This window comes from Marmota flaviventris, chromosome 7, assembly GCF_047511675.1.
Source record: "Marmota flaviventris isolate mMarFla1 chromosome 7, mMarFla1.hap1, whole genome shotgun sequence".
Classification (NCBI taxonomy): domain Eukaryota; kingdom Metazoa; phylum Chordata; class Mammalia; order Rodentia; family Sciuridae; genus Marmota; species Marmota flaviventris.
The window spans coordinates 87,371,116-87,515,294 of record NC_092504.1 but is presented as its reverse complement, the minus strand read 5'-3'; the positions used below and the strand labels follow the sequence as shown (position 1 = coordinate 87,515,294).

General features: G+C 38.4%; 3 pseudogenes; 2 read left to right on the top strand and 1 right to left on the bottom strand.

The window, feature by feature from the left end:
• Window positions 1-27,744: 27,744 nt before the first annotated feature.
• LOC114092822 (actin-related protein 2/3 complex subunit 2-like) lies at window positions 27,745-72,877 on the bottom strand (annotated as a pseudogene).
• LOC114092903 (large ribosomal subunit protein eL33-like) lies at window positions 66,474-134,094 on the top strand (annotated as a pseudogene).
• LOC139706375 (BRCA2 and CDKN1A-interacting protein pseudogene) lies at window positions 93,741-99,848 on the top strand (annotated as a pseudogene).
• Window positions 134,095-144,179: the final 10,085 nt, after the last annotated feature.

Below are 144,179 nucleotides of genomic sequence, written 5' to 3'. Positions count from 1 at the left end.
AAATGAAATAAGTCACATGCAGACAAATACTATATGACATCACTTATAGACGGAATCTATAAAAGTTGATCTCATGGAAACAGAGAGTAAGATTGCAATTGCCAGCAGTTAGGTAGAGGGATGGTAATGGGGAGAAGCTCATAAAAGGGCACAAACTTTCAGTTTATAATATTCATAAGTTCAGGAAATTAGATGTATATCATGGTGACTATAAGTAAAAATTTACTTGGCTCATAGTTCTGGTGGTTGTGAGGTCCAACAGCCTAGCACCAGTAATGGCACAGCATCTGGCGAGGGCCTGTCTTGATGCATTACAACATGGCAGATAGCGCCATGTAGTGGGAGAGAAAGCATGCCAGAGAAAACTCTCGCAATGACCAATAAATCCATTAATTAATGGATGGGTTAACCCATTCATGACTAGAGCTCATGACCCAGGTATGTCCCAGAGGTCCTACCTCCACATGCCATTAACATATGAATTTGAGGATTAAGTTTTCAATGCACGAAATTTGGAAGGTGCATTCAAAACCTAGTATTCATTTCTGTCCTCCTAAATTCTTGTCCTTTTCATACAGAAAATACATTCAATCCATCCCAATAGCACCAAAGTCTTAATTCCAGCACCAAATCAAAATTTCCAAGTCCAGAGTCACATCTGAATCAGATATGGATGAGACTGAAAGCACAGCTTTGAGCCTGTGGAATCAAACAAATGATCTATTTCCAAAATACTCGGAATAGACATTCCCATTCCAGAAGGGAGACCCAAGCAAAATGAAAGGAGTAACAGGCTCTAAGTAAATCTAAAACCCATCAAGAGAATGTTGAGGGCTGGGGATGTGGCTCAAGCGGTAGCGCGCTTGCCTGGCATGCGTGCGGCCCGGGTTCGATCCTCAGCACCACATACAAACAAAGATGTTGTGTCCACCGAAAACTAAAAAGTAAATATTAAAATTTCTCTCTCTCTCTCTCAAAAAAAAAAAAAAAAAAAAAAAAAGAGAATGTTGAATCTCAAAGCTTCAGCATGCCATTCCTTGACTACATGTCTTGCTGGAGTCACACTGGTTGAGCCCCCAGTCTCTGGGAGCCCTGTATTCACAGTTTTGCTGATTGCAGCCCATGTAGATGTTCTTATGGCATGGAATTGAGCACATGTGACTCTTGCAGTTGACAGGCCTATAGAATTACTACCCCAAGGACACCATGAAGGCTCCCTACAGCCTGTGTCATAGCCTATGTCCTCAGAAGCCACATCTCAATTGGGACAGGCCCCATTTAAGTATTTAGTGACCACAACCACTACTGGCTACTGTATAGGACAGCACATCTTTAGTTCATTGTGGGCAATAGAAAAATAAAATACATAAAAATTTTTATGAATGGAAGGAGATGAAACTTTATGAGCTAAGGATATATATATGAAATTTGGAAGATGCATTCAAAACACACACACACACACACACACACACACACACATATATATATATATATATATATATTTAAATAATTATATATATATCCTCATTTAATTATTTTTTTCCAAACATCAACAGAATACCCGGATATAGCCAACTATGAATATGTTGGTTATCCTAGATGTTTTTCAGGCATATACATACCAGAACTTTACACATTTTTAAACTTTGTCATTATGAAGTTATATTTATCAAGGTAGGAAACTAAAACCTTTTATTAACTTGATTTGTATTTCATAAATATTTAGACTATGGTATGCGGGCCTCCACTTACATTCATCCCTCAGGCCCTGAATATGTTGATCTTGAGCCTGGCTTTGAATTGTCTACTATCAAATGTTGACTTCACTCCTGTGGGTATGGGCTCAAATTTCCTTTCTCTGAAAACTGAAACTATATACATTCACATAGTAACTGAATATATTAACAGGTATTTATTATTTCTAGGTTTTATCAATATAGCTCCACTATTCTAGGAAAGTCTTACTGAGGAACATAAAAGTTGTAAATAATATTATTGTTCATTCCATGAATTTCTCAAAAAGCCATCAACTTTTTCTGGAAAACATGAAACTACAGTTGAAGTTCCAAGGCTCCTTGAACCCAAGTCACTTTGAAGACCTTGCATTTACACCTTCAATTCGCTGTGACCACAAAAGCAAAACTAAATCATGATTCTTACATAATCTTAACCAAGCACTAGCATTGGTGAAGTCCTGCCTAAAATAAACCCAGAGTCCAATAAATGTCCTGATTTTGCCTTCTTTTTCTTGAGGTGCAACTAGGGCTCTGTGTAGATGGAGTTGTCTTTCTCTCTCTTTTTAAAAAATTGGTTCTTTTTAGTTATTCATGACAGTAGAATCCATTTTGATAAAATTATACAAGCATGGAATATATCTTATCCTAATTAGGACCCCAGATTCACTATGGTGTGTTCACATATGTACACAGATCCATTTCACTGTCTTTCTTTTTCCTATCCCTCTCCCTTTCCTTCATTCCCCTTTGTCTAATCCACTGAACTTTTATCTCCCCACCCCTTATTGTGGATAAGCTTCCACATATCAGAGAAAAAAAAAAAGCCTTTGCTTTGGTTGAGATTGGTTTCTTTCACTTATCATGATAGTCTCCATTGGTTTACCGGCGAACGTCATAAAATCATTCTTCTGAGTAGTGTATGTATGCCACAATTTCTTTATTCATTTATCTGTTGAAGGGCACCTTGGTTGGCTTCATAGTTTAGCTCTTGTGAATTGTGCTGCTATAAACATTGATATGGCTGCATTACTGTAATATGCTGATTTTAGATCTTTTGTGTGTGTGTGTGTGTGTGTGTGTGTGTATATATATATATATATATATATATATATATATATATATATATATATGTAGGAGTGGGATAGCTGGGTCAAATGGTGGTTCCATTTCTAGGTTTTTGAGGAACCTCTACACTGCTTTTCAGAGTGGTTGCACTGATTTGCAGTCCTACCAACAATGTATGAGTGTACCCTTTCCTGATATCCTTACCAATATTTATTGTTACTTGTATTCTTGATAATTGCCATTCTGGCTGGAATGAGATGGAGCTCTCTTTTATCAAGGTCAGGATAAGCTCAGTTTTGACTTACCAATGGGTTTGCTTAGTAATATTTTAGGGAGCTAGTATTTAGCATAGGAATGTTCTTGGAACATTCTTTTTTAATACTGCAACTTCACCTTCAGTTCTGGTATTTCCTATCCTCCTTTGCTGCTTCAATATTTTAAAAATTTCTTTTAAATTTCTTTTTTTAAGGTCACAAGAAGAGAAAATTAATATAGTTTTAAGTAATTACATTCATAAAAATACTTTTTTTCCATTTTTAAATTCTAACTTGTTGTATATGACAGCAGAATGCATTACAATTCATATTATACATATACAGCACAATTTTTCATATCTCTGGTTGTACACAGAGTAGAGTCACACATTTGTGTCTTCATACATGTACTTAGGGTAATGATGTCCATCTCATTCCACCATCTTTCCTACCCCCGTGCCCCCTCCCTTCCCCCACTCCCCTTTGCTATTATGTTTCTCAGGCTGGCCTCAAACTTGTGATCCTCTTGCCTCAGACTCCTGAGTAACTGGGATTATAGGCACATGCTACTGTTCTGGGCTTTTAAATATTTTTATAGCACTTAACATTTCCTTTATTTATGTGCTTATTGTGGTATTCCATCGTAACAATTAAAGTCCCATAGAAGCAGGGACATTCTGTCTCAAAGCCTAGAACAGTTAATTGTTGGCATCTAGTAGATGAGTAACAATAATTGTTGAATAAACTGAATATTATCTAATTACTGTGAACATGACTACCTGAATTTAACAGATAGCATTTTGGGCAGATATCATCAAACACTTTTTTGACTTAAGTCCCATCAAACACTCCTCCCACTGACGAAGGTCAAGGAGTCTGTGTGGAAACCATTAAGTGGTTCTTTTATGGAGGATTTTGGTCTTATTTTTATAACTTTGTGGACTACTGAAAAATCATGCTATGGAAGTTTTCTAGGCTCACATAATCACAAAGAACTTGGATTCCTCATCAGTCCACCTGTTAACCAAGGGGTTGTAAAATCTTATAACCATTTTCTGCAATACATATGCAAATACTCCCTCAGTCCATCTCCACATCCTTCCAGGTTGGCCTTTTGTTAGTCTAATTGTTTTCAATTAGAGAATTATAATTAAACTCTCTGATCAGGTGATTGTTCACATGCCTGATGTTCTTTTGACTCTAAGAAGTTGCTGATTGCCAGCAAAATCTCTTATGAGAAGCAACATCCATGTCAAAAAGGTGTGCTATTTTGTCATCCTCTTATATATTCTTAATTTTACTTCTGGATAAAGTCAGATCATCAGAAAGTTTTATGCTTTGAATATCCTCTGTACCCCTGGCTTATTTTATTGAAAAGCATCTTTGATGGAAGTCTTGCAGTTTTATTCAGTAAGACCTGATAACAGACACGGAGAATTCTGTTATATTTATTGTAGGGATAACCTCTACCAAATATTCCAGTAGCAACTCTTCATAAGAAACTATGGGAGAAATTGCCAAAATACCAGGAAAAAATTCTCCTGTATATATTCTATTCATCAATTTTGTCAGCTCCCTTCTTTGCTGATTGTTAGGAAATTTGGAGCCCAATTTGCTGCTTCCCTTTGGCAAGCATAAAGGACCTTCTTGTAAACATTTCTGTGCACTAACTTAACCATGGCTTTATTTTTCTCTTCTCCCCAAATTTTTCTTCACATTGACCCTTTTGTTTACTTTATGCTACAGAGTTGCATGTACTCTTCTCAGTGGCCTCATATATATTTTTTTTTTGTGTGTAAGTGTAGGTATAACTTAATAAATACAGATTTAACATAAGAGCTGTTCAAGACCACATTTTGATTTTATCTTTTCTACTTGCTCTACCCCTTTCTTCTACAAACCAAAAGAATCACCTCAGATGCCAGTTATGAAATGTAAAAGTGCACAAGATGATTGGTGTCTTTTAAAAAACCATACAGAATACTTTACTTGATTTATATAAATGAAATGCATCCACTGCAGTTAACTAATTGATTCTTTTCTATTATTAATTTTACTAAATGAAGCTGGTGTTGATAAAATATTCAGGAGTTCAGGTTATCAAGAGTCACAAAGCATTGAGTTTCACCTGAGAGGCTGTGTTCATCAGCTTTCGGTCATTGTGACAAACCCCTAAGATAACTTAAAAGGAAAAAGAATTTATTTTGGCTCATGGTTTCATCAGTTTTAGTCCATGGTCACTTGATCCTGTTGCCTTTAAGCCTGTGGCAAGGCATTACATCATGGTGGGGAGTAAGTGGCAAAGAAGGTCTTTTCTCCTTATAGTGGCCAGGAAGCAAAGAGAGAGAGATAGGTCCAATATCCTATTTAAGGACATGCTCCCAATGACCTAACTTCCTCCCATTAGGCTCTCCACCTTCTACGATTCTGCCAACTCCCAGAATCATTTGGTTAGTGCCTCAGGTTACTAACCAAACCTTTTAGCACATGGTCTCTGGGGATATTCAAAATTCAAACCATGTAGAGGATTTGTTTTCAGTAATCAAATATAAAATAAGTAGAGTGAAAAAAATGAATCTTAGAAAAATAATTGAAAAACTGCTAACATAGTAAGTGATAAGTTAGACACTTAAACCAATCATAATTATTTTTTACATTGATAATAAATGACTTCTAATTATTTCAAAATTCTTTGTTTTATCTCTGCTCCAAACCTCTTTTTTTTGGGGGGGGGGAGCAGGAGGTGGGAGAGGAGAGTTTGAAATTGTTAGGTGATTTCCTAGACCTAAAGTGTGTGGGTCACCTGCTTCTTTTCCAAATCATTTCTCAGGCCACTCAGCACTAAGGATCTGGCCTATACAAGATGGTCATATAATTTTCAGGCCACAGCTTTTAAATCATACAGAATTGACCTCAAATTATGTCACATTCTGGGCTGCATTTGGGGCTTATATCTCATTCTTCCCTGTTGTGGAAGTTCAGTCTGTGATCCTCTGAGTTATCCAGATGAAAGACTTTCTTACAAGTCTGTCAGTCTTTTAAGGTCTTGCATTTAAGATGAAGACTCATTGAAAACGGTTCTAGGACATCTGCTTTGATGAAGAGTTTCTGATAGTCAGTCAAAAGATAGCAGGTTTTCGGCTTCTCCCATGGAATCAAGACCATCATGTACTCATTCTCTTTAAGCAAGATTTTTCTATTTCTCAGTGAATGTCGAAAGACAAAAGGGATGGTACACAGTGAACGACAGCTCACAGGGACAGGCTTGAAGAATTATGGGTGGGTGTGCTTCCTTTAACATCTTGTTAATTGGGATTTGGAAGCCACAAGAGGTTAAGGGAAGACCTGAATCAATAGAATGGATATGGAGCATGGGTAAGTCAGGTAAAGAAAACCAATTATTTTAACTAAGAAAATTTGATAAGGGGAATTGGTTAAATAGCACTAGAGGGAATTCAGGTAGCACTGAGATGGTAACTACAGGAAGTAGCTTCTGTTCCTCGTACTGTAGAACCAAGAGAAAAGACTACGGTTCTCAAAGCCTAACAGCTTTTGAGGGTCCCTGCTGGTGCCCGTGTCTCTCGGGGTGGGGAACATTATTATGAGGCTGTTGTACTACTGGGGTAAATATGTGTTACCAGAGTGACCCAGAAAATACTAAAAGGCAAACAGGAGATAGTGAATTCTGTCTCTTCCTATAATTCTAATTCTGCCCCTTTCCTTCTAGTTTCCCTCTAGTTCCTCCTACCAGCAGAATCTAACAGGAAACCAAATTCTGAGAAAAGCTCAGAATCCCCAGTTCCAGCATCACAGAAGTACAGAGCGAGGGTCGAAGCTGAGTTAATAGCTTGATTATTGACACAGAGATGCTATATAAGGATTAAGAAAGGAGAAAAAAAAGTTGTGGGGAACGCTGGAAGTCAGAGAGCAGACCAAATTAAAGAAATGTTTAGGAAAACTCTATTAATTGGCAATTTTTTTTGGAGGTTTGTGTTCTCTTGGTTGTGATAAAGTGCTCCGAGTTTATCTCAATGTGAAAGTGCACAGTCACAGTTGTAACAAGGCCAGTCACAGTTGGCCTTCTTCTGGATAAAACTAAGTAAGATAAGGCTTAGCTAAAAGGAAGCCATCAATGAAACACAGAGAAACTAAATTTAATAGATTCTCAAAGAATCAGGTGCTCGTCTCTCTTTTTTTCTAAATGAATGTCGCGACCCCTCGCCGGCAAGGGAAAAACACGACACAGGATTCTTCTTTCAGCAGTTTATTCAGGCCTTGATTCAAGTATCATCTTCTAGCGACCCCCCCGCTGAACGCCCAAGCACAGCCTAATAAAGCCTCCCACATACCAATCTTAAGCTGCCACGTGGATCTTTCTCATAGGGTGGTCAGGGATTGCGTGCCAACTCTCCATAAAAGGAGTTGTTTATCACAGGCCACAGTGGAAGCTGGCGCCATCTTCTAATGGCGGCCACGGTCTATAGGAACGGCTCACCACAAATGAAGAGTAACAAAAAAGAAGCAATAGCTGGTCATGGTGGTGCACGCCTATAATCCCAGTGGCTCCGGAGACTGAAGCAGGAGGATCACAAGTTCAAAGCCAGCCTCAGCAAAAGGGAGGTGCTAAGCAACTCAGTGAGACCCTGTCTCTAAATAAAATGCAAAGTAGGGCTGGGAATGTGGTTCGGGGGTCGAGTGCCCCTAGGTATCCCTCCCCACAGCAAAACAGAAGCAATAGCTGAAGGTGTAGCTCAGTGGTAGAGTGCTTGCTTAGAGTGTATGTAGCTCTAAGTCTAAGGTAAGATAAAAGTGAGCTAATCCACTCATGCTAGAAAATATTCATGAGAAACATTTTTTGTCTTGAACTAAATAATTTAATAATAACTATCATAATGTATGAGCCCAGACAAATAATCTCTTTGACTTTTTTCCTTTTGTAATATAAAGTTGAGCTAAATGAGTTATAGCCTCCCTTTTAGCTTTTAAATATTTATGTTTATTAAATTGCTACCTCCCCCCTCAAAGAGCTTTTAACTTAGGTATTTTTAATTCAAATGCATCGAAATGGAGATTCTTGTCTAGTTTTGATTTGATCATTTTTCAAGAGATCTTTATCAACACTCTGAGAAATATAGTAACAATATGTGGACCTAAGAAATACAAGAATTCCCTATCATTCCCAATCCTTGGATATTAAGATTCAATGAACTGACAAAGACAGCACATCAAGGAAAGAAAACTTCAGACCAATATCTCTAATGAACATAGATGCAAAAATTCTCAATAAAATTCTGGCAAATAAAAACATATCAAAAAGATAGTGCACCATCATCAAGTGGGGTTCATCTCAGGGATGCAAAGTTGGTTCAACATATGGAAATCAATAAACGTAGTTCATCACATCAATAGACTTAAAAGCAAGCATCACATGATCATCTCAATAGATGCAGAAAAAGCATTTGACAAAATATAGCATCCACTCATTTTCAAAACACTATAAAAACTAGGGATAGTAGGAACATACCTCAACATTGTAAAAACTATCTATGCTAAACCCAAGGCCACCATCATTCTCAATGGAGAAAAATTGAAAGCATTCCCTCTAAAAACTGGAATAAGACAGGGATGCCCTCTTTTACCACTTCTATTCAATATAGTCCTTGAAACTCTAGCCATAGCAATTAGACAGATGAAAGAAATTAAAGGAATACAAATAGAAAAAGCAGAACTCAAACTATTGCTATTTGCCATTGACATGATTCTATATTTAGAGGATCTAAAAAATCCACCATAAAACTTCTAGAACTAATAAATGAATTCAGCAAAGTAACAGGATATAAAATCCATACCCATAAATCAAAGGCATTCCTAGACATCAGTGATGAATTCACTGAAAAAGAAATTAGGAAAACTACTCTGTTCAAAATAGCCTCAAACAAACAAACAAACAAAATAAAAAACAAAACAAAAAACCCCCCCAAAAACCCCTACCCTTGGGAATTAATCTGACAAAAGAGGTGAAAGACCTCTACAATGAAAACTAGAGAACACTAAAAAAAAGAAATTGAAGAAGACCTTAGAAGATGGAAAGACCTCCCATGTTTTTGGATAGGCAGAATTAATATTGTCAAAATGGCCATACAACTACAAATACTATACAGATTCAGTGTAATTCCTATTACAATTCCAATAAAATTCTTCATAGAAATAGAAAATGCAGTCATGAAATTCATTTGGAAAAATAAGAGGCCTAGAATGATGCAAGCAATCTTTAGTGAGAAAAGTGAAGTGGGAGGCATCACAATACTAGACCTTAAATTATACTACAGAACTACAGTAACAAAAACAGCATGATACTGGCACCAAAACAGACATGAAGACCAGTGGTACAGAATAAAAGACACAGACAAACCCACATAAATACAGTTATATCATACTAACAAAGAAACCATAAACATGCATTGGAGAAAAGACAGCCTCTTCAACAAATGGTGCTGGGAGAACTGGAAATTCATATGTAGCAAAATGAAATCACACCCCTTTCTCTCATTCTGTTGCACAAAACCGAAAGTGAATCAAAGGCCTAGGTATTAGGCTAGAGACCCTGCACTTAATACAAGAAAAAGTAGGCCCAAATCTCCATCATGTCAGCTTAGGAACCAAATTCCTTCACAAGATTCCTAAAGCACCAGAAGTAAAATCAAGAACCAACAAATGGGTTGATACCAAACTAAAAACTTCTTCACAGCAAAGGAAATAATTAAGAATGTGAAGACAGAGCCTACAGAATGGTAGAAATCTTTGTCACCTGCACCTCAGATAGGGCTTTAATCTTCAGGATATAGAAAGAACTTAAAAAAAAAAAAAAAAAAAAAACAACTTAACACCATAAAAACAAATAACCCAATCAATCAATGGGCAAAGAAACGGAACAGACACTTCACAGAAGAGGAACTATGAATAGTCAACAAATATATGAATTGCTAATGTTCAACATCATTAGAAATTAGAGAAATGCAAATTAAAACTATACTGAGATTTCATTTCACTCTAGTCAGAATGGTAATTATCAAGAATACAAGGAACAATAAATGTTGGTGAGGATGTAGGGAAAAAGGTACACTCATACATTGTTGGTGGGACTACAAATTGGTACAGCCACACTGGAAAGCAGTATGGAGATGCCTCAGAAAACATGGAACCATTTGACCCAGCTATCCCACGCTTAGGCATATATCCAGAGGACTTAAAATCAGCATACTATAATGCTGTGGCTACATCAGTGTTCATAGCAGCTCAATTCACAATAGCTAAGCTATGGAACCAACCTAGGTGCCCTTCAATAGATGAATGGATAAAGAAAATGTGGTACACATACATAATGGAATATTACTCAGCCATAAAGAAGAATGAAATGATGGCATTTGTTGGTAAATGGATGGAACTGGAGGCTATCACACTAAATGAAATAAGCCAATCCCCAAAAAACTAAAGTGTTGTGAGCCATCCATGGGCTGTGTGTGTGAGCTATGCGCATTTGAGCATATGAGGGGACTGGTCTGGCGTTGTGCTGTGCCCTGATTGGGCTGTTCCACGCAAAAGTGCCTTTCCTCTCGCTCTGCCTGTGATCCCACACAGCACCTGAGATGGGTGTGACTTGCCAAGATGTCAATCAATCTGCTGACCACAAGACATCACCAAGCAAGACTCCACCCTTCAAAACCCTACCTCTTGCCTCCCTTGCTCTTCTAGCCCTCCAACACTGGAGCTGACCCCTGAGGTTGCAGAGCTGTCCCTGACTCCCAAAAAAGGTATCTTGTGTTTGTGTGGTCTTTTTGTTGACAGCCCAATTCACGCAGAGCGACCCTGATTCCATCGCCCATGTGGGACTTGGGTGACACTAAAGGCCAAATGTTCTCTCTGATATGGGAATGCTGACTCACATTAGGTAAGGGGGAGAGAGGAGGGGCGGTTCAGCAGATTGGACAGGAGGGAATGGGGGGAAGGGAGGGGTAATAGGTATGGGAAAGGTAATAGAATGAACTGTACGCAACATTGTTAAGTTCATATATGAATAGGCAACCAGTGTAACTCCATATCTTGTACAACCAGAAGAATGGGAAGTTATGGATATGTCAAAGTACTGTCATGTATAACTAAAAAGAACAAATAAAAAAAGAAAATATACTGTGATATGAAAAAAAGATATGTATGCAAATATATCTATTAAAATAGCGAGAAATTAACAAAGAAAGGACTATATGCTATGGGGGTTCAAAGAAAGGAGGAGGACTTTTTCTGGTGGGGGTGGGATGGAGCGTGTGATGTGGCAGTGTTTAGCAAAGCTGGCTTTAGAATGGGTGTCTGGCTCAAATCCTAATGTTAGAGTCTGTAAACAAGTCAAAATAACACCTGGCATTTAGCCAGGGGAATGTTAGAGTTCGTAAACAAGTCTGGATGGTGCCTGGCAAAATGCCAGAGGGAGTGGTTTGAGAAGTAACAAAAGTGAGCCATTAAGTGTGGAGATTCCTGATTGGTTGACTGATGTATCTAGTTTTTGCTAATTAGATAAGCTGTGTGGAATGTATAAATACTGCTCCTGTCCTGCAATAAACGGCTTCCACTCCTGCTGTATCAACGTACACAAGTTATTCGTCACCCCCCCGGTTATTTGCTGCAGCCGTACTCCGGCATCCTGGCTCCAACATTTATTTACTAGTTAGTCACTTACCTGGCTAAGCCTCAGCTATTGCATTTTAAAATAGGGTACATGCTCATGTACAGTCACAATAGTGTCTGTCTCTGAAGAATGACAGATTAGTGGATAAGGAAAAGGTGGTCTATACACACAATGGAAGAGTATCGAACCATCTAAAAGAATGAAATCCTGTCATTTACAACAATGGGGAGGAACCTTGAGAACAGTATGTTAAATGAATTAAGCCAGCCACAGAAAAACAAATACTACTTGACCTCACTCGTATGTACAATGTAAAGAAGCTGATCTTACAGAAGTAGAGAATACAGGAATGGTTACCAGAGGCTGGAATGGATGGGGAAGGGGAGGGGGAGGTGTTATTCCGTGAATATAAAGTTATAGTTAAGAAAAATAATTCTGGTGTTCTATTGCACATTAGGGTGGCTAGAGTTTATAATAAAGAATTGAATATTTCAAAATAGAAGAGAGGATTTTGAATATTCTCACCACAAAGCAATGGTAAATACAAGAAGTGATCTATACCCTAAACACCTTGATTTTATTATTACATAATGTATCAAAATATCACATTGTGCCCCATAAATATGTACAGTTATTGTGTCAATTAAAAACAAAATAAATTTTAAAAAAGAAAAATATTTTTATAATTAAACAAAATATTAGGATAATCTAAGCAATAACTTTGTTAGCTATTATAGGAGAGAGGATAGCATTTGAACTTGAATGTAAAATGATAGAAAACTCCTAGCTATGCAAAATGCAAGTTTCATGAAGTTAAGGTTTTATCTTCACAATCCCTCATCCTTCTTCTTATCCCTTCCTCCCTCATGCTCCCTAAACACACATTGTCTGAGACCTGCCCTACCATTCTACCCCATGTGCTCATTCTCCCTCCCTGTAGGCTCCTCTGTGATGTTCTAAACTTCATTCTCTGAACTTCTTTAAACTTCTTTCCATCTATAATGGGTTGAGTAGTGTACCCCCAGGTTTATATCCACCTTAGAATATAATCTTATTTGGAAACAGGGCCTTTGTAAATGCTGATGAAAACTACTCCTCCTTTCTTTGAACCCCCATGACATGTCGTCTTCTCTTTGTCAATTTCTAACTACTTTCTACATAGCTTTGCAGACATGTTTGATATGATTTCATCTCAACATGAAATCACCTTAGATTTTGGGCAGGCTGTATGTCCAGCAGCTGGTATTCCTAATAAAGACACAGAGACCAGTGGAAAGAAGGCTGTGTAAAGATAGAGGCAGAAGGTGCAGTTGTGCTGCCACAAACCAAGAAGTGTCAGTCAAGAGCCACCAGGACCTGGAGGAAGATCAGGAAGGATTCTCCCCTTAGAGCCTGTGTGGGGAGCATGCCCCTGTCCACCCCTTCACCTGAGATTCCTGTCCTTCAGATCTTTGTGAGAATAAATTCCTGTTGTTTTAGGCCACCAAATGGATAACAGAGTAGACATTATGGAGCCACCAGTCTCCTCTGTGGAATTATTTGTGGGTGAAGAATATGATTTAAACTCAAGGTTATGAATAAAGAATAAGTTGTTCCTAATGGATTTTTACCATTTCTCTCTTTCAAAATATTCTGATGTAATAGATGTATTCTCACAATATAACACAGAACGAATGGGGGTGGGGTGGGGATTAACTTCCTCTGGTGGGTTTGGTGGGTAGTCCAGATGAGAAACACCCCTGAGGTGAGATACAGTAGTAGGTCTACAAAAGGAGAGAACAGTAGAAAAAATCAGGATGTAAATGAAGAGACTGTTACACTCTGCTTATTTTTTTCCATAGGGAATTGATCATAGGATAGTTATGATACCAATTAATAAAGAATGGAGACTTGTTTAAAATGATCCCATCTTTGGGGGCAGAAGGAGTTGCCATTTACCCAGATAAGACAAGAATAAGAGCTTATTGTCACCAGGATGAAGAGGCGGGACGGCAGTGACAGGAATGGGTAGAGATGATAAATTCAGTTTGGGGTTTGTTAACTTTTACATATTCCATAGTTCAGTAGGACAAAGTACCAGGCATTAGTCTAATAATATAAAAAGTTGCACTGAAGAAGACAGGAAGGAAAGAGCTGCCTATGTCACTATGTCATCTTCTCCTTAACTCCAAGCAGCACAGTGTAGATCTTGCTGGGAGGGAAGGAGGAGTTAAGTGCAAGTCCTAGGCTTGGAACTTGGTTGCTGGTCTTCAATGGTAAAACCTGGTACAAGGAAGAGTCCAGTGTTCCCTTCCCCCAGGCCAGTATCCAAGGACTGAGATACTGGAACTGCTTCTATGACTGCATCTCCAACCTCATCCCAGTGTGGAGACAGACTCCATCTGCTAAGAAATAGGATAGAGAAGCAAACACAGAACTTTACCTTGGAACTTGGTGCAAAACCAGTAAAACACAACCCCAGCAAATCCCAGTGATCCCTGCCCCCAGGCCTGTGCCAGTGGATGGAGCCTTTGGGCCTCTTCTGATGCTAGGTGGAAACCCATGGCCTCAGGTGGGATGAACTTGTGCTCTGGCCAATATTACCTCTGACTGGTTGCAGCAGTCTCAGGCCATGAATACATCATAGCAGCAGGGAGGCCACAATCAGTTTGGACCATGGTCTTGCCCTTGTATTGTTCTGGTCTCAGAGCACTTTGGGCTCCAGGTGCAACCCAGAATTAAGATATGGGTCACATCCCTCCTCCAAGCTCTAACAGCATAACATGGAGTCACTGTCTTCTTCAGAAAGAAGGAGATAAGCACAAGTCATTGGTTAGCACACTGGGGCAGGACCCTCCATGGTTAGGTCCAGTGTTGGGCAGAATCTCCAGGCACTTGACTGCGGTTCCACAACAGAACATGAGGCGTCTGGGTTCACTCCAACCCCAAATGGAGGCTGGTAGAAGTGGACTATCCTATTTAGGTACTCCTCCGGTCCATCCTGAACAAATCACCAGGTATGAATTTGTGACAAACTTTACTTGGGGTGTCTCTTGGTGCTGAGACAGTGACAACACACCAACTGTGGACTTGCAGCAAATGTGAATTTAGTGCTCCATCTAGTGTTGAAATAGTGACAGTGACCCTAGACTGAGAAAATAATCAGCCTCAGAATTTCTGGAGTCACAAAGGCAGATTATGAAGACTAAAATAAATACATAATCTTTCATCACAGATATATCACTCATTGTAAGCCTAGGGGCCAAGAATTTTAGGGAACTGTGATCTTACCTAACAGACAAAAATCACAACATGACCAAAAAGCAATCAATAAGTATATGTTCTTCAACAGGTAATTTTAAATAGCTGTTTTAAGAAAACACAGAGAAACAATTGAATACTTTACAGAGAAATGTAATAGATTGAAAAAAAACAACAAAACCAAACCAAATATTGAGGTTGAAAGTTACATTAAACAGAATTAAAAATGTAAAAAAAGATAATATGTAATAAGCCCACAACTAATATCATAGTAAATTTGGAAAAGCTAGCTCTGTCTAGAATCTGGACAAGATAAAGATGCTCATTTCTACTACTTTCAATCAACATAGTATTGGAAGTTTGAGCTAGAACCATCAGATAAGAGACAGAACTAAAGGGCTTCTGGATTGACAAGGAGTGTGTCAAACTGTCACTTTTTGCAGAAGATATGATCTTATATGTAGAAAACCCTAAAAACTCCATCAACCCTCCCCAACTATTAGAACTACTAAATCAATTCATCAAATTTGCAAAATACAAAATTAACCTGTACAAATCAATAACATTTTTATATGCCAAGAGCCAGTTGTCTGAAAAAGAAATCAAGAAAGCAATCTCATTTAGTGGCTACAAAAATATAAATCTAACCAAAAAAAATCAAATCTCTACAATGCAAAATGTAAGACACTGGTCAAATAAATTAAAGAGTTCACAAAAAATGTAAAGACATCTGGTGTTCATGGATTGGAAGAATCAGTACTGGTAAAATGTCCATACTACTCCAAATCATCTATAGATTCAGTGCAATCTTTATCAAAATACCATTGACATTCTTCATAAAAATAAAAAAAAATCCTGAAATTTTTATGAAACCTCAAGAAGCCCCCAATAGCCTAAATATTCTTGAGCAAAAAGAATAGAGGCAGTATAATGCCTGACTTCAAAATGTACACCAAGGCTGTAGTAATCAAAACAGTATGGTGTTGGCACAAAAATAGGCATAAAGATGAATGGAACATAATAGAAAGTCCAGAAATAAATCCATGCACCTAGAGCTAATGGCTCTTCAATAAAGTTAGTTGCTAAGAACACACATTGGTGAAAGGACAGTCTCTTCAACAAACAGTACTGGGAAAAAATTGGATATCCACTTGCAAAAGACTGCAGCTAGACTTCTGTCTCTAGTTACAAAAACTAAATCAAAGTAGATTAAAGACATATTTATGAAACTACTAGGGTAATATATATGGGAAACACTTCAGGATATTGGAATAGACAAGTATTTTTAATAAGACCCCCAATTCATAGGAAGCAAAAGCAAAAGTAGCCAAATGGGATTACATCAAACTCATAAGCTTTGAAATAGCAAAGGAAACAATCAACAGAGTGAGGAGGTAAGTTACATCAAGGGAGAAAATATTTGCAAATCATACATGTGACAAGGGGTTGATATCCGGAGTACAAAGGAACTCAAACAACTCCATAGCAAAGAAACAAGTAATCCAATTTAAAAAAACATGCAAAAGACCTGAATAGACATTTTCAAAAGAAGATATATAAATGGCAAATGGGTATGTGAAAAAAAAATGCTTGACATCACTACTCATCAGGGAAATGAAAATCAAAATCACAATGAGATATCACCTCATTCCTCCTGGAATAGGTATTTCCAAGAAGACTAAAATTACTAGCACTGGCGAGGATGTGGAGGAAAGGGAACACTTGTACACTGTTAGTGGAAATGTAAATGAGTAGACTTTATGGAAAATAGTTTGGAAGTGCTTAAAAAAATAGAAAACAGAGCTATGATCCGGCAGTCCCACTGCTGAATGTGGTATATATTCAAAGAAAATGAAACCAGTATGTTGAAGAGACATGTGCACTCCTGTGGTTATTGCAGCACTACTTACAGGAACCAAGAAAGAGAAACAATCTATGTGGCCATCTACTGATAAATGGATAAAGTGAGGTCTCTATACACCATGGAATCCACCATAAAAAGGATGCAATCCTGTTCAACATGCAGGGAGCTGGAAGACATTAAGTGAAGTTGAAATAATCCAGGCCTAGAAAGGCAAATCCTGCATGATGCCACTCACAGGTGAGCATCTAGAAAGAATTATTGCCGCAGTCTGGCTGGGCACAAATCACGAGCCACTGAAGCAGGAACAAACTTTATTTTTAAACTGCAGGAAAACACTTCACACAGCTCCCGGGGAATCCTCCCAAACGCGCCACGAGGCTTGTCCAGGAACCCCCAGCCGGAAATATCTCTCCCGGAAATCCCTCCTCCTGCACTTCCCCAACCAATGGGAACTCTCGGGGAATCCCCGGAAATCCCCACGAGAACTCCAAAATAGTGCGAGAACTCAAAAGTTGCGGCAGAGGCGGACAGGCAGAGGCGCCTGTCAATCAATACTGTTGGCAAAATGCCAGGGGCCATACAGACTCAGCCGTGGCTCTCAGCATCTCCCCCTTTTTGTTTAATTAAACAACAAGCAATGTGGCTTAGGGACCGTGCCTGTTAGGCAGTCCAATTCAACATATGGTCCTTACCCGTCATCGGATGAACTGACCTCTAGGCGTCAGCCTCCTGTCTTAGGTTGGTACCACTGCAATTGGATCATACCCGTCACTGACTACCGGTCCAGCATACAGCCATACTTGTGGATAGGTCTATGCACCAGTGGGGGGGTGAGGTTCTTTGCCTCACCTCTGTTGGCCCCCAAATTTGGCCTTGGTGCCAGTGGGGGAGTGAGGTTAATGTGGCTTAAGGACCGTGCCTGGTAGGTTGTCCAATTCAACATATGGTTCTTACCCGTCATCGGAAAACTGACCTTTAGGCGTCAGCCTCCTGTCTTAGGTTGATACCACTGCAATTGGATCATACCCGTCACTGACTACCGGTCCAGTATAAGCCATTGGCCCCCAAATTTTAGACCATCACTAGCAGAAGGGAGGAGGATGCAAAATGCCATGACACTAAGCCAATTGAGGGCTCCTTTGAAAAATTGTACCACCGGTGACACCATCAACAAAAATACTCCAGCACTACCACAATTCGCTGTACCAACAGATAGTTCACAATGCATACAAGTGATACATAGTCCAGGCAAGGTCTGCAAGCAATTCAAAGCAGAGCAATCTGTCAATATGTCCATTTCCTCCCAAAGTAAATCGACTCCTTAATTGAGCATTACTTGTGGAGTTATTATTCATTGATGCATCAGTTTTTACAGTTTGTTGTGATAACTATCGAAGAAGCTGTAGTTTGGTTTTATCTTTGTCTTCACCGGCACTGGGATGAAGATAGGAGTTCTGGCAATGATGCTAAGAAAAAAATTATGTAACATTCCAACAGGCACTAAGAAAACAATTTTTTGAACAATTTACATTATCCTGAACAGAATTATTAAATATAATGAGAAGGAAAGGTGAAAGTAAACAAACAGATCTGTTAACCTCCTATTTGTTCACATATTAAAACAATTTTCAACAGCTGTTTACCCAATCTAAATTAAACCATTAAAATCACGTGAATAAAAAAATTCGGATCCATTTATTCATGAGCGCTCCTCATATATGATATATGGACATACGCACATACAGACATACAACACAAAACAGAAGTGTGCACACATAACATACAACACTTAAGACAATAGTAAAGGCCTTGAAGCTTTACCTAGGTGAAATCTCCATTGCAATGCTTAAAAACTCCACAGTCAAAAAATAAAACTGATCAGAAAAACATTAACCTAGGTCTGTATGAGCTCAAAATTAAAATAGAACTTTATGATGTGGGAAAACGCAAATAATAAAATAAATATTGAAAAAAGCATCCTGGTTAATCACTGTCGCAGATGTAAGAATAGCCAAACTGGAGTTCTGGATATCAGCTGTTATGGATTTGAGTCAAATCATCTTCCTTTTGGCCTGTAGAAATTGTTTTAGTTAATCTCTCTGGAATCCAAATCGGCTGCTGTTCTCCCTGTGGAAAAACACAAACAGAACCCCGACTCCAGACAATCACTGGGTCAGGACCTTTCCATTGTCCTGTTAGAATATCCTTCCAAAGTACCTTAGGCTTATGTACATTTTTTGGACACATATGCCTTTCCGCAGCACTAAGCCCTGAGGAATCCAAATTTAAAAAGTTTAGAGTAAAAAGGGTTATTTTAAGTTTATCTTTGGGTGACATATACCCCTTTCCAATTCCCTCCTTTTGCTTTAGTAAGTACATTTTAATAGTTTGATGAGCTCTTTCAACTATGCCTTGTCCTTGTGGATTGTATGGAATTCCTGTTATATGAGTAATGCCAAATGATGAGCAAAATTGTTTAAAAGAGGTAGAAGTATAACCAGGACCATTATCTGTTTTTAACTGTTTTGGAATGCCCACAGTGGCAAAATTTTGTAAGCAATGAGCTATAACATCTTTAGTTTTTTCTCCGGAATGAAGGGAGCCCATCAAAAATCTGGAAGAAGTATCAACTGTAACATGTAAATATTTTAATTTTCCAAATTGTGGCAAGTGTGTGATGTCCATCTGCCAAATATGGTTAGGTATCAGTCCTCTAGGATTGACTCCAAGATTAACTTGTGGTAAAAAGGTCACACAATTTTGACATTGTTTTATTATTTGTCTAGCTTGTTCCTTAGTTATTTTAAAACGCTTTTGTAAAGTATTAGCATTGACATGGAACCTTTTATGAAAATGTGTAGCTTCTTCTAGTGTAGAGAAAATATGTATGTCATGTGTAGTTTTATCTGCTAAATCGTTGCCCAAACTAAGGGCTCCAGGCAATCCTGTATGTGCTCTGATATGTCCTATAAAGAATGGATCTTTTCTGTCCCAGATTAGACTTTGTATAGCAGAAAACAAAGAGAAAACAGTAGAGGAAGGGGAAATCCTGCCAGCATCTTCAAGGGATACTATAGCATTAACTACATACTGACTATCAGAGAATAAATTAAATACAGAATCTTTAAACATCACAAAAGCTTGTAAAACTGCATTAAGCTCTACCTTTTGAGCTGATTGTTTGGGTACTAAAAATGTAAAAGTTTGATCAGGGGTAACTACTGCTGCTGTACCATTATTTGACCCATCAGTGAATACATTTGGAGCATTCATGATAGGGGTTTTTCTTGTCATTTTTGGAAAAACTACAGGATGCGAAGACCAAAAAGACAACAAAGGATTAGATGGTAAGTGATTATCAAATGAAACATTAGATTTACACATGATTATTGCCCAAGTATTTAACTCATTAGCTAACTCATCAATTTGATCCATAGTATATGGAGTAATAATTTTATTGGGAGAAATTCCAAACACTCCCTTTGCTGCTTTTATTCCTTTGAGTATTAATTGTCCTACAGCCTCAGGATACCTAGTAAGAATAGTGTTAGGAGAATAAGATAAATGTATCCACAATAATGGACCTTCTTGCCAAAATACTCCTGTAGGAATATTTTTTGTTGGTATTACAATAAATAATAAAGGCAAAGTTATATCAATTCTATCCAAATGCATATTTTCCATATATGTTTCAATAATTTTTAATGCCTTTCTTGCTTCAGGCGTTAACATGCGGGGTGAATTTGGATCTGATGGACCTTTTAGGATATCAAATAAAGGTCCCAACTCTCCTGTTGGTATGCCTAGATAAGACCTTATCCAATTTATGTTTCCCAATAACTTTTGAAAGTCGTTAAGTGATTTGAGTTGATCTACTCGTATTTGAATTTTTGGTGGACGGACCATGGTTGAGGATAATAGAACTCCTAAATAATTAATTGGAAAATTTAATTGTACTTTATCTATTGCTATCTCTAGATTATAATTTTTTAATAAATTTGTAAGTGTGGCATAACATTCTAGCAATGTGTTTTTATCTTTGTGTGCTAACAATACATCATCCATATAGTGAAATATTTGTAGTTTAGGATTTTGATTTCTAAGTGGCTGGATTGCTTTGTTAACGTAAATTTGACACATAGTTGGGCTGTTAGCCATCCCTTGAGGGAGTACTTTCCATTCATATCTCTGATCAGGACCTTCATGATTCAGTGCAGGGATAGTAAATGCAAAATGTGGACTATCCTCAGGATGAATTGGAATTGAAAAAAAACAATCTTTAATATCTATAGCTAAAACGTACCAGGTTTTTGGCAAAGCAGACAATTGAGGAATCCCCGATTGAGCAGGTCCCATAATAACCATCTCATTATTAATGGCTCTTAAATCTTGCAATAATCTCCATTTACCAGATTTCTTTTTAATGACAAAAATGGGAGTATTGTAAGGAGATACGGAAGGTTGTATATGTCCCTCCGCTAATTGTTGTTTGACCAGGTCATGGGCTGCTTGTATCTTTTCTTTAGTCAGGGGCCACTGAGGAACCCATACTGGTCTATCTGATTTCCAAGTAATTTTTATTGCCTCAGTGACCCCTTCTGAAAACCCAGTCCATGTCTATTTATTCCCTGATCTATTTGAATGGGTGCTGCTATGCCTTGTTCTCCTAATCTTTTTTCTTTCCTGAAACCTTGTCTAGCCCTAATAGTGGGCGCATTTGGATTGATGTTATTTGTTAATGTCAAACCTAATTGATCTAGGACATCTCGTCCCCATAAATTTATAGGAAGATGATCCAATACATATGGCTGTATAGTTCCTTCGCATCCTTCAGGATCCTTCCAATCTAATACCATTGCACTTCTATGGGGATTAGTTGCCACTCCTAGGCCTCGAAGCGTTTGAGTGGCTTGTTGTAGTGGCCAATGTTGTGGCCATTCTTGACAAGATACGATGCTAAGGTCTGCACCTGTATCCAGTAGCCCATTAAATACATGTCCTTGAATATTTAGTTTTAGCATGGGGCGAGAATCTAAATTTAAAGACAGCATAGCCCAATCTACACCTGTGGAGCCTAATCCCCTGGAACCTCTTTCTATAGTACTACTGGAAAATTTATCATGTAGGCTGGGTATTATTAATAACTGTGCTATTCTATCTCCTGGTGAAATTACTGATATACCCTTTGGAGAACTAGCTATAATTTTTATTTCACCTTCATAATCAGGATCAATTACCCCGGGACTTATCATAAGTCCTTTTAGCGTAGAAGAACTGCGTCCTAACAATAAGCCTACTGTTCCTTGGGGAAGAGGTCCTTTTACTCCTGTGGGAATGATTTGAACTCCCATCTCTGGAGTTAGTACTGCTCTGGTGGAGGCGCAGATGTCCAACCCTGCGCTCCCTCTGGTTCGTCTGATGAGAGATCTGATGGATAATGTGTCCTGGGCACTACCCTGATGGTATTGCTGGGTTCCTCCATGGTGTTTCTGGGTTCCTCCAGTGCCCCGTACATTTGTGGTCGTGGGCCCCGGAGCATTGGGCCCCCCTGTCCGTTTTTTGGCAATGGAGCTCGATGCCTTTCTCCACGATATCTTGGGTAAACACTTGGTCCTTGTCTGTTTTTTGATAACGGAATACCCTCTATGGTGGTTTGAGAACGGCATTCATTAGCCCAATGTTTCCCTCTACGGCATCGTGGGCAAATACCCGGTATTCTATTCGTTTGATATCTAGCTTTGTTAAACCCTCCTCCTATGGGGCAACTCCTTTTAAAATGTCCTGTTTGATCACAATTATAGCATGTTTTTGGCCTGGCATCTAAAGCCTGTTGTACTGCTGCTAAGACTTGCCCTTGTTCATTAATGTCTCTACATAATTTAATATATGTGTTTAAATCTTCATGTCTCCATGGTCTAATGACCTCTCTGCAACAACGATTTGCTTGGTCATAAGCCAGTTGTTTTATAAATGGCATTGCCTGTTCTGTATCCCCAAAAATTCTAGAAGCTGCTTGAATAAGCCTATCTACAAATTCAGCGTAAGGTTCATTAGTTCCTTGTATTACCTTAGATAATTGACCTTGTAAACCTCCATGCCCCTGTAAAGTTTTCCATGCCCTAACCGCATCTACAGCAATTTGTGCGTATACACCAGGATCATATTCAATTTGTTGCCGTTGACCCTCATAAGGTCCTTTTCCTAACAACATATCTAGATTTCTTTGAGGGTAACCGGCTGCTGCATTTCGCCTAGCTGTCTCCCTGCAAAATTCTTCATTGGCAACCTTCCATAACAAATATTGTCCTCCATTTAGCACAGATTTACACATACTAGCCCAATCTGCTGGCGTCATGTCCAAGTTGGTAATGGATTCGACCATGCTTACAGTGAACGGTGCTTGAGGACCATAGGTTGTTACAGCCTCCTTTAACTGCTTCACTGTTTTGAAATCTAAAGCATGGTGAATTCGCTGCCCTCCTGCCTGCTCAAGTACAGGGCATGCTAATCTTTGAGGTCCTGTCTCAGGATCCCATCCATCAACTACGGGGTTTGAGGGCCACTCAGCTATCTCCATAGGGGGAGCTGTTGGTTGAATTACGCCCTCTGATGATAGAACGGTGTTAGTAGCAGCCTCCTGTTGTAGCTTTTTCCCTAATAGCTGTTTCTCCTCTAAGCTTTCTTCCTTTAAATTTTCTTCCTCTGTCTGACTAGCTTGAGAGACCTTCTCTTTTGCTTGATCTAAAATGTCTTTCTCCATGGTCTGAACCTCTAACAATTTACTTAACACTCTTTCAGTTTGTTTTTTACTAATTTCTAATCTGTTATAAAGATAACGCAACCCAATAAGATAACACAAAACAAAACCGAAACAGAATGAAACAAAAACGGAACAAAAAATTGTTGTATCAATTTTCCTATTTTCTTGATATGTGCATTTGTGGTCTATTTCTATCTCTTCCTCAGGGGTGAACAACTTCAAACCTTGAGCCAACCATTTTTCCCAATCTGCCTGAGAAAATTCTAGGGATAGGCAGCTTGAAACAAACACAAAACAAATCAAAACAAGAACACATTGTTTTTTAAAATGGTCACCCATTCTCTCGCCTTCCCTTAGGGGCAAGTAATTTCACTTACCCTGAAGCTTCAGACGTTCCCCGCACGGGCCACCAAATGCCGCAGTCTGGCTGGGCACAAATCACGAGCCACTGAAGCAGGAACAAACTTTATTTTTAAACTGCAGGAAAACACTTCACACAGCTCCCGGGGAATCCTCCCAAACGCGCCACGAGGCTTGTCCAGGAACCCCCAGCCGGAAATATCTCTCCCGGAAATCCCTCCTCCTGCACTTCCCCAACCAATGGGAACTCTCGGGGAATCCCCGGAAATCCCCACGAGAACTCCAAAATAGTGCGAAAACTCAAAAGTTGCGGCAGAGGCGGACAGGCAGAGGCGCCTGTCAATCAATACTGTTGGCAAAATGCCAGGGGCCATACAGACTCAGCCGTGGCTCTCAGCAAATTATTCTTTTCTGGAGTCATCCATCTGTTAGCTCTCTGGAGTCAGGGTACCAACAGGCACATTTGCATGTCCTCTACAGATGAGATGGAGCTGTTGGCCGAGGGTTTGAAGTGGGGAACGAGAGCTTGAGGTGGTCCACACCTTAATTTTCTCATTTATGAAATGGGACCCCTGGAAAAACAATCTGAATAGTTTCATAAACTTCTAAGTCCTACTATCCCTCAGTAAGTCACCATCTTTGTTTCTGTGTCATTTCATTTAAAATAAAGGAAATTAAGCCAAATTAACTCTATAGGAAGTAAAATATCAAATAATACAGACAAGCCTATAACGATAGTAATACTAACAGTAGTGACTGTAACAGTGTCTGACTTTTTACTGAGTGCTTTCTGAGCAGTTTTTATGAAATCACTCAATCCGGGCTCCATTCTTCACACCCGATTCTGCTCCCTGGAGGCAATGTCTTTTAGCTCTAGCGGGGTCCTAGAGAGTCAATTCCATGTTCTTAAGTATGCTTATACTGCTATTTCTTCATTTGTCAATAATTTTTATATTATTTTGAGATAGATGATGATGTTTGAAAGGCTGCTTTGATGGATCCAAACACTGGGTGTTATGAAAGGACAGTTCACATGGAAAGACTATGATTCAAGTGATTTGGTATTTGTAAATAAGGGATATGTATAGACTCTTATGACTATTGATGAGTACATCTAAAGCAACCAACCATAGAAATAGCCAAATACAATTCATTGGTCCAATCAGACAATCCTCTTCCTTACTGTCTTGAGGAATTAAAAGATTGGTTGGAGCTGCATTCCAAACATTTATCTGTAATATGCTATAAAGGGTCTGAGATTAATTAACTAGAGGCTTAATGTGTGCCATAATGAGGGGCACATGTTGAGCATTTGTAAAATAATGGGTATTTCCTTTGTCAATTAGTTTTAACTATATTTTCATGTTTAACCTAATTACTGGATAATAAATTTACATTCTTCTCTTTTTTTGAATCATTTTCTAAATTAAGTATGTGAAGGTTTACTTGTGATGAAATCTGTGTAATTATTTATCTCTTCTTTCTAATAAAGAGCTTGTTTTAAAACAAAACAAAATTAAAACAACAACAAAAAAACCACAAGGAAAACAGAAAAAAGAAAAGAAAAACATGCAGTGAAATGAAAATTACTTAAAATTTAAAACTATATTTAATGCGAGTCTATCTTACACAGTAGGGAGTGGTATTATTTTCTTCCACTGAAGGTATAGCTTTTAAAAGAGAAAGGGGGGGGGAAGCCCTCTTCTATGTATTTCTATTCAAATTTCTGGCAGTGGAGGCACGATTTTGGTCAGTATTAACAGGCTTTATGTGGGTGAACATTATTAAACTGGTTTATGTGGTGAACATTTGAACAATTAACAGTTTGAAATAGGCTGTCAACACTGAACTGAATTATTTCAATAGTTTCTTTTCCCTCTTTGTAACTTTTCTTTGTGCAGTTAGCCAAAATGAAGGGATAAGATGGGCCCAACATTTACACTGAAATTAGTCTAATTAGAACTTTGGCAGGAGAACGGTAATGTGTGCTGTCTTGGGTTGAGTGTTTGTGAGATGCTTGCACATGGTCAAGGCTTGCACATGGAATGCCTTTGGCAATGGGTAGAGGGCATCCAGAGCATGGTAAGTTAGCTTATGTCCTCGCTGTGTGTTATGGTTTAGAGGTGGTGTCCCCCCAAAACTCACCTGTGAGACAATGCAAGAAGGTTCAGAGGAGAAATGATTGGATTGTGAGAGTGCCGCAGTCCGGCTGCAGCAAAATAACCGAGGGGTGACGAACAACTTGTGTAGATTGATACAGCAGGAGTGGGAGCCGTTTATTGCAGGACAGGAGCAGTATTTATACATTCCACACAGCTTATCTAATTAGCATAAACTAGATACATCAGTCAACCAATAAGAAATCTCCACACTTAATGGCTCGCTGGTGTTACTTCACAAACCACTCCCTCTGGCATTTTGCCAGGCGCCATCCAGACTTGTTTACAGACTCTAACATTTCTCTGGCAAAATGCCAGGCGCCATCCTGACTTGTTTACAGACTCTAACATGAAAGTTCTAACCCAATCAGTTAATTATTCCCTGATGGGATTAACTGAGTGGTAGCTAGAGGCAGGTGAGGTGTGGCTGGAGGAGGTGACTAATTAGAGGCGTGGCTATGGGAATATATTTGTATCTGGCCAGTGCAGTCTCTCTCTCTGCTTCCTGATGTGAGCTGCTTTCCTTTGCCACACTCTCCTGCCATGATGTTCAGCCTTACCTTGATCTTTGATCCCCAAGGAATGGAACTGGCCTTCTATGGATTAAGATCTCTGAAACCGTGAGCCCCCAAATAAACTTTTACTCCTTACAGTTGTTCTGGTCACAGCAGCAAAAAAGCTGACTAAAACACTGTGGGTCCATGGAGTGGAAATACTTTTGTCGATCAGCAATTCACCAATTGTGCACATTTGGGAAAGTCAACCAATTGCTTGAAACTCGAGTTTCCTCATATGAAAAATGAAGGTGTTAATAATGCTTTATACAATTGTCGTAAGGATTAAATGAGATTATCCTAGTAAAACTCTTAGAATTTGGGACCAAGACATGTTTAGTAAATGGTAGCTATTATTATTAATTTGCTCTGTCAAATTATTATTAGTCTTCACCCTAGTTGTTATTAGTCTTTACATTGGTTATTGATCTTCTGGCACTATATATGTGGGATCTTCTTCCTTCCTAGGCTAGAAGGTGGTAAACAAAGGGGAGGATTTGGGAAGAGCTGATTTCTGACCTATTAGAAGCAACCATATGTTACTAATGCTTTTTTCCTGTAAAATATATATTGAGAAGAAATTTTATGTGTAGGCTAGCATAGAAAGCTAAAACTTAGGAGAACAACAAATATGTATAGAGTTACAGCTATGCACACTAGATATTTCATATAATTGGCTATCTTGGATTCTCAGTTTCCTTATCTATAAAGAATTGGAATACATAATTTCCAGGTATAATTCCCAGTTGTATTAGTTAGAATCAGTTGTGGCTATAACTGAAATAGAAAAACTGTAAATGAGACAAAAATTTATTACTGTCTCACAAAAAATGTCCAGGGCATTGACATTGAGGATGGTATGGTGAATCTCTTCTACCGATGCCTCAAATGTCTAAACACTTTTTGGGGAATTCCTGAGGAAATAGTCCCCATCCTCTTCATTCAAGATGGCAGCTAGAACACCATAGCTACAGTCAGATGTGATATCTACACACTGAGTATTAGAGACAAAGTGGCAAAGAGTAATGGGCACAGGGCACATCAGTTATTTCATGAAAAGGGTCCCTCATCTTCATTTCCCACTGGCCAGAGTTATTCGAATAGCCACGCTTGGCTGTGTGGGCAGCCGGAGAATGTAACCCTTATACTGGGGAGTCATGTAGCAGCAAAAAATAACATAACCATGGCAGAAGTGGAGAAGAGTTATTGGGGGCAATACTCTCTGTCACATAAGATATAGGACCAGTTTTTGCTTCTACTCTCAAGACACCATCGTGTACTTACTAAAAGTTGTATTGGTTTGGTGCTTCAGGGTTAAACCACTCAGTTCCTTCCATGTAGTGTTTTTTTCAACATTAACTTGCTCCAAATTGACTCCTGTCCACACCTTCTCACCACCTCAACCTGTTGGTCTCATTTCACTTAAGGGCAATTCGGTTCTTCCAGTTGCTCAGCCCCTAAACCTTGGCATCATCTTTGTGACCATCTTTCTTTTTCATGTCACATCCAAGCCATTGGCAAATTACTCATTCTCTTCTCTCATCTACTCTAACCTGGATAATTGCAAAATTTATCTAAGTCCTGTCTTTAACTTTTCCTCTCCTCTGTCAATTCCCAGCACATTGCTAGAGTGATGCTACAAATATGTGAATCCAAGGGCTTACTTTTAAGAAGCATAATGAAGTATTTACAAGTAAAATGATATGATATTTGAAATCTATACACTTGAGTCAATAATGGGGTAAAGGGAGATGAAATAAGATGGGCAAAATTTTGATAATTATTGAAGCCAGGTGATATATGGATAGAGACTTATTGGTTCATTTTTCTTTATTTGGCACAAAACATGTACACAATGAAAAGTTTTTTTTTTTTCAAATGTAAGTCACTCTCCAGCTCTTACTCTTCAGACTAAAAGGTGTAGTCCCTTCTCATCTTTGCTGATTTAACAGTATGATACATATATACTGAATACCTACTATAGGGAGAAAATGAAACAATCCTTATTCCTTGTCTTTGTGGAGTTTATGTCTTCAAGTCTTCACTAAAATTTCACCTTGCCAGAGAGGACTTCGTTGGCCACTCTGTTTTCTAAAATTGAAATGAAATTCACGTAACATACATTATCTCTCTTTTAGTGTTCATGTAGGGTACTCGCAGCATTATGCAACTATGACCTTTAGCTGATTCTAAAACATGTTTTATCACCCCAAAAGGAAACTCACCATCCCCATTAGGCAGTCACTCGGATAGTAACTCTGACTTTATTTTATTTTATTTTTTATTTTTTTAATTTATTTTTATTTTTTTTAAATTTTTTATTGTTGGTTGTTCAAAACATTACAAATTTCTTGACATATCATATTCCACACTTTGATTCAAGTGGGTTATGAACTCCCACCTTCACCCCATACACAGATTGCAGAATCACATCAGTTACACATCCATTGATTTACATATTGCCATACTAGTGTCTGTTGTGCTCCACTGCCTTTCCCATCCTCCACCATCCCCCCTCCCCACCTCTCCCCTCCCCTCCCCTCCTCTCTCTCTACCCCCTCCACTGTATAACCCTGAGGGTCTCCTTCCATTTCCATGCAATTTCCCTTCTCTCTCCCTTTCCCTCCCACCTCTCATCCCTGTTAAATGTTAATCTTCTTCTCCTGCTCTTTGTCCCTACTCTGATCTTAGTTACTCTCCTTATATCAAAGAAGATATTTGGCATTTGTTTTTTAGGGATTGGCTAGCTTCACTTAGCATAATCTGCTCTAATGCCATCCATTTCCCTGCAAATTCTATGATTTTGTCATTTTTTAATGCAGGTAACTCTGACTTTAAATGGCAGCATCCATGTATCTTCTCCTCTTTCCCTGCTTTAATTTATTTTTCTGTAGAATTTGCCACCATTTTATTAGTTTCCTACATGTGCCACATCTAAGTACCTCAAAGTAGGTGAATTAGAACAACAGAAATGTATTATCTCCGTTGCAGATGCTGGAAGTCTGACATCAAGGTGGCAGCGGGTTGGTCTGAGGTTTATTAAGAGATGATCTCTTCCATACCTCTCCCCCAGTTCTGGCAGTTGGTTGGTAATCTTTGGAATCCCTTGGCTTGTATGTCTAACACACAGAACTCTGTCTTCATGTTTAGATGATGTGCGTGTATGCGTGTGTCTCCTTTTCAATAAGGACACCAAACATATTGGATTAGAAGCCTACTGTACTCCACTATGACCTTGCTTTGCCCTAATTAATTGTATATATAATGACCCTAATTGGTCACTTTCTTAGGTACTGGGGGCTAGGACTTCAACAAAGAATTGGGGTGGGTGAACAATCCAATCTGACACCATTCAATACATTACATATTGTATTCATATTGCTTATTGATTGTTTCTCCCTATACCAGTTGCCAGGAGGACAGAGACTGTCTATCTTCTAACACTACATAAACAATATCCAACAACTGGAATAAAACCTTGAAGACAGGGAAGCTGTCAGTTTGGGATTCTATTGAATCACTATCACCTATAATAGTGCACACAGTAGGCATTCAATAAATATTTGTAGGATGAACCAATGTAGTGGCACCCCCTTTCTCCACAGAAAAGTCTTAGCTGGGCTTCTCCAGAAATCTTCATCATGGCTGATTTTAGGACAGTCAGCAAAAGAGTCTCTGCAAAAGAGTTCAACGTAAAGAAACTTCCTGCTTCTGTGTTGCCCTGTTTTATGTGGCCACTGTCCAGGAAGTTACCAGCACTCTAGGTGCTGGACACCCCCTTACTGGTTTTTCACAAACGTATCCAGTATAGTAGTTTGTAGAAATGTGTAAACAAGTCCTCTGGCCTTGAGCTGGGGCTTCACAGAGATGTCTACATTTCTAAAATAAGAGAAGTTACCATTTGGGCTCCATGGTAACAACTGGCAGGGGGAGGAAAGAAAGGGGAGAATAAGCTCCTCAGGTGTTGTCCTTGAAGAGTTAACTTGCCCAAAACAGTGAAAGAAAAATCTGCTTTTATGTGAACTTCTGCAGACTGTGAACTTCTGAGCCCCTCCCCTTACATGCTGGGTATAAAGTTCTGAAACTCCCTGAATTCGGGTGGGATTCAGGAGATTGATTGATTACAGCAAAAGCTGTGTCCTCTAAAACTGGCTACAGCCAAATAAAACTGTTTCCTGCTATCTTTGGTGCTTTGTCTCATCTGTCCCTACAACACCAGTGGCTCTAAGATGGAACAAACTTGGTTCTGTTTAATAGACCCTATGATAAACAATGAATGCAGTAATCCTTTATGGAGAAAAAGAGGAACATTAGCATTTCTGAAAATCAGGTCCTAAGAAGTGTATTTTTATTGGAAGGAAATATCTTACTGTCTTTATTTATGACTGTTAATTATAATTTTCAATGGCTAATATGCCAGAAAACTAGAAATGGTACATTCCTGTTGAAAGGACTCTTTTTGAAAGGAAAGTGAGAAAGCAAGAGACAGGCAAGCGAGAAATGAAAGACAGAGACCGGGCAGAGATTCACACGAAAATCTATTTTTCTAAGCTGACAAATAAAGCCCACCTCTCTATAGAGAGGAGAGAGGCCCCGAGATGTTCAGGTGTTGAGCTTTTGTGGGGTAGAGGTTTGGAGTTGTAGCTGTGGTGCTGTGGGATAGGCTTGGGTGCTGTGTCAGAGCTAGGTGGGTGGGAATAGCATGGGATTGGCTTAGGTTAATGGTACCATGGGGCTTTCCAGAGCAAAGGGGTGGTGTCCTTCTGGGATTAGCTTAGGGTTATGGTACCATGGGGTAGGTCACTAATGAGGGTGGGGAGAGTTCCAGTAAGTGGAAGTGTTGGAAAGCAAAACTTATGAGATGGCTGTTAACATTTAAGATGACTGCTCAAATGTTAAATCAAGACCCTATACCTTTAATCCCATCAGCTTCAGAGGCTGAGACAGGAGGATCATGAGTTCAGAGCCAGCCTCAATAAAAAGCAAGGTGCTAAACAACTCAGTGAGACTCTGTCTCTAAATAAAATACAAAAAATAGGGCTGGGGATGTGCCTTGGTTGTCGAGAGCCCCTGAGTTCAATCCCCAGTACCTGCCTGCCCCCAAAAAAATTAAATAAAATTTTCTACATTTCCATGGGTGAATCATTTCCATGCTTATACTATATTTATGTAAGTTATATAATAACAGGTAAACAGACTCTTTTTGATGCTAATTGCAAAATAAACTTTAAAAAACTAGAATAAATGCAGGTAAAGTATCTTAGTTCATTTGAAGGATAATATACTCTACAGACAAGGTCTTTTCTGTATTCAAAAGGACATTTCCAGAAAAAAAAAAAAGAAGCTATTTGTGCTTGGCCTCTTTGAGGAGAAGGGGAGGAGAAAATTCATACTGTCAGATGAAGGTTTTGTATGATAACATGAGAGACATAGCAAAGTTCAAAAAGCTAGCTATTAAAATGCATTAGAGAACCAACTGCTTACAGAAGTCCCATGTAAGGCCTTTCACGGACATCAGCAGGCAGCAGATGGTGCTATTCCATCTTGACTTAGAAACTGTGAAGCAGGCACCTTGGAAAGGACAGCAAATGACAGTCTCCTTTTTAGCACCATAATTTGGAAAAGTGAACTAGAGTTAAAGATTCTTTTTATGGAAGCATTCCTTTTTCCTAGTACTTTATTTGCACAAAAACTAAACACGAGCATTCTACTCATAACTGAAGTCAGTGATGAGGATGGGAAAGGAAGTTAGAGCTTGTTAGGGTGTTTTCTCCCACGCCTAAAAAAGTCCATGTCAAATTGGTTGGCATTTAATTAATTCAGGTCACTAAAAAATATTTAGTGTTTATAAGTGTGCCCAGCACATTTATAGGTATTATTGGATATCTATGAATAAAATAGACAAAGACTTCTGTACTTGTGAAGCTTCTATTGTAGGAGGGGGAGAGAGAAAATAAAACTAATAAATTAGAAAATCGTTCAGTGTATAAGGAGATGATAAGAAATATTATGAAAAATTAAGATAGAACATGGTAAGGGGGCTCAGGAATGCTGGGTGGTGGAGCAGGTTTGATTTTATTAAGCCATTTTATTAATTGTGAAGTTGACATTTCAACAAAAATGTAAAGGATGGAAGGGAATCAGCATTATAGGAAATTGAATGCCTTGTCATGTTTCAAACAGTGGTGTAAATCTTATTTATGTTTTTAAAAGGTCATATAGATACATAATGAGAATGGTAAATTTTATAGTGCCAAAGATATAATGTGGGAGACCCATGAGGGGGCTGACAGCAACCCAGACAAAAGGTGACCATGGCTTAGTCCAGCTTGCAATGGAAGTCACAAAGGAGGTGTTGAGAAGTAGCTGGGTTGGGAATGTTTATCTTGATATTAGAGCCAGTAGATTTTTTTTTCCTGATGCAATTAATGTTAGATGTGGGGATAAGAGAGGCATCAAAAAAGACTTAGGCTTTTTGTCCTAGTTAACTGGAATGATGGGAAAAGATTACCAGAAGAGTGAGTTTTAAAGCATAAATTGGGAGTTGTAAATTGAACATGTTCATTTTGAGATGTCCAACATTTATTGAGATGAAAAGGTTTTGAGAAATGAGGGCTTGAAAGGAAGACCAGGGTCACAGTTTTGGACCTACTGGATGTGCAGGTAAATGGATGGTGTTGGAGAAGATAATGCTAAGTGAAGTGTCTTTTAGCCACTAAGGTGGCAAGAAGGAGCCAAGAAGGTGACAGTTGAATATGAAATTGATAATCCGTTTGCACCAGTATGAAATATTCTCAGAACAGGAAAGACTGGGATTAAGGAAGTGATCTAGAAGATTAGCATAGCCTGGGCCATATAAAAAGAGCCTGAACTTGACTTGACAGTCGATATGGAAATGGGGATAGGACAGTGCTATCATAGAGGCAGATTGTCTAGGGCTTAGTGACAGGTTAGATTTGTAGGATGAGAAAGAGATAAAAATGTCTGAGTCATGGGAGGGTGATTAGGGACAGTGGTAGAAGAGAAGAGATGAATTGCAGAGGGAGAGTTTTTTTTCCCTATCTTTGTATACATTGGTATATTTGTTCCTCAACTCTTTCATTCTGGAAAATGAAACAATTCTCTTTATAGTATTTCTATAAAGTTTCAAGATCAAGGGAGAAAACTGGAAAATACAACTTATCAGGTTTAATAGAAGACCTGTGATACTCTCTTTCTCCATTCTATGGTGATTCTTTAAAAAAAATAATTAATTTTTGATTGACAAATAAAAATTATGTAGACATAACATTTTGAAATATGTGTACATTGTGGTATGGCTAAATTGAGCATATGCATTCTCACCTACTTAATCAAATATATTCAGCCATTTTCAGGAACACAATACATTCTCATTTTTAGTATAGTCATCATGCTATACAACAGATCTCTTGAACTTACTTGCTCTTATCCAATTGAAATTTTGCATCCTTTAATCAACAGCTCCCCAACCGCTGTCCCATCCCCTGGTGACCATTTTCCATGATCTTCTTCTATGAGTTTGACATTTTTAGTTTTTGCATGTAAGTGATACCATGTGGTACTTACCTTTCTGAGCCTGGCTCATTTCACTTAATATAATGTCCTCCAGATTCATCAATGTTTTTGCAAATGACAGCATTTCTTTCCTTTTAAAGGCTGAATTATGTCCTCTTGTGTGTGTGTGTGTGTGTGTGTGTTCCACTTTCTTTATCTACTTTTCCTCTAATGGACACAAGGGTTATCATATCTTGTTCATTGTGAAGAATGCTGCAATAAACTTGAGACTGTAGATATGTCTTTGGCATATTGATTTCATTCCCTTTGGATATAAACCCAGTAGTGGGATTGCTGGGTCATATGATACTTCCATTTAATTTTCTGATCATTCTCCATAATGTTTTCCATAATGGCTGTACAACATTGTGAATTTTTGAAAAATCACTTGAATCATGTTTACTTTATAATTGTAACCAAGAAATTTATATTACTTTAAAAAATGAAGTTAGCATGTGGTTTCTGGAAGTGAATAACACAGGGAAGGCATTTTCAATTAAAACAAAACAGGAAGCAGTTCCAGATCAATTGTGTAGAAAAGGGATGGTGACAGGCCCCAGGCCCCATTGGCACTTACGCTTTTGTCCCTTCAATGCATATATTTGCAAAATACCATCTGCCTTTCTAATGTGCAACTTTCCTGCAGTAATTGGTGATGCCAATGTCTGAATAGGAGATAGAATGAGGGTGACATTCTACTGACATTTATAGGCATTACCAATGGAAAGGAGCTCTTGTTTTTTAGACACATTTCCAATTTATGAGGTATTTTAAAATTTAAATTATAACCGAAGGTTATCATATTAGTTATTATTCAGCACATATTTGCACCAATTCTGTGACAGGCACTAGATCAGGATGTAACCAGGCACAATTATAATTTGCATATTTTTGCTGAACCTCAAATACTTAATTGTTGGTACTTACTTTATCTTCTAAATGGTGTCATGGGAAGGTTTTAAAACAACCCCATCAAGATTACATCTGGATGACAGAGATTGTAAGATGCCATGGCTTGCAGAGTGCATACTAAATCTTCAGGATAAAAGGTGCAAAATGGTACATCTTAACAATTGATGAAAGGTTTTTATTTCATCTTCAAATCTGAAGTTTAATTTTGCTGGATACAAGATTCTTGATTGGCACCCATTATCTTTCAGAGTTTGAAATATGTTATTCCAGGATCTTCTAGCTTTCAGGGTCTGTGTTGAAAAATCTGCCATTATCCTAATTGGTTTACCCCTTTATATAATCTGATTCCTTTCTCTTGTGGCTTTTAAAATTCTCTCCTTATTCTGTATGTTGGGCATTTTCATTATAATGTTCTTGGTGTGGATCTGTTGTGATTTTCCACGTTCTGCATCCTGTTGGCTTCTTGGATTTGGATTTCCATTTCATTCTTCATGTCTGGAAAGTTTTCTGATATTATTTCATTGAACATATTGCTAATTCCTTTGGTTTGGGCCTCTATGCCTTCCTCTCTCCCAATAACTCTTAAATTTCGTCTTTTTATGCTATCCCATATGACCTGAACAGACACTTCTTAGGATATACAATCAATAAATATATGAAAAAATGCTCATCATCTCTAGCAATCAGAGAAATGCAAATCAAAACTACTCTAAGATATCATCTCACTCCACTCAGAATGGCAGCTATTATGAAGACAGACAACAACAAGTGTTGGCAAGGATGTGGGGAAAAAGGTACACTCATACATTGCTGGTGGGACTGCAAATTGGTACGGCCAATTTGGAAAGCAGTATGGAGATTTCTTGGAAATCTGGGAATGGAACCAACATTTGACCCAGCTATTCCTCTCTTCAGACTATACCCAAAGGACTTAAAAACAGCATACTACAGGGACATAGCCACATCAATGTTTATAGCAGCACAATTTGCAATAGCTAAACTGTGGAGACAACTTAGATGTCCTTCAGTGGATGAATGGATTAAAAAAATGTGGCATATATACACAACAGAATTTTACACAGCATTAAAAAAGAACAAAATCATGGCATTTGCAGGTAAATGGATGGTGTTGGAGAAGATAATGCTAAGTGAAGTTAGCCAATCCCAAAAAAACAAGTGCCAAATGTTTTCTCTGATATAAGATGACTGACTCCTAGTGGGGTTGAGGGGAGAGATAGCATGGGAGGATTAAATTAATTCTAGATAGGGAAGAGGGGTGGGAGGGAAAGGGAGGGGGCAGGGGATTAGCAAGGATGGTGGAACGTGATGGACATCATTATACAAAGTACATGTATGAAGACTTGAATTGGGTGTCAACATACTATATGTACAGAGATAAAAAATTGTGGTATATATGTGTATTAAGAATTATAATGCAAAAAAAACCCCAAAATACATGTATAAAAGCATAAATTGGTGTGAACATACTTTATATACAGAGATATGAAAAATTGTGCTCCATATGTGTAATAAGAATTGTACTGCATTCTACTGTTGTTGTGTATTTTAAAAAAATAATAAAATCAATTAAAAAATAAAAAAAAAACCCAATTAATGAAATGTGTAGTAGGTAGCATTTACTGAGTCCTAGCTTTTTGCCAGGCACTATGCTAAATGCTCACCATGCACTAATCTTAGTCCAGAACATCTGCATTCAAATTAGGTTTTGTCCAAATCACACTTTTCCCTAAGGAGATGCTTGCTTTACAGTTTGCAACTAAATTTCCTACGTAAGTTCAGTTTGCCTGCTTGTAGTTTAGAAATCCAAGGATTATTTTCTTCCTAGCTTTAATATTCAGAACCCTTTAAATCCTGGGGACTGAATTTTCATATGGGGAAGAGTTTATTATATGATTGTATAAATTCAATTCAACCAACATTTCTTTCCTGCTTATTTTAGAAGAACTATTGTAAATATTTTAAGATTGAGCTTTTGCCAGCAAAAACTTAAAATTCAGTGGAATCACAGGTATGTTATTAGAATATGTAAAAGATGGCCGAATGACTTACGCGCTGAAGGTAAGTCTCATATTGTGGGCATGTAGAAGAAAAGCAATTAACATACAGCTCCCAAAATGACAGTTCAAAGTACAAATTTTTGACAAAAAATTGTACAAAAAGCAATATTAATCCAGTAGTAATAATACTTAGAAACTTGAAGTTTGATCTTTTCCCTAGCTAGCTAGCAACATGCAGTAGATAACTCTGGATACTGGGCAGCAGCAGCCAGCCATAGCTCCCAGTCAATCACTTGATCATGAGGATAAAAAATTGATGTAAGTATTGTGCATGGTGAGAGATAGGGGTTTAATTTCATTTTGTTGCATATGGATTTCCAGTTTTCCCAGCACCATTTTTTGAAGAGGCCATCTTTTCTCCAATGCATGTTCTTGGCACCTTTGTCTAATATAAGATAGTTGTAGTTTTGTGGGTTAGTCTCTGTGTCCTCTATTCTGTACCATTGATCTACCAGTCTGTTTTGGTGCCAATACCATGCTATTTTTGTTACTATAGCTCTGTAGTATAGTTTAAGTTCTGGTATAGTGGTGCCACATGCCTCACTCTTCCTGCTAAGGATTACTTTAGCTATTCTGGGTCTCTTATTTTTCCAGATGAATTTCATGACTGCTTTTTCTAATTCTATGAGGAATGTCATTGGAATTTTGATTTAAATTATATTAAATCTGTATAAAGCTTCGATCATTTTGACAATATTAATTCTGCCTATCCAAGAACAACGGAGATCTTTCCATCTTCTAAGATCTTCTTTAATTTCTTTCTTTAGAGTTTCTGTAGTTTTTCACTGTACAGTACTTTCACTTCTTTTGTTAAGTTGATTCCCAAGTATTTTATGTTTTTTGAGGCTATTATAAATGGGGTTGTTTTCCTCATTTCTTCTTTAGAGGATTTGTTACTGACATAAAAAAAAACTCAAATCAAAGTGGATCAAGAACTTAGGAATTCAACCAGAGACCCTGCACCTAATAGAAGAAAAAAAATAGGCACAAGTCTCCATGATGTTGGATAAGCTCCAACTTCCTTAATAAGATTCCTGTAGGGCAAGAATTAAAATAAAGAATCAAGAATTGGGATGGATTCAAACTAAAACATTTCTTCTCAGCAAAAGAAACAATCAGCAAAGTGAATAGAGAGCCTTCAGAATGGAAGCAAATTTTTACCACACACACATCAAATAGAGCACTAATCTCTAGGATATATAAAGAACTCAAAACTCTTCATACACACACACACACACACACACACACACACCACCACCACCACCACCACCACCAACAACAACAAAAATAACCCAATCAATGAATGGGCCAAGGAACTGAACAGACACTTCCCAGAAGATGATCTACAATCATCTTCTTTTGTTAAGTTGATATGAAAAAATGTTCAACATCTCTAGCAATTAGCAGCTATTAAAAATAATAATTACAGATAGCAGCTGTTAAGAATACAAACAACAATAAGTGTTGGCAGGGATGTGGGGGAAAACACACATTCATACATTGCTGGTGGGACTGCAAATTGGTGCAACCAATCTGGAAAGCAGTATGAAGATTTCTTGGAAAACTGGGAATGGAGCCACCATTTGACCCAGCTATCCCACTCCTCAGTTTATACCCAAAAGACTTAAAGACAGCATACTACAGGGACACAGCCACATTAATGTTTATAGCAGCACAATTCACAATAGCTAAACTGTGGAACCAACCTAGATGTCCCTCAGTAGATGAATGGATAAAGAAAATGTGGTAATATTCCATACACAATGGAATATTACCTCGCATTAAAAGAGAATAAAATAATGGCATTTGCAGGTAAATGGATGGCATTGGAGAAGATAATGCTAAGTGAAGTTAGTCAATCCCCAAAAAACAAATGCCGAATGTTTTCTCTGACATAAGGAGGCTGATTCATAGTGGAGTAGGGAGGGGGAGCATGGGAGGTTTAGACAAACTCTAGATAGGGCAAAGGGGAGGGAAGGGAAAGGAGGGGGAATGGGAGTAAAAAAGATCGTGGAATTAGATGGACATCATTACCCTAAGTGCATGTATGAAGACAGGAATGGTGTGAATATACTTTATATACAACCAGAGATATGAAAAACTGTGATTTATATGTGTAATATGAATTGCAATGCATTCTGCTTCATATATAACAAATTAGAATAAAAATAAATAAATAATTTTAAAAGTACATTAAACAAAGAGAGAAGGGGAGGTGAGGTGGTGTGGGGTAGGGGGGTGGGGGCTATGTGACTGGCTCTGGGTCCTTCCTTGAATTCCTGCATGAACACCTTTCCAATGACCACATCGTCGTCATCCTTAAACGCTGTGTGGAAGACTACTGTGACTGTCCTTTTTAGATTGAATGTACAAGGTCACATCATCCCTATAATGGATAACTGCCCTATAACTTCCTTGCGCTCTTCTTGAGTTGGAAGTATTTCTCCAAGACAGAGGCAAAACACTTTTTTTCAACATGCCAGCCTGATGCACAATGAAATCCTTGGACGTAGGCAGATTTTCGAGGTCATGTAGTGTTATGGCATGACTGCTCAGAAAGAACACAAAGACTGGATTTGAAACAAATTAAAGAATCTTATTTTATCTATCCCTCCCGGCCAGGGATGCTTCTGCCAGAGCCCAAGTAGCCTAATATTTAAGGAAGAAAATATTAGGTTCTAATATTGGTTCTAATATTTAAGGAAGAAAACCTCATCTTATGGAATCTACAAATTGCAAACAAGCAGGATACAAGGGCTGAGAAAAGCAGTTAGCAGAGCAGAATTAGACAACCACATCGGTGGGTTCGAGCACAGTTGTGTTGTACATCCCGGGTTCAAGTACATTTGCAGGTTGTATGAAGCACAGAAAAACATTTTTTTTTTTTTTTAAAATGCTTCTTCAAAACAGCTTATATAACATTCTCACATGGGAACTATAAAGATGGAGTCACTATGGCTATACTTACTATTTTATTAATCTATATTTTCTAATCTATAAACTATAACTTGTATTGACGAACTCAGATCATAACAATAGCAAAGAGACATTGTATCCTGATTCTAGATTTACCAAGAAACTCCCATAAACCCTCTTTAATAACTCATCAGCACCATGTGCCTGAAGTTCCTTGTAGAATTCAAAGAAATACAGATCATCACTTTCATTTTGTCTCCATTAGGATTTGAAATACGATAGGAGTATCTGCAAATGTTACTTCTACTGCTTCTAGTTTGTTTCCGGAAGCTGCATTCGTGAACTTGAGCATGAGCATCTCCTTGATGAGGCAATTGTTCACTTCCAGCAGGATCACGGTGGTGGTTGGCCCCCGACCTCACCGACTGGTCTGCTCAACCCCCACACCCCCTCTGCCAGCATTTTTGAATATGGGTGTTCAATAAATTACATGAGATACTTAATACTCTTTTAAAATAGGTGTTATGCCATGTGATTTGGCCCAACTGCAGGCTAATGTAAGTATTCTAAGCACGTTAAAGGTAAGCTGTGATACTCATTGGTAGATTAGGTGTATTAAGTGAATTTTATGGTGATGATTTTTGCAACTTATGATGGATTTATTGGGAATAACTCTATTGTTGATCAAGGGGCTTCTGTATCCTAATGGGTGGAGGGAGGGAGATCAGGGAAAACTTAAGAGTTGATGGCACTTGAGCTTGGCATCCTGAATGACTAGGCCTCCACAAGGGGAGAACTAGTGCAATTAAATACCTCTTAAGCTTGGCACGTGGCACATGCCTCTCATCCCTCCTACTTAGGAGGGAGATTGATGTAGGAGGATCACCTGAGCTGAGGCATTCAAGGCTGGCCTGGGCAACATAGTGAGACCCCATCTTAAAACTACAACAAAACCTTTATAATTCACCCAAATATTGGATGGGTCAAAAAGCAAGGGTCATATATATGACAGAAGGTGGATTTTCTTAAATTGAGAAATTACCACCATGGAGCATTCTACAAATATAATAGTTCAGAAAAAGCAACTTGAAGCTACATTATAGACAGTTACATTGCTCTTGCCACCCTTCGTGGACTGGCCTGAACTTAAATTACGAGTGGATACCTCACTGATCTTTTTGACCTGGAAGAATGAAAAGAAGAGGTAATTTCTTAAACTACCACACAGCCTTAGTCAGCTTTTCATTGCATGACCAATCACCTGACAAGAGCGACTTAGAGGAGGAAAGGTTTACTTTGGCTTACAATTTCATGGTTGGCCAATTCCATTGCTTTGGCCTGAGATAAGGCAGAGCATCATGGCAGAAGTGTGGGGCAGAACAAAGCTGCTCAGGTCATGGAAACCAGTGAGAGAGAGGGAGAAAGAAAGGAGCCAGGGACAAATACAGTCCTGAAAGGCATGTCCCCATGACGTACAGCGTTTTACTAGGTCCCATCTCCCACACATTTCACCACCTCCCAAAAGTTAATTCAAACTGTGAATCCTTCAATGGATTGCTGCATTGGGACAAACCCATGAGACTTTGGGATGGGGGTGGGGACCCATGCCAGATCAAAATAATAACAAAAACAAAACTTCTGAATTATCCTGAATCTGTCTTTCATAAAGGTCAGACTCTAATTTTTTTCAGAAGCCATAAAGTGATATTTTAGAGATTATTTCTGATTAAAAAGTGTGCTATTCTAGATGACCCTGAAGAGTCCATAACATTCTGTGAAATACAAATATGCTTTATTAAAATTAACTCTAAATTTGTATAAGTTTCCTGAATCAGAAATAAGTGGTTGATAATTTTTCCTTTTTGGTCTAGAGATCCTGAGTAGGGTTTTAAAAATCTCAAAGCTTTTTTAATTAAAAATTTACAGATTCACAAAAATTATCAAAACAGTGTAAATGGGTCTAGTGTACTCCTCATTCAGTTTCCCCCATGGCTAGATCTTAGGCAATCAGTAAAATATCAAAGCCGTAGGTACTGTTCTGGTTTGGATATGAGGTATCTCCTAAGAGTCTCCTGAATTAATGCAGGAATAGTCAGAGGTGAAATGATTAGATTATGACAAAGATATCCTAATCAGTTCATCCTAGTTTGAATGGCCAAATGGAATAGTGGGGCATGGCAGGAGGCTGTGGGTCACCAGGGGCATGGCAGTGCAAGGGTTCATCTTCCTTGATGCCCCTTTCTCCTTCCCTCTCTCTGCTTCCTGGCTTCCATGAATGGAGCAGTGTTCCTTCACTATACCCTTCCACCATGATGTTTTGCCTTACTTTGGGCCCAGAGCAATGGCTCAGCCAACAATGGACTAAACCTCTGAAACCATGAACCAAAATAAACTCTTCCTCTACGTCGTTCTTGTTGAGAGTGTAGAAACAGTGTATGATCTTTCAAGCTTGGAGTTTTCAATTCAGCACAATGCCCTTGTGATCCATCCAAGTTGTTGCATGTATCAATCAATCACTTGTATCTTGGGCTGGGATTTTGGCTCAGTGGTGGAGCACTTGCCTTGCTGGGTGAGGCACTGGGTTCGATCTTCAGGACCACATAAAAACAAATAAAGGTTAAGTTCTTTTTTTTAAAAAAAGTAGCTTGTATATTTTTCTTGTTGAGTAGTAGTCCATGGTAGGAATGTTCCATAATTGTTCAACCATTCCTCTACATCTTGGTTGTGTTTAATTTTTAAGAGTTATAAATAAAGCTGCTGTGAATAATCACGCACAGGTTTTCATGTGGGCATGTTTTTTTTTTCCCCTCTGGAATAAATGCCCTAGAGTGCAATTGCCAGGTCATATGGGAAGTGCATGTTTAGTTTTTTAAAGAAACTACCAAATGATTTTTCAGAGTAGTTGTACCATTTTACAAGGAACAGTAATTTTTAAGAGGGTCAACTCAAGATTCCCTTTTAAGCTGGGAGGGGCTGAAACACTACATTCCTGGAACAACTTACTGGATCCTTTTTCTCTAAGGCATTTGGTGGCCAAATCATCCCCCTTCCTGTTTTTCTTTTTTTCCTCCTAGTGCAATAGGATTGTTCCTAATGAATGGTGGGAAAAAAGATTGACTAATTACTACCACGAGCAACATTCTTAACTTTGTGTTCATCAGAGAAAAGTGAATTTATCGTCTTAAGAAAACAGACATTTCCCTGGTAAGATCTGCCTGCAGATAACTGGAAGCCTCCAAATCTTTCAGTGTTCTAGTCTCTCTTTTCTCAGTTAGCCTATCCACACCCAGCATCTCTGTTTGTCATTTTGATTTTTCTATTTGCACCAGGATTTGTTTAAATACTATCTCAATGAATGGAGAGTCTCCAACTACTTTGGTTTAACACTTACCCCTAGCTCCTGACTTCTGCCAAAATACTATCTTTTCACTGAGATCAAATCATGGCTTACATGTTCATTTTGTTCAAGTCTCAGCCCAAATGGCGGGAGTAGGGGGGGTTCCTCTTCTGTGGGGGGTCTTCTCTGACCTTTTCACCCCAGCATCATTCATTCTTTGTGCTATTACTTAGCTTTACTTGTCTTCATAGCACATACAGTCACCTGACACTGTATGTGTCTATTTGTTGTGATAGAGGTCTCACCTAGCTAGGATGTAAACTACCTTAGCCCAGGGACACTTTGTGGTTCAGTGCTATTTTCAGAGGCCCTAGATGGGGCCTGGCATATTGTAGATACTCAGTAAGTAGGTGATAGATGAAAAAGTCAACAGAAATTTCACAATAGTTTCTTAACTGACTTTGTTGTGTGTGAACACTTGCTTACCTGTACAGTTTATCTTTCACTCAAGAAACTAAGAAACTAAAGCTATCTTCAAAAAACATAGATTGAATTAGCTCACTCTCTTTCAAATCCTTAAATGGTCCTTCATTTTTTTTTTTTTTTTTTTGTGAAGCCCAGACTTATTTAGGATAGGAAATATAGCAAATAAACTCTTCAAAATTTATCTGTAAGAAGATTTTCTAGAATCATGCATGAGTTTTTTTTTCTCCCAACATATAGTTCAGCCTCACAAATTCTTTTACTTTTCCTGACCAGTCCACACAATATCATGTCAAGTATGTTAAACAGAAATTATGGGAGGCCATTGTTCTGGATGGAGCGCCTGCATTTGGTCCAAGCAACTAGATCAAACCCAAATGCTAAAAGCCACATAATCCAACCAAAATTCGAAAGGAGCAGATCTCGAAACAGACAAATTTTTTCCTGAAAATGGGAGGTTCCAGTCTACCTAAATCTGGTCTACATGGTAAGGAAGTCCCCTCTGCTTTAACCCTTATACTGAAGTAACCTGAGGTAACCTGATGTTAACCAATCTGTTGTTTCTTCTGTTGTCTTTCTGTTTCCTTGTTCCCTTACAAATCCCTTGCTCTACTATGGCCAGATGGGAGTATCATTCTACTTTATAGAAGGGAGGCTGCCCCCATTAATGAATCACAAATAAAGCATGACTGAATTACTTTCGACAAGTTATTTCAGTCTCTTCTCCTTGTTCTCCTTCTCATACACTTTCATCATAGAAGTCAAAAGAGTTGTGTTCATTTTCTTCCAATGTGTGTAGGAATTTCAAGTTATAATTTTCATTTGTTTTATGATAACCTTATTTTTTTCTGACAAGATGTCTCCTATTCTTTCTTAGGGTTTCTTGGTTCCAATGCTCTGTTTATACATATATGAACATATTGTTTTCTCCACACTACTCATTAGTTAAAGATTTCTGTGGTGTGAGGAAGGACATAGGATAGTTCTCCGGACACCTCTTCTGGTGATGAGAAATGAGCTATTTCTTTACAATAGGGCCTTGCTGGGCCTCTCACCTCCCCTGGCTCTCACAAGAGTGAGATTCCTGACAGCTTTAAGCTTCCCCAGCTATGACTAAGGAGGAGCCCAGGTGTGGCCTTCTTTCCTTTCCCTTTTCAGAAACGTTTTTAATCTAGTCACCTCAGATCCCCCCTGAGCCCTTCCTATGCTGCCCCCCGCCCCCCTCCACACCTGTCTTCTCCTGTTATTGCTTTCTCTTCCATTTCAGTATTGCTCATGGCCTTCCCCACGGAGGCCGGACCATACATTTTAGGAGTGAGTGTCAGCTGTCAGTCTGAGATTGGCACAACCAGCTCCCTCGGTTTCCCACTCCTCCCAAGACCATGACTGTACCAATGTGGCTTCTTAGGTCCACTTCTCAAATCTAGCCCTTTGATCACACCTAATGTAACGGGCATGTTTGCAGTGTCCTTTTGCTGAGGATGTACTTTCTGTTGTGGTTGGTATTGTTGTTATCCTGATTTCTCTGTAAAATTTTTAGAAAGAGGAATGAGAAGATCAAAACTAGGCTGTTGTCACATTCTTACCCAGTTTATCTAAATTAAAGTTCTATGATTTAGTCTAAGATTCATGTCTTTCCTTATTAATTTGGGATTAATACATTCTTTCTCATATAAGATGAAAGTAGTTAGGGAGACCAAAGTTTTATAATGTTTTTTAATGCTCTGAATTGGAAAAATTAAACCTAAGAATTTTGTGGTTATCCCTAAATTTTTTTGAAATGTTTCCAATGTCTAAAACATTAAAGTCCAGAAGCTACTATCTGTCTATCTAGTATTTAATTTTCTATCTCTATACCTACTGCTCTGGTTTGGATGTAAGGTGCTCCCCCAACGCCCCCCGCCAAAGCTCCTGTTTTAATGCAGAAATAATCAGAGGTGAAATTATTAGATTACGAGAACTATAACCTCTAGTTCAAATGAACTGACTGCGTGGTAACTGTAGGCAGGTGGGGTGTGGCCACGAGCTGACTATGATATGTTATCATTTGGGCCCTGAGCAATGCAGTCAGCCAACTGTGAGCCAAAATAAATTTTTTCCCTCTAAGTAAGGTATTTTGATTATGATGATACAAAAGCTGACTAAAACACCAATATGCCTGCCTACCTGTCTACCTACATCAATATGTGTACTTCAGTCAATATTTACCATGTTCTAGGCACTCATCCAACACACCAAAGGAATATAGGAATTACAAAATTCCATTTGGAGGCTTTAAGGAACTTAAAAGCCAGGAAGATCATAATCTATTATTAGCAGACTAGTCTATAAGGACCAGATCTATGTAACATGCTATAGCAAAGCAGAAAGAAAGTAGCTATTATCTCTAGATAAATGCAAAAGACTAAAACCACATTAACTTAAAAAGCATGTGGCATGGTCAGAAAAAGTAGGTGAACCAGAGAGGCTTGAAGGTGGAGGAGTCATCCATAGTGCCAAAAAGATAAATTGAGGGGAGTTTAATTACTACTCAAAACAAGTCTGAGCTTTAATAAAGCCCCCACCTAAATGGGGGCCAGGGGTAAAGAATTACTGCATGTAACAGCATAATTTGGTTATCAGTAATTTTCTTATATTCATCAGCAACATTAGACCATAAGAGATTGAAAAGCCTTCATTTATAGTAGCTACAAAAAAAAGAGAGATGAAATATATAGGAAAAAATTTAATTAGAAATGAGAAAAACATGAAAGGAAAACTTCCAAATATTCCTGAAGGAAATGAAAGATTTGAACCTTTGAGAAGTCAAACACTGTGTTTGGATAAAAGCCAAAAGTGCAATAGCTTTCAAAGTTATGCAAGTTCTCCTTGGGAAATTTGTTGTATAACTGTGATTTGTGCATCTGTGAAGTAATTCAAGTACATTTATTCATTGAGATATTTTAATAGCAAGAAATTAGAATCAATCTAAATAAAAGATGGAAGGATGTATTAAGAGCTGAGATGAGAGAATAGGAGTTTAAAATTAATTTAGGGAAAAAATTTCCAAGAGACACAATTGAAAAGGAAGGGCAATTATTTTAAAATATTTTCATAAAATATTAGATATTTTCATAAAACTAAATTTGTGGACTCTAATTTTATTTTATGTTTGGAATAAGCAAAGTATTGATTCACTCTCACTTGACTCTCATTTCCCTCTGGTCATTGTCTTTACCTTATTATTATTTTGTTACCAGGGATTGAGCCCAGAGGCACTTAACCACTGAACCACATCCCCAGTCCTTTAAAAATTTTTTAAAAATTTTGAAACATGGTCTCATTAAGTTGCTTCGGGCTTCCTTAAGTTGCTGAAGCTGGCTTTGAACTTGTGATCCTCCTGCTTCAGCCTCCTGAGTCGCTGGGATTACTGGCATGTGTTGCTGTGCTAGGCTACCTCTTTATTATTACCTATTCTTCATGTGCTACCCTGATTCTCCATCAAGAATATAAGCATATCCACACAGTATCTGGCTTATGGACATGTTTAAACCCAAATATTTCTTTAAATGAATGATTTTTAAAGACCAAATTTTTTTTTCTTTTTTTTTTACTCCCATTTTTACCCCATATACAGATTGCAGAATCACATCAGTTACACATCCATTGATTTACATATTGCCATACTAGTGTCTGTTGTATTCTGCTGGCTTTCCTATCCTCTACTATCCCCCCTCCCCTCCCCTCCCCTCCCCTCTTCTCTCTCTACCCCCTCTACTGTCATTCATTTCTCCCCCTTGTATTATTTTCCCCTTCCCCCTCACTTCCTCTTGTATGTAATTTTGTATAACCCTGAGGGTCTCCTTCCATTTCCATGCAATTTCCCTTCTCTCTCCCTTTCCCTCCCACCTCTCATCCCAGTTTAATGTTAATCTTCTTCTCATGCTCTTTGTCCCTACTCTGTTCTTAGTTACTCTCCTTATATCAAAGAAGACATTTGGCATTTGTTTTTTAGGGATTGGCTAGCTTCACTTAGCATAATCTGCTCTAATGCCATCCATTTCCCTGCAAATTCTATGATTTTGTCATTTTTTAAAGCAGAGTAATACTCCATTGTGTATAAATGCCACATTTTTTTTTTTTTTATCCATTCGTCTATTGAAGGGCATCTAGTTTGGTTCCACAGTCTTGCTATTGTGAATTGTGCTGCTATGAACATTGATGTAGCAGTGTCCCTGTAGCATGCTCTTTTTAGGTCTTTAGGGAATAGACCGAGAAGGGGAATAGCTGGGTCAAATGGTGGTTCCATTCCCAGCTTTCCAAGAAATCTCCATACTGCTTTCCAAATTGGCTGCACCAATTTGCAGTCCCACCAGCAATGTACAAGTGTACCCTTTTCCCCACATCCTCGCCAGCACTTGTTGTTGTTTGACTTCATAATGGCTGCCAATCTTACTGGAGTGAGATGGTATCTTAGGGTGGTTTTGATTTGCATTTCTCTGACTGGATATTAGACCCTTATCAGACATATGCTTGGGAAATTTTCCCTCTCATTTTAAGTGTTGTCTTTCTCAGTAATAGTGAATAAAAGTAGCAACAGTAGCATTGTTGTTTCATTCCTGATTTTAGGGAGAATATTTTCAGTCTTTAACTAATGTATATAATATTACATATGAATTTTTCACCAATGCCCTTTATAGTGTTAAGAAACTTTCCTATGATTCCTACTTCACTGAGTGTAGAGTCATGATATGGTATTGGATTGTATCAAATTCTTTTTCTGTTTGAACTGAAATGATACGTGTTATTTCTATCCATTTGAGTATTTGGGGCCATGATATTGCATTTCTGCGATAAACCCTATTGGGTCATGATGTATAATACTCATAACATGTTACTGGGTTAAATTGCTAGTATTTTTGTTGAGAATATATTCTTCTTTCTCCAGTAAAATAGAACAACATTATTTTTCATATCCTGTTTTTCCAAATTTACTTTCTTTATGGTTTTCATCTCAAGTTTTAAGACCTTATGAGATTAGTGAAAATACACTTGAAAGCTCCCATCCTGGCACACACGAGGCATTCCAAAAGCATTGCGTTCTTTTTCCCTTTTTCCTTCTCTCACCAAAATGCTATTGATAAGAAATCCACGTCAAGGTGAGCTTGGGCAACTCAGCAAGACCCTGTCTCAAAACAAAACAACAACAACAAAAAATAATAAGGGCTGGGGATATAGCTCAGTGGTAAAATACTCTTGGGTTCAGTCCCCATTACCACATAAATAAATAAATAAATAAATAAACAAACAAACAAACAAACAAATAATTTTATAGTGTTCATTTGTATTATGAGGTTACTTCTGCTTGTCTCTTAGACCCTCTCTTTGTCCCTCTTTCTTTGTCTCTGCCATTTCCTGGCTTAATTTTGAGAAGAAAGCAAATTTTCAGGTAAAGAACATATCTGCTGCTGGTGAGAATTGTAAATATGTACATTGCTCACTTTTGAAATTCTAACTGGCTCTTTAACACTAATCTCTCTAAGATGCTGTAAGACAAATTCCAAAAACCTACTTATTTTGAATAAAAAAACTTTCTCCAAAGCCTTAACTTTCCTGAATCGATTTTGTAAATGTTTTATTTCTACATTACCACTTATTTTAAAAGTCTCTGATACCCTGTGATTAAGAAAAATTCTTCACATAATTGCTTCTGATCCTTTATTTTACTGTACTCTGAATATCACATTAGATTTCATATACTATGGTGTGTAATATAAACTTATTTATAGATGAGTGGGTCCTATTGTCATGTTTTAGACAATAATTCAGTGTTATTATGATTTCCATAAGAAAAGGGCTTGACATCCAATGATCTTATAAGAAATTATAGACATGGTAATAAAAAAATTGCTTTCTTAGGTGGAAAAATATATACGTTGAAGAGTATGAGTATGACTTAAAATAGAAGAGGTAAAAAACTAAATTGATAGATGGATTTTGAATACTTATTTGAACAAATCAACTGTAAAATGTATTTGGGGGACATTAGATAACTTTATATATGGACTAGACACTAATTGATAATAATACATTTTTAACTTGATTAGGTACTGTAATAGTATTACTGCTATGATAGATTCTTGCTAAGTTTCTAAGGCTGATGTGGAACTCTCAATCCTCTTGCCTCAGACTCCAGAGTCACTGGGATTATAGGCATGTGCCACTACACCTGGCTAATTTTACATATTTTTAGAAGCGTTATTATGGTGGAGTGAAATTGGATAAGCATTTGGTTTATTTTGATATGTTAAATTTGTGTTGGAAGTTGAACATATAGATGAAGTTATACAGAAAAAAGTTAAAAAGATGGAATGAAAGGTGGAGTTAGGATTGAACAGCATACCACAGTGATGCAGCCACATCAATGGTTATAGCAGCTCAACTCACAATAGCTGAACTATGGAATAAACCTAGGTGTCCTTCAACAGATGAATGGATAAAGAAAATATATACACAATGGAATATTACTCAGCCTTAAAGAAGAATGAAATTATGACATTTGCCAGTAAATGGATGGAGCTAGAGAATATCATGCTGAGTGAAATAAGCCAATCCCCCAAACCTAAGACTGAATGTTTTCTCCAATATGTGGATGCTGATTCACGATAAGTGGGGTGGCTAGGGAAGAATAGAGGTACTTTGGATCAGGCAGAGTGGAGTGAAGGGAGGTGAGCGGGTATGGGGATAGGAAGGATAGTAGAATGAATCAGACATTATTACCCTATGTACATATATGACTACATGACCAGTGTGATTCTACATCATGTATAACCAGAAGAATGAGAAGTTATGCTCTATTTATGTCTGTTGTGTCAAAGTGCATTCTACTGTCATGTATAACTAATTAGAACAAATCAAAAAACTTGAAGAAGTTAGGATTGAAAATTTGAAAGGCAGAGATTGTGGTTGCAATAGGGTATAGAATATCCAAGAAGGACAGAAAATCCATGCAAGACACTAAATGAAAAGTTCCAAATCAGAATAGCTAGAGGATGGGAAGTGTGAAATCTAGCCCTTGAAGAGGTAGAAACAGAAGAAAAATTGCAATAATCAGCAGAAGTAGGGATTTCAGAAGGTATTGCATTAAAGAGATGTGAACAATAGCAGGGCTGATGAGAAGGTTTTAGAAACAACCATTGAATCTAGCATTTACAAGATTATTATTGATTCTTAAGGGAGAAAGATTTAAGATATGAGTTAGTGATTATAAGCTTGGTTTTCCCTAAGGAATTTTGCCAGTGGATTGTAAATAGAAGTGGGTTGCATGCTTAAGATATATTTTTTTAATTTGGACTTTTTTTTGGCAGTTCTAGGGATTGAACCAGGAATGTTCTACCACTGAGCTACATTCCCAACCCTTTTAAGACAGTGTCTTGCTAAGTTGCTAAGGCTGGCATCAAACTTGTGGTCCTCCTGCCTCATCCTCCTAAGTAGCTGAGATTACAGACTTTTTTTTTTTTTTAAGATGTCTGAGTAAAAAGAGAGAGGACCTTCAGAGAGGAGAATAATGATGATGCTAGAAAAGATTATAGAATCAAGAGTACAGAACAAGAAACTTTTTCAACAAGGAGAAGGAGAATATGCAAAGGTTGCTTTAGGTTGCAAGCTGAACTGTTTACTTTGGAATGATTTTTTTCTTCTGAGTAGAAATGATAAGAAGCTAAGAAGTTCTTTTTTTCTTTTTTTTAATTTTTATTTTTTATTAGTTTTTAGAGACAATACAATGATCTTGACATATCATACATTTGATTCAAATGGGGTATGAATTCTCATTTTTCCACGTGTACAGATTGCAGGATCACATTGGTTATACAGCCACGTATATTAGAAGTTCTTATGAAAAAGAGGGAAGGTCATCTCAACAGTTGTTAATGGTTTAAAATCTGCTTCACTTTCCTTGGAGATGGGTAGGAGGGATTCTGAGCTTTCATTTATTATGTGATTGGCATGGATTACAAAACTGCTACTTATTAGAGCTGGGGTTAAGTGTGAAGCTAAGGCTGGGTGTGAGAGTTACACACCAGTGAGGTTTTACTCTTGTTCTTTTTTTTTCTTTTCTTTCCTTTTTACTTTTCAGCTTTTTCACTGAGGTACAATTAACGCTCTTATAAAGTCACTCACTGTACAGTTAGATGATTCTTAGCCAACTCATATAGCTGTTCAACCATCATTGCAATCTGGTTCTAGGTCATTCTTGTCATTCTGCATTCACATGCAGACTGCCACAGAGCAGCTTTTTATCAGTATATATTTGCTTTTTAAAAATTTTTTAGTTGTAGATGGACACAATATCTTTATTTTACTCATTTATTTTTATGTGTTGCCGAGGATCAAAGCCAGCGCCTCATGCGTGCTAGGCAAGCACTCTACCACTGAGCCACAACTCCAGCACTGCCGCAGTCCGGCTGGCTGCAGCAAAATAACCGGGGGGTGACGAATAACTTGTGTACGTTGATACAGCAGGAGTAGGAGCCGTTTATTATTGGACAGGAGCAGTATTTATACATTCCACACAGCTTATCTAATTAGCATAAACTAGATACATCAGTCAACCAATAAGGAATCTCCACACTTAATGGCTCGCTTTTGTTACTTCTCAAACCACTCCCTCTGGCATTTTGCCAGGCACCATCCAGACTTGTTTACGAACTCTAACATTCCCCTGGCAAAATGCCAGGTGTTATTTTGACTTGTTTACAGACTCTAACACAGCACCATATATATTTGTTTTTAAAATATATTTCATACAACTGGTATCATAAAGCATGTCACCTTTCCTATCTAGCTTCTTTCCTTGCCCTGTGGTTCGTGTTCAGTGTGATAGCATGTGCCGGGAGTTGCATCCTATCTATGCTGAATAGTATTCTATCACAGGAACCAACATTTTGTTTATCCATTTATACCAGCAATATATGAGTGTGTTCATGTCATAGAAACTGGGACACTCTTCAGGATAAACTAATAGATGATTTAATTGTGAAATGCATTCATAATTTCTCTTTTAGATGACCTATGATTTTACTCTTATGCAATAGTCAAGATGTTCTCACCCACATATGGGAACTGTATCATAAACATTTTTTCTAAGTCCATGGAATTCTTGAATAAGAACCTTATTAGCCCATAATTGAAGTACTCCTAGAGTTTTTTTAGAGTATAAAAGATCCTGAATTATGAGGCTTTGACATGCCTAATACTTCCTCCTGGAAGTGAGGATTAGTTGTTATTAGCTAAAAGAAACCAATTAAAATGATGAAGATGTGATTAGAACTATTAACTGTATTTTACTGTTTACAAACTTTATTAATCAGTCAATTCTTTCAACAGTTGAGCTGCTGTAAGATGAAAAATGTTATAACATCCATTATAGGAAATGAAACAGATTAAGAGAGGTTAAGAGCTGAAATCTGACAGACCTGAAACTCAAGTTCAAGTGACCTGGTGCTGGCTCTTTATATTTCACCCAAACTCTACTGTCTTATTAATACCGTTATGTTAAGTCTTCCATAACATCCTCCCAATCCCCATGTGCTCTCCACTGTGTGAGGTAGTGTGTGAGTTTGTGTCTCTCTCTGTGTGTTAATGTCAATAAAAGAGAATAGTATATCCCAAACTAGAGGAGACCATCTATATCATTTGTGGGGTCCAGAGCCAAATGAAACTGTGGGGCATCTTGTTAAAAATTATTAAGAATTTCAGGCTGGGGATGTAGGTCAGTGAAAGAACTGTTTTCTACATTCATGAGGAAATCCTCAGAACTGCAGAAAAAATATTGTTAAGAATTTCAGCCTAAAAACAGCATATGACAGGGACACAGCCACATCAATGTTTATAGCAGCACAATTCACAATAGCTAAACTGTGGAGCCAACCTAGATGTCCTTTAGTGGATGAATGGATTAAAAAAAAATGTGGCATTTATACACAACATAATATTACTCAGCAATAAAAAAGAATAAGATCATAGCATTTTCAGGGAAATGGATGGCATTAGAGAAGATTATGCTAAGTGAAGTTAGCCAATCCCAAAAAAACAAATGCCGAATGTCTTCTCTGATATAAGGGGGTGACTCAAAATGGGGTTGGGAGGGAGAGCGAGGGAGGAAGATTATCTCTAGATAGGGAATAGGGGTGGGAGGGGAAGGAAGGGAGAAGGGGAATAGCAAGGATAGTGGAAGGAGACAATCATCATTATACAAAATATATGTATGAAGATGTGAATTTGATGTCAACATGCATTATATATAATCAGAGATATGATAAATCATGGTATAATGGTGTATTAAGAATTGTAATGCAAAATAAATAAATAAATAGAATTTCAAGATGGTGACAGCAGAACCTTGAACCAATACAGGACCTTGTAAGCTTAGTGTCCTCTTGGATGGCACAGGTTGGTCATGAAATGGACAGTGAACATGTGAAAGAATGTCCTGTTCATGCAACTACACGTAAGGCAGGAGTGTCAGATGTTGTGGAGGTAGAAAGAGAGACTGAGTGGAAGGGTGGGGGTAATAATGAATAGAAACCAGACTAGTAAGATTTTTATGTTCTGTGCTAATTTCTTTCAATTTATCCCAAAGGCAGAGAAAGCCACTGAATAATTGTAACTGAAAGAATTGCAACCAGATTTACATTTCGGAAAAATCAACCAGGCATAAATTTCAAGGATGGATTTTAAAAGTTAAACTAAAAGAAAGAAGACCAGCTGAGAGGAAAGAGCAACAACACAGGTTAGAAGAGGTGAGAGCCTTGGGTGGTAGGATTTGAAATGCAGTGGGGTGGTGGGAGAGGGAGCGACTCCTTGGATGCCCTGAACAACCACTCTGCTCGGGCATCTCCTTGTGCCTCAGTTTGGAAATTCCCTCCAGGAAGTTTACTGAGGATTTATTATTAAGCTCACATTCTACTAGGAAGCCTGGTTTTATGTTGCCGATGTCTAAAAACAGTCATTTTATATATTTTCCCCAAATTAATTTTTTTTCAATTAGAGAAGGTTAAATCCAATAACTGTTCATTATGGTTGAATGAAAAACTACTAGTGTATATTTTTAAGTTTCCTAATCCTGTAACTTCATGTAGGATAGTAGCTCTCCTGATGGGTTAGTTTTGTGACATTATGAGAGTCATTTTTGGAAAGGGGGATACTATGAAAACATTTTAAACATATTAAGGTTAGTTGTATCATGCATGGCTTCTAACTGGGAAACCATACAGCTTGGCAATGGCAGTAGAGTGTTTATTTGCCTTTGACTTAGAAGTAGGTATCAAGTGTCCTGTCACTAGTATTTTCTTTTTCTTTGAGAGGATTTTCTCTTCCTTTCTTTCATTTTTTTTTTAAATGTGAGACTTTGGTCTCTACAAAGGCATCAGTCTCTGCTTCAATAACTTCTATCCTATAATTTATATGGATTCTACAATTAATTCCTGCCCATTCATCTCTACCACTGCTAGAGATAATGACCTAGATGATTCTCATTAGAGAATGCTTAACCTTTAAATCAACCAGTCTGCATGGGTTCAACAGTTCTGTATCCTTGCACCAGTGTTTATTAGTTTATGGCAGCAAATATATCATGGCTACATATAAACTGTAATTAGATATGCCATAAAGATTAGTGTTGCTCTAAATAAATCTCTTTGCATTGCATTGCATTACATTTGGAAAACATTAATTTTCCAGATGAAAATTATTTTCCAGGAAGAAAAAAAACCTATGGCTATAATCTGGATCTCCAATTTCCATGATTCCACTACTTCTCTCTACCACACAGCATTTTGGTCTTGACTTTAACTTTAGATTTTTTTCAAGTTAAGCTTTTAGGGAGTCATTTTTTTTCTTTTTTTTTTTTAATTTTTTATTGTTGGCTGTTCAAAACATTACATAGTTCTTGATATATCATATTTCACACTTTGATTCAAGTGGGTTATGAGCTCCCATTTTTACCCCATATACAGATTGCAGAATTACATCAGTTACACATCCATTGATTTACATATTGCCATACTAGTGTCTGTTGTGTTCTGCTGCCTTTCCTATCCTCTACTATCCCCCCTCCCCTCCCCTCCCCTCCCCTCTTCTCTCTCTGCCCCCTCTACTGACATTCATTTGTCCCCCTTGTATTATTTTTCCCTTTCCCCTCACTTCCTCTTGTACGTACTTTTGTATAACTCTGAGGGACCTTCCATTTCCATGCAATTTCCCTTCTCTCTCCCTTTCCCTCCCACCTCTCATCCCTGTTTAATGTTAATCTTCTTCTCGTGCTCTTCGATCCTACTCTGTTTTTAGTTACTCTCCTTATATCAAAGAAGACATTTGGCATTTGTTTTTTAGGGATTGGCTAGCGTCACTTAGCATAATCTGCTCTAGTGCCATCGATTTCCCTGTAAATTCTATGATTTTGTCATTTTTTAATGCAGAGTAATACTCCATTGTGTATAAATGCCACATTTTTTTTATCCATTCATCTATTGAAGGACATCTAGGTTGGTTCCACAGTCTTGCTATTGTGAATTGTGCTGCTATGAACATCGATGTAGCAGTGTCCCTGTAGCATGCTCTTTTTAGGTCTTTAGGGAATAGACCGAGAAGGGGAATAGCTGGGTCAAATGGTGGCTCCATTCCCAGCTTTCCAAGAAATCTCCATACTGCTTTCCAAATTGGCTGCACCAATTTGCAGTCCCACCAGCAGTGTACAAGTGTACCCTTTTCCCCACATCCTCGCCAGCACTTGTTGTTGTTTGACTTCATAATGGCTGCCAATCTAACTGGAGTGAGATGGTATCTTAGGGTGGTTTTGATTTGCATTTCTCTGACTGCTAGAGATGGTGAGCATTTTTTCATGTACTTGTTGATTGATTGTATGTCCTCCTCTGAGAAGTGTCTGTTCAGGTCCTTGGCCCATTTGTTGATTGGGTTGTTTGTTCTCTTATTGTCTAATTTTTTGAGTTCTTTGTATACTCTGGATATTAGGGCTCTATCTGAAGTGTGAGGAGTAAAGATTTGTTCCCAGGATGTAGGCTCTCTATTTACCTCTCTTATTGTTTCTTTTGCTGAGAAAAAACTTTTTAGTTTGAGTAAGTCCCATTTGTTGATTCTAGTTATTAACTTTTGTGCTATGGGTGTCCTATTGAGGAATTTGGAGCCCGACCCCACAGTATGTAGATCATAGCCAACTTTTTCTTCTATCAGACGGCGTGTCTCTGATTTGATATCAAGCTCCTTGACCCATTTTGAATTAACTTTTGTGCATGGCGAGAGAAAGGGATTCAGTTTCATTTTGTTGCATATGGATTTCCAGTTTTCCCAGCACCATTTGTTGAAGATGCTATCCTTCCTCCATTGCATGCTTTTAGCCCCTTTATCAAATATAAGGTAGTTGTAGTTTTGTGGATTGGTTTCTGTGTCCTCTATTCTGTACCATTGGTCCACCTGCCTGTTTTGGTACCAGTACCATGCTGTTTTTGTTACTATTGCTCTGTAGTATAGTTTGAAGTCTGGTATTGCTATACCGCCTGATTCACACTTCCTGCTTAGAGTTGTTTTTGCTATTCTGGGTCGTTTATTTTTCCATATGAATTTCATGATTGCTTTCTCTATTTCTACAAGAAATGCCGTTGGGATTTTGATTGGCATTGCATTAAACCTATAGAGAACTTTTGGTAATATCGCCGTTTTGATGATGTTAGTTCTGCCTATCCATGAACAGGGTATATTTTTCCATCTTCTAAGATCTTCTTCTATTTCTCTCTTTAGGGTTCTGTAGTTTTCATTGTATAGGTCTTTCACCTCTTTTGTTAGGTTGATTCCCAAGTATTTTATTTTTTTTGAAGATATTGTGAATGGAGTGGTTGTCCTCATTTCCATTTCAGAGGATTTGTCGCTGATATACAGGAATGCCTTTGATTTATGCATGTTGATTTTATATCCTGCGACTTTGCTGAATTCATTTATTAGCTCTAATAGTTTCTTTGTAGACCCTTTTGGGTCTGCTAGGTATAGAATCATGTCATCTGCAAATAGTGATAATTTAAGTTCTTCTTTTCCTATTTTGATGCCTTTAATTTCTTTCGTCTGTCTAATTGCTCTGGCCAGTGTTTCGAGAACTATGTTGAACAGAAGTGGTGAGAGAGGGCATCCCTGTCTTGTTCCAGATTTTAGAGGGAATGCCTTCAGTTTTTCTCCATTCAGAATGATGCTAGCCTGAGGCTTAGCATAAATTGCTTTTACAATATTGAGGTATGTTCCTGTTATCCCTAGTTTTTCTAGAGTTTTGAACATAAAGGGATGCTGTACTTTGTCGAATGCTTTTTCCGCATCTATCGAGATGATCATATGGTTCTTATTTTTAAGTCTATTGATGTGGTGAATAACATTTATTGATTTCCATATATTGAACCAGCCTTGCATCCCAGGGATGAATCCTACTTGATCATGGTGCACAATTTTTTTGATATGTTTTTGTATCCGATTCGCCAGAATTTTATTGAGGATTTTTGCATCTAGGTTCATTGTCATTTTTTTTTTCTTAGCAGTTATGATGTGCTGCCAATAGATAACAATGGATGCATGAAATTATGTTGTCTAATAAATATTTAACAAATATTTGTTGCATGTCATACAGAGGTTGTCTGTGTGAATTTTTTTTTTTTATTAATTGAAAGCAAATCATTGCTTTTAGAAGCAAGTGCTTTTCTATACAATCCTAATGTGGAAAAATTTAAGTTTAAATGAAACTGATTTTGACTGGAGATGATCTAGAGCAACATGGACCTCTCCAATTAGATTGTGTCCAATGCTGGCTAAGGCACTGTATTAGTCAGGGTTCTCCTGAGAAATAGAACCAATAGAACCAATAGGATCTATCTGTCTACAAATTATATATATATACACATATATACATATGTATATATATATATATATATTTGTGTATATATAACATATATATATTTGTGTATATATAACATATATATATTTGTGTATATATAACATATATATATTTGTGTATATATAACATATATATGTATGATTCAATGTAGGGGATTAGCTAAGCAGACATTAAAGTTCTGAAAAGCATGTAAAAGAAAGTTAATACAAAATATTGCATGCATATATGAATAAGGAATTGGCTCACACAGTAATGAAGATGGCGAGTCCAAGTCTACAGAATGGTCTGGGGATACAGGGAAGACCTGATGCTGTAGTTCAAGTCCAGAGGTTGTCTGCTGGCAGAGTTCTCTCTGACCTGGGAACAATCACTATTCAGGCATTCTCCTGATTGGATAAGATTCATCCACATTATGGAGGACAAACTGCTTTTCTCAAAGTCTACCAATTTGAAAGTTAATTTCACCCCCCTCTCTCCCAAAAAAACACTCTCATAGAAGCATGCAGAATAATGTTTGACCAAGTATCTGGGCACTGTGTCTCAGCCAAATTGACAAAATTCACCTTCACAGGTATCATATTTTATATAAAATGTTGGCAAACACCATATAGCATTTATTAGCATGATAGTTGCTCACACAGAGAGAAGTACAGAGATGATTAATACACAGACGTACAGAAAGATTGATAACTTGCCCATGGTCACATAGTGAGGGGGTGACAGGATCAGTCAGTTGTGTTCATAATCATATTGCCTATATTGCCTGGTTAAGAAAAAATTGCATAGAATCTATCTTTAGTTTTTACTTCTAGGATTTCTCCATCCAAGCAAAGGGATTTCATGCCTACCACCCTTCTCTGCTCAGAGAACATGCTGGTAGGTCTACTTATTAAATATTTCTTGCCAGTGAACTTAACATATGAAAGAAACATCAATCTGGTCTCCTCTCACATATTCACCACAGTTCCCAAAACTACTTTCACAAAGGAAAATTACATTCTTTCTTTGAATTGTGTTGTGTGTGTTTTATTTTATTTTATTTTTTATTAGAGCTTTATGGTTATACATAGTAGTTAGGTTCATCCCAACAAATTCATACATGCATGAAAATTGATTTCAATTCATGATATCTACTTTTCCCTTCCCTCTTCCCTCCTGTCCTCTATACCCTCTCCCCTTCTCCTTCCTCTACACAACTTCTTTTTGCTCATTTATTAATTTGTATTTGATTGGTTCTTTTTTTAAAAAAATTTATTCTTAAGTTTTAGGTGGACACAATATCTTTATTTTACATTTATGTGGTGCTGAGGATCGAACCCAGTGTCTTGTGCATGATAGGCGAGCGCTCTACCACTGAGCCACATCCCAGCCCCTTGATTGATTCTTTATGTAATATTACCCTCCCCTCCTTCTTTCCTTTATTTTACTCTAGTTTCTGCATATGAGAGAAAACCTTCAACTTTGTGTTTCTGCATTTGGCTAATTTCATTTAGCATGATATTCTCCATTTACGGCATTTGCCAATAAATGGATGTATAGTCTCCATTTCCATCCATTTATTGGCAAATGCCATAATTTTATTCTTTTAAATTACTGAGTAGAATTCTATTGTGTGTGTGTGTATGTATATATATGTGTGTGTGTGTGTGTGTATATATATATATATATATATATATATACATATATATAGATCACAATTTATTTTAAAAAAATATTTGTTTAGTTATACATGGGCACAATATCTTTATTTTGTTTATTTATTTTTATGTGGTGCTGAGGATCAAACCCAGGGTCTCACACGTGTGAAGTGAGCGCTCTACTGCTGAGCCACAATCCCAGCCCCACACAATTTCTTAATCCATTCATCTATTAATGGGTATCTGGGTTGATTTCATAACTTAACTTTTGTGAATTGTTCTACGATAAATGGCTGTGTTACTGTAGGATGCTGATTTTAGATCATTTGGAAAAATACCCAGGAGTGGAATAGCTGGATCATATGGCAGTTCCGTTCTTAGTTTTTTGAGGAATATTCAAACTAGTTTCCAGAGTGGTTACTAGTCTGAAGTTCCACCAACACTGTACAAGTGTCTCTTTCTTCCCACAACCTTGCCAGCATTTGTATTCTTGATCACTTTCATTCTGACTGGAGTGAGATGAAATCTTAAGGTTTGATTTGCATTTCCCCATTGCTAGAAATGTTGAACATTTTTTCCATGTATTTATTGGCCTTTTGGGTTTCTTCTATTGAAAAGTTTTTGTATAGTTCTTTTGTCCATTTATTGATTGGGTTATTTGGCTTTTTGGTGTTAAGTTTCTTGAGTTCTTTGTATATTGTGGATATTAATCCCTTACTGGAGGAGTAGTGCTGGCCAAGACTATTTCCCATTCTATAGGCTCTCTAAAAGCATAAAGGCTTTTAATAATTTCTTTAGCTGTGCAGAAAATTTTTAGTTTAATAGCATCCCACTTATTGATTATTGGTTTTATCTCTTGTGCTTTGGGGATATTGTTAAAGAAGTCTGTGCCTGCATTTATATGATGGAGTGTTGACCCTGTATTCTAGCAGTTGTAAGTTTTCTCATCTAATTCCTAAGCTTTTGATCCATTTCAATTTGAGTTTTGTACAGGGTGAGAGATAGGGGTCTAATTTTATTTTTCTACACATAGCTATCCAGTTTTCCCAGCACCATTTGTTAAAAGGGCTGTTTTTTTTTTCTCCAAGATATATTTTTGACACCTTTGTCAAACATCAGACAGATATAGGTTTGTGGGTTTGTCTCTGTGTCTTCAATTCTGTTCAGTTGGTCTTCGTGTCTATTTTGGTGCCAATACCATGCTGTTACTGTTACCACAGCTCTGTAGTATAATTCCAGATCAGGTACTGTAATGCCTCTTGCTTCACTTTTCTTACTTAGTATTGCTTTGGCTATTCTGGGTCTCTTATTCTTCAAATGAATTTAAGAATTGTGTTTTTCTAATTCTTTGAAGAATGTCATTGGTATTTTGATGGGAATTACATTGAATCTGTATAGTGTTTTTGATAGTATGGTCATTTTAACCATATTAAGTATGTCTATCCAAGAACATGGGATGTCTTTCCATCTTCTCAGCTCTTTGATTTCTTTCTTCAGTGTTCTATAATTTTCATTGCAGGGCTCTTTTACCTCCTTGGTTAGGTTAATTTCCAACATTTTTTAAAGGTTATTGTGAATGGGATGGTTTTCCTGATTTCTTCCTTGACTGAATTACTGTATGAGTAAGGAAAGCTATTGATTTAAGTGTTGATCTTATATCCTACTGCTTTGCTAAATTTATTTATAAGCTCTAGAAGTCTTCTGGTGGTTTTTTTTTTTTTTTTGGATCTTCTAGCTATAGGATCATATCATTGGCAAACAGAAATAGTTTGACTTCTTTTCTTATTTGTTTGATTTCCTTTTCTTATCTGATTGCTCTGGCTAATGTTTCAAGCACTATATTGAATAGAGTGGTGAGAATGTCTTGTTCCTGAATTCAGTGTAAATGCTTTTAGTTTTTCTCCATTTAGTACGATGTTGGCTTTGGATTTATCATAAATGGCATTTATCATTTGAAGTAAGTTCCTTTAATCCCTAGCTTCTCCAGTGTTTTTGACATGAATGGGTGTTTGATTTTAGCAAAGGCCTTTTATGTATCTGTTGAGATGATCATTGTGATTTTTGTTTTCAATTCTGTTCAAGTGATGAATCACATTTCTTGATTTGAATATGTCGAACCAAACTTGCATCCCTGGAATGAAACCCATTTGTTCTTTGTGTATTATCTTCTTGAAGTGTTTTTGAATACAGTTTGATAATGGTAATGGAGGGAGACCCTCATTGTTATACAAAATTACATATAAGAGGTTGTGAGGGGAATGGGAAAATAAACAAGGAGAGAAATGAATTACAGTAGATGGGGTAGAGAGAGAAGATGGGAGGGAAGGGGAGGGGGGATAGTAGAGGATAGGAAAGGTAGCAGAATACAACAGTTACTAATAGGGCATTTTGTAAAAATGTGGATGTGTAACCCATGTGATTCTGCAATCTGTATTTGGGGTAAAATTGGGAGTTCATAACCAACTTGAATCTAATGTATGAAATATGATATGTCAAGAGCTTTGTAATGTTTTGAACAACCAATAAAAAATATTTTATTTAGGATTTTTGCATCTGTATTTATCAGGGATATTGATCTGTGGCTTTTGTTTCTTTGATGCATCTTTTTCTGGTTTTGGTGTCAGGGTTATACAAGCTTCATAAAATGTGTTCGGGTGTATTCCCTATCTTTCAATCTCATGAAACAATTTGAGAAAAACTGGCATTAGTTCTCCTGTAAAGAACTGGTAGAATTCAGCTGAGAATCCATCAGGTTCGGGGCTTGTCTTTTTTGAAAGGATTTTAATTGCCATTTTATTTTTTTACTTGATATTGGTCTGCTTAGTATTTTTATATCTTCCTGGTTCAATTTGGGCAGGTCATATATGTCTAGAAATTTGTCCATGTCTTCAAGGTTTTCCAGTTTATTATTGTATAAATTTTCAAAATAGGATCTGATAATCCTTTGGACTTCAGAGGGGCCGGTGGTGATATCTCCTTTTCACCTCTGATTTTATTGATTTGCTTCTTCTCACTTTCTTTTGATTATTTTGGCTAAGGGTTTGACAATTTTATTTATCTTTTCAAAGAATCAACTTTTTATTACATTGAAGGAATATTCCTGAACACTTTTTATGAAGCTAGTATAATCCTGACACCCAAACCAGAAAAAGTTGCATCAAAGAAAGAAAGCTACAGACCAACATACCTGTGTATTGTTTTCTTATTCTCAATTTCATTGATTTTTGGCTCTGATCTTAATTATTTTCTGCCTTCTACTGGTTTGGAGGCTAGTTTGCTAAATTTTTTTAAATATATTTTTTTAGTTATAGATAAATACAATATCTTTATTTTTATTTATTTATTTTTATGTGGTGCTGGGGATCAAACCCAGGGTCTCATGTGTGCGAGGCAAGTGCTCTACCACTGAGCTACAACCCCAGCCCTAGTTTGTTAATTTTTTAAGGCCTTGAGGTGGAACATAAATTCATTTGTTTGGAATTTTTCTTTTTTTTTATGTAGGCTCTCTGTGCTATAAATTTGCCTGTAGTATAATTTAAGATCTGATATAGTGATGCCACCTGCTTCACTCTTCTTGCTCAGGATTGCTTTAGCTATTCTGGGTCTCTTATTTTTCCAGATGAATTTCATGACTACTTTTTCTATTTCTATGAGGAATGTCATTGGGATTTTGATGGGAATTGCATTAAATCTGTATAGTGCTTTTGGTAGTATGGTTCTTTTGACAATATTAATTCTGCCTATCCAAGAACAAGGGAGATCTTTCCATCTCCTAAAGTCTTCTTTAATTTCCTTCTTTGGCATTCTGTAGTTTTTGTTGTAGACATCTTTTAACTCTTTCATTTGGTTGATTCCCAAGTATTTTATTTTTTTGAGACTATTATAAATGGGGTATTTTTCCTCATTTGCCTTTCAGAGGGTTTGACACTGATATACAGAAATGCCTTTGATTTATGGTTGTTGATTTTATTTATATCCTCCTCCTTTGCTGAATTCATTTATTAGTATTAGAAGTTTTCTAGTAGAATTTTTTGGGTATTCTATGTATATAGTCATATCATTGGCAAATAGTGCTAATTTGAGTTCTTTTCCTATTCGTATCCCTTTCTTTTGTATTATCTGTCTATTTAATCTGGCTAGTGTTTCAAGAACTATGTTAAATAGAAGTGGTGAAAGAGGGCATCCCTGTCTTGTTCCAGTTTTTAGAAATGCCTTCAATTTTCTCCATTTAAAATGATGTTGATATGGGGCTTAGCATAGACAGCTATTACGATATTGAGGTATGTTCCTGTTATCCTTAGTTTTTCTAGTGTTTTGAACATGAAGGGGTGCTGTAGTTTGTTGAATGCTTTTCTGTAACTATTGAGATGATCATATGGTTCTTATCTTTAAGTCTAATGGTGTGATGAATTACATTTATTGTTTCCTTATGTTGAAACAACCTTGTATCCCTGGGATGAACCCCATTTGATCGAGGTGCACTATCTTCTTGATAAGTTTTTGTATTCAAATTGTCAGAATTTTATTGAGAATTTTTGAATCTATGTTGATTAGAGATATTGGTCTGAAGTTTTTTTTTGCTTTGATGTGTCTTTGCCTGGTTTTGGAATCAGGGTGATATTGGCCTCACTGAATGAGTTTGGAAATGCTGCCTCTTTTTCTATTTCCTGAAATAATCTGAGTATTTGATTTACTTCTTCTTTAAAGGTCTTGTAGAACTCAGTTGTTTATCCATCTAGTCCTGGGCTTTTCTTAGATGGTAGGCTTCTGATGGCATCTTCTATATCATTGCTTGAACTTGTCTGTTTAAATTATATCATCCTGATTCAATTTGGGCAAATCATATGACTCTGAAAATTTGTCAATGCTTTGATATTCTCTATGTTATTGGAGTACAAATTTTCCAAATAATTTCTAATTATCTTCTATATTTATGCAGTGTCTGTTGTGATATTTTCTTTTTTATCATGTGTGTTAGTGATTTGAGTTTTCTCTCTCCTTCTCTTCGTTAGCATGGCTAAGGGTCTGTCAATTTTATTTATTTTTTCAAAGAACCAACTTTTTGTTCTGTCAATTTTTTCAGTTGTTTCTTTTGTTTGAATTTCATCTCTAATTTTAATTATTTCCTTTCTTCTACTGCTTTTGGTGTTGATTTTTTTTTTTTCTAGGGCTTCGATGTGTAATGTTAGGTCATTTACTTGTTGACTTTTTCTTATTTTAAGGAATGAACTTCATACAATGAACTTTCCTCTTAGTACTGCCTTCATACTATCTCAGAAATATTGATATGTTGTATAAGTGTTCTCATTTACCTCTAAGACTTTTTAAATCTCTTCTTGATGTCTTCTACAACTCATTGTTTATTCAGTAGCATATTGTTTAGTCTCCAGGTGTTGGAGTAGCTTTTATTTCTTATTTTATCATTGATTTCTAATTTTATTCCATTATGATCTGATAGATTGCAGGGTGGTATCTCTACTTTTTTGTATTTGCTAAAAGTTGCTTTGTGGTATAATATATGGTCTATTTTAGAAAAGGATTCATGTGCTGCTGAGAAGAAAGTGTATTCTCTCATTGGCGGATGAAACATTCTATATATGTCAGTTAAGTCAAAGCTATTGATTGCATTATTGAGTTCTATAGTTTCTTTGTTCAGCTTTCAAATGGCCTGCTCATGGTTTCTTACCATCTTCACTGTGTGGTCTACATTCTTTTCAAGATTATATATTTTGTCCTCATTGTCTGAGATCCTGTCTTCCAAGTGTTCTAATCTCTTGGTGATGCTTTTAATTGAACTTTTAATTTGGTTTATTGTTTCTTTGATTTCAAGGATTTCTGATTGTTTGTTTGTTTGTTTGTTTAGAACCTCTATCTCCCTATTGAAGTAATATTTTGCTTCCTGTATTTGCTTATGTAGCTCTTTTTAAAAATGATCTTTGGTGCCTGTATTTGCTCTCTTCTATCATCCTTTATTTTACATAACATTTTAATTATGTTTATCCTGAACTTCTTCTCTGTAATTTCTTCTGCTGTGGATGCCATGGATTCTAATAATGTGGTATCTTGATTTGTTTGGGGCCATTTTTTCCCTTGTCTTTTAATATTGCTCGTGTGTTTTCCCTTCTAGTACTGTAGATCTGAGGCATTATCATTTTTACCCTATAGGCTTATAGTGCCCCTGCAGGGTTATAATACCTTTCCTTTGAGGGGAAGAACAATGTTCACAGATCCCAATACATACAATAATCTTAAACCAAATAGTTGCTATTAAGATGTTTTACAGTATTAAGATGTTTTACAGTTTGGTCACAATACAGAAATAGTGAGTTCAATTATTAACTACAATATAAATAGTAGGTTTGTAAAAGGGTTTATTTTCTCTGATGGTGGACAAAGAACCAGGGGTGAGGTGTAGGATGAGATGTTGATGGGGTAGGAGGTGAATATATAGAGTTATTAGCCTTAGGAAGTGTGAAAGAGGAATCTAAAGAAGAAGGTTAATAGCAGGAGAAAAAAGAAGTGATTTTGGGGAGACAAGTAAGTGGGAAGACAGTAGAGTACATAAACAATAACACATAAATATTAAGAAAAATGCAAAAATGGGAGAAAAAAGAAGATACAACACAACAGTAATATACTATTCAGACATCTCAATCCTTGGTATCCTAATTCATGCAAAGTACACATATGTTGGGGATGTGAGGGCGGGAGAATAGAGTGGGACAAGAAAAAAAATCTCAAAGGAGGCAATAAGGATTATTTGGTTGGAGATCAGTATCTTTCCTGTTTCTATTCTCATCCAATAGGTGGGGTTGTCTGTTGTTAGCTGGTATCTCCACCCTCAGGATGGTGAAGTTTACCAGGATCAGAGGATTGGTCTTGTATTCAGGGCACCTTGAAGAGGGGTATGGCATCCCCCGGTCACTGATGGGAGATTGTACCACAGGGATCTCCTTTGAGGCCCACTTGTGTAATGTGGGCACCTATTGTTATCTCCTTATGTCACCTGTAGATCTCACAGTTCATGGTCTCTAAATTAGTCTCTAAACTGTATCTCACCCTCTGTCTATTTCCTAATTGGAGAACTTTCTCTCTGGATGGCTTGAGGGTTGTGCTTTGAGGATTGTGCACCTGTCTTAGAGAGCTGTTTTGTATTGGGCAGTCACTTTGCCGGCCCAGGGGAAAAGTTGGGAATTATGGTACCTGTCCAGCCGGTGGTGTTCCAAATTGGGACTTTCCTAACTAAAGATGGCAACAAAGGTGACCCAAGATGGAGGTGGCTGCTATCAGCGATGAGATGTCAGGCGGGGTGGGGGAGCCAGACAATGGCTTTAGGTGATGGGTTCAGAGATGAGTTCTGTGGCTTGCAGTCTTGTGGCTGTTGACTGTCTTCAGAGACTGTGTGATGCCACGAGGTGCAGGTAGGCTACTGCATGTAGGGGATTATTGTAATGGCTGTAGAATCCCAAGATGGAAGTAACTGGAGGAGCTCCACCTTGGTAGTTGGAGGTCCACATGGGAGTGGAGGTTGGTGTTCCTGCACATGGGTAGTGGCTGGGTATCTGCATGGGAGTGTTTTCTGGGATTTCTACATGGGTGGGTGGCCAGGAGCCCTGCCCAGGTGCTGATGCTTGTGGTCCCACTTGGGAAACCTGGTAGTTCTGCATGGGTGAGTAGTCAGGAGTCCTGTTCTGATGCTGAGGTCTCAGTCCCTGAGCTAGCACAGTGGCCATGATTCCTGCAGAGGAACAGCTGTGGTGAGAGACTCCTCTATCTCTCACAGAGAAGCAGTATTCCCACTACTTGAGTCCCACATCATGGAGTAACATATAGAATGCTGCCTCCCTCTGGCCTGTCATCTTGGATTGCCATTTGGGTTTTTTGCTATATTTTATCCTGTCTTGATTTTCATTTAGTGAATTATTCTCCTATTGAACTTCCTCTGTTTTGGGGCTTTGAGAATTGTTTTCATTCCTCTCTGTGAAGTTTATCTTTGAGTATTTGTAGTGCTCATGAATTATTTGTTTATTCTTGTCATGAATTGTTTTTATTTCCCCCTTGAATTTGAAACTGAGTTTTGCTGAATATAGTAACCTTGGACGACAGCTGTTTTATTTCAGGGCTTGGAATAGCTCAATCCAGCCCCCCTTGACTTTGGGGTCTGAGCAGAGGAATCTGAAATGAGCCTTATTGTTTTGCCTCTAAGTGTGACCTGATATTTCTCTCTTGTACCTTTTTTTCTTTCCTTTTTTTTCTATGTTAGGTATTTTGGTCATGAACTGTCTCAGTGGGCTTCTCATTTGGCTGGGTCTAGTTGGGGTCCTGTAAGCCTCATGTATTTGGATGTCTATCTCATTTCTGATATGAGAGATATTTTCTATAACTATTTCCTTTCGTTTGTATCTTCATGTTCTCTTCTATCTCAATGATTCTCAGACAACTTTGATTCTTTAAAGTTGTCTCGGAGTTCTTCTATATTCTAGTCATGTTCTATTATTTTTCCCCATTATTACCTTCTGTGTATTCAAGATCATCTAGCCTATATTTAATGCCTAAAGTTCTGTCTTCAAGGGCCGAGGTTTTATTTTCTATAACATGTAGTCTATTATTGATACCCTCAAATGAGTTTATAATTTGTTCATCTTGTTTTTCTAGGATATCTTCTTGGTTTCCCTTTATTATTTCTATTCCTTTATTAAAATGGACATTCATTTCCTGTAATTACTCTTTTAATTTCTTCCTTAGATCTTCTTTTAGTTGATTGAACATTTTGAAAACCAGACTTTCATTACCTCATTTTGGGCTTTTGTCTACCTCACTATTAGTGGGTTCCTGTGTTGGCAGATTGTGGATTTTAGGGAGGAATTTGTTTGCCTGTTTTCTCATGTTTTCAGAGGTCTTGGGCTTGTACATCAATTGAAGTGGATTCCTCTACCTCGTGTGTGTGTGTGTGTGTGTGTGTGTGTCCTTTTGTGTGTAGTTGTCTTATTCTGGGACTTCTGTCTGTTTTTGAGAGAAAGGTCCCTCCCAAAGGGATGGAACCTAAGTTGTTCCTCTCTAGTTATTCCTTCTTGGGCCCTTTTTGATGGTTTGGGGCCTTTGGTATTTTCTCTTATTTGATTTGGAGTCTCTGCAGGAATCATGGCCACTGTGCTAGCTCAGGGACCGAGACCTCCGCATCAGAGCAGAATGATCAGATGCTGCAGAATCTCTAACCTGTAAAATTTTAGTGTCCCTGAAGGTTACCCATACTCCACAGAATGGGAGCAAAATGAATAATAATAATTGATATTGCAACCAACAAACAATAAACAGTGTTAAAGTCAATACCCCAGATCCTACTATGACATTTTTTACATTAATTGCCACCAATAAACAGGAATGATGGGTTCAGCAATTGTCAGCAGTGAAAACAATAACCATGAACTAGCTCTGGCTTTAAAGCAAATAGCAGTTATCAACTTTATCACATACAATAGTAATGATTGTATTAGCATTAATGGTAGGGGCAAGATTTATATAACCATTTAGTTCTGATGATGGTAAAAATACACTTAATTGGGGGAAAAAGAAATGTGTTGTGACATTAGAATAAACTTTACAATTTCAGAAAGTGAACAGAGAGAATGCAGAAGAACAGTAGCACAGAGGGAAGGAGAAAATAGAAGAAGCACAGTATTGGGAGAGAGGGAGAAAAAAACCAAGAGAATTTGGCCAATAACAGGAAAAGATATGATTGAAAGAGAAATAAGAAATAAACACATGAAAATAATTAAAAATTCAACTAACATATACAATCCAATGAACCAGAACCTTCAGAAGACAAAGCTAGAAAAAGATTTCTAAAAAATTCTGAACATGAGAGTGAAGGGAAACCTAGGAACAAGAGACAGATAAGTGAGAAATGAAAGACACAGACCAGGCAGAGACACACATGAGAGTTTATTTGTCAGAGCTGACAAATAAAGGCCATCTCTCTATAGGAGAGAGAGGCAAATCAGGCTTGAGTTCTAGGACTTCTATGGGGGAGGCTCAGGAATCAGAGCTGGGCTGGTCCTAAAGCAGTGGTTAAGGTTTGGGTTGGTGTGAGGGAGTGGTGAGCCTTTCTTAGAAATGCCCTTGAGTGGGAAAGCAAAACTTTTTTCTTAAAATGGCAGCTGTCACTTAAGATGGCCGTCCAGATGTTAAACAAAGACCTTATAGAGAGAAAACAAGACAAATAAATATATGTATATATGTCCCTGAAACAATCAGGACAATAAGAATTCACATGCACTCCCCCCCAACACACACACAACACAGAAGAAATAAGAAAAAAATTTAAAAATATATGTATTTAAAAAAAGAGAAAAGAAAAAAAAAATCCAATACCTTGATGTAACTTGAAATGGTCAAAATATTTGGCAGGAATGGGTGTTCAATGTCTATGTTCAGTAGTCTTTCTTGTCAATTTTTCTTGTGTAAAGTACTAACAGAGAAAACAAGGGGTGGGTGATGTTAACCCCTTCCTATTATCATGCTCTTTGGTTAACCAATCAGAGTGGCCTAAGAGTAAAGCTGTTTGATATAAAACTCAGTTTCCCTTTCACCAGTATGAGGTGGAATGGATAAAAATGTATGATTAGTTTACGTTTTGACCATTTGTACCAGGTCCATGCACTTCCAGGGTACTTACTACCTCTGCAGCACGTTCTGTGAGGGATGATCTAGCAGGTAGTCCTAAGGTCTACTTGGGCCCCAGGTCTAATAAGGCTGGGTTGAAAAGTGTCTTCTTTGGGGAGACTAGGTTGACCTGCTTCGAGGGCTAGACTTTAGCCAATCACTTCCATGGGTTTGGTTCTAGGTGCCTCCCCCCAAATCCCATCCTAGGGCAGGGGTGTAATCCTGTACTCATATTTGCCCAGGAGGTCAGCCTTCCCAGGAAGTTTCCTGAGTGTATTCTCTCCTGCCCACCCTGATTCCCTGATTGCTTCAGCTGGTCATGTGAGCTTCCAGACACAAAGTCTCCCCTTTGCCCTCCCAACCAAGTCCTCCTAGGTACAGTCCACTCCATGCCCACTTCTCTGACCATAGGCCAAGCACTGTCTAGGTCCCTAAATAAGTGCCTGCCGGGATATTGTGGCATGTGTTTTTGTTAGTTGAGGGGTTCATGGCAAAATCTCATTCATAAAAAACAGATTGCAAAGTCATCTGAGAGGTGGGCACTTCTATGAGAGAAACAAAAAGACACGAACACTGGAATATGATTAATACAAAATAAATGTCATAGCATCTCGAACATGTCAATGAATATCATGGCGATGATAGAAACCAGTAATCTCTCACCAGGGGGTGCAAGAGCTCAGAAGTTTTTCCCATGACAAGGGCCGGTGAGGCCAGGGCCTTTATTTGGGAATGTACATCTTTAACATTGCCAGAGTTATCAGGAATGTAAGGGCAACACTGAGTTTTTATAATGTCACGATGCCCCCAAAAGATGTAGTTAAGCTATCTAATGTTATCTGATTTTAATATTAAAATACCTTTTTATTGGCATAACCACTGTGTTTATCAGAGATACTAGCAAACACAGATCAAACCTACAAATTTAGGAAGATTTGTAGGTCTTAAATTGCCTGTTGACTAAATAGACTTCTGACTCTGATAGTCTCTTTTGGTAGTTATTAGGCACTCCTATTTAAGAATCCTTCTTTTGTAGTGTCCAGTCTTATTTAGTCTTGGTGGGGCTAACACAAGTGCACAGCTTAAGTTACATTGAAAGAATTATTCTCCTTTTAAATGTCCAGGTATGACTATATAGTCATATACAGTTAAAACTTATTTTTGGTTAAAACTTGTTTTGCAGGGTGTTTAACATCAAGCTGCACAATTGACTTTGCTCTCATCATTAAGAATCGACTGAGTATTCTTGGGAGTCACACTTAGGGACTTGAGGCAGCCTCTTAGCTCCTTTACTGCCTCTGTCTAAACAACAACAACAAGTAACAATTGCCTTTCTTGTATCTTTGAGACATCAATTTTATTATACAGAACAAAACAAATTTCTCCCAAAGCATGGGAGAAAGGACAAAGAGCAGGGCAGAGGGCAGTGTCCCGGGAAAAGTCTCTATGATGTGACAGGGAAGAGATAGAGACAGGGAAGAGTCTCTATGATATGTCCTTGCAGGTGGGGGCAGATGAGACCCCCTGGTGGATGCAGATGTGCTCCTGCCTGGAATCTGCATGGAGAAGCTGGAGCCAGTCGGTACACTTCACTCCCACACCATAATGTCAGCATCTCCAGTGCTCAGGGTCTTTCCATTGCGGCCATTCTGTTTCTGGGGGCTGACTGACGGAAGCATGGTATGCAGCAGAGTTGCTGGATGCATTTGGTGATCCTTCTCCTCAGCCTCTTCCAACCCCAGCTGCTGACTCAGGGTTGCCCAGTGGAGGTACGTTGAGAAGGTGAGTGGCTGGGCACAGGGTCATTCTGGGAGGCTAAGCATGGAGGGGGTGTGTCCACCTGGAAGAAGTGGAGCTGGATAGCAGGCACACTGACACTTCTAGCACCCTTCTGCTGGCACTGCTTGGCTCCCTCAGGCTGCTGCTGCTCACAGGGCAAGGGAAGGGCAGGCTCACTCCAACACTTCCTCGGGCAATGCTCGGGCTTCACCTAAACCATGCAGCCCGCCCCTTGGTTTCTCTAGTGCTTGAGGATGAGATATGTGGCCATTGCATCATTGAACTTTCTACTTCCAACAGACACCGTGTATTATAGGGGTAGTAACCCATATTGGTCGTGGGGTTGGTAATTGTGGGATCCAGGAGTTTAGGGAGTGTCTCACTAGGAGGACTCAGTGAAGCTTCCTCACCCTGGCTCAGCCACCGTGCTCTATTGCTTGGTCTATGGTGGGCCTCTGTGAGGGGTCCACCGTGAGCATCTCATGGATGAGGCTCCAGGCTCCCTTGGAGACAACTAGGGATGTTGTACGTTCCCTGCTCAATCAGCTTCTTCAGAAGCCTACTGGTGCTTGCCACAAATGGGCCTCTCCCTGTGAGCACAGAATAGAGAACCATACCCAGGCTCCAGACGTCTGCCACGGGGCACTCGTATTCCTTCCCACGGATGATTTCAGGAGCACCGTAGAGGAGAGTGCCAAATCTGATGAGTTTCACGTTGCTGCTGACATCCACTACGACCTTCTCTGGCTTCAGGTCCAGGTGCACGATGTCCTTCTGGTGGCAGGACTGGACAGACCACATGATCTGCCTGAATAGTCTGTGGGTCTCCTCCTCCTGCATGCCATCAGTTTCTGGGATGAGGTCCCATTGCTGTCCCCCACCTGCATGCTCTATAATAACATAGATGTATTCGGTGGTCTCAATGACCTGGAAGAGCTGAATCACATTCTGTGGTCCAAGGCTGCCATCAGAGAGGAATGGGAAGTTTGAGGCTACTTTTGCCCAGACCTTCACCACAAACTCTGTCTTTGTGTGCAGATGGCGGGCGAATTTCACCTGGGTGAAACCCCCTTCCCCAATTTCCTGAAGGATCATATAATGGTCTATGACATGCTTGAGGTCCTAGGTTTGGTCCCCAGGAGTGGGGAAAAAAACAACAGTAAGAAACCAATGAGAAAGCAAGAATAGAAGGGTGGGTTTGGAGTTGACAGATACCTGAATAACTGGCATGTATATGTTTTGAAAGTGCTCCTAAGAATATGCAGAACTATAATAAATGTATTCAAAACAAGTCTTCAAAAATACTCTCTGATGAGAAGAATTACTTGAAACTAATTTCTTTAATAGATAAAATTCTTACCAATATTTTTTAACTTGGTTGTATAATGTTGAAACGGCTATTTACTTTTTCAGAACATAATTTTCCTATATCAATGTTTGGTTTGAATTTAAGTCTTAGTCAAATAGTTTAGTGCCCAGAGTGTTTTAATGCATTTAAAAGGCACTTTATCTGATCATGTTGCCAAATTGGAGTGGGTTAGTCCTCTTAGAGCTTAATAAATAACATAGATTAAACAAGCAGTTTGAGCTGGTAAAAACTCAGACTTGGAGAGAGATTAACTTTTCTTGGTTTTTGCCAAAGCCTTCTCTTCAGTCTTGCCACTTTCACTGTGCTCTCTAGGTAATAAAACATTAATTGCTCCAGAAAATAAGGCCTCTGTTTCCTCCTCTCTAAATTTGAACTCTTTTATTCTATTGTATGAAATAACATATTGCTGATTCTAGAACTGAACATAAAGTCAATTATGACCTTTAAATTGTTGTAATTTTTTCCTGTGATGATTGGAAATAATTTCATTCTCTACTTAACAAAGGAGATAACACATATAAAGACCTCTGACACAAAATAAGCAGCATGTAATAGCCCTTCAATTATGTCTTGCAATTATTATTCCACACTCAGTTCTAGGAGCTTGTTGGCAACATGAACAGAGACAGAAGCCCTAGGTGTGTGGGAGACTTCTGCTGACTGGTAAGGACACAAACAATGACATGACTGATGTATAGACAGCTCTTCAGACACCCAAACACCTGGCTTAGAAGTAAGTATGCATTGTTGGAGAGAGATTTTGTTTTTAATATTTATTTTTTAGTTATCGGCGGACACAACATCTTTGTATGCGGTGCTGAGGATTGAACCCGGGCTGCACGCACGCCAGGTGAGCGGGCTACTGCTTGAGCCACATCCCCAGCCCTGTAAGTATGCATTGTTATAAGATATTCAAGGGCCAGTGGGAATGGTATAAGCAAGGAGAAGAGGGGTAGATGAACTTGGAGAGGTAGCCAGGAGGCATGTTATATGGATCTATGGGGATCACGGCAAGGACTTTAATTTTTATTTGTAGTAGGAAAGAAAGCCATTGGAAGGCTTTGAATAGAATGCTTTTTATGACCTGATTTACATTATTAAAAAATAACATCAATACTTCTATGGAGAATGATTATAGAAGAAAGACAGAAGTCTAAAAACTGGAGAGGACGCTGTGGCAGCCATTCTATACAAGGGGAAGTCGGGAGGGAGAAGAAGCTGCATTTGGGATAGTCACTGAGGGTGGAGATTACAGAACTTCTTGATGGACTGAGAGGAAGTGGAAAATCCAAGGAGATGCTTTATTATTGGATGCCGCTGGATTTGCAGGAGATGAGAAGGGGTAAGTATGTGCCGCAGTCTGGCTGGGCACAAATCACGAGCCACTCAAGCAGGAACAAATTTTATTTCCGAACTCCCACAGCACTCCACGCACACTCCCCGGGAACTCTCCCTAATGCCACACACCAACCGGAACTCCCTCTCCTGGAACTTCCCCAACCAACACCAGGCAATCCTCGGAGAACTCCAAAGTAGGGCGCCCCGAGGCGGACAGTAAAGGTCTAATATACAATTGAATCAATCCAGCATCATCTTAATGGCTCGCCTCTCAACCATTACTCCTGGCAAAATGCCAGGGGCCATTCCGACTGGCTGTGGCTCTCAGCAAGTATGTAAGGAGTGAATTTTAGGGGAGGAAAGTCAGGAGTCATGCTTTGACCATGACATGTAGGAGACGCCTATTGAATATCGGCTTCAGCTCAGATTAGATGTGGCTAGTACAGAAGCTTAAATAAAATGGGATTTTATTTTTATTCATCACAAAAGTCAGAGGTTGACAATCCAAGGCTGGAGAAGAAGCTCTGCCCCACGAAGTCACTAGAGATTTAGGCTATTTCCAGTCTTCTGGTCTGCCATCTCTTGAGTATGGCCCTCATTAGCTAAGCATGAATTCCTATATTATGTCCATGTTTCAGGCAGCAGGATGTAGGAAGAGGGAAGAGGTGGCTCAAAATGTGTACTGGCTGCTCTTAAGGAATGTTCTTGGACGCTGGCACTGGACACTTGAGCTTTCATCTTAGTGACCTTAAATCAAAACAATGGTTACTCCCAGCTGCAAGGGAGGCTTGGAAAGGGAGTATTTATTCTGGGTGTCATTTGCCCAGCTAAAAATCATTTTACCAAAAAAAAAAAAAAAAAAAAAAAAAAAAAAGGGAATGGCTGGCTGTTGGAAGATAACAAACAAATTTTTGCTACATGTGTTTTCCTTCTTCCCATTTCTCTAATTCTACTGGACTATTTAGGTCTACTGAATTTGACTTCTTCGCACATTCTACACTGTTGATAGCTTCTTCCTCAAAATGCACACGTCCATTGGCTTCTGGGTCACAGCCCCGTTTCAGATTAGTTTTATCCTCCATTTTGCCCTCTTAACCTCCAAAGACTAGTTAAGATCTCGTGAAAGAAATACTACTCTAGGTGCCAGTATCCTTTGTGGCTACTTCCCCCAGGTCCACTGCCAGTTTCTCTTCTTCTGGACTTCTAGACCTGTCCATTTGGCGTCCATCCAAGAATAGTTCTTGAGGATAGAACAGACTCTCAATAAGAAGGCCATAGTGGTTCTCTCAGATCCTAGCTGGATTTATCCATGGTTAAATTTTGTTCCATCATAGAGCAGAAAGAAAACACAGTGGTGATTATAATTATTTATGTGACTAGGGACTGCCCCTGTATACAGGTCAAGCGCTGTGCTGTGAGGGTCACTGAAGTATGTCCCTGTTGGAGAGTCCCTCCCCAAACTGCATATTACTGAGCTGCTGTCCTTTCCTGATGGTCTCTAATTCCTTTCTCAAATTTGTCTTTAGTACCAAACAATAAAGAAAAAGTCATCCATATAATCCTTGTTGAAATGCATCTCAAGGGATGTGAGATTTCAAGGAGGCTTATGAGTCAATACCTTGTGGTTCAATGTTTCCTTTTGAGTCCCAGACACTATACAGAGAAGTAACAGGGAAGGTTGAGCCCAGGGTAATTTTGTTCTTATAAAGGACCGGCATTGGAACTTGCTTTTTCCCTTTTGATGTTAGTATTTCTCAATAGGAAACATCTTCTGGTGCCAAGATTAGAATCCTATTGAGGAAAGCCGAATGGCTGCAGGCAGGGTAAATCTATTTTGAACAACAATAGTCAATTCAACATAGGTCCTTGTGTCTAAAAATAACTACCCTGTAGCATAATGAAATTTGGTGCTTAGGGTTTAGGAGTCATGAATTATTTTCTGTGAGTGCCTTGTGAGTTCCATTTTTTTTTTTTCTTCTCCTCAGTTCTGCGTCTCAGGGGCTATTTCTCACCAATGAAAGCAGCAGGTCTCCTTCCAGAGGTCGCTGAGTGCATGACCTCTAATGCCAACCACTACTTTTGTTTATGTCTGTCATGCCTGAAGCCAAGTGCGCTGATGTTGGTGTAAGGGTGACTGTCTCCGGTCACTGTTCAAACTTCTGTTACCAGTGCACCAGCTGTGTTGTGCTTTCAGTTAGCTAAATAGAATTGTTTTGATTTTATTTTTTAGCCTCTCATGCTATACTTCAGACAAATCTATATAACATATTCAGTTATTCAACAAATATTTAGTGAGCACCCACAGTGGGCATGCTTTGTTCTGGGTGAACACAATAGAAGTCCTTGCTCTCCTGAAACTTATATTCCTATCTATTGTGGGGAAGACAATAATAAAACAATTTCATTTCCCTGCTCCCTTCAGAAACTCCCTCATTACCTGGAATGAAACTTGTGAACCTTCATGCGTTTTTTTTTTTTCCTCTAAAAAGTGAGAAATTTCTCAGGATGTTCCTGGACCCCTCATATAAATAGGGTTTACCCCATCAGAATCCTGGGGTAAGCACAGTGTAAGCTAAATCAGGACTCTTGCTCCACAACAAACAAAGCAGGGCTTTGAAAGAGAAGAATCCTGCTGAGTATCTCATATTTTATAGAAGACATAATCATCACTCAAGACAAAAATACCAGGTAAATTCAAAGGAGCAAGACTTTAATTTCCCAAATATAAACTACAACCTAACGAAGACATTGCTGGTTGCTGCTCCAGCAAATTCAACTGAATGATTTTGTTGCTTCTTTAAAAAAAAAAAAAAAACTGTATGATTTAGAATATCTTCTTGGGGACACATTGCAAAATTTCCCTATATGTGTTGTTTGAAATGGAGTCTTGTAAAGGCCTATCCTGACTGAATACAGCTGGCATTTTTGGAAGCACTAATTGACGAGATAACACCACTTCTATGTCAGAGACATGTAAGAGAGTGTTTTCTAAAATGAAGTTGTCTGGAGCAGAGTGCATTTGCCAATAGGGTCAGCAGGACTCAGGAAACAGTCTCCTTGGTTGTTCGCAAGCAGGTCTGACACACCGACCCTTATCAACACTTGCCAAAGCTCTACTCGCAGTCTTAGGGGTTCAAACTGAGAAAGTGTGCAACAGAGAAGGGCATCCTAAAAGCACATGACTCTTGGTACCCATTACTAAAGTCCAGGGAATTCCACCACCTTGCAGATCACTGGACTCTAGGTTATTTTTATTAAGTATGAGATTGTAACATCTGAGGGTGATAACTAATTAATAGAGTGCATGGCAGGGTGCACTTTCCCTGAAGAAATGTACTCTCCAATGGCTATTTGTTCTTAGTCTAAAGTCAGTAAAAGTACAACTACTCAACAAAATTTAAAGCCATTTACTTGACAAAGCCATCTACTCACAGTCTTATGACCTTCTTGCTTTGGATTATAGATCCACAAATTGAGGTTGCTGGAAGTTAAGAGTGGGCAGGGCATGTTTTCTACAAACCAAGAGTCTCAAAGTTGTATGTTCATTCATTAATCCACCTGCATATTTATTGTGTGTCTACTATGTATCAGGTAATATTCTGGGAGCTGGAGATGCAAAAGTGAACAATGCTGACAAAAAAAAAAAAAAAAAAAAAAAAAAAAGTCTGCCCTTACAGCATGTTTGTTCTCCTGGGAAAGATCTGGGCTAACTTACTCATTACGCAGACTAAATACAATGCCCAGGGCCCACAGTGCTTTTAGGGGCTCACAACATGTCTTAATTTTAACTTTTTCAAAAATCAGAAGAAGGAAGAGAATATGAAATAATGAATCCAGCCTGAATTATAGTATCAATATAATACTCAAAGAAAATTTTAGTATCATTTCATGGAGGAAGGAGCCCACAGAAGCAAAAATGCCTAGGGCCAGTCTTGGGGAAGAGAGATAATGAACAAAATTTAAATATAAAATATATAGTGCATCAGAGAAAAAAATTAAGGAATGGGAATTAAACCTGTTAGGGTTGGGGAAGTTGAAATTTTAGATAGGGCATCCTGGGATCAAAGTTTCCTGAGCAAGTGATATTTGAGTGAAGAGTTGGAAGAGGTTAGAGAGCAACATTTTAAATATAGACAGATTATTCTTGCAAGAAGTAAGCATTTTGGCCTTAGGTGAGAAGATGCTTGATATTTGAGTGACATCAAGGAGGTCATGTGTTACTGGAGTGTATGAATGAGGAGAAGAAGAAGAAAAGGTCCGATCAAACAGGCTAAATCTGGGATCATGTAAGGACACAGTAAGAACTTTTTTTCTTTTGACCTGATTTATGTTTTTTTATGTTTTGTTTGGTTTTATTTTGCCTGGCATTGGGGATTAAAGCCACAGGCACTGTACTCCTGAACTATAACCCCTGACTTTTTAATTTTGTATTTTATGACAAGGTCTCACTAAGTTGCCCAGGCTGGCCTCAAACTTGCAAGCCTCCTGAGTCTCTGAGATTACAGGTATGTGCCAATGAGCCCAGCTATCATTTTAAAAATAAATGTAGTGAAACAGTAACAACAACAACAACAACAACAACAAGAGCTCAGCGAGGTGCTCTTCTCCTTGAATCAGTCATGGCCTCACAGTGCCTTCCGTGTTCACTGCCTCAGGTGCCTACTACCACATGATCTGATTAGCACTCATGACAAAATCCATCTGCTATCTATCCTTCATTCTAAGTTAAGCCAAGTGACCTCAAATCAGCTTTATTGCCCTAGAGGACAAAACTTAAATTCACAAAAATAACATGACATTTATGGATATCTTATTTGCAAAGGCAACACAGCTAATTAGACCCACAGACCATCAACTCCATGTTGTCCTTGCTGGAAGGAAGGTCTTTACTCTTACTGGGCTGGCTCTCACTTGGTCTGTGATGCTACTGCAGCACATGTATCCCACTCACTTCCCATAACTTTGTAAAAAATTCTTCTGTGTCTGGCTTTTGGACTTCAGAATTTCCGTTGAATCCTAGAATGTTATTGTATTTTATGAAAACCATGCTTTCTGGAATGTCCCTATATTTTTCTGATATCATGATTTTGTATAGTGTTAGCTTTCAAGAGTTTTGGATCCATTCTAGCCTAACCTCCCTGCCAAAGAGTCTGACCCCAAGAACGTAAGAAATAAGACTACAGTTGGAAGGTTGCCTCCTTAACGCAGTAGGCAGCGAGTCAGTCTCATAATCTGAAGGACTACAGTTGGAATGAGAATCTGAGTGTTCTGTGCTGCAAACTCTGAAAGAATGGGAGAATCTGACTTGAAAGACAAGTCTGAGTGGAGGATGCTAGTGGTACTTCAGGGGCTCTGGTCAAGCAACAGATGGTATAAGACACCAGTCTGGAATGGATGCGTGGTTGTCAATGTTGTAACTGCTGCTGATTGTGCAATTTCTTTGTGCTTAATAATCACCTATTCAATCCTCTCAACAATCATTTTTTTCTCCATTTTACACATGAGGAAATGGGGTTCCCAAGAAGTAAGGTATTTTTACAGTGTGTCATAGCTAGCAAGTGCTATAACCAATGTTTGAGCCCAGATTTCATAAATTCATGCTCTTACTATTTCCCTGTATTGTCTCCTGCTGTTAAGTACCCATAGAACTTGCTACTAAAGCTATGCTTTAGAGCATAAAGATGGGGAAGATTTGAAAGAGACATAAGTCCTATTTCTTACTTTTGTCTAAGGCTGGTTCTATGCCTCCAGATAAAATGAAAGGGAATCAAACTGTCTACCTAGACCATACCTGATGCACAGGTATAGACAAATATTGATGGAAAGAATACATGACTTAGAACCAAAGGTTCAAAGCTGTTATCACATGATCTTTATTTCTAGCACCAACGATTCCATAGGATTTTGAATAAAGATTTTGCTAAGGTTGTTTTAAAAATAAGAAAAGGCATTTTATGAGCTCACTGACTGTGGTTCTCTTAGGTGACAATGACCAAGGGAGATCCCTGCAGAACACACAGATGATTAACCTTCTGAGGAATCCCTGTGGCCTTTTGGAAATCCTCTCTTTGCTTTTGAGTCTAAACTATAGAATAGCACACGGATGATGTTTAAACAATGGCTAGTTTCCACCCAAGAGGAATCTACATGTCAGTGATGAGCTGGAGAATTCCTGTAAATAGGACTGAGACAGTCCCTGGAAAAAGGTGAGAGATTCTCCGCCCATCCTGAGGTTATGCTGTAAGGTGAATGCTTATGTCAGGTCAATCACCCCGCTTTATAGAACTCATTGGTCACTCAGGCTCCCAAGAGTTTAGATAAAGTCCTTGGTACCATTGATTATGGAACTTATCTGTATCTAATTACTTCCTGGTTTCGATTTAGATGATGTAAATCACCAAAATCTCCTGCAGTGAGCACAGGTTATCTCCCAATAGCTAGTATTGCTGATAGGAAATATTCAGATAAGCCTTCTAAAAAGAGTCATCTTATCTAAACTTTTAATCTTCGAGATAACTTGAACATCCATCTGAATTATCCTTTGTATTAATTTATTACAGAGCAAATATTCAGCTTAAAGGGGAAAGTTCTATATTGTACTCTTGCAAACCACTCCTGATTGTCTTTCCCCCATTACTCTGTCCTTAATGGATGTCTTTCCTATCTTCCCTTTTGTTCCCAGAAAAGGGATCCCTTGGGCAATGGTTCTTTGCTGGGAGCAATTTTACCACCCATGGACATTTGGCAATGTCTGGAGACATTTCTGATTGTTTCAAATGCAAGGCGATGCTGTGGGAATGGACAGAGGTGGGTTGCTGCTGAACATCTTACAAGGCACAGGACAGCCCCACAGCAAAATTCATTGCTCTCCAAATGCTACTCTAGAGTATGAGGGATGGTTACCACCATGGAGATGTCTCTTGTCTAATAAGTCATCAAACTTAATTTTTATTGATATTAAAATAAACCTGATATTTATAAATAGGTAGACGAAAATGATAAAGATTATTAAGCACCTAGTTTGTGCTAGGCATGATGTTGAATCTTTTATGTAAAATTTCATCTAGCTCTTGTGGTATTGCTTTTTTCCCCATTATATAGAGCTGTAAACTGAAGTTCACAGAGAGGCCAATGAATGTGTTTAAGGAAACAGAAAAGAGCAGAGTCAGGATTTGAATCCTGGCCTGGCTCCAAAGTCCGTGTTCTTTCTACTCTTTAGTTTAAGAATGTTCCCTTCGCATGAGGAAGGAAAACACAGAAATAAGATTCTCAACATTTTCAATCTTGTCTCAAGTGACTATTCCTATTTCTCTTTGATCAGTTCACTTGACTAAAAATTCTTATTCCGTAGCTAGTTCAGCCTGTTATTTCAAGTTCCCTTCCTAAGTGTAACCCTCCCCCACACAGGTAAACTGTGGTGCAACTGAAATACCCACCCTGGGGCTGCAATCCTACCATTTATGTAGCAATTTCACATCCTCCGGTTTTTAAATCTTTTTGGTAATTTTGCAAAATAGGTAGTATTTTTCTGTGTCTTTTAGTAATGAGGAAACTGGAATTTGAAAAGGTAAATGACTGAAGGGCATGTGGCTTTAAAGAGAGGAAAAGAATTAGAATCCACATTTTGACTCTCATTTGTGCATTTTTCTTATTGTGCTTTGTAGTCAAACTGCCTCACCAAGCCTTCTTTTTAACTGTGTCCTGTTTTGTTTGTGAATAATTTTGTGGTCCTTTCCCAGAAAATGTCAAAACTGATATTTTGATGCACCATGGTTAAGGAAATGTCTTTTTCCCAGTTTTCTCATTTTTTCCCCACATTGTTAGAATAATGTTTAACCTAGTGCCTCTTCTCAGATCATCTGTATAGCTATGTCTAAATATACATAGAAAGTTTTTGATTCACTTTAGTACTTACTGTAGCTTAAGGATGAATACTCATTTACATTATTATGAATCTTTCTTCTGATTTTCTTAATATGGGCAGCCATGACCGATATTTCCTGGAAATCATTCTCTTCTTCTGAAACTAAAATCATGATTCTTGTGCTGTGGGGGATGAGGATGATGAAGTTGGTTAAATTGGCTCTGTTGTGGCCCCCTAAGAACAAAAGATCTTATAAGATTGGCTATCATGTGAAACAATTTAATTAAAATCCTCATCCACATCTCACACCAGAGTAAATTTCAGTTAGAGTAATATGATGAAATAAAACATTCCCAACAAAAATAGGGGGGAAGAGTCATTTGTTCTCTAGATGAAGAAAGACTTTATATGCAAAAAAGCAATGAAAACATTAGGAATTGTAATGCAAAATAAATAAATAAATAAATAAAATTATCAGACATTTACATCTATTTTAATATATGCTAAAAAAAGAAAACATTCTCAAAGGAATAGAGCAATAAGTTTGAGTACCAAAGCTTTTTTTCCTCAACAAAAACTGTAAATAAAATTATAGGTCAATCATGACAGTAGAGATTACAAGGGGAGGAAGGGCTCTAGAGTGTTCTGGGGGTGTCTAGGATGACAGTAGTGCTATTTCTTTATCTGAATGTGGTTACATGGTCATTATGCTTCTCATTGAGCGTATACTTATACTCATATATGTAGATATATACAGATGTGTACTTAATTAATAAAAAGTCAAAGACATCAGGCCGGGGGTGTAGTTCAGTGATAGAGTGCATGTTTAGCACACGTGAGGCCGTGGTTCAATCCCCAACACCCACAAACAACAGCAACGACAACAAATAGTCACAAACAGGTAAAAATACATTTTATGAGTATGACAAATAAATGTGAAAAAAGAATGAAGCTCCAATAATTCAAAAGATAATTGGCCAGAGTAAATATAAATGACTAATAAACACAGAAACATGTTTAAATGTAAATATTTTAATTGTAATATCTATGCATGCATATGATAAAAACAATAATACAGAATGAATGAAATATCAGAATGAAATTTAAACTATATCATTCTTTCTTGACTTACTCTTGCTCCTCTAGAGGAAATCACTGTGAATAGCTTCTTCTTCATCCCTCTAGTATGTTCTAAATGAAATTATACCATGGTAATGCTCATATTCTTTTTATTTCAGAAATGTTTATGTATAAATATACATATATATTTAAAACAAATGGAATTATACTCCACTGAGTATAATTGGAATGAATATTCAATTATTTTTTAAATATTTACTTACTTTTTGTTTATCTATTTTTTTTTTTTTGCAGTATTGGGGATTAAACCCAGAGTTGCTCTACCACTGAGTTACATCCCCAGCCCTTTCATTTATTTATTTTTAATATTTTTTTAAAATTTATATATAACAGCGGAATACACTACAATTCTTATTACATATATGGAGCACAATTTTTCATATCTCTGGTTGTATACATAGTATATTCACACCAATTCATGTCTTCATACACGTACTTTGGATGATAATGATCATCACATTCAACCATCATTAATTACCCCATTCCCCTTCCTTTCCCCTCCTACCTCTCTGCCCTATCTAGAGTTCATCTATTCCTCCCATGCTCCCTCTCTCTATCCCACTCTGAATCAGCCTCCTTATATCAAAGAAACATTTGGGATTTGGTTTTTTGGGATTGATTAACTTCACTTAGCATTATCTTCTCTAACTCCATCTATTTACCTGCAAATGCCATGATTTTATTCTCTTTTATTGCTGAGTAATATTCCATTGTGTATATATGCCACATTTTTTAATCCATTCATCTATTGAAGGGCATCTAGGTTGGTTCCACACTTTAGCTATTGTGAATTGTGCTGCTATAAACATTGATGTGGCTGTGTCCCTGTAGTATGCTGTTTTTAAGTCCTTTGGGTATAGATCAAGGAGAGGTATAGCTGGGTCAAATGGTGGCTCCATTCCCAATTTTCCAAGAAATCTCCATACTTCTTTCCATATTGGCTGCACCAATTTGAAGTCCAACCAACAATGTATGAGTGTACCTTTTCCCCCACATCCTTGCCAACACTTTTTGTTGTTTGTATGCATAATAGCTGCCATTCTGACTGGAGTGAGATGAAATCTTAGAGTGGTTTTGATTTGCATTTCTCTAATTGCTAGTGATGATGAACATTTTTTCATATATTTGTTGATTGATTGTACATTATCTTCTGAGAAGTGTCTCTTCAGGTCCTTGGAGCATTTATTGATTGGATTATTTGTTTTCTTTTTTTTTTTTTCCTTTGGTGCTTAGCTTTGTGAGTTCTTCATATGCCCTAGAGATTAGTGCTCTATCTGATGTGTAAGGGGTAAAGATTTGCTCCCAAGATGTAGGCTCTCTATTCACTTCACTTCAGTTTCTTCTGCTGAGAAGAAACTTTTTAGTTTGAGTCCATCCCATTTATTAATTCTTGATTTTAATTCTTGCGCCACAGGAGTCTTATTAAGAAAGTTGTGGCCTAATCCCACGTGATGGAGATTAGGGCCTACTTTTTCTTCTATTAGACACAGGGTCTCTGGTTGTATTCCTAAGTCCTTGATCCATTCTGAGTTGAGTTTTGTGCATGGTGAGAGATAGGAGTTTAATTTCATTTTATTTGCATGTGGATTTCCAGTTTTCCCAGCACCATTTGTTGAAGAGGCTATCTTTCCTCCAATGCATGTTCTTGGTACCTTTGTCTAATATAAGATAATTGTAGTTTTGTGGGTTAGTCTCTGTGTCCTCTGTTCTTTACCATTGGTCTACAAGTCTGTTTTGGTGCCAATACCATGCTGTTTTTGTTAATATTGCTCTGTAGTATAGTTTAAATTCTGGTATAGTGATGCCAACTGCTTCATTCTTCTTGCTAAGGAATGCTTTAGCTATTGTGGGTCTTTTATTTTTCCAGATAAATTTCATGATTGTTTTTTCTATTTCTATGAGGAATGTCATTTGAATTTTGATTGGAATTGCATTAAATCTATATAGTGCTTTTGGAAGTATGGTCATTTTGATAATATTAATTCTGCCTATCCAAGAGCAAGGTAGATCTTTCCATCTTCTAAGGTCTTCTTTGACTCGTCTTTTTAGGGTTCTGTAATTTTCATTAGATAGATCTTTTACCTCTTTGTTAAGTTTATTCCCAAGTATTTTATTTATTTATTTATTTATTTTGAGGCTATTGAGAATGGGTACTTTTCCTCATTTCCCTTTCTGAGAATTTGTCACTGATATATAGAAATGCCTTTGATTCATGGGTGTTGATTTTATATCCTGCTACTTTGCTGAATGTATTTACTAGTTCTAGAAGTTTTCTGGTGGCCCATCCCTTTTATTTTTTATTTTGAGACAGTGTCTTGCTAAGTTGCCCAGGCTTGCCTCAAGCTTGCATTCCTCTTGCCTCAGCCTCCTGAGTAGTTGGGATTACAGGCCTGCACCACCACACCTTATTCAGTTGTTTATTTTTTACTGATCAATGTCTCCTGGAGATCATTCATTGTTAGCCCATGAAAATACACCTCATTCTTTTTCATGATTTCACATTATTCCAGAATACCATGATTTAGGTAACTGTTTCTTTATTAAGTGACATCTAGGTCTATTCCTGATTGTGTATGTGGGTGCATGAAATTATAATCAATGTTGCAATTTAAATTTCTCCATTTGTCTTTGGGTGTTCATTTAAACAATGATCAGAAAAAGTTTTAGGAATGGAATTGTGAGCCCTTTTTGCCAAATATATCCAAATTTCCTCCAAGGAATTTGCTCCAAAATTTAGTTACCCACAGTTACCACCTTATCATTTAAGCTAGGGTGAACTGATTAGGTTACAGCTCTCACAATCGAATCTTGTCACCTCCAAACATTCCTGCACTAACACAGGAGCTCTGAGGGGGACACCTCATATCCAAACCATAACAATAGTTAACCTCAGAACCTCCAAAAGTGAGAAGGGCATGCATGGTGAGGGGAGAAGAGTCCATCAGTATTGCATGGTGCTCAGGTGGGGAAGTAGTATTTAAAGGCATAGCAGTGGATGAGAATACCATGGTGAGAGAAAGAAGAGAGAAAGGACCAAGGATGGAACCAGAGAGCCTACTTCTGCCTCTGGCTTTGTCCTGACCACCTCTCTGAAACCAAGATGTCCATTTCTTCCTTATCCTCAAAGATATCACAACTGGCCTCATTTTCTGACAAATGACTTGCCAATAACACGTAGGGCTCTTTCATAGGTTACGTGGGTCATTGCACAGGCTTGACCTTTGCTCTGAGGAGCACAGAATGATGAATCTTCTCCTCTCATGTCCCTAAGCAGTTGGGATTCCATTTGTACAGAGATTTCAGGAACATCCATTTCTGGCTCTTGACAGCTATTGCCTTGCTGAGAGGCACTCACCTCTCCCCTGGCCCTTCACTGCCTTCCTCTGAGCTTTCCTGACCTCTCAGAGCAGCTCTGCTGGCTGAGAAACAAAGCTGGTGGATATTCTCACCAGTCCCACAGCCTGTTGCCAGAACACGGCTCTAATTTGGTCTCTGGCTCCAGCTCTCTGCCCTCTGACCTGCTTGGATCCAGTCAGGACTCTGATTTCCTTGAGTCTACATTGGCTATTGCTCCTGCTCTGGCTCTGAATGGAGATTCTTCCATCAGCCTCTCCTCCGCCTCCTAGTATTGAAGGAGACATTTCCAAAAATGTGCTGCAGATGTGAATATTTTCCACAAGTTCCTGTGACTGGCCCTGGCTACTGCCTGCCCCACACTGCTTCTCTGTAACCAACCCTTCTCTTTACTTGAGCCTCCAGCTCTTTCTGTCTCTTAACTATTTTCTGGCTTAAGCTTAACTGTTCAGGACTCTCCCATTACTTTCCCTGGTGATTAAGCACCCCCCACCCCCTCAACTCAGTCCCTTAGAAGGGAAGTGTCTGAAGAGAGGGGGAGGGAAGGGTTTTTCCATTTATTTTAAGTCTAAAGGATGAGTTAAGAGAGAAGGGAAAAAGCAAAAGAGAACATTAATTAAGCATAGGTCCTCTGCCAAGCACCGGGTCTAAGGTGCTTTAACATGTTATCTTCTTAATTCCCCCAAAACTCTGGGAAGGGGTTATGGTTCCTTGTTTTTCCAGATAGGAAAGTGAACGATCAGAGAGGCTAAATTATTGGACTCTACTCCTTCGGTAGGAGAAATTGAAATTCAGCTGTGCATCACCCTAAAGGCTGTTCTGTGTGAGTGAGGCTCATGTCCCCTAGGTTGGATCACATTTCTAGTATGGCAGCCAAAAACCCCAGTGGAAACTCTTGATTCTGTTTTTTGTAACCGTATCAGATGGTAAAACTGTTTGGATTTTGTGAGGCTAATTAAAAACATTTTAATGTGAATGGAATCTCACTGAGAGCATTGTGTCTTTAGCTTTAACTTTATTGTAGTTATTTTCAACTAACACTGTAGATATTTTCCACAAATTATATAGCAATTTTATAGTAGCCTGGAATTGTTCTGTACTTGATCCTTTTAGACTTTATATTTATCTGTATCACAACCATTCTATTAATTTATACCCTTGTAATTTCTTGTATTTGAGAATTTATTTTTCTTAAAAAATTTAAAAAGGTTTGAAATGGTAATATAATCTGATAGGTGACGATCATTATTTCGTTATAGATTCATTTTGTATTGGCTCTCATTATGAATGAGACTAATAATTTTTTTCACTACTTGAAAGTCTTGGTAAGGTCTTTTTTTGTGAGTTGGCTACTTTCTAGTGGATCATTGGTCTATTCTCATTGATTCACAGAAATTTTTAATATATTAATTGAAATTAACCCTTCTGATAATGTTTGCAAACATTTTGTCCAGTTTGTTGTTTGTATTTTGACTTCTTTAGTTTTTTATGATACACAGAACTTTCTATTTTTATTATTTATTGATTCATTTATTTATTGGTACTGGAAATTGAACCCAGGGTTGCTTTACCTTTAAGCCCCAGCTCCAGTCTCCAGTCCCAGCCTCCACCCCCAACTTTTTTTTTTTTTTTTAATTTTGAGACAAGTTCTAGGCTGGACTTGAACTTGTGATCCTCTTGCTTCAGCCTCCCAAGTGGCTGGGAGTACAGGCATGCACCACTGTACTTACCTGACTTTCTGTTTTTTATGTTGTGTGATTTACCATTCTTTTCTTTTTTTGACTTCTGAGTTTCATAATAAAATTAAAAAAGTATTTCCCCTACCTTAAATTGTGTTGGGATCCTTTCATGTTTTTTTCTAGTGTTTTTACACATTTCTTTTTTCCTTTGTGGTACTGGGAATCATACACAGGCCTTGTAACATGCAGAGCACGTGCTCTGGGACTGAGCGACAGTCCCAGCTACAACACTTCTTTATCATCACTCTGTCATAATTCTATGATAGCCTCTGAATGAGTCTCCCTGCCTTTAGCTTTAGGGTCCCTTGAGACCATCTTTTGCACAGTGGCCACGATGGTCTTTAAATATGCAAGTTGGACTTTCTTACTTTTCTGTTTGAAATTACTCATAGTTTCCATCGCCCACAGATGAAGGCCAGCTCCTTAATATGATGCACCAGTGATGTGACTGTTATTTATTTTTCCAGTGCTACTCTGTTGTCTCTCACTTCCATGACTTCATGTGATACTCCTTTTGTCTGGAACTTTCACCTGTGCACCCCTCCAGCTCCATCTTCTTGAATAACACTTGTTAACCCACTGCTATTTGGCTTAGCCTTCACCTGACAGAGCTTCCCCTGACCTGTGCTCAAGGTGAGTCTTTCCTTCCCTGAGCTCCAGCGCCCTGTGTGCATCTCTGTTGTGTGCTCCTCATGTCATGGCACCGTCTGGTTTACCTATCTTTCCCAAGGTCAGGGCAGTGGACAAGTTTGTACTTCTAGCTCTTCTCAGGTTTTGAAACATGGCAACAGCTGAGCAATAGTTTGCTGGAATTAATGAGGTTCCCTGTTCTGTTTCAATATTTCTTAAAGTAGGATTTGGAATCACTTGTATCAGAATAACCTGGGAATGTTGCTTGGTTTTGTGATGCACACCTGTAATCCCATTGATTTGGGAGGCTGAGGTAGGAGAATCTCAAGTTTGAGGCAACTAAGTGAGACCCTGCCTCAAAATAAAAAACTAAAAAGGGCTGGGGATATAGCTCAGTGGTAGAGTGCCCTTGGGTTCCATCCCCAATACCCCCCCACTCATCATCATCATCATCATCATCATCATCATCATCATCACAATAATAATATAACCTGGAGTGTATCCTGAAAATAAATTATACTCCAGACACACCAAACTTTTGAGGTTCCCTAGGAACTTGGACTTTCTAGGGAATGAGGCTCATGAATCACCATTTTTACCAAGCTCCATAGACAATTCCTTTGCATTCTGAAGTTTGAAAACCACTTTTATTGTTTAGAGCTACCAACCGCTTTGAAGCATGACTCATTAGAATGCAGGGATGTGGGAGCAGTACTAGCTACTAGGGAAAGGGAAGCAAATCTGTGCCATGTCTGTAAAATGGATTATTATGCTGATGTTAGAATTCTTTTATGGAAATTCTGATTATGCATATATTCCAAGAACCTTCCAGAAGTTTATACCCAAAACTGTTTAAAAGGAGTGAGACTAGGGTGGCTAGGAAGTTGTAAGCTTGTATTATTATTTATTTGAACTTTATCATGTAGCTGTTTTACATTTATAATGACATTTTTTTTTAATTTTAACTTTCTTGGTGACTCACATATTAAAGTAATGTGAAATATGACTTCTCTATATCTAATTTTAAAGTGTACACAATATAATGTTTTTTATATCTTAGGACAGTTGGAAAATATGAAAATCAGTGAAAGAAGCTCAGAGTCTGAAAATCAAAGACCTGTATTTGAAATAAAATTGAAGTGAGATTCACATGACATAAAATGAACCATTTTTAGAGTGAGCAATTTGGTAGCTTTTTGGGTGCACTCACTATGTTGTAAAACCATCAGCTCTACCTAGTCCAAAACATTTTTATCACCAGTTTTATCATCAGCAATTTCCTGGCAGCCAACAATTTGCATTCTGTTTCTGAGAATTGATCTATTCTGAGTATTTCATATAAATAGAGACGTGTGTGCGTGTGTGTATGTGTGCACATATACGGCATCTTTCACTTAGCATATTTTTATTTGTTCTTTTTAGTTATACATGACAGTAGGATGTATTTTGACATATCATACATACATGGAGTGTAACTTCCCATTCTTGTGGTTGTGCATATTGTAGAATCACACTGGTTGCGTTATCATATTTGTACATAAGGTAATAAGGTCCCATTCATTCTACTATCCTTCCTGCCCCCATATCCCCTCACCTCCCTTCACTCCCCTCTGTCTAATGCAAAGTACTTCGATCCTTCTCTAGCACCTCCCCCTTATTGAATTATCATCTGCATATCAGAGGAAACATTTGGACTTTGGTTTTTTTGGAATTGGCTTATATTGCTTAGCATGATATTCTCCAGCTCCATTCATTTACCTGTAAATGCCATAATTTCATTCTTCTTTAAGGCTGAGTAATATTCCATTGTGTATATATGTACCATTGTATATCTTCTTTTTTTAAAAAATATTTTTATTTTTTTATTTTTTAGTTATACATTACAGTAGAATGTATTTTGGCAGAATATATGTGCACAAAGTATAACTTATTCTATTCAGTTTCCCACTCTTGTGGTCATATGTGATGTGAAGTTACCCTGGTCATATATACAAATACAAGGCTAGGAATGTTATGTTCAATTAATTCTGTTGTTTTTTCTATTCCTCTCCCACCTCCCTTTTTTTTTTTTAATTTCCTTTTGTCTAGTCCAATGGATTTCTATTATTCTCCTCTCCACCTCCCTTGTTTTGGGTTAGCATCCACAAATCAGAGAGAACATTTGGTCTTGGTTTTGGGTGGATTGACTTATTTCACTTAGCATGATATTCTCCAGCTCCATCCATTTACTGGCAAATGCCATAATTTCATTCTTCTTTATGTCTGAGTAATATTCCATTGTGTATATATACCACATTTTCTTTGTCCATTCATCTGTTGAAGAACACCAAATTTATTTCCATAGCTTGGTTATTGTGAGTTGAGCTGCTATAAACATGGATGTGACTGCATCACTGTAGTGTGCTGTTTTAAAGTCCTTTGGGTACAGACTGAGGAGAGGGATAACTGGGTCAAATGGTGGTTCCATTCCAAGTTTTCCAAGGAATCTCCATACTGCTTTCCAGAGTGGTTGCACCAAACCATTTGCAGTCCCACCAGCAAGGTATGAGTGTATCTTTTTTCCCCACATCCCCACCAACATTTATTGTTCCTTGTATTCTTTATAATTGCCATTGTGACTGGAGTGAGATGAAATCGCAGGGTAGTTTTAATTTGCATTTCTCTAACTGCTAGAGACATTGAACACTTTTTTATATAATTGTTGACCATCGTGTTTCTTCTTCTGTGATCACTTAGCATATTTTTGAGGTTTGACCACCTTATAACATGAATAAGCACTTCACTCCTATTTTATGGATGAGTAATAATATTCTATTGTACAGAGACAAGATCTGGTTTGGACTCCTAATTCCACTGAATTCTTCCCTTCAGTTGGGCAAGGCACGTTAGCCTCTCTGAGCCTCAGTTTCCTTAAAGTTGGCAATGGGAATGGTAGTAAGAATTTGGATACTGCATCACAAAATTGTATCTATAAAATGAGGGACTACTGCACGTGAAATGCCTGCTGTATGAACCAGCTGAGGGGAAGGGCCTGGTCCCATCCTCTGGAGAGGAACTGGAAAGAAGAGCTGTGGGCATCAGCCCCGGAGCAGGCTATAGAAAGAGCTCCAGCTGGAAGGACATAGGCTCTGAGCTTGTGTGTGCAGGGGAACTGTCAGCGTGCGGGGAGCCTGCAGAGAAAGGCAAGCCTCACTGGTGGCTGGAATGCAGCCGCAGGTCATCCAGGTCATCCATGGAGCTCTGCAGTTGGAGATCTCCATCAGGGAACAATCCTCTTTGGGGTTCTGGAGGGGGCCTGTCATCTCAGTGGAGGATGGGCAGGTCTGATGATGCAAGTAGAAGCTGGGCCTCTCGGGAAGTCGACTAGCACTGAGTCCCCAGACACGAGGCAACAGGACACGACAGAGCCATCAGGGGGTACCAAGTCAGCGCAGCCCTAAGACTTACAGATGCTGAGTGGTGAACCAGTTTATTCCCTGTCCAGGGGCACAATTGATCCCAAGGATGCCCTCGTTGGGAAGGGTGGGGCAGCCCTAGGTGGTGAAGCAGGAAGGTAAATGAATAGAATTTTGTCCGGGTTTCAAGTAAGGAAGGGTCATGGCTTTATTATTTCTGTCTTCCTCTTAATTCACATAGTCACATAGTTTGTGACTCAGTAACATCCCAACAGCCAGTAGAATTGGTCAAGAACATTCAGTAAATCTGATAATTCAAAAAGCAAACTCATTTATGGATTTCTCCATTGTCAGCTAGCATTGTATAAGTATGTACATAGAATAATAATGATAAACTGCAAAAGTTCCTTTTGCTCATCGAATGGCTTATGTGATTTGAGAATCAAAATGATCTATGCCAACTCCTGAAATTAACAAACTTGTCCTCAGAAGGGGAAGAATTTGGGTGAAGGGGAGGCACTGACTTTGTTCGATTGGGAATCATGGGTTAATATCTCCTCTGCTTACAGGAATTACTCTTCTGTAGCCGAATGATATATCTGCAATGGAATTTGCTGATAAAGGACAACTTTTATGGGACAGTTAATAATATCCTGACCCTGCCTTCTCATTCAGCTGTGACATGGCTGCTCAGGGGACTCTCAAAAGAAGGCCTCTGTGCTCCCTTCTGGTTAATTATATTCTGCTCCCTGAGAAATGAGGTGAACCTTCTAACTCAGAACAACCTTGGGACCACAGCCCTGACCTTTGTCCTATGTGATGCTGTTTCTCTTTCAATCAAATTGTGCTCCATCTTTTCTGTGAAGTACAGATGTTATTAGCCTAAGCTGTATTCATCCAGCGGAGTTAGAGATGGCCAGCTTAGCTGCAGATCGCATGTTTGCCTTTTAGCTCTAATGTCCAAGATAACTGCATTTTCTACCTCTCAAACCTGCTCATTCCCTGAGACCCCCAGACTTGTACAGATTGTATGAGTTTAGTAATGATTACAATAACCATTAAACAAAACATCTGCTGTCTGCTGCATGTATCAATCACAATAGATACACCTTATTGACAGCTTACTCTATGCTAGACATTGTTTTAAACAATACACACACACATATTACCTCTGTCCAATGAGTCTATGCATAAGTATTATTATCAGTTCTATATTAAAGATGTTAAACCTGAATTGTAGGCAGATAAGTAATTTACCCAGGATTATACTCCTTGTAAGTATTGGATTTAGATCAGAATCCATAGTCTGGTTTTCAAAGTTGAATTATTACCTACTGTACTGTATTGTTTGGCTTTACAAATACCATTTCTAATCATTCTTTATTCATTCAACAAATATGTATTTAGCATCTTCCATGGGCCAGAAACAATTCCTGGTGCTAGGATAGGAGAATAGAAAAAAAAATTCTTGCTTTCATGGAATTTCCATTCTAGTAGAAACAGATAATACCGAACATAAATAAGCATGTTTCTGCCTTAAACTGTTTGTGTAGCTATAACAAAACACCATCGACTGGGTAGTCTATAAATGACACCAGTGTATTTCTCATAGTTCTGGAGTCTGGGAAATTCAAGCCAACAGACTTTGTGCCTGAGTAGGACTACTTTCTAATTCATGGATGGTGTGTTTTTGCTATCCTCGTGGGGTTGAAGAAGCCAGGACTCTCTCTGAGTCTTTTTTTTTTTAAATAAGGGCACTAGCCCACTTAGGAGGGCTCTGTCCTCTGACATCATCATGTCCCAAACGCCCTCTTCCCAATACCGTCATGGTGGGTGTTAAGATTCCAACATATGAATATGGGGGAACATAAACTTCCATCAACAATGAAGACAGGGGGACTGGTGAAGGCGTTCCTGCACCCGCTGTCTGACAGGGTCACAGCGCGGGGGATGCTGTGGCAGGGCCGCACCATCTGGAAACCGGAACCATAAGGAATGTTAAGTGTTTTGTTTATGATACTCATGATATGAATAACAGGACATACGTCAATCAATAATAAAAGTACGTATTGTCTGAGATTGCAGAAAAATTCCCAGAATGAGACTAAGGATACAACGGAGACATGCCATGAGGTGCGTTTCAATATCTCTCAGGATACAAACATGGTGTTATTCCTCAAGCCTAAACAACAAGAAATATTTATCCCATGGTTAACAATTTACACTAGCCCCCCCCCACCCACACACACACACTTTCCTAAAGCCACAACCTGTACAACAGCCTAGCTACAGAGAAACAATTGTTGTGCCAACGGTACATGGACCACCATATGTAGCTTATAGTATCCCCCTTGAGGACAAGAGGCTAATAAAACTACATCCCCCAACCAACACACCCATCTTTGTCTTCCACAGAAATTTATGATGAGAATGGAAAAACATAGTTAATATAAATGACAAATGGGTTGAGGTGTAAAGCCTGCCCTTTAGTTAAAGATTACAAAGACATAAGAATTGGTGTGCTTTGACCAAGGATCAAGAAAGTTCGTTAAGAAAGCAGTTGAATAGGTCATATGGAAAAAGGAAATTTCCTTGGAAACTAAAAATAGAATAATGTAAAATTAACATACATATATTTTAGAGGCACTTCAGAGTAGTAGGCTTTTAAATAATAGACTTTCACTACTGTAAGTGTGTTTTACTGGGATTTTAGTTTAGAAGTAAGAAAGCTTACCAATAATCATAAGTATGCTTTAAAGTTAAAGGTTCATGAAATAATTATAGGTATAATTAAATAAATAATTAAACTTAGAAGTGAATAATGGGTCAGGAGTTGTGTAGTCTAGTTATGTCGCCTAGCACCTAGTGATTGAGGTGAAAACCTAAAAGCTTAATCATGATTGACTAAGGTTAATAGTTTTTGAACAATGTACTTAATATCTTAGGTAATCAATGTATGTCAGAAAAAATTGTAACTCTTGAAAATTATGTAAATCAAAAAAGTTTCAGGCTTTGAAGCTATCCATTAACTACCTGAAAAAACACCTGTAAAAAAAGTATAAAAATAAAGATCCCTTCAGAGGCAGCATGAGATGTCTTCTGGAGGTTGCTCATAACTTGCAACCTGTCGTCCGGACTCTTCTTCTTTCACGGACACCACTCCTCCTTCAGGACCACCCTGGACCCTCACTCCCCCCACCGGGGCTGTACCTCCGCAAGGGACAATTCAGTGGCTTTACCTGAATCCGGTGAGACATAATGGGGATTTGGGTCAAAGTATACAGGTTGGATATATAATATCTGTAAATCAAAAAAAGTATATGGAGTATTCTTATTGTAGATTTATAGATTAAGAAATTGAGATGTAAAGAGTTTATGTAACTTGCCCAAAGGAAACTAGCTAGTAAGAATAGTGCTAGGATGCAAAGCCATTTCTGATTTCTCCAGAGACCAAGTTCATTTCTCTATTGCATCAATCATCTTTGAAGCAAAATCTGTAGTTCAAAGTTAAAAGCAAGTACCTCTTAGAGGACTGAGGATACAGATTCCTTGAATTTTGACAAGTGATGTCTTCTAAGTCTTTGACTTATGTATGGATTTTCACACTTCAGGCAGAGTTGCTATTGGATATCAGGACTACTGAGGGAGACGGGGAAAGGGCAGGGAGGGTAAGATGTGGGACATGAGTGAGCCAAGAAGGAGGGATTCACAAAGGCGAAAAGGACAGAGTGGCCTTTAGAATATCAGGTATGACATGACAGTAGCCTTGAGTGTTTCCTAGATTTTGGAGCCAAAGTGTCTAACTTGCCTCCTTTCCTCATTTGATCTTATCAAGCAACTTAGTTTTTTGGTTTGTTTTCAAAATGAGAACATGTCATTTTTTTTATAGTTTTATTTTTATGTGGTTCTGAGGATCAAACCCAGGGCCTCAAACCCAGGGCCTCGAACGTGCTAGGCAAGTGCTCTACCTCTGAGCCACAACCCCAGCCCAAGAACATGTCATTTTTTCCCCCCTGAGACTCAAAGTAATACCTGGAACTTGCCTCAATATGGCATATGGAGACCCTTTTCTGCCCTGCTATTCACCCCCATGACAGACCTTGTCTCTAACAGGGCTGGAAATTCAAAAGGGGTGGTTAGCATTTTCTTTGAACCAGAAATCATTAGAAAGCGCTAAAAGATGGAAAGCAGATGGGAAGAACTAGGACTCCAAAAAAAACCAGAAAACTGACAGGAACTGGTTGGGGGAAGGATTGGGGCCTCAGAGTGGAGCAGCCAGGGACTGCATACAGCAGAGATGAAGGCTTCCACACCAAGAGGAACCAAGAACCCAGAGCCCAGTTCCAGGGATAATGTGACTGGATGCTCGTTCTGCCCCTTTTATCATCCAGAAGACAAATGTGCTAAAACCTGCAGAAAAAGAATACAGGAAATTTCTGATTTCCTTTATAAAACTTTTAGCACTATTTTTTAAAAAGGCAGGTGAAAGGAATACTTTGACGAAAATCAGATTGAATTATGTGTAGGTTTTATCAGTAAAAGAGTTGGGCAATATACATGAAATAAACAAATTAGTTAATTAGGAATGTTAAGAGGGGAAAAAAAAGCATAGCAGAGAGAAAATAGATAATGGTCATAAAAATAAAAAAGATCAATAATGAGTAATATTAAATGACAAACACTGTTAGTTGGAAAAATAAAATGCTTTCACGATGAAATAGTGCAAAGGTTATCACGAAATTTTTGGGGGAAAAGAAGATGACGGAAGTGAGCTGGACAATGAGTCCTGATCTCCTCAGAACACAGAAAGGAGACAGCCAAGGAAAAGCAGCTTTGACAAACGACGGGCCTTGGGGAACGGAGCCCCGCGGCCTCCCGGAGACCCCGTCCGGCACGACGAAGAAGAAGGGGAGGATGAAGTCGAGGATGAAGACGAAGACGATGAGGATAGTGACGAAGAAGAGGACGAAGACGACGAGGTCCTTGACGAGGAAGTGAATATTGAATTTGAAGCTTATTCCATCTCAGATAATGATTATGACGGAATTAAGAAATTACTGCAGCAGCTTTTCCTAAAGGCTCCTGTGAACACTGCAGAACTAACAGATCTCTTAATTCAACAGAACCATATTGGAAGTGTGATTAAGCAAACAAATGTTTCAGAAGACAGCGATGATGATGATGCAGATGAAGATGAAATTTTTGGTTTCATAAGCCTTTTAAATTTAACTGAAAGAAAGGGTACCCAGTGTGCTGAACAAATTAAAGAGTTGGTTCTAAGCTTCTGTGAGAAGAACTGTGAAAAGAGTGTGGTTGAACAGCTGGACAAGCTTTTAAATGACACCACCAAGCCTGTGGGCTTTCTCCTAAGTGAAAGATTCATTAATGTCCCTCCTCAGATTGCTCTGCCCATGCACCAACAGCTTCAGAAAGAACTAGTAGAGTCACACAAAACTAATAAGCCATGTGGGAAGTGCTCTTTCTACCTTCTGATTAGTAAGACATTTGTGGAAGCAGGAAAATCCAATTCCAAAAAGAAATGGAGCAACCAGAAGGATGAATTAATGTTTGTAAATGCAGAGGAAGAGTTTTTTTATGAGAAGGCAGTCCTGAAGTTCAACTACTCAGTGCAAGAGGAGAGCGACACTTGCCTGGGAGGCAGGTGGTCTTTTGATGATATACCAATGAAGCCCTTGCGAACTGTGATGTTAATGCCAGACAGCAAGATGAGTGAAATTATGGATAAACTGAAATATCATCTATCTATATAGTCCATTTTTCATGGACATTGATGGGCTTATTTTTGTAAAATTACCAGAAAACCCAGTGGAGATTTACTGCAAAACTCATGACTTTATTCATATTTAAGTCCTCTACAAAAGTAGGGTTCTTTTCCATGTGTCTATGACACATTCACAAAATATCTTTTTTTTTTTGTCTAATTATGAATGGCTGATTAAAAACTTCCACCAAGAAGAAAAACATGGAGTAGTAATTTGAAGAATTCAATAAAACTCCTATTTTTTATTTTAAAATAAAAAAAAAAAAAAAAAAAAAAGAAAAGCAGCTTTGAGAGGTAGGTGACAAATAATTCCTCTAAGATTCAGTATTACAAAGTCTGAGACCTGGGGAGACTGGAAGATAGGTGACCAGACTAGAAAACAAACTCGGAGTCTCCAACCTGAAACTCAACCTGGGTAGAGGAAGTGGGGAGGAGTAACAGAGAGAGAGAAGGGAAGGGGAGAGAGAGAGAGAGAGAGAGAGAGAGAGAGAGAGAGAGAGAGAAGGGAGTAGAAATTCTCTTAAGCTCATGCACTAAAAAACAGTTGGAAAAGATGGACAAAATTGAAGACAGTAACAGAAGACTCCTTAAAACAGCAAAAACAACTTAAAACCAACTTGTGAAAAGAAAATAGAGCTGGGGGTCTTCAGCCATCTTGTGGAGCCCTCAGCCAACTCTCACCCCCTTAAATCAGGGGGGCATCTTCCCACGCCCAGACAGCTGCAGATTAAACCAGAGGGAAGTCCGCTAGGGTGGAAGCTCTTAAGAATTCAGCCAGAAAGAACTTCTAGAAGGACCACTATTAGCTAAACGTTGCTGAAATCCTCTCTCCCTCTTCTGCACTGTGAACAAGGGGAACAGACAGGCTGGCGGGAACCTGTGTCAGGAAGCGAACCTAACCCTGCTCAGCCTCTGTGACCCAGGCAGGGGTAGAAAGCTCTGTGCAGCACCCACATTGACTCAGACAGAGACAGCAATGAGGCAGCATTGCCCCCAACAGAGGAAAGCAGATTCACCAGGCCCAGACCACTGACACTGTGGGGAGGCAGTGTGGGAAAACTAGGGACTGTCCCCAGGGTTGTGAGGCCATACCAGAGGGAAGCTGCCTAAATATTAAATGACATAGAGACCCAGTGGGAAATTACCAGAGTCTGAGCAGCAGGAAGGGGCTGATCACAGCTGACTGGTGATCACAACTGGCAAGTGACACAGGGCATTGTTTAGATACTTGAGGGACCTTGCATCAGACTTAGTAAACAGAGGGAATCAACACCTGCCATTCACGACCTGGGGCAGTCCAGGTGAGCTACCTGAGACCCTTTACTATAGTATCTCAGAGAGCAGCAACAGCTAGGGGAATACTTCTGCTCCATAACACCCACAACCAAAATTCCTGCACACACAGAGAGCCCCCAAGATCTTCACCATGATGCAAAGGATCCTACAAAGGGGACCAGGTACACAGTGATCCATCACCATCACAGAACCTGCATCCTGAACTACTGCATACAACAGAAACAGCCAACCCACAGTCCTGCACCCTCTGAGCAGTCAGCTGCAGGCCCTTGAGCTGACAAATCAGGAGCTGATGGTGGGGGGATCATAGCAGCTATGGAATTGGCTCCTGTGCCAATAATAGAGAAATGAGCAAAAGATATTAATGGATATCATACAGAAAAAGAAATGACATAGTCAAACACATGCGCATATGCTCTGTCTCAATCAAACTATGAAAAAATTGTCAAATTCAGAATTTTGACAATACACACCGAGGCTGTAGAGAAACAGGAGCTATTATTTCTTGCTGGAGGGAATACAAGTTGTTCTCTAATGGAAACAGTCTGGCCATAGCTACAAGAATCACAAATGTATTTTAATCTCTAATCTAGCAATTCTAGTTCAGGGCATTCATCCTATAGAGTTGCCTTTTTTTGTTAATTTTTTAAATTTATATATGACAGCAGAATGCATTACAATTCTTATTACACATATAGAGCACAATTTTTCATATCTTTGGTTATATATAAAGTACATTCACACCAATTTGTGTCTTTATACATGTACTTTGGATAATGATGACTACCACATTCCACCATCATTTCTAACCTCATATCCTCTCCCTTTCCCTCCCACCCCTCTGCCCTATCTATTCCTCCCATGCTCCTCCTCCCTATCCCACTATGAATCAGCCTCCTTATATCATTTGGTTTTTTGGGATTGGCTAACTTCACTTAGCATTATATTCTCCAACTCCATCCATTTATCTGCAAATGCCATGATTTTATTCTCTTTTATTGCTTAGTAATATTCCATTGTGTATATATGCCACATTTTTTTTATCCATTCTTCTATTGAAAGGCATATAGGTTGGTTCCACAGTTTAGCTATCGTGAATTGTGCTGCTATAACCATTGATGTGGTTGTGTCTCTGTAGTATGCTGTTTTTAAGTCACATCAATAGACTTAAAGATAAGAATCATATGATCATCTCAATAGATGCAGAGAAAGCATTTGACAGAATACAGCACCCCTTCATTTTCAAAACACTAAAAAAATTAGGGATAACAGGAACATACCTCAACATCATACAGGCTATCTATGCTAAGCCCCAGGCCAACATTATTCTAAATAGAGTTGCCTTTTTACTTGAAGTATGTACAAGGTTATTCATCACAGTCTTCTTCATAAGTAAAAGGCCAAATTTAAGATTCATTGGGATAGATGAAGGCTCAGAAATACAAACTAAAGGAATGCACATCTTTACATAATTTTTTCAATAAATGATATCAGAAAACCTTCTAAACCTTAAGAATGAAATGGGAATTCAAGTAGAAGAGGCATATAGGACTTTAAATGAACAAAACCAGGATACATACACTCTAAGTCACATTAATATGAAAATGCCTAGCTTAAAGAATAAGGATAGAATTTCAAAAGCTATAAGAGAAAAATGACTGGTTATATTTATAGGTAAACCAATCCAATTTCAATGATTTCTCAACCCAAACTCTAAATGCCAGAAGGGCTTGGAAAAATATATACCAAGCTCTGAAAGAAATGGATGGCAACCAAGAATACTATACCTGGCAAAATTTAGTGTCAGAATTGGAGATGAAATAAAAACCTTCCATGATAAACAAAAGCTAAAAGAATTCATACTCAATAAATATTTCATAGAGAAGAAATGAAAAATGAGAATCAGCATGGAGGGGAATTACACTAAGAAGAATAGTCAATTAAAGGAATATCAAATCCAATTTAAAGAATAGAAATACATTAAAATTGCAGGAAATAAAGATAATCTCTCAGTAATAATATTGAATGTAAACAGTCTAAACTCTTCAATCAAAAGACATAGGTTGGGGGCTGTGGCTGTGGCTCAGTGGTAGCACATGTGCCTGGTATATGTGAGGCACTGGGTTCGATTCTCAGCACCATGTATTAAAAAAAAAATCTATCAGCAACTTAAAAAAAAAAAAAACATAGGTTAGGGCTGGGGCTGTAGCTCAGTGGCAAAGTGCTTACCTAGTATGTGTGAGGTACTGGGTTCAATATTTTGCACTGCATAAAAATAAAAAAAAATAAAGGCATGCTGTCCATAAACAACTACCAAAAAAAAAAAAAAAGATATAGGTTGGCAGGTTGGGTTAGAAAACAACCCAATAATATGATGTCTGCAAGAGATTCACTTCACAGGCAAAGACGTCCATAGATTGAAGGTAAAGAATGGGAAAAAAAATATAGCATTCACATGGGACTCATAAACAACCAGAGGTTGGCATTCCTATATCACATAAAGTAGACTTCAAGCCAAAATTAATAAGAAGAGACAAAGCTCATACTGCTTAAGGGAATCATACATAAATAAGGGATAACAATCATAAGTATTTATGCCCCAAGCAACAGAACATCTATGTATGTCAAACAAACCCTTCTCAATATTAAGAATCAAATAGACCACAATACAATCATAGATGATGATTTTTAACATGCCTCTCTCTTCATTGGGTAGATCATCCAAACAAAAAGGAAGTGAAGGTTCTATAGAACTAAAAAATACAATTAATAATATGAATCCAACAAACATCTACAGAATATTTCATCCACGAACGACTGAATTCACTTTCTTTTCAGCAGCACATGGAACATTTTCTAAAATAGCCCATATTTTAGGTCCTAAAGCAAATCTTAGCAAATATGAGAGAGAGAGAGAGAGAGAGAGAGAGAGAGAGAGAGAGAGAGAACCTTGCATTCTATCAGATTACAATGAAATGAAATTAGAAATCAATGATTAAAAAAACAACAACAACCAGAAACCACTCTAATACCCATAAATCAATTCTGTTCTTATACTCCAAGGATGAACCTGCACATGCTGAATGAGAAACTAGGAAAACTATTCGATTCACAAAAACCTCAAAACAAAACAAAACTTGGGAACTAATCTAACAAAAGAGGTGAAGGATTTCTACAATGAAAACTGTGGCACCATAAAGAAAGAAATTAAAAAAGACCTTAGAAGATGGAAAAATCTCCTGTGTTCTCGGATAGGCAGAATTAATATTGTCAAAATGGCCAGGCACAGTAGTGCACGCCCGTAATCCCAGTCACTCAAGAGGCTGAGGCAGGAGGATTGCGACTTCAAAGACAGCCTCAGCAAAAGAGAGGTGCTAAGCAACTCAGTGAAACCCTGACTCTAAATAAAATACAAAATATGTCTAGGGATGTGGCTCAGTGGTGGAGTGCCCCTGAGTTCAATCCCTGGTGCTACCACCCTCCCTCCAAAATTGTCAAAATGACTATATTACAAAAGCACTATACAGATTCAACACAATTCCCATCAAAATTCCAATGACATTCTTCACAGAATTAGAAAAAGCAATTGTGAAATTGATTGGAAAAATAAGAGACCCAGAATAGCCAAAACAATCCTTAGCAAGAATAGGAGGCATCACAATTCCAAATTATACTACAGAGCTATAATACCCCAAACAGCATGGTATTGGCACCAAAATAGGCATGGAAGGGCAATGGAATAGAATAGAAGACACAGAAACAAACCCACATGCAGTTATCTCATATTAGACAAAGGGACCAAAAACACATTGCAGAAAGGCCTCTTCAACAAATGGTGCTGGAAAAACTGAAAATACATATAATAGTATGAAATTTAACCCATATCTCTTACCCTGCACAAAACTTAACTCAAGGTGGACCACAGACCTAGGAATTAGACCAGAACCCTGCACCTTATAGAAGAAAATGTAGGTCCAACACTCTAACATGTCAGATGAGGAACTGACTTCCTTAGTTAAGACTCCTAAAGTGCAAAAAGTAAAATCAAAATTCAATAAATAGGAGGGCACTAAATTTAAAAACTTCTTCACATCAAAAGAAACAAGAGCAAGAAGAGATCCAACAGATTGGAAGAAAATCTCTGCCACATGTTCCTCAGATAGGGCATTAATATCCAGGATAAAGGAATAACTCAAATAACACTAAAAAGAAAAACAACCAAGTCAATAAATGGGCAAAGGAACTAAACTGATATTTCTCAAAATAAGAAATACAAATGGCCAACAAATATATGAAAAACTGTTCAACATTTCTGGCAATTAGAGAAATGCAAATTAAAACTCCATTGAGATTTTATCTCACTCCAGTCAGAATGGCAATTACCAAGAATATAAGTAACAATAAATGCTTATGAGTATGTGGGGGAAAAGGTACATTCATACATTGTTGGTGGGACTGCAAATTGGTGCAACCACTATGGAAAGCAATTTGGAGATTCCTCAAAACACTAGCAATAGAACCACCATATGACCCAGTTATCCTACTCCTTAGTAAATAGCCAAAGGATTTAAAATCAGCATTCTACAGTGACACAGCCACATTGATATTTATAGCAGAACAATTCACAATAGTAAGCTATAGAGCCAACCCAGGTGCCCCTCAGCAGATGAATGGATAAAGAAAATATGGTATACATCCACAATGGAGTCCAACAATGGAGTATTACTTAGCCATCCACAATGGAGTATTACTTAGCCATAAAGAAGATGGCTTTTTGGCATTTACCAGTAAATAGACAGAAGTGGAGACTATGATGTTAAGTGAAATAAGCCAGTCCCCACAAGTCAAAGGTAGATGTTTTCTCTGATATTTGGAAGCTAACCCACAATAAGTGGGGGGATAAAAAAAAAAGAAAAGAAATATCAGTGGAGGACTGGGGATGTGGCTTAAGCGGTAGCGCACTTGCCTGGCATGCGTGCGGCCCGGGTTCGATCCTCAGCACCACATACAAACAAAGATGTTGTGTCCACCGAAAACTGAAAAATAAATATTAAAAAAATTCTCCCTCTCTCTCTCTCTCTCTCTCTCTCTCTCTCTCTCTCTTTCTCTCTCACTCTCTCTTAAAAAAAAAGAAAGAAAGAAATATCAGTGGAGTAGACAAAGGGGAATGAAGGGAAGGGAGGGGGAATGGGATAAGGAAATGGAATGAATCTGACCTAACTTTCCTATGTATATAAAGGAATATACCACAGTAAATCTCACTATCATGTACATCCACAAGACACTAATTTTAAAAAGAAAAAACAAACTGTAAGTCAACAGCAGAAAACTCAGTAGAGCCGAGGGAAGAGAACAGGGGAGGGAGGAAAAGAGAGGCAGGAGAAGTACCAGGGACTGAATTAGAACAAATTACATTCCTTGCTTTTATAATTATATCAAAATGATCCTATTGTCATGTATAACTAAAAAGAATCAATGTAAAAAGAAACGACTCAGAAGATTACAAATGATTGACAAAAAATATGTTAAGTGAATGTATCAGAATCAGATATAGAATTTTTCATATCATGCTGAATAGAATCAAAGAGGATTAAGAGGAGTGAAAAGGCAGAGTTCCATAATAATGAAAGAACCACCCCTCCATGATACAGTGGTCATGACATCTCATGCATTTAAATACACAGTATTGAACTGATGCAAAGGTTCATACAGGGTAGATGGACAAATCCATTATCATATTCACTCCTCTCTCAGAAACTGATAGGGCTGACTATAAAACCAAGCAGTTTTGTAAAAATTTGCTAAACTTAACAGCCCTATACAATAGCTATATAGATTTTTACACCAAAATAATTTTTTTCACCTTTTTAAAAAACTATACATGGAATCTTTTAAAACTTGACACAGCACCGGTCACAGAGGAAGTCACAACAGAATTCTGACAGCACTAAGTCACTTTCACTGACCTAATGGCATAGTGTTAAAATTAATAGTAAAAGGATACCCCAAATCAAAACCAACTAGCAAAATTGCATCTTGGAAAACTTTGTATACTTTTTAAAGCATGAGAACATAATAAAAAGCTAGAAATCAATAATGGGGGCACTACATGTCCATAGGGCACAACTGCAGCAGTTCCCAGAGATAAGCTTTTAAAATAAACGTACTTATTACAGAAAAGGAAGGAGACTGCTGAGCAGCCACGTGGCGTGCTAACCTCTGCACTCTTCCCCTCTCCTAGACCAGCCTCCCTTCTTCTGCTCTCCTGTGACCTCTGACCTTACCCCCCCTAGCCTCACCTGAAGCTGGCATCTTGCTTCTGATTTCCCTGCAAGTGTCAAGGCAGTCAGGAGAGAATCCCCACACGCCCCTGCTCAGCACCCTCCCCCTACCTGCTCTCCAGCCTTGTCTCCTCTCACCTGGGCTGCTCTCCAAGTCCAGTGACTCTAAGCTCATCCTTCATCTTCCCGGGAATCTCTCTCCAGCAATTGTCCCCTCACTGTCCTGGATCACGTTTCCCCTTTTGATTGGATCATTCCCAACAGTGTAATAACATGTTAATATCTTTCATCACTGAAAAAATAATAATAAGCGTGTCTTGATTCCACACCTCCCTCCATGTGCGGTGCCATCTCTCCACTCCCCTTTTGCGGTGAGACCCCTGAGAAGCCTCGGGTTGCTTTCGATCAATTCCCCTAGGAACCCAAGCTCCAATTAGTATTGTGGCTCCGACATGTCACCAAAGCAACTCTTCTTTGTTTAGCTATTGACCTCCACGTGGAAACCTAGTGATCAGTTCTTGGTCCTGCATCAAGTACCTGTTAGCCCAGCTGATCATGTCCTCTTGAAACACCTGCCTCTGTGACCCATGTGACTTCCTAGAAAGCATTTCCCTTTGGTTTTTCTCTGACCTAACTGGCCATTTCTTCACAGCCACTCTCCCTTTTCATATCCTTGACTTCTAAGTGTCTGGGCACATTTCTTGAATGCTTTTCTTCTCAGTCTGCACTCACTCCCTAGATGATTTCTTCCAGCCAAGGTTTTAAATACTATGCATACACTTACATTTCCACCCCAGCCTGGTCTGCTCCTCCGAAACCTAGATTGGTCTCCAGCTTCCTGCTGATGTCTCCCCTTGGGTGACTGAGGAGCTCCTCAAACTTAACATTCCTCTCTGGACTCCTCATCTTCATCATCTCATTGCAAAACCTGCTCATCCTTCTGGGAAACAGCCAATCTTATCTTCTGAATGAAGCCTTTCCTTACCACCATCCTTAAAGTCAAAAACCTCGCCACAACCAGAACTCCCTTTCCTCTCTTCCAGATTTTTCTTGACAGTGTTTATCGTAGTTCAATGCAACACAATTATTTTTAGGTGTTTTGTTTATTTTAACAATAAGAGATCGATGAATGTAATGACTTGGCTTCTTTTGTTTATGCACTGTGTCCTCAAAGCCTAGAATAGTACCTGGGTTTAAAGGCCACCCATTATATGTTTGTTGGGCGAATGAATGGATAGACAATGACAATTTCAAGCTATTGGAAAGATGAAGTGATCATGTACAGAGGTTGGAAAGATATAGGAAGAGCAAAATTAGAGCAAGGAGGAGCAAAATTAGAGCAAGGAGAAAAGTAGGGTCCTGCATTGGACATATTATGTTTGAGATGCTGTGTCAGTCAGCTTTGTGTTACTGTGACAAAAGACCTGAGAGAATCACCTTAAAAGATAGAAATGTTTATTTTGGTTCATAGTTTCAGAGGTTTTAGTTCATGGTTGCTTGGCTCTATTGCTTTGGCCTGTGGTAAGTCAGAACCATCATGTCCCCAATATCCCCTGCAAGGGCACACCCCCAGTAACTTAACTTTTTCCAACTTTTTCCTACCTCTTGAGAGTTCCACCACCTTCCAATAGAAACAGAGGCTGGGAAATAAGCTTTGAACACATGAGCCTTTGGGGGCATTCAAGATCTAAGTTATAGCAGGTGACTTCCAAGTGGAGGGGTGGGAGGGGAAGGGAGGAGGCAGGGGGTTAGAAATTACGGTGGAATGTGATGGACATTATTATCCAAAGTATAGGTATGAAGACACGAATTGGTGTGAATATACTGTGTATACAACCAGAGATACGGAAAATCATGCTGTATATGTGTAATAAGAATTGTAATGCCTTTTGCTGTTATATATAAATAAAAAAAATTTGTTTCAGAAAAAAAAAAGTCCCAAGTGGAGATGTTGGGCAGGCAGAGAGTATATGCATCTGGGGTTTGAGGAGCGGTTCATGCTGAATATGAAAGTTTTTCTGTCCGTGCATTTTAGTTATACAGAATAATGGGTTTCACTTGGCATATTCATACGTACAAATAATCCCCACTGATCATATCCATTGCCCTGGGACCCTCTCCACCCCTCCAAGGTCCCAGGACTGTAGTCAAGTAAAATTATTACAGAAAGTCAAGAATGGTTCAACATTGGAGAATCTATTAATGTCAACTGCCTCCTTCCCAGATTAAATAAGAAAACTACATGATCATTTAAACGGATAGAGTAAAATCATTTGATAAAATTCAACAGTCTTTCCTAGGTTTGACTTTTTCGGTTAATAAAGGATGACAGCTTTTTGGAAGATGAGCTACAGCAACGGTATCAAACTACTTCTGAAAGGGCAAATGGTAAATGTTTTAGGCTTTGCAAACTATGTGCTGTCTCCCTTGCATATTTTCAATTTCCTTTTCTCTCCTTCCTCCTCCCTCTTCTTCTCTTCCTATTCCTTCTTCTCTTCCTGCTCCTCAACTTCCTCCTCCTCCATTGCAGCTTCTCTGTAACTTTTTTTTAAATACTTTTTTTAGTTGTAGATGAACACACAATTTCTTATTAATTTATTTTTTATGTGGTGCTGAGGTTCGAACCCGGTGCCTCACTCGTGCAAGGCAAGCGCTCTACCACTGAGCTAGAGCCGAGCCCCAGCGCCCTCTGTAACTTTTAAAAAGGTAAAAACCATTCTTAGCTCTCAGCCCATGTAATAATAGGCCGTGATTGTTGCTGACCCTGACCTACAGTTAAGAATCTTCCAGTGGTCAAATATTAAACATATTCCCATTAAATCCGAGAACAAGGCCTATATTATTTTCTTGCCACTACTATAGTGTTATAAAGGGGAAATCTTAAGTAATACATCAAGACACAGTAAAAAAGAAAATGTGTCATAGATATTGAAACAGAGTTCCATTCTCAACATTTATTCACCTCTCTTCCTTGATAATTCGAACCCAAATTTTGTCTATCTTTTGCTGTGGGTTGTCATGTTTGATGCACCTTCTGGAGCTGCTGCAGTCATCTTGTAATTGTGAGGAAAACCAGCCTAAGAAAAAGATGACACTGTAATTGTACAATGTAAAGATCTGCATCAGTGATGAGATCCCAGGAGTATTGAACTAACCCAGTCTGGAGCATCTGTTCAGAGGTGTGTATTGTGTACATTATAAATCTCTATTGTCAGGCTTTGTGGCTATTATTTAGAGCTAAAAGCATTCTGATTAGCCATCTTTATTTGTAGACAATATCATTATCTACTAAAAACATCAGAGAATTAGCTGGCTCATTGAACCACTAAGGTTAATGTAATCCATAAAGTAGTAAAATATGATCAGCTCAAAAAAATCAATAGCTCTCCTATGCATAGCAATAACCAGCTACAATCTATAGATAGAGTTTTGTGTTCAACACACGTGCCATGGTGGGGCTTGATGTTTTGCTTCTGGGCTTAGATAAATTCAAGCCTTTCTGCTTTTTAAATTTAAATATAATAAATAAATTTAATAGGGAACTCACTAAACAACAATGAAAATATCATAGAAAAATGCATGATCAAATAAGAGAAAAGCCATGGATTGCATTTAAACATTACATTTAATGCACAAAAAACATCCATTTAAAAGTTTATTTACAGACATATGTGGCTGGGGATATATTTCAGTTGGTAGAATGCTTGCCTCACATGCACAAGGTCCTGGGTTCAATCCCCAGCAACACCAAAAAAAAAAAAAAAATGCTAAAGACATAGATGGAAATCTGAAGAAATAAAAAGGGTTACCACATTCTGTGAAGGGAAGACTCGGTATTTAAGTTGTCAACCCTCAAATAATAAATATTTTAATGGAGACTAGTTATCTGACTCTAAAGTTGATCTGAAAAAAAAATGGATGAAAATGGACAAAACTATTTTATAATAAAGGGAGACTTTCTCAATCAAAACTTAGTGTAATAATATTCAAAATGGCCTGGCATTTTTTTTTCAGGAATCTATAAAAAGATAAAATAAAAAGAGTCAGAAAAATTGACCCAGGCATCTATGGGAATATAATTTATAAAGAAGTGACATTTTACTTCAATTGAAACATGATGGTTGATTCAATTTTTATTGGATTTCTTATTGGGAAAACCAACTATTGACTTTTTTTAAAAGAACATGATAGTTAAGCCGGGTGTGGCGCTGTGCACGCCTGTAATCCCAGAGACTTGGCAGCCTGAAGCAGGAGGATCTCAAGTTCAAGGGCAGCCTCAGCAACTTGGCGAGGCCCTAAACAACTTATCAAGAACATGTCTCTGAATGAAAAATAGAAAGGGCTGAGGCTGTGGCTCAGAGGTAAAGCACCCCTGGGTTCAATCCCAGCTACAAAAAAGAAGGAGAAGGAGAAGGAGAAGGAGAAGAAAGAAAGAAAGGTTTAATTTTGACAGTAACCAAGGAAATTGATTTAAAACAAGCCATACCATTTAACCCACCAGACTGTCAAAAACTAAACGATTAAACAACGATGCACCTCAGCGGGTGATAGTTTGGATCTAAAATGCGCCCCCAAGAGTTCATATGTCAAAAGCTTGGTCCCCCCTTCATGAGGCGGGACCATGTTAGAGGAAGCAGGTCACTGAGAGTGTGTCCTTGAAGGTATGTCTCCTCCCTGTGAACCCCACTGCCTCTCTGCTTCCTGGCTGCTGAGGCGAGCAGCTCTGCTGGCTGCAGGCCCCCTGCCTCGATGTCCTGCCTCACACAAGCCCAGAATCCATGGGGAAAAGTGACTGTGGGTTGAAACCTCTGAAACCATGTGCCAAAATCAATCTTTTCTCCATTGGGCTGATTTTCTCAGGTACTCTGTCACAGAGACAGAAAACTGACTAACACAGGGATGGTGTGGCTGTGGGAAACTATTCATGTACTGTTGGTCTACTTTTAAAGTTGTTTGGGTATATAGTCAGGCAGTATCTATTAAAAATTTTTATTGACTAAATGAACTTGCTAGGAATATACTTGGAGAACAACTTAAACATGTAACTAAGAAGTCTTAAATAAGAATTTTTTTTAATCATAGCAATGTTTTAATCATGCCAAGTGTAAAGAACAAAGCAATAGCAAATTCCTACATTTCCACTATTAAGTTAATGGTTACATATTTTTAGGGTACATCTATATTATGGAATGTTATGCTTTAGCTAAAAAGAATAAGAGGTCTAGATAGTTTACACATAAAGGTCCCCAGGACCTACTATTTAATAAAAGCCAAAGTAGCTGAACAACACCTACAGTAGGACATCATTTTTTTAATATTTTATTTTTTAGCTATACCTGGACCCAATACCTTTATTTTATTTATTTATTTTTATGTGGTCCTGAGGATCGAAACCAGGGCCTCGCATGTGTTAGGTGGGCACTCTGCCACTGAGTCACAACCCCAGCCCAGTGTGATATAATTTAAAATAGCACCTAATAAAACTAAGCTAGTGTGGTTAAACTTATCTCTGGGAAGGGGACTGGGATTAGGTATTGGTCCAGAAAGCACAGTCACTTTATTTATTTATTTTTTTTACAACTCAAAAAAATTCTTTAATAAAAATTATTCATAAAAATCCTAATAAATTTCAAAGAGCAAGATACTCCTTAGTACATTTATAAAAGAACATTTGGTCCTTTTACAAAAAGCTCCCTTTTAATTTAAATACATTTCTTATTTACAGATTAAACATAAAATATCTATAGTTGCAAAACATATTGCACATTACAGAGAAGCATTTGTGTATTTCAGTGAGTTTTCCCAGAGTTTCCAACTCTAGATTTTTTTTTGTAAAACAGATTTACCTTTCTCATGTATAATAAATAAAAATGCAGCTTGTGTTTTGCTATTTAAAATTAAAACAAAATACCTTTTTAAAAATATTATTCCTCTGCCTCTCAGAAAGAGGGAAGGGAGTTGTGAATCAGGGAGTTCCACAGGACTGTTTTTTTGTTTGTTTTGTTTTGTTTTAATCAGATTCACATCCAAATTCAAGTGCAGCACAACCCCGAGCCCTGTGGCCCTGGGAACCCATGGCCCAGGCCGCCACACCTCCTGGCTTTCACACGGGGTCCCTGCCCTACAGGGAAGAGGCACTAGAGTAGGAGCTGGAGGCTTGGGAATGGAAAAGCAAAGATTAGAATTTTTTTCTAAGGTCTCTGCTCAGCTACTCCGTGGACAACATTACCACTGGACCCTACCTTATTACCAGCACTAAATGTGAGACTATCAAAAGAAAAAGAGTTCTGGAGCCCTCCAGAAGAAAGGAATGTCTGACATTGAGTCTACAAAGAGCACAGTCACTTTAGACAGTTTAATATTTAACAATGAGATTGTATTCAGATGTTAGTTATATGATTATTAAACTCTTAAAAAAGGAAAAATAAATAGTGTAAAAAAAAAAAAAAGCAAACAACAAAAAGGAAAGAAATATGTTACTTGAAAAGTGAAAGTTTTCCCTGTTGGAACCCCTAGATATAACCAGGATAAAAACTTTGTAAATGTTCTACTAAACATGTTTGTGCATATATAGCACACCATGCTTTTTGCCTTAAAGAAATAAAATTATGTGCTGATTTTGTTTTTGTTTTTGATTTTGTTTTGGTACTAGAGGTTGAACTCAGGGAAACTTAACCACTGAGCCACATCTCCCATCCCTTTTATTTATTTTTTTTAAATTGTGAGACAGGGTCTCACTAAGTTGCTGAAGCTGGCCTCAAACTTGTGATTTTCCTGCCTAATCCTCCTGAGACACTGGAATTACAGGTGTGCACCCCCGCACTTGGCTTTGTGTTGATATTTTACTGTTATTTATCTAGCATCTTTTCAAAAATGGTTCATTCATTTAACAAATATTTATTGAGCACCTACTTAGTACCAAGCATGGTTCTAGTGTTACCACTGTTCTAGGCATGTAGCTCTACTTTTTCCTTTTTATTATTTTTTTTGTAGTATCCTAGTGACTGGATTTGCTATACTCTCATATTTTACTAATACCTCATTGAAGAAAATACAAGTTGTTCCTAATTTTATATATAGTAAATACTGCTATAATGAATTTCTGCATTTGGAACTCACATAGACATCTTTTGTCACTTGTTTGATTGTTTTTCTAAGATAAATTTCCTTTAGTAGAAAAAAATTACCTGTAGCAGGATTGCTAGGTTGAAGAGAATACACAATAAAATGTTGCTACATATTTCAAGGTTGCCTCCAGAAATCTTATATGATCCAGGTATAAGAATTCTAAAATGTAGCTCAGTGGTCAAATGCTTGCCTAGTACGCATGAAGCCCTGGGTTACATTCTCGGTACTGAGAAAGAAAGGACCAGAAAAAAAAAAAAAAAAGGCGGGGGGGGGGCGGTGTTGTGTGTGGAGAAAACCAAATGTCCTTTGACAATAATTTATTTGGGTGATATAAGGGGTTGAACACCAAGGGTGCTTTACTACTGAGCTATATCTTCAGTCCTTTTTATTTTTATTTTGAGACATGGTCTCACTAAGTTGCCTAGGCTAACCTCCAACTTGCAATCCTCCTGTCTCAGCCTCCGGTGTCTCTGGGATTACAGGTGTGCATCCTGACTCCCTTGACGTTATTAAAAGTTACCTATCTTTTTACTTTTTGATGATATGACACTTAGAAAATTATATACTCTTTGTTTTAATTTTCAGATCTTTGGTGAAAAATACGGCTGAGATTATTTCCAGGACTTACTAACCATTTATATGCTTCTGTGAATTGCCTGATCATGTCTTTTACTTGTTTTATTCTGAAACATTCATAGATTTCTTATTAAAGTATTCTAAAGATATTAATTTAGTCAAGTGCAGTGGCACACTCCTGTAATCTCAGAGACTCAGGTGACTAAGGTAGGAAGATAGCAAGTTCAAGGCCAGCCTGGGCAACTCAGTGAGACCCTGTCTCAAAATAAAAAATAAAAAGGGCTAGGGATATAGCTCCATGGAAAAGCCCCTGGGTTCAGTCCCCAGTACTAGGAAAGAGAAAAAGAAAGAAAAAAAGAAGGTATTAACTTGATGCTTGCCAAATAATTTCAAAATTCTGTACAATGTCATCTTGTTGGAGCTCATTTTAAAATCATACGTGGCTGACGACAGCCTGGGCTAAATGGTTGTACAACTTTTTAATGATAGAAAAATGATTGATTCTATGGGACCTGACCCAGTACAGATTTTTCCACTTCATCTCCAGTGCTTCCCTGAAGAGATAACAGAGTTTTGTAATAATCCAATATAAAAATATTAACATGTCAGTCATTGTTTTATGGGTGTGTGGGGGCAAAGGGTAGATCATGTTGTTTGCCAATATTTTAGAATGGTCTCGTGATAGCCTGAAGGCCACAAGTTCTTGGCTAAGTCTTGCTAAGTTGTCTGACTTACAAGGCCGAGTTTTGGGTTAGAATTCTTTGTGTCACAATGGAGAACCACCTTGAATTAGTTTAAGGTAAACAGAGGCATTACTGGAGAGACACTAGGGCATGTCATTACCTGGAAGAAGCACTGCTGTGAGCTGTGTGATTGGGACTTAGAGACCAGCAACCTTCAAGGTGTGCTCACAGTTCTCATTAAGATTTCCTCCTGGGGAGGGGAGGGGAGGGGGGATAGTAGAGGATAGGAAGGGCAGCAGAATACAACAGACACTAGTATGGTAGTATGTAAAACAGTGGATGTGTAACTGATGTGATTCTGCAATCTGTATACAGGGTAAAAATGGGAGTTCAAAACCCACTTGAATCAAATGTATGAAATATGATATGTCAAGAGCTTTGTAATGTTTTGAACAACCAATAATAATAATAATAATAAAAGATTTCCTCCTGCAGTAGATCAGCGGCTCAGCATGGGCATAAAAATGGTGACCAACAGCTCCCGGGGCCCTTACACTCCTTGATTTCAACCACTCGACAGAGGCCTACCCTGACTTCCTCTATTACTGAGTTTAAAATAGCAGAAAAATTATAATTAAGTCATGTTTGGGCTGGTGCCAATGGCTTGACTGTGAGAAAGGGGCCTGTCAAGCCGTGTATTTGGAGTGGGGAAGACTATTTCCCAGAAGAGGGGGAGTGGTTTTTTTAACAGAAGGTGTAAGGGGCCCTTGCTACTCAGCCTAGATGGACATTTGCTAACTTCCCTGTCCAAGAGTTTTATTTGTCTATGTCACAGGTATCTGTAAATCTAAACCAGGAGTAGTAATGCTGAGTGATTAGGAGTAGCTCTCCCAGGGACAGATATGAACAGTTCTGTGACCTCAAGGAAGAGAATACTCTAATCAGTTAGTTATATGTGCCAGAAATGTGAGAGGGGCAGAAGAGTACTGGCCTGGAGTCCTTTCGGTTTCTACTCAAGTTCTCCAGGGATTGAATCTAGGGGTGCTTAACCCCTGAGCCATATCCCCAGCCTTTTAATATTTTACTTAGAGACAGGGTCTCACTGAGTTGCATAGAACCTCGCTAAGTTGTTGAGGCTGGCTTTGAACTTGCAATCCTCCTGCCTCAGCCTCCCTTCCTTGTTTTAAATGTAATCCAAAATTTAAAAAGTTGTTTCATTGCCCACCCCCCTTTGGAAAACTGTCAGAAGGAGACTGTATTCTTTAACCTTTCAGTGTTGGTCTGCAAACAGTAAGAAATGAGAGGAGTGGTGGACGGAGACCATGATGGAAACTGTCCTTGGAGTATCCTAGTTTGAGTACTTGTAAAGACTGACACTTGGAACAGTGAACTTGGAAGCCTCCAGATTCAGTGACTGTGCTAGACTCTTGGAATTCAAAAGAAATTAAAAAAACATAAACAAATCTCCTGTTCTTAAGGAACTCTATCTTTAACAGGAGTGAGGCCCAAATGGATCAAGGGGTTTCCTGTGATCAAGGAGAAGGCTTGAAGAAGGACTTCTCTGAAAGGTGACTCCTGAGCTGTTTGGAAGGACAAGAGGAGGACGAAAAAGAAACTGAGGAGGAGAACAGAAGGACGTTTTCAAGAGAATTCTAGAGGGAACACTTTAAATGTCATGGAGGTAGTTAATCACATGACATATGCGGGGAGTAGCAAGATATTCAGTAAGCTGTTCAGGAGGCTGAGGCAGGAGGATCACAAATAAGCCAGCCTTGGCAACTTATCGAGGTTCTAAACAACTTAGCGAGACCCTGTCTCAAACTAAAAAATAAAAAAGGGCTGAGGACACAACTCAGTGGTTAAGCACCCTTGGGTTCAATCCCTGGTACAAAAAAAAAAAAGAGAGAGAGAAAGAAAAAAAAATATATATATATATATTTATATATATAAATATATATATAAATATATATATATTTTTTTTTCAGTAAGATTGCAGTGAGAAAGTATGATAGTGGTGTGAGATAAGATTGAAGAGACAGGTAAGAGCAAGGCCAAAAATGGTCTCAACTACTAAACCAGAGTTGGATTTTTATCTTGGAGACTCTGTAGATTCACAAAGAATTTTCAACAAGAGAACAGGGACATGTTCAGAACTGGAATTGAGAAATATCTTTGCAACTCTAGAGGAGTTAGATGCAGTGGATAGATTGAAACTGTTTTGTGCAGGGAGACCACTTCAGGGACTCTTGCTGTGATATTACCAAATAAAAGATGATAAGGCCCCAGCCAGAAACTTAGCCCAGAAAAGGAAGGTACAGGGTGGTTCAAACCATACCCGGAAGTGCAATCCTCAGGGCACGGTGACTGTGGATGGTGTTGTGCTTGTGGCAAAGGGAACAATCTAGTTTGGTTCTCATGCTTCTGGCTTGGACAACTCGGAGAATTTAGGTGTCACTTTACAAGATGAAGAACATAGGAAGAAGTGTTCACCAAATGACAGAGTAAGGTGGGTCGGACTCTCAGGATTTTTAATTTTTAATTTTATTTGTTCTTTTTAGATATACATGACAGTAGTATTTTGTATTTTGGCCTCCATGTATGTATATACATGGAGAATTACTTATTCTAATTAGGATCTTTTGGGTATAATTATGCAGAGTTATCCTGGTCATGTATTCAAATACAAGGCGAGGAAATTTATATTCCATTTTAATTCTACTCTTTCCTATTCCCTTCCCCCTCCCTTTCCTTCATTCCCTTTTGTCTAATCCAATGGACTTCTATTCTTTGCTACCCTTTCCTTGTTATGCATTAGCATCCTCATATCAGAAAGAACACTCAACCTTTGGTTTGGGGGACTGGCTTATTTCACCGAGCTTGATATTCTCTAGTTGCATCCATTTACCAGCAAATGTCATAATTCCATACTTTTTTATGACTGAATAATATTCCATTGCATATATATATATATCTCACATTTTCTTTATCCATTCATCTATTGAATGACACCTAGTTTACTTCTGTAGCTTGGCTTTTGTGAACTGAGCTGCCGTAAACATTGATGTGGCCACATCACTATAGTATGTTGATTTTAAGTCCTTTGAGTAGAAACCAAGGAGGGGATAGCTGGGTCAAATAGTGGTTCCATTCCAAGTGTTCTGAGGAAGCTCCATACTGCTTTCCATAGTAGTTGCACCAATTTGCAGTCCCATCAACAATGTATGAGTGAACCTTTCTGCCCACATCCTCTCAACATTTATTGTTACTTGTATTCTTTATAATTGCCATTCTGAGTGGAGTGAGATGGAATCTCAGTGTAGCTTTAATTTGCATTTCTTCTAATTGCTAGAAATGTTGAACATTTTTTCGTATATTTTTTGACTATTCATATTTCTTCTTCTGTGAACTGCTTGAGAGAAAATCTTTACCACCTGTACCTCAGATAGAGCCTTAATCTCCAGGTTATACAAAGAACTCAAAAAACTTAACGCCAAAAAACCCAAATAACCCGCTCAATAAAGGGCAAAGAAATTGAACTTTTAGGATTTTTAAAAATTATATTCTAAACCTCTGCTATAACTCACACATTCCTTTTTATAAATTCATAAAATACATGGTGTTTTGTGAAATAGAAGGGCTTTTCACTCACCTAGACTAACGAGGCTAAGGCCTATAAAAATTGGTGATAAACCTACATTATTAAGGCAATTGCAGTATTTCTATTATCTCGATTTGCACAATGTTGCTGAGGGCCATTGCTAAGTAAGAATGACGCATAGCATGACCCAGGTCATTTGCAGTGTCATTGCATGTAAGGTGACCTTGCTCAAGGACCAGGGCGGGTCCGGGTTTAGGGCGAATGGGGGTTTAGGGCGTTCCCGGTTTAGGACAATCGGGGTTTAGGGCGGTTCCAGGTTTAAGGTGTACCCTGCTGGGAATAGGGCGTATCCTGCTGCCTCAGGCGGCTGCTCCTTGAGTTCCCGTTTAGTTCTCCTTGAGTTCTCGTGGGATTCAGAGAGTATTTTGGGATTTTGCCCAGAACGTGATTTGGGCCCGGAATGTGAATTCCCCCAGAACGTGTTTGTAGAGTGCCGGTGTGAGTTTGGAAATAAAGAATTGCTGTTTGAATCTACAAGGCTGTGCGTGGCTCGTGATTTTGTGCCCAGCCAGACTGCGGCACAATGTCACAAGTATAGTTGTATAATATTTAAAAGTCTTAACATTAATTTGGTGTCAACATACCTTATATATAATCAGAGATATGGTAAATTATTGTATAATGGTGTATTAAGAATTGTAATGAAAATAAATAAATAAATAAAGATAAATAAAAGTCTTGCAACATAAGTAAATAATCAATGATGTTAGCCATTATTATTTTATGGCCCAGAGAAACCAACATTTTAGCTACATTGAATTCAGATACAAGCAACAGAAAGGGCTTAAACAACAGTAGTCTAGACAAGTTAAAATCTTTAATGTCAAAGTCCAAATTTTTATTATCTATGCCTAGGACAGTGGTTCTTTTCAAGAGGTTCTTCTTCCAATTTAAATATTCTCTCTTCTATTTATCTTTCGTAGCCTAACTTTCTTCCTAGTAAATGTTTAGTGACTTTCAAAGTTGCGAATTCAAAGAACAATGTCCAAGGACAGAAGCAATTAAGATGATGTGATTAGAGGTGGGAAGAGATAAGAAGTTTACTTAATATAAATCATCAGGATTGAGGTGAGGGGTAAAGTTTCTGAAAACTTGGCAGGTGAGAGGAAAAGAAGAAGTGAATAAAAAACTCTAAAGTGGGACTGGGGATATAGCTCAGTTGGTAGAGTGCTTGCCTTGCATGCATGAGGCCCTGGATTGAATCCCGAGCACTACCAAAAAAAAAAAAAAAAAACCTCAAAAGTGAATGTGAATTTAAGTGGTCTATTTCTGGATGCACACACCTGTTTTAAAAATGGTTGCCTGAGGTAAGGTGGGAGAGAGGCTGCTGGAGAGGTCGGCGTAGGTATTTGTAGCAGGTTAAGGTCCTGGCCTTTGCTTTTGGTTTGAGTGATAGTTTTTCAGGCACTTATTACTTTGTTAATAAGTCTCTTTAAAACGCCGCCACAAGAAAATCTGAGACCAGCTATTATAGAAGTAGCTTCCAAGAATGAAAAACAAATATTGGGGGAAAGAGACCAAAGTGGCAGTTGGAACCACAAATAAACTCTTAGAAATAAATTTAATATGAAATATATACTCTAGTTGCACGCAGTGGCGCACGCCTTGTGATCCCATCAGCTCCAGAGGCTAAGGCAGGAGGATTGTGGGTTCAAAGCCAGCCTCAGCCAGAGGGAGGCACTTAGCAACTCAGTGAGATCCTGTCTCTAGATAAAATACAAAATAGGGCTGGGAGTGTAGCTTAGTAGTGCAGTACCTCTGAGTTCAATTCCTGGTACCAAAAAACCCCCCAAAAAACAACAACAACAAAAAACCAAATAATTATATACTCTTAGGGTCTAGTAGATTGGGATTCACCGCAGCTTTAGAAATTATGCAATTTGCCTGGATGTCCTAATGTAAAAATAAGGGAAGCAGGTTAGACAATCGAGGATCTCTTTCAGCTTTAACATGCTGGGCCTCTAGATCCTTCCCTGTTGACATCAGTAAAACTTGACTGAAACATAAGTGTTCACATGGACTTCCATTGCTCCTAGTAAATAACTTATAAAATTGTAAGAAATGTGGGGGTAGGAAGGAAGCTTTTGCATTTAAAACCTGAATAGAGAAAATTGTTGAAGGCAGTCATCCTTGCATCTGTCTATTTGATTTGGGGAAAATAAAAATCTGAGTGCCTGAGACATGAGATTTCTCCTAATACCTAATATGACTTGTGGTGCTACATTCTATGTAGCTATTTTATGAATCTATTCCCAAAATTATAATGGAAAGCAAATAATGGAAGCTGGTTAAACTACAGTGGAAAAAAAAATGATATATTTAGAGCAAAAGAACTACATTTAAACTCCAATGTTGCTGGTTAGTAGCTATTTGATCTTAGATGTCAGTTCACTATCCAACAGCAAGCCAGACACATTGGTGCTCACCCATGACTCATGAGGCAGGAAGATCTATCACAAGTTTGAGGCCAGTCTGGGTAATTTAACATGACCCCATCTCACAATAAAAAATAATGCGCGGAGAAGCTCTGTGGTAGAGTGCTGCTGAGTTCAATCCCCAGTATTGCAAAAACAAAAACACAACTACCAAACAGCAGAGACCTGGTCAGGAAAATGGGATAATAATACAGTTTTTAGAGGGTTACTGTGAACATTTTAAGGAATAATATGATTCAACTTTATGAAATGTTAAATGCTGTATTCTGCAACTGGTTTTATTAGACCCACTGATCTGGATTGTCTAGCACAGAGTTCAGCCCACTGTAGGATACTTTTTAAAAAAATTATTATTATTTTATGTTTTAAAGAAAAAAGAAAACCACTGTTACACCAATGCAAAAATTTTAAATCCTTGGTTGTAAGAGTGATCAAAAGAAGTCAACTTGTTCTTTCAAAAGAAGTCAACTTGTTCTTCTTGCTTTCTTGATTTCTGCCAAGAATTCACATATGCCCTGAAGACTCTTCCGCTCATTCACTTGCAAAAAGCATGGCAAGTCAAGAGGGTAAAACCTTCACTCACCAGCTTGATTGTTCCAGGAAAAGGCCAGTTCTGTTTGGTATTATTCACCAAGACAAAGTTTCTTTTGAAAACTGGTGATGTCTATTCCTTATTTCAGGTGGAAAAAATAACATTTGCATAAAGCAGGAAATGATTTTCATTTCATTATAAACAGTTTAAATCTGTTAAGAACTGAAGTGATAAAAATGCAAACGTAACTCCAGGGCAAGTTACTTAACTTTTATATTTATATAGAAATTTTTGTCACCTTTATTGTCAACAAAGAAACATTGTTTGAATTAATTCATCCATGAACTGGTAATTCTGACCTCTCTCTAGCACAGTATTAGATAAACATTATGAGGCCATTGTTTTGGATTAAGATTCTAAACAAGATTAAAAATCAAAATGAAAGTTTCAGTAATAGTGCACGCCTATGATCCCGGAAGGTTGGGAGCCTCAGGCAGGAGGATTGCAAATTCCAAACCAGCCTCAACAACTAAGTGAGGTCCTAAGCAACTTAAAGAGAACCTGTCTCAAAATAAAAAGGGCTGGGGATGTGGCTCAGTGGTTAAACTAAGACTGGGCTCAGTTTCTGGTTCCAAAAAAAAAAGAAGAAAAAAAATGGAATCACTCATGCTAAAGTCAGTAAGCTGAAACTATCCTAACCTTCCTAGAAGTCAGAATTGTAGAAGTATTAGGGAAATTTTATAAACAGGCCAGTTTCAACTGGCATGATAATAAAGTTCCCTCTGCCTTAATTAGTTAACCTCCTGATGCTAACCAGTTAGTTATTTTCCTAATATTAGATCTCACTGTCTCCACCATACAAAGAAATAACTGAAATGTCCAATCTCTTTGTTCTGATTCTGTTTTCTTCAGCCTTTCTCTGTATATGAAACCAACCTCCTTTGCTTGGTTCATGAGAACACTTATTCTGTTTTATGGAATGAAGTTTTTCCTCATTCTAGCATAGAAGTTGTCTTTCAATGACTATAAGGCAGGAAGTATTTTGATTATTATTATTTTATTAATATTATTATTATAGTATCTTTGATTTTAAATGATTGCCTCAGACTCCATCTTGGCATCGGTTGGTCAAACCACCAATTTTCTTACTAATGACCTCTTTGTCATGGAAATTCACAGGGTTTTGTTTTGTATTTTTCTTTCCAGGTATGCTAGAAGCTTCACAAAAATGCTCACTTCATTCTAACAACAGCCTGGATGAGAGTTTTGTTTCTCACTCTGCAGGGCAGGATGATGAGCCCAGAATCACAAAATAAGTCAGTGGAAAGGCAAGTACTGGTCCCCTGATTTGCTGGATTCTGGATCCTGGACTGAAAGGTCCATGGAGCCATGCCGTATTGGGGTGGTTATTCCATGGCACTCTGCAGAGGGCATATCGGTTTGTTGTTGTTGGCATTAACAAAAACCAAAGAGATTTTTTGAGTGGTTAACTTACAAAATAGATGGAAGGTGAGGGAGTGAGGTGGGACAAGACCAAAAAAAAAAAAAAAATGACCCAAAGTAAGACTTAGAAACACTTCCAGATATGTAGGCAGCAGGACACATTCTGGGCTTTACATTAGAATGAAGGCTCCAAAAGCTGTTTTCATTGCCTCAATTTAATTTTCTAGTAAAGTCCCAAGAGAGAGATACCTTTGGCTCAACAAAGATTCCTTGGCTAAGGGAAGACAGAGGTTCTGATCATACACTGTACCATTAAGACTGCTTATAACAGGGTAAAATAATTCCCCAAAGGAAGTAAAGGTGCTCTAAGGCAGGGAAATGGGTGCTGAGATGATGTACCTTACACCCCCCACCAAGTCAACAAAATTCCATATGCAATTGTTCTTCAGGGCATTAACTTCACATAATATCAAGAATACTCTAATTTCACTTAGTAGTCTACTATGGAGCGTTCATACATGTATTTGCTCAGGTGCTTCTCATATTGAGCTATGAATAGACTGGTAAAATTTTCACAAGTAGTTCTTACGTAATTACGTAATGCAAAATATAGTATTTTTATTTGATATAAATGACCACGTTTAGGATTCTAAGAAGGTCTACATTCAGAATGTGGTGAAGAGTGCCCTTTTATTCACAGTTGTTGTGATTTACGGAACGTGAGCTGTCCTCTCTTGTCCTGGATGTTCTCTCTTGTTTCTGGTCTGTAGCACATCTCACCCAGCAGCAGCAGCATGAGGCATCCTAGTCAGAGTCAGAGCAATAGGGATCCAACCACCCAGGTGGAAATAGGCAGCTTGGCATCCAAAGGGTGTGACAAATGCTCTTAGACTTCCAAATAAAATTGGTGGAACAGCATGATAGAAAATCCAAGAACAGTCTCAGCTGAATTTTACCAAGCCATGAACGAAGCGATGCCAATATTTCTCAAATGATTCCATGAAATAGAAAGGGATGGACCACTTCCAAATTCATTCTATGAAACCAGCATCACACTCATACCAAAACCAGATAAGGATACATCAAAGAAAGAAGACTATAGATCTATATCCCTGACGAACTTAGATAAAAAATGCTTAATAAAATATTAACAAATCATGTCCAATAACATATTAAGAAGATTGTACACCATGACCAAGTTAGTTTTATTCCAGAAATGCAAATCAATAAATGTAATTCATGAACTCATATGTGATCCATCACATTAACAGAATTAAGGATAAAAATCTCAATAGATGCAGAGAAGGCCTCTGACAGTACCCATTCATGACAAAAATACTAAAGAAACTAGGGATAGAAGAACCTACCTCGACATATAAAGGCTGTGTATGAAAAAACCCAAACCAACCTCATGGTAAATGGAGGAAAACTGAAAGCATTTCATTTAAAATCTGGGAAAAGACAAGGAAGTCCACTCTTACCACTCTTATTTATTATAGTGCTAGAAATTCTAGCCAGAGCAACGAGGCAAGAGAAGGAAATAAAAGGGATAAAAATAGGAAAGGAAGAAGTCAAATTATCACTGTGTGCAGATAATACAATCCTATACCTAGAAGATCCATAAAATGCCACCAAAAGACTGCTAGAGCTAATAAACCAATTTGGCAAAGTAGCAGGTTACAAAATCAACATACAAAAATCAATAGCATTCTATATACCAACAAAGAATCTGCTCATAAGGAACCAGGAAAACAATTTCGTTCACAGTATCCTCAAAAAAAAATTAAATACCTAGGAATAAATCTAACCAAGAATGTGAAAGACCTCTACAATAAACACTGTAGAACATGGGCTTGGGCTGTAGCTCAGTGGCAGAGTGCTTGGTAGCATGTGTGAGGCACTGAGTTTGATCCTCAGCACCACATAAAAATAAATAAAATAAAGGCATTCTTTCCATCTACAACTACAATTTAAAAAAAAAAAAACTATAGAACATTAAGAAAGAAATTGAAGAAGACCTCAGAAGATGGAAAGACCTCCCATGTTCATGGATAGGCAGAATCAATATTGTCAAAATGGACATACTACCAAAAGCAATACAGAAATCCAATTCAATCCCTATCAAAATAACAATGACATTCTTCACTGAACTAGAAAATGCACTCCTAAAATTCATTTGGAAGAATAAAAGACTCAGAATAGCCAAAGTATTTTAAGCCATAAAGAAGCAATTCAGGAGGCATCACAATACCTGACTTCAAATTATACTATAAAACTATGGTATCCCACACTACATAATACTGGCACAAAATAAAAAACACAGAGACAAATCCACACATATCAGTCATCTGATACTTGATAAAGGAATCAAAAACATATATTGGAGAAAAGACAGCCTTTAAAACAAATGGTGCTGAGACAACTGGTTATCCATATGTAGAAGAATGAAATGAGACCCTTATTTCTCACGCTGCACAAAAATCATCTCATAATGGAATCAGACCAGAAACTATGCAACTCTTAGAGGAAAACAGGGTCAACACTCCAGCTTTTAGGCACAGGCAACAACTTTCTCAATAGGATCCCTAGAGCTTAGCAAGTAATGCCAAGAGTTAATAAGTGGGACAGCATCAAATTAAAAAGCTTCTGCACAGCAGAGGAAACAATTAGGAGTGTGAAGAGAGAACTCACAGAATGGGAAAAAAATCTTTGCTAGCTATCTTCTGACAGAGGATTAATATCTAGAACATATAAAGAGTTTAAAAAATCTTTACACCAAAATCAAATAATCGAATTAATAAATGGGCAAATGAATCAAACAGACACTTCTCAAGAGAAGAAATACAAATAGCCAACAAATATGAAAAAAATTGTTTAATATCATTAGCAGTTAGGGAATTGCAAATCAAAACTACACTGAGATTTCATCTCATGCCTGTCAGAATGGCAGTTATCATGAGTGCAAATAATAATAAAAGCTGGAGAGGATGCAAAGGAAAAAGAACACTTTTAGTGGGACTGTAAATTAATACAGCCACTGTGGAAATCAGTATGGAGGCTCCTCAAAAGACTAGGCATGGAGTCACTGTAGGACCCAGTCATACCACTTGTCGGTGTTTACCCTGAAGAATTAAAGTCATCTATTACAGGGATACATGCATACCCATGATTATAGCAGCACGGTTAACAGTGGCCAAACTATACAACCAACCTAGGTGTCCATCAATGAATGAATGGATTAAAAAAATGTAGTATATCTACACAACCCAGTTTTATTTGGCTATAAAGAAAAATGGAATTATATCCTTTGTAGGAAAATGGATGGAACTATAGATCATCGTGTTAAGAAAATAAGTCAAACTCAGAAAGTTAAGGGACATGTTTTCTCTCATATGTGGAAGCTAAAGAGGGAAAAAAGAAAAGAAAGATGGAGTTCGATCTCCTAAAAACCAAAGGGAGATCAATAAAGGGAAGGGACCAAGAGGTGGGAGGGAAGGAAGGAGGGGGGAAATTATATCGTTATACTGTGTGCATGTACAGATAAGTAACAACAAATCCCAGCAATGTGTACTACTATAAAGCACCAATAAAAGAATGTGGAAAAAACAAAACTAAATTAAACTAAATCTAAGAACAGAGGACGGCCCCCATTTCCAGGCCGACTGGGAAGTCAGTATCAGGCAAGTTTTTCTAAAGTGGTGTAGTTTACTCCACTGAGCTGTGGCTCAAGGGGCAATGTTCCAAATTGCTCATCTATCCTCTAAACGCCTCATTAGTCTCTAGAAAAAACTGCCACATCTGTCGATGCAAATCTAGTCCATTTCCTACTTGGTTCACTAGTTACTGTAATTGTGACCTTCCTATTCATTGATTCCTGATCTGGACTTGGCAGACTCGGCCCACTCTGCCTGAGCCAGCTAGCTTTGTATCAGACTGCTGGCTTCGACCTTGGTTGGATGTCTGCTCACCATCCTGATCCCCAACCCTCCTTTACTGTGGCTCTAGACAGGTCACTAATGGCACTCAGTCTTGGGCCTGGCTCGTCTCTCCTTCAAGGGAAGGAAAAGAGCATGAGGGGGAGCGGGGGGCAGCTGCAGGGATGCTGGATCCCCCTGCTGACCCTCAGCACTGCCGCTGGGACCAGCTCTGCAGAGAGGAGGAGAACAGGGGCTGAAAGATGGCTGAGACTTGACTTTGGAGAATGAGTAGCCCCACTTGCTCAGTGCTTCTGCCTGATTATTTTATTTGCCCTCCTCTGATTTCACTATTACATCTTTTGTGAGCTATGGCAATTGTGAGTCTACCCAAGAACTGGGGCTTGGTCATGGGTGACATAAGACTAAGATAAAGATTTAGCTAGAATATTTCTGCATATACCTAATGGGCTTATTTATGCTTAATAACACAGTGGAATACTTAGGATGAAGAATAAACTGAATATGATACTTCTTAATTCCTATTTAAGAACCCCCGTCCATAAACACTTTTTGTGGTTGTGGGAATTAAACCCAGAGGCACTCTATCCCTGACCTACCTCCCCAGGCCTTTTAATTTTTCTTTTGAGACAGGGGCTTGCCAAATAACTGAGGGTGGCTTTGAACTTGTGATCCTCTTGCCTCAGCCTCCCAAGTCATGAGAATTATAGGCATGTGCCACCATATCCAGGAAGAACTCCTATTCTTAAAAGACCTACTTAAGAGAAAATTCAGGTTATATTCCTCTAAAGATATTTTTGTTGTTGTTCTCTTTTTCAGCCTTTCAAGCCCTACTGAGAGTGGTTTTCATGTCCATTCTCACAGGGGGGCTGAGGAACTGCTCCATACTACATTAGGATCGTCATGCATTATTTGTTTTTTTTTTTCAGTATTGCTAAATGATTCTTTGCAATTGCCTCTTCATGTCCCCAATATTCTTCCTTATCTTTATAGAGATATTTATTTTAAATTCCCATTCTGTCTGTTCTGCTTTCTCTTGACTAGAGTGTTCTATTTATTGTCTGTCTGTTATATGGCTCTTGTTCCTAGGATATCACAAAATTTCCCACTGTGAACTTATCTTTATTACTTTAGAACAACAGCTCCATGGCAATGCTGTGGGTTTTTGTTTGTTTTGTCTTTTAATGTAAAATACTTAGAATGGTGACCAGTGAGAAAATCACACTGTCAAGCTTGCTAGGTATGGTGTACTATATTTGTTTTCTATGACTGAACAAATGATCCTAAACAGTGGCTTAAACCTGCAGTCATCCCTTTGTATCCATGGGAGATTGATTCTAGGACCCCCATAGATACCCAAATCTGTGCCTGCTCAAGTCCCTTATATGAAATGGGAAAGGATTTATATATAACTTACATACCTCTTCCTGTATAGTCTAAATCTTCTCAGCTGAGCACAGTGGCCCACACCTGTAATCCCAGCAACTTGGGAGGCTAAGGCAGGAGGATTACAAGTTTGAGGCTAGCTGAGGCAACTTAGAGAGACCCTTTCTCAAAATAAAAAACCGAAAGGTTTGTGAGCTGGGATTGTGGCTCAGTGGCAGAGTGCTTGCCTGAGACATGTGAGGCACTGGGTTTGATACTCAGCACCACATAAAAATAAATAAAATAAGGGTATTGTGTTCATCTACACCTAAAAAAATATTTTTTAAAAAGGTTTAGGGATGTAGCTCAAAGGCAGAGGTGCCCCCAGGTCCAGTCCCCAGTATAAATAAACAAATGCATAAATAAATAAAATGTAAGTCATGTCTAGATTACTTAGGATGCCTAATACAATGGAAATGCTATGCAGATAATAAGAAAAAATGTGCATACCTGTTTAGTACAGATACAGTGTTTTGCTGAATATTTTTAATCCATGCTTGATTAAGTCTATGGATGCAGAACACACAGATTCAGTACGCATCTGTACACCCATTTATTACATCATAGTTCTATCAGACGTCTACATGGGTGTAACAGGTTCTCTTGCTGAGGGAATTAAAGTTCACAGTCAAGGTGCTGTTTGGCCTAGGCTTTTCTGTCTGGAGGTTCTGGGAAATAATCTACTTCCAGGCTCACTTGGGTTGTTGGTAGAATTCCGATTCCTGCCACGGCTAGACTGAATCTGCATGTTTTTGCTGTGATGCTCCCACCACCTAGAAGCTTCCCTCAGTTCCTTGCTTGTGGCAATGGTACATCATGTCCTTCTCTAGCCTGAATCTTTCAACTCCTTCCAGTTGAAGAAAACCCTTTTAAATGTTTTTAAAGGGCACTTATGATTAACGTATGCTCACTAATCTCCCTTTTAGTTTCATTTAAAATCAATCAATTAGAACATTAATTTGCTATGGCGGCCATAATGAAATATCAAAAATTGGGTGGTTTAAGCAACAGAAATAACATCTCATGGTTCTGGAATTTAAAAGTCTGAAATTAAGGTATTAGCAGGGTTGAATCAATGTGTTCTGTGCCTCTCTCCACAGCTCAGGTAGGGTTGGGCATTCCTTGGCTGGTAGACAGTATTATCACATTGAAGATGGTGTCTTCATATTGTCTTCCCTCTATGGGTACCTGTCTTTACAAATTTCCCCTTCTTTATAAGGACACAAGTCATGTATGATCAGAGCCCTCTGTAATGTTATCATCTTTTTTTTTTTTTTGGTGGGGGACAAACTGGTGATTGAACTCAGGGGTGCTCAAACACTGAGCCACATTCCCAGCCCTATTTTGTATTTTATTTAGAGACAGAGTCTTAATGAGATGCTTAGCACCTCATTTTTGCTGATGCTGGATTTGAACCTGGGATCCTGCTGCCCCAGCCTCCCAAACCGCAGGGATTACAGGCACTGCACCACTGCAATCTGGCTATTAAAATGTCATCATTTTAGGTGCTACAGTTGTGGCTCAGCGGTAGAGTGCTTGCCCAGCACTATGCGAGGCCATGAGTTTGATCCTCAGCACCACATAAATGTAAATAAGTAAAGGTATTGTGTCCAACTACAACTAAAAAATGAATATTAAAAAAAGTCATCATCTTAAATGGATCATCTAAATAAGGTCACAGGGATTGGGGATTAGGGCTTTATGTTTTTTTTTAAACCCCTAATAATTACTAACCTTAAATTACATCTGCGAAATCCCCTTTTTCCATATAATAGAGCAAATCACTGGAGTATTGCTGGGGTAAAGCCCACAGAGGCCAACTTCACATGGCTATTATTGCCATTTTTCTTATAGCACCTGTTTATGAAGGGCTTCAGACTGTGCTTGAAGCACTTGAGGACTTAGTGTCCTCCAGAGTGTAGCCACCTAGGGAACTTCTGAAAGATCTAGAGAATTAATTGCCTTAAAGAAGTGCTACTAAACATGAAAGCTATTAAGTCACTTTTAATTTTCTTCAGTTAATTGCTGATGCGAAAATATTATAGATTGCTTTAACAGTGTCATCTTAGAAAATGTATACATTCCCAATATAGAATAGCAGGGAATTAAGATATTCAGGACCATCATTACTGCAGTGCAATCTTTCTTTTTTGAAATTTAGTTAATGTGAGTGTTGTAAAATAAACATTTTTTGGAGAAAGCCATTGTCTTAGACTAAGCTCCTACCCTGGGTCCCAACAGACCAGACTAAAAATAAAAATAAAGTCACTCATGTTAAAGTTCCATGTCACCAAACCAGAACTAAGTTGGTATCTGACCTTCCAAGAAATCGGAGTAGAGAGAAAACAGCCAAATTTCCCAACCAGGCCAGTTTCACCTGGCATGATAATGAAGTTCCCTTTGCCTTAATCCTTACCCATATAAAGGTAACCTGAAGTAACCTGCTTTAACCTGTCATTTTTCTATTGTTCTGTTTCCTGTTCCTGCATTACAAGGAAATAACTTTGAATGACCAATTGTTTCTTCCTCTTTGTTTCTGATTTTTAAAAATTATTTCATTGGTATATTATCATTATACATAACAGTGGGGCTCAGTATGTCTTCTCTGAACATGGATGATATAATTTGATCTCATTCGCCAGCATGTTTCTGATGTTTTAAAAAAGCCATTCACTGTGTATAAAACCAATCTCTTCTGCTCAGCCCATCAGAACACTTGTTCTATTTTATGGAATTAACTTGCCCAATTTTGGAATTGAAAATAGACCCAATTAAGATTCATACATGAAATTGTCATAATTCTGTCCTTTGAAAACACTACATACATTTGCTAGAATTTCAGCAATATTTGATGCCCAAGCACACAGTGATATCAGCAAAAATAAATTTGTATAGCTGGGTACAGTGGTGTGTTGAGAGTCATCGTGGACTATGTGTGGACCAAATCAGCATGGAAGCCCACTGAATAGGAAAATCTGGTATTTGGGAACTTCTAGTGGCAGTTCCACTGGTTAAGACCATCCAGATACATGCGAATTTCTATTCAGCTCTGCCTAAAAGGTCACACACAGCACCAGAGATGGGGGTGACCTACTGCAGCCAGATAGCCACACAGCCTCTCAGAGATGGGTGTGGCCTGCCAAGATGCCAATCAACCTATTGACGACAAGACATCATGAAGCAAGACTCCACCCCTGAAATCTTTTCCTTGCTTTTGATGTGCTCCCTTAAAGAAAACTATCAGAGCCATTTTCTAGTTGTTCAGCTCCAGCTCTGTGTGGGCTGGACCTATCAGGTACTCCCTTTAAACTATAATTCTGACTCTGTCTTTTATTTCTTTACTAATTATTTCAGGTGGTTTATCCCCTCCTGGACAGGAAAAAATTACCCTGGCGAGGCATGGCCAGCCTCACGATAATGGTGCAGGTCTGCAATCCCAGGGACACAGGAGGCTGAAGCAGGAGGCTCACAATTTCTGGGCCATCCTGGGTAACTGCTTGAGACCCTATCTCAAAATTTGAAAACAAAAAAAAAAATGTCTGGGGATGTAGCCAGTAGTACAGTACCCTCAGGTTCAAACTCTAGTACTGTAAAAAGAAAAGAAAAGGAAAAAAAAAAAAAAGGCACTCATATGCAGAGATGTGGTAATAGTATCTGATACCAGATAAAGTTAGCAGTACTTGGTAAAGTTTCTGGGTAAATCTCTTATTTTTTTAAAAAAAAAAGTTTATAGAAAAGTCTATAGATCATAGTGTGAGTTACATTTGAAATCTATATTTTAGGGTCTTAATGACTCAGTAATTAGTGATATCTTTGGTTTTTATTTATTTATTTATTTTTTTGTGGAGATGGATACAGGGATTTAACCCAGCTGTGCTCTACCACCAAACTACATCACTAGACTTTTTTATTTTGAGACAGGGTCTGGCTAAGTTACCCAAGCTGGCCTCAAAGTTACAAGCCTCCTGCCCAGCCTCCTTTGTAGTTGGGACTGCAAGAGGGCATAACTTTGCCTGGCTAGTAAGTGATATCTTTTCTAGAAGGAAATGGATAGTGGTTACATTAGTTTGCTACAGGTTCCATAATGGAATACCACGGAAAGGGTGACTTAAACAACAGAAAATTTATCTTCTCATAGTTTTGGAGCAGAGAAGTCCAAGATCAAGGTATTAGCAGGTCTATTTTTTTTCATGAGGCTTCTCTCCTTGGCTTGCAGATGGCTGCCTTTGGCCTTTCTTCTGTGAAGGTGACCCTTGGTGTCTCTTTATCTGACCAAATTTCCTCTTTGTATAAGGGTATTAGTCAGATTGGATTAGGGCCTACCCTAACTGTCTTGTTTTAATTTAATCTCCCTGTCTCCAAATACAGTCATATTCTGAGTTACTGGGGATTCGGGCTTCAACAGATGAAACCTAGAGAAGAGAATGACACAATTTTGCGCACAACAGAGGTTAATTTTATGGGTTTTAGAGTCAGTAGTACCTGGTGTCCAAAGTCATGCTGCAGTAATAAACCACCACCAAACAGGCAAAGATTTACTTCTTGTGCACACTGCATGTCCAGGGTAGATTGGCTGGGGTCTCTACCCTGCATTGTCCCCATTCCAGAACTCAAGCTGACAAAGCTGACATCAGTATCTGAAACACTTATGGTGGCTGAAAAAAGAACTGGGGCAGATGTCACACATAGACTTTTCAAACGCCTACTCAAAATGACATATCACTGCTTTTTCCGCCATCTTGGCCTGTGGAGGCCTGCTGGGAACAGGACTTCAAAAGGCAGATATGTCTGGAAGGCTGTGGTGCAAAGCCATTTTTGCTGGCTATAAGCGGAGTCTCCGAAACCAAAGGGAGCACACAGCTCTTCTAAAAATTGAAGGTGTTTATGCCAGAGATGAAACTGAGTTCTGCTTGGGCAATAGATATGTGTGTGTGTTCAAAGCAAAACAACACAATGACTCCGGGTGGCAAACCAAACAAAACCAGAGTCATCTGGGGAAAGGTAACTCCTGCCACGGAAACAACGGCATGGTTTGGGCCAAATTATGAAGCAACCTTCCTGCTAAGGCCATTGGACACAGAACCCACGTGATGCTGTACCCCTCAAGGATTTAAACTAATGGAGAACAAATAAAGATGGACTTGTGCTCTTGTAAAAAAAAAAAATTAAGTTTACCTTTCACCAACTACAGAAATTTAGATGGTCTTGCCTACCTTCAAGGGAAATGAGGGGGCTAGGGAGATAAAAATCTGACTCATGATTTATTCATTTAGTGCTGCCTTAACATAATATCAGAGCCTGGGTAATGCATATGTATTAGAAGTTGATCTGACTCATGGGTCTGACAGCTGGGAGGTCCAAGGTGAGGGACTGCATTTCTTGAGGGCCTTCCTGCTGTATTTGACAGGATGAGAAGGCATCACCTGGATCAGAGAAAAAGCAGAGGGGAAAGAACTTATCAGGAATTCACTCCAGAGATAGCAGCAGTAATCCATTCATGGGGGCTCTCAATATTGCTGCATTGGGGATTAAATTTCTAACACATGAACTCTGAGAAACACAATCAAACCAAATCATGCCTGGAACATTAATGGAAACCACTTACTATTGAGTAACATTAGCAAGTTATTCAGCCTCCCTCGACTTCATTTTCCCTAATTGAAAAGTAGGATAATGCTAATGTTAATACCTACCATAAAAGGTTCTTGTGAAGATTAAATGAGATAAGGAAAAAATGCACTTAGCAGTGTCTGGAAAAAGGTAAGTGCTCAAAAAATATTTGGTATTGTTATTATTACTAATATGGTAATGCTAGGACTTTCCTATAATACGGGAGAGCTATGGTGTTCTGCTCATCCCTTATCTTTCGAATGAAGCAGCAGAAGCCAAAGTAGGTAAATGACTATCAGATGGACAGAGCCCAGGCGTGAGTACTCACTACTTACTGCGGCACTCCATTTTCCAGGCTGCCTTGCTGTTCAGACTCTGGTTATATATACACATTGTCTGAAGAACTAATAATAAGTGATTTAGAGTTTGGAAAAGTTTCAGATCTTACAATACTCTGCTGGACTAGAAGATGAGGCGTGCTTTAGGCAGAGCCACTTTATAGGTCAGTGACAATGACCCCCTTCTAGGAACCCAGAAGGAAGAAACCAGATGAGATGCTGAAAATGAGGGAGCAAATGGGAAGCAAAATGAGCTGCTGAACCTGCCAGCTGGCACCTCTGTTCAAGAACGAGAAGTCATTTGAGCCGACAGTTGACTATGAACTAACTATAGAAAATGCCAGAGTGTCCACAGCTGCCCTTCTCACATGCAGGACTCCTTTGCAAACATATTTCCTGACCTAATCACTCTCAGCAGGGAAGTGGTCTGTCTATTGGGAATCACACGCAAGGCACTCTCTGTAACTACTTGGTACAAAGCAGTCATGCTTTCACGAGTCTGCTCTTGCCTGGGTTGTGCAGAATGTGCAACAGAGGAACACTCGATTAGCTCATGCTTCTTCCAGCTCTTGGAAAATAGTATCATTGTAATTTAGTAGTAACATCTCTTGAAAAGAAGTGCTGGCAATAAAAGTTTAAGGAACAGTGCTGCAAAATGCAGAGTTTCTTAGAGAGCCAGGATTATCTGGAACAGATTTGGCCCAGGCATCACCTCTCAATTGAGAACAGAGTATGCAGTCTGTCTGGGTGACCTGAGTCATAACTCTGGCTCCCACTCTTTCAGCCATGACTTTTACAGGTTACTTTAATGCTCATAAACCTTCTTTCCTATCAATAAGACAGGGATGATAATAAATACCTTAGGGGGACACTAGAATGATTAAACAAAATCCATGATCAAGAAATGTTAGCTAGCATCCTTGTCCTCATCATTACTCTCTCAAAGCTTTTCAGACCCAAATTGAACATTTTGAGAAGCTATTTTTTGAAATCTATTCTTCTCTTTGTAAATTGAGAAATGCTAACTACTCTTTTATTATTTATTTATTTGTTTGTTTATTTATTTATTTTTGCAATACTGAAGATTGAACTCATGCCCTCACATATGCTAAGCAAGCACTCTACCACTGAACTACATCCCCCCAGCCCTCTATTTCTAAAATACTTACTTATTTGGCAGAAAGATTAGCTTAGTAGCAAACTGTTAAAAGCAACTTTCTGTTTCTAGAATTTATCCTTATTGTTTTAAATAAAAATAAACTGCAAACTAATTTATGAATGCACTGATGTTAAAAGGTGTGCAATTACTTTATTGATTTGAATGCATGGCCTTTATTCCCCCCAATTTTAAAATTTCATTTAGCCAGGTCTGCCAATCCCTAGGGAGGCTTGTTTTGCTCAGCAGCTTCCTCTGATGCAGGCACAGGGTGACCTTTTTCCCAACCTTCGGCATTCAGCTTTTAGGAAAAGGGGAGCTAACAAACTAATTAGACTGGCAGCTTAAGAAAATATCAATTGTGGTGCACACCCAGGCCAAAAAGGCTTACATACACAAAAATTGAGTACTGGGACCTCCCTGGCCATTCAAGACTGCTAACCTCGGATTTTATCTCATACTTGGAAATTGGTTTTGTTTTGCTGTGTTTCACACTTTGGCATAAGCCAGAGAACTTCAGCAAACTTGGGAAGTACAAACCTCATTTAGAATGATGGGATCTATGCTGGGAAAAATCATGTCCAAGCACATTTAGAGATGTGACTCAAGCATTTGTCTAATGAAAATATGCAAATGCACAAACTAGTAAAATCTACTTTGCTGCTGGAATTGTGACACCAGCTTAAGAAGGGGTTAACTTTTTGTGCCACATAAAGAAAAGGCCACATTCATCAATGGTTGGCTTATGAAATATGGTGTTTTCTGCCAGCTCCTGGCACTGCCCCAGACCACACATTGATGGGACTGGAATTTAAGGCCTTGTGGCTTTTGATCCAAAGCTAAGATTGTTTCCACTACAATTTGCTATACCATACCCATCCCTCACAACCCCACCAAAGTAAAAAAGAAAAAAATCATTCATGCTGTTTTTGCCCCCTTTATCTAACTACGTAGATTTTACTCTGATGTTTTGAGAGGTAATTAGGGTACAACAAAATTTGCTCCAACTGAAGATCAAATTTATAACCCAGGTTTTCCTTCATGGTACCATATAATATTGTTCAGTTTCACAGAAGAGTTTAGTAATACTCTTCATTTAATCTAATTTTTTTTTTTTAAATGTAGTCAGCAAATACTTTGGTAATGCAAAAGTCTCCCTCCATGTAAATTCGGTGAGAAAATAGTTCTGGGTTAAAGTTGTCCATTTTGCTTAGTAGATTATGTTAAAAAAAAAATTTAAATGAGTCTGTCTTTCCTTATAGAAGCGTTACAATCCAATCACCATGTTTAAGATGAATTCACCTCCTGTCTTCCAGAAGTTAACAATACGGAACTGTGGCCCAAGACGTAGCCTACATTTATACCTTTAATTATCAATATTTCCCTTCTCACACCTTGGCTTCTTTGAATCTCTGACCTCAGAATTCTCACTTCCATACTAGTTTCTCTGCCTAAAATTCTATCTCCATATACCCCAATTCTACCTAGCTTCTAAATCCCAATATAAATTCCCAATCTGTTTTCCCAGAGAAGTCTTTGTTCATCCATTGCTCACCATCACCTAGCTCCTCCCTCTTTTCTCTGATAATCCCATGCCATTTCATCTGAATCATTCCTAGAGATGTCTGTTTGCATTTTAGTTATTAACGTATATGCTGTATCCTACCTCTACTCCACAAGATCCATGGGGGCAGGATCTGTATCTTAGAATGTGAAATGATGTCTTCCCCTCTTTTAGCAGAATGTCTCAAAGCAGCAAGCATTCCATAACTATGAATTTGCTCTGTAGCCTTGCTTTGTTCTTCCAGATCCACTCTACACAATTCTGTGCTTATTCCAGGAAGCTGACAAATTAGGTTTGACTGGAGGAGAGAAGACAGAGGTGAATTTGGGTATTTATCCGCCAGCTTTCTCCTTTTGGAGTGGCTAGAAGTTAGTCCTTCCTTTATCAAAGGGCACAGCTCTTTTAGAACAGATTGTCCCCATGGCCTCAGGTCCCAGCTCAGACTCTTCCATGTTTTCAGGTTCAGAAATACAATGATTCTAATAGCCTTGCTGTACTATCCTGTCCTTGAGGTTTTCTTCTACAGCCGGGTCAGAGCTGTGGTACAGGTAGAAATGCGGAGCTTAGTATTAAGGTGTTTAAGAAGAGTTTGAAACAGAATTCTGTAGAAAAGAAATTGACCACATTTTGCTTTTCATAACTAACACCAAACTTCTTAGGAAAATCACATTTGCATCATGACTCCTACTTTGTGGGGCATGGTGGCATGCATCTGTAATCTCAGTGGCTTGGGAGGCCGAAGCAGGAGAATTGCAAGTTCAAGACCAGCGTCAGCAACTTAGTGAGTCCCTAAAAAACTTAGCAAGACCCTGTTTCAAAATAAAAACAATAAAGAGGGCTTGGATGTAGTTCAGTGGTAATGAGCCCCTGCTTTCAATCCCCGGTACAAAAAAAGAGGGAGAGAGAGAGAAAAATAACCGTATCAACTCAGAACACAAAAGCAAACAATTCAGACTTCTGCTGTAATCATAAATGAAAATTGTCATAAAAGTTCTTCATTCATTCACTGCTAGTTAATAAATTGCATCACTACTTTGAGATCAAAAAAAGAACTTTCCAGTATTTAGAATGAACCCAAGTGTAAAGTGGACGACATGTTTTATTCTCTTTTATGTCATGCTCACCATATTATCATTTCACTAAGCTGATGTCTCCATCACAAGCATTGCTTTTGAGTTAACAAATATAAAAATATGTAAGAAAAAAACCTTCTGAATTTGTAAAATTTATTTCCACATTATTGTGGAACTTAACATCATAAGAAATATGTTCATATGACTATTATTATTTTGCTATAAATATGTGAAGAGCAGCATGTGGTTGCATAGCTGGTTAATATTAACCTCTCCTTGAATGTTTACCAGGGGCCATGTTCTGTGCTGGATGCTCTATTTGTATTATCTCACTGATTTCTCCTGATACGGGATGAGGTCAGTCTCACTATTACCATGACTTTAGAGATGAGGTAACTGAGTCTTGAAGAGATTAACTTATTTATCTGAGGTCTCCTAGGAGATAAGCAGAGCAGCCAGGATCCCAGGATGTGTGGACCCAACCATGTCAGGAAGCAAAACTAGGATAAATTGTTCACTCTGAAATGGGAACATGACACCACATTTCTGGTGGTCCCCCATCCCCCTACGTCAGAATTATTTGTGGAGCATTACAAACCAAACAAAAACTTCTCCACAAGCCTGTCCATCTTTGTAGATTCCTATTCTTTAGGCCTGAGATGATATCCAGGCACCCAGAATTTTCAAGGTTTAACAAAGGTGACTCTGATGTACAACCAGAACTGAGAACCACTACCATTCTGTACAATGTTTGCAGAGGAAATTTTTTTTTTTTTGGTACCAGGGATTAAACCCAGAGGCACTTCACCACTGAGTCACATCCCCAGCCCTTTTTAATATTTTATTTACAGACAGGGCCTTGATAAATTGCTGAGGCTGGCTTTGAACTCGTGATCCTTCTGCCTCAGCCTTCTGAATGGCTGGGATTACAGGTGTGCAACACCCAACATTTCTTTTTAATTTCCATCAAAAGACTCACACAACGTAGAAACATACAAAGTCAAACAAATATGGATACATTTCAATTGTATCATGCTTTGTTTTTGTGTTTTTGATATTTCCATCATATATATATATATATATATATATATATATATATATATATATATATTATTGCTCCACAAATAATTCTGACGTAGGGGGATGGAGGACCACCAGAAATGTGGTGTCATGTTCCCATTTCAGAGTGAACAATTTATCCTAGTTTTGCAACCCAGAGGTGCTCTACCACTGAGCTACACCCCCAGCCCTTTTCATTTTGAGATAGGGTCTCTCTAAGTTGTCTAGGTTGGCCTGGAGCTGGCGTTCCTCCTGCCTCAGCCTCCCAAGTCCCTGAGATTATAGGCATGCATCACCACACCTGGCCTCTAGCACGCATTCTAATATCCACTGGTGAAACTAGTTCTTATGATATGAGAATTAGATTGATTAAAAGGCAAAATGGCACATGTGTGCTGGTGGGTTTTGGATCTCAGTTATTCTATTCCCTGCACAAATCGATGTCATTATCTTTCATACTCAAGATCTGCAGCTGACCGTGCAGGTGTACAAAGGCTGCAGTCCGCTGTGTGGCTTGCAGGAGGCTCCTTCAGAAATGATTCCTTGCTAAGTCATTCGTGGCAGGACCGTCCCTGCTTGCAGCTCTGCCTTTTCCCCATGGGCTGTTTGTCCTTAGAATAACTTGCCTTTCCTCTGACAGTTGTAAGATGTATTGATGGTCTGCCCAGCAGTCTCCCGGCCTTTCCTGCTGAAGTCCTGATTTTGATTTTTTCCAGAACTTAAGTTCCATCCCACCCTAGAACTGGGGATGGAGGCATGGAGGTATATTTGCAGAGATAATCACTCCTGAGGAGACCGTGACTGCACTGTCCTGATTCGGGCAGCCCCTTACTGAACTGTGTTCTCTGCAAGGTTTCCCTAGCACCATAGGGAGGGAGCGAGGCTCCTGCAGCCAGCTCAGAGACTGAGCTAGTAAGAGCTGAAGAATGGCCAGTTGATCACTGGTGGCCTATTACTTCTTCCAAGTGCAGTGATCTTGGGTCTTCTACTTTATAGTAATATTTGCTTAACAAAACAAACAAACCTTGTTAAAAAGTCTTTCCAAAAGCAGCATGGAGATTCCTCGGAAAACTTGGACTGGAACCACCATTTGACCCTGTTATCCCACTGTTTGGCATATACCCAAAGGACTTAAAATCAGCATACTCTAGTGACACATCATTGTTCATAGCAGCTCAATTCACAATAGCTAAGCTGTGGAACCAACCTAGATGCCCTTCAGTAGATGAAGGGATAAAGAAAATGTGGTACATATACACAATGGAATATTACTCAGCCATAAAGAACAATGAAACTATGGCATTTGCCTACTGGCAAATGGATGGAACCAGAAAATATCGTGCAGAGTGAAATAAGCCAATTCTAAAAAACCGAAGGCCAAATGTTCTCTCTGATAGGCAGATGCTGACTCACAATAGCCTGGGCTTCAGGGAAGTGCATTGAACATGGGGGATTTGGAGAAAGAAAAGGGGCATGGGAATAGGAAAGACAGTAGAATGAATTGGACATAACTTTCCTGTGTTCATTTATGAATAAACAACCAGTGTAACTGCACATCATGTACAACTACAAGACTGGGAAGTTATACTCCATGTATGTGTGTCAAAATATATTCTACTGTCATGTATGACTAAAAAGAACAAATAAAAAAGTCTTTCCAAGAAGTAATGAGGAGGATGAATGTGCTATTATCTCAAATATAAGGTAGTCAAATGGAACGAGGAGAATGTTCTTGCCCCATCCAGATCTCCACAGTGTACGAGAGAACTTCCCCATGCCTCTCTGGATTCATTCTCCACCCTCCTCCACCTGCTCTGTGCCCTGGGAGGCTCATCATTAGGGACTGCATCATTGCTTCCAGATATCATGGTCATGAGGACCGCCGGTAGGAGACTCACATGAGAAAGGATCAGGAAGCCGACGTACTTATTCCCTCAGATCCCTCTCTTTGTACTTTCTACTATTTTTCCTACAAATCTAACACTGCTCAAAAATAAAACCTACTGCTGGGTGTGGTGGCACAGGAGGGTGAGACAGAAGGATCACCGAGTTTAAGGTCGGCCTCAGCAATTTAGGACCTAAGAAACTTAAAAAGGGCTGGGGATGTGGCTCAGCAGTAAAGCCCCTCTGGGTTTAATCTTCAGTACCCAAAGTAAATAAATATAGCCTACTAATAAAAATAAAATAAATGAAATAAAGCCTATTAATAAAGCACATATATGTATATGTATATTGTAAATAGGCAAAAATGAGCAGTATTTTCAACATGCTGCATGCATCATAGGGTGAAGTGTTCTTAATAGTGGTGTTACTGGGCTTCTCGGTCATCTTCACTTCATTTAATCCCAGGGAACCCCACTGCTTCAACACAGCTGACATGAGGGACTCTATCCCATAAGAAAACTAAGGGCCTGTTCCCTTTCAGTAATCCAAACTGTATCACTGATGTGCATCCCCATGACGAGGGTTTCAAGAACTTCCTAACTAAACTGAAGCCGTTTATGTAACAAGGACAAACCAGGTCATTTTGCCCTTGGAAAGACTGACATGGTTTTCACATTGGGTATGTCTGCTCTTCCACTAAGATCTCTTTTTCTGACAGCAAGTTCTAGCAGAAGAGATGGTACAAGGTACACTGGAAGGGTAGTCATAAAATATCCATAATGGCCTAGGGCCCAAGGCAGGAGTAATCAGGGACAGACTAATCCTGAGGGCCCTTGCTGACCTCTGTGCTCAGTAGAGCATGGAAGAAAGTGTCTCCCCGTTCAGGCACCCATGTCAGGCTAACGTGCACACGAGGAAAGTAGGGCATCTTTAAGCCATTAGTTTATTTCACCATTCCTTTCAAAGTCTAGTTGAGTCATGCACATTATAAATTGGAAGTTAGAAGCGGGGAAAGTCAAAGAAGGAGACTTTGAGTGCCAGTTGAGAAAAACCACACAACACACCCTCACATACAGACCAATAAGATTTTGTCTAAGACATACTTAAAGACCCCCAGAAATTCAAAGTTATGGGCCCGGAAAAGTAGTGACAGAAGGTCAGAAAATTGAGAGGAGGACTGGGAAGAAATAGGAAGATTCCATTACCAATGTTGTGGGGTTTTTTGTTTTTGTTTTTTAAGCAAAGGGTAGGGTTGGGAGGGTGGGATACAAGTTCTTTCCTAAATTGTGTGGATTCTGCAGTGCTGGAGGGGCTCTGGAGCTATTTTTCAGTTCATGGGCTTCCAAAATGTACTCTGTGCAGCCCAAGAATTTTCTGAAGTTCCTCTAGAGCCATTTTTCATGGACAAGTCTAAGTAAGCTTAGCCATGGGCCTCCACATAGCTCTACTTCTTGTTTTGGGTATTGAGGGTGCACAGAATTTATTTGTGTACTTGAGAAAGGTTTTCACCCCTTCAAAGAAAATATTCTTTTAAAACCCACCAGTCTAGTCTAGGCTCAGAGACAGAATCCTCTAATGCTACAGAAGCTTCCTGTTGGCATTCTTTCAGATTGAAAATAACTGAGTGTCGCCTCCCTCCCCCAATCAATTTTGTTAATGAAAAACCTACTTTGAGTACATAGAATGAATCCCACTACCCAAAAATCTCCATGGGACTATCTAAATAATTTTGTTCCCCTTAAGTACTAGTATAATCTGAAGAAATACCAGGCGTGCTTTAAAACTGAAAATTTTTGTTAAAATGATAAATTTAAATTATAGATTATCACCTTTATAAGGAAGTACTGATTCCAGATCCTTAGCTTTAAAGATAATTTACTTTGCCTCTGTTTTGATCTGTTTTTTAAGAAAATAAATCAATAATAAATACTATTTATTTAATTCAATGGAATCTTGTATAAAACAAAGTCTTCCAGTCCCTACTCTGAAATCAGCTTTCATTGTACTTATATAGTTTTAAACACAGAAAATGTGAGAAATTTGGCTAAATTTTTTTTCCCTTGAGCTATATCTTTTAAGTTGACTTTTAACTCATACAAACTCCCAAGAGTTTTTCTAGAATAGAATTGCTGTATTATAGGATATTCTCATCCTCAGATTTCCTAAATAAAGTAGCTAAATTGTTTCTTATTTCTCCTATGTATACCTTGCTTTATTATATTTTGAAAAGCAGATTTTTAAATAAAATTCATCAACTTTTTATTTTATATATAATAACTTTTTGTGTGTCCTAAGAACTCTTTGCCCCAAATATTTTCTTCTAGAAATTCTACTTTTTAATTTTTATTTAAGTTTTTGATCAATTTAAATTAATTTTTGGCATAGTGTTTAAGTGAGTCAAGATTAGTTTTCTTTCATAAAACTGGTATCTTCTATCCAGTTATTTCAGCATTACTTGTTGACAGAAAGAAAGAAAGAGATGAAGGAAGAAAGAGGGAAGGAAAGGGAGAGAAGA